Source organism: Ctenopharyngodon idella, chromosome 8 (genome assembly GCF_019924925.1).
Source record: "Ctenopharyngodon idella isolate HZGC_01 chromosome 8, HZGC01, whole genome shotgun sequence".
In the NCBI taxonomy this organism is placed as follows: domain Eukaryota; kingdom Metazoa; phylum Chordata; class Actinopteri; order Cypriniformes; family Xenocyprididae; genus Ctenopharyngodon; species Ctenopharyngodon idella.
Window position 1 is genome coordinate 18,259,190 of NC_067227.1, and position 121,896 is coordinate 18,381,085.

Here is a 121,896-nt window from a genome sequence, read left to right on the forward strand (position 1 = left end):
TTTATTTTAGGTGTTTTTAACTATGTAGTTACATCAAAAAGCAAGTTCAATGTACTTATTGTGATCGTGTTGTATTGAAAAATTTCACAATGACTTAAAAACAATTAATTAGTCTTGATTGGCATCAGTTTTGGAAGGGCCGTTTACCTGGGTAACTTGTTAAAATGTTACTGTAATTCTAATCCACTCGCTCTTCTTGCCTGCTGAGGATGTGTGAGCAGGACTACAGATTGCTGATGCCTGTATTGGCCCTCAGTGACTCTGTAATTGGACAGAGATAACTCGGTAGGGGGAGCCGGTCTAAATGCACATGGCAAGAGCTTTGCGTAAACTAATGACTCTCCGTGGACCGTGGAGGAACAGGGAAAACACCTCCATTATGAGGAACCCTCCGTAAAAGCATTTCATAAAATGTTCTCGAACATCATAGAGAGAGAGAGTTAGCTCCATTAAACACAATTTCAAAGGCATAGACAGAAAATTCCAGAAGATAAAAGACTGAAAATTCACCCAGCAGAAACATTCGCTTTTATGAAATAAGTATTTGCATCAGACCAGACTTTTTATATTATACTTAAAGTAATTCATAAAGGATATTAGCAGTTTCTAAGTTAGAGATGCAGGGAATCATTTTCATTCTAATAGACACACATGCTGTTAGCTGTGTGTAATTTTAGCAGATATGCAGTATGCTGTAAAAGCATACTGTTAACTCTGTATTTGTAGTGCTATTGGTGCAAGGTATACATTATTTGGTACCGTTAGCAATGTTAGCAATGCAATATAATCAGTACTGTTAGCGGCGTGTGTAGTATTATTGAGGCAACTGTTTCAATTGTTTAGCTGTGTAGTAGGTTACTGTAGCATTGCAGTGTAATTAGCACTGTATAGTTGTGTGTAGTATTATAACTATCCAGTGTAATTGTAAATGAGCACAGTTGTGTGTGGTAGTATTAATGATAGCTATTAAGTGTAATTAGCTCTGTATAGTTGTGTGTGGTAGTATTAATGTTAGCTATAAGTGTAGTTAGCACTGTATAGTTGTGTGGTATTAATGTTAGCTATGCAGTGTAATTAGCACTGTATGGTAGTATTGTAGTATGTTAGCTATAAGTCTAGTTCTGTCAGGATCACTATCGTCAAGGATGACTGGCAGTTAGCATACAGTTTGGATTGGCGGTATGGTTCTGTTCTGGGCAAAAACTCCCTGCCCATCCATGCAGCCTAGCTTGGATAAGAGCAGGGAAAGCAGCGATAACCCCCCTTAGGGTAAACAGAACAGAACCAAAGTATTGCAATATCATTAATTTCCTTAATGACAATAATTAATGTACCAACATAATTGAAGAAATGAGTTTGATCAAGAGAAATATCAGAAGGCAAGTCCTGACCGGACAAAGAAGGAGCTGGGGATGGAGGAGGGTAATTAGCTCCTCCACAATGCAATAAAGCTGCTGATAATACTGGATGTAATATATATATATATATATATATATATATATATATATATACGAATGCGGTGATAGGCGTCGTATACCTATAGGTCACTGTGAATCAGCTGAGTGTCAGCTGATGCGAGCTTGACTAACGTGACCTGCCAGAACTAACGCTACGCTTGATTTATCACTGTATAGTTGTGTGTGGTAGTATTAATGTTCGCTATGCAGTGTAATTAGCACTGTATGGTAGTATTAATGTTAGCTATAAGTGTAGTTAGCACTGTATAGTTGTGTGTGGTAGTATTAATGTTCACTATGCAGTGTAATTAGCACTATATGGCAGTATTAATGTTAGCTATAAGTGTAGTTAGCACAGTATAGTTGTGTGTGGTAGTATTAATGTTAGCTATAAGTGTAGTTAGCACTGTATAGTTGTGTGTGGTAGTATTAACGTTAGCTATAAGTGTAGTTAGCACTGTATAGTTGTGTGTGGTAGTATTAATGTTTGCTATGCAGTGTAATTAGCACTGTATAGTTGTGGTAGTATTAATGTTAGCTATGCAGTGTTATTAGCACCGTAGTGTGTGTGGTAGTATTAATGTTAGCTATCAATTGTAATTAGCATTGTATAGTTGTGTGTAGTATTATTAATGTTAATGATGCAACTACATTAGCACTGTATTTGTGTGCAGTATTATTTATGTTAGCGCTGCAGTGTTATTAGAACTGTATAGGGCCTATGTGTATGTGGTACAATATTATTTATGTTAGCTATTCAGTATAAGCACTGCATAGCTGTGTGCATTATTATTAATGATAGCTACAGTATGCAGTACAATTTGCACTAGTTATGGTATTAATGTTAGCTATGCAGTGTAATTAGCAAAGTGTAGTTGTGTGCCGGTATTATTAATGTTAGCAATACAGTATAATTTGCAATGCAAAGTTGTGTGTGGTATTATTAATGAATAAAATAATGTTAGCTTTGCTGCGTAATTAGCACTGTACTCTGAAGTGCAGTTTTATTAACGTTAGCAATGTAGTATAATTAACACTGTATGGTTGTGTGCAGTATTATTAATGTCAGTAATGTGGTATAATTAGCACTGTTACTGTTTGTAGTATTAGTTAGGGCTTTGTGTTTAGAGTATTAGCAGTAGAGTTAGCGGGGTATAGTGCAGTATAAGCAGTATTATAAGTGCGTAGCATTAGTAGTGTTAGCGATGTGCAGCTTGCGGTATTAGCCGCACTAGCCCGTCGTGTTTGAGCCGTGGGAGAAGAATCCCCAGCGGAGATCTGGACTGCTCCCAGTAACAGCCCTGTTTGACCCACTTCACATCACAAAGCCTTAGACTCCAGAGACCCATACACGCTCCGCAGAGCGTCTTCACTTCGCAACAACACCAGAACCCCCTAATACATCAGCGTAAAGCAGATGACTCCCACAGGAAGAGAGAAAGAAAGTGAATTGCCCCTCTCTTTCTTTCTCAGAGCTGTAGATCAGAGCTTTAGATCTCGGCAGAGGGAAGTATACCATGTTCTTGCCACACTCAAACTGATTAGAAAGCACAATCTCCAAAAAGCAAGCTCAGCAAAGATTTTTACAGAATAAGGGAAGGAGGCCATCCTCTCTTTTCAAGCTATGTTTTAACAGCCCTATAGTGTAGGAAAATGACACGGTGTCACACGGTCCTCCGTGGTGTGTGTGTGTGTGTGTGTGTGTGTGTGAGTCATAGTTCTGTGTGCTTAGATTTGAAGATGTCGTGTGATGTGTGTAATCTGCTGTGTCAAGCTTTATCTTAGATATAGAGCACATATCTTAATGTACAACACACACACACACACACAGAGACAGTCCCTTTGGAATCTAGCACTTTTTCACAGTGCTATTGATGTATTTCTCCATGCTCTGCATTAAAACATTGGACCAGAATCAAATTTTCAGCCGTGATAAAGTGCTTCACACACATTTACAGCTGTGGATGTTTGACAGAGAGTAATGCTGTGGAAATGAAGACCTTGGATGGAGATGGAGATTGAAACCTTATTCCCATTTGAACTATTTCAGGATAAGGATAGAAATTAAGTCTCTCTGTCTGTCTGTTTAACATGTCATATTGATATCCAATTACAATTACAGATGTAAACGGCATTGAACATTTCATGATCAATGTATGTATTTGCATGCATAATTTTAAATTCAGTATGCATGATTTAAAAAAAAAAAAAAAAAAAAAAAAGCTTCAAAAATCTGTTTTACTTTACAACTTTTTACAGTGCAAAGGATTGGGATCAGTATCACCTGACATCTGACAACAAAGAGCGTATTTTTCCATTGACGACTGTTCAACTGAAGCCATGTATTCTGATAAATGTGGAATATTTATTTTGTTGTTATTTGCAAGCAACATTTAAATGGTAAATATTATATTATAGGCTAATAGATATCATTACCAGTGTCCAATTTGTTTTTGGAGGACTTCTACAAATGTGAAATGGCTATTTTTCTTTTTTTGCTGAATTTTATTACAGAATAGTTGCTATCATCAAGGGTTTAGGACTGTGAATGAGAGGCAGTTGGCAGATTTCAAAATGGCGGATTTCCAGCCAAGCAAGTGCCATTGAATGAATAAGAATGGTAATGGGGTGCGTTTCCCAAAACGAAACATTCGTGACTAGCTAGTTGATTTGCTCAACGATGCATCGTACTATGGTAGTGAAGCAGCAGGTTTCGTTGTTGAACGAGAAAGGCACCCCTAGTTAGCTTTCACCAGCTATTATAGACCTCCCCTTTCTCTCTCTCTCTCTCTCTCTCTCTCTCTCTGTTATATAACTGTTTATCAGTTGTTCACTGGGTTTTGTTTGTTTGTGTCTCTTGAGCTTTCTCCCAGTGATGGACATGAAATCCTCAGACCATGTTAAATTTTAGAAACTTTATTTTTAACCTCACAGATCATTATATCTGTCTCTTGATATTTACTTTCTGTAAGCAAGACGGAAACTTCCAGCTCTGCAGACAGCACCTGTTGTGGCTGATTTACTGGTTAGACCTCATCAGATGCTATGACTCATCTGTGACCTGCAGTGCTTGTTACCGCTTACCTTTCTTATTATTTTTGATATAAAAAACACACATATTTAGACATGGCAACAAGATGAGGTGATTTAAGTAGAGGTTGTAGACTACATATAATAAAATCCTACCTCATGGGGTGAAATGTAACACACTAGCTGTGCTGCAAGTCAATAGATCTATTTTTAGGTGCACACACACTGTCACTGAAACATCATTACGCTCTCACTGAGACATCAAGACTTTCTTACACAGCTGAAGGCAGAACCGTGTGGCAACATTAAATTATTGCAGTGCATTCAGTCTCATTCATGCTTTATTGAAGCCTCGAGCTCTCTGACTCCTCTGTTGCTTCTCTGTGCTCCAGTAACTGCTCTCTGCTCCTTGGACCTGCTCCCTAGCTGATCTTATACTCCTGGCTTTGCTCCTCTGACTGCACTCTGATTGGTTACAGCTCTCTGCTCTCTGTGCAGATCCTGTAATCCCACACACTCACTGCTAATTGAGATTTAGTTTCACTTCTGTCCAGCCTTGCACTTTTCATCAGATCAATAACACCATACAGAGCTGAGATTTCTTTGGATTTTACTATGAATGAAACATTCTTTTGAGTGCACAAACACACACACACACACACACACACACACACACACACACACACACACACACAATGACAGAAGTTGTCTCACTGCCTACACAGCTGCCTTCTACAAATCATGCCTCACATCCTTTTTTAACGTTTTTATTAATAATTACAATATCCATTTATGTATAAGGAACATTTCTCTTTTTTTTCTTTCAGGGCATTAATTTTTCCCCTGTATGAATCCTTCACTGAGAATACAATCCCACAATACAGGGGAAAAAATAATGTCCTGAAAGAAAAATGCTCTAGTGACTGACGCTAGAAGTTGCAGCCTTTAGCCTCCTCGTTAGAGTGTCCAACTCCCACGCCGGAGACCCGGGTTTGAGGCCCGCACATCGCGGGGCGAGTAGGACCTGGGTGAGGGGTTACATATATATATATATATATATATATATATATATATAAAAGTGACATGTGAAGGGCAAGTATGGTAATCCTCTGCATTTAACCCATCCAAGATAGTGCACACACATTAGGGGTAGATTCACCCGGGGAGAGATTGGGGGTTAAGTGCCTTGCTCAAGGGCATCTCAGTCATTTCCTGCTGGTATTGAGAATCGAACCCGCAACCTTACCAGTCTTTCTAACCATTAGGCCACAACTGCCCCATCAGGTCTGACCACACAGAAAACCATCCTCTGTATCTTACTGAAATATTATAACATTATACTCTTACTGAAATATTATAACATTTCAGTAAGAGTTGGCAGTATTTTTGAAAAGCCTGTTTTGAGCAAGTTAAATAAAAAACAATGAGCCAAGCCAAGAATTGCAAAATATTTAGTAGTCTTTTAATGGTCTTAACTATTTTAATCACAAATCACTGGTGAGGAAATTAGCAAGATTTGCACAAATATTGTAGATAAAGTAACTTCCCCAACTTGCAGACCACAGGAAGAAAAGTTGTTGAAGAGTGTTGTTCCACTCAATGTTAATGGCTTCAAACAGATCATGAGTAGTTGAAAAATGTCTTCCAGTTCGTTTGAGTTTAATGTGAGACCAAACATTCACTATGGGGTTCAAATCTGGACTCTGACCAGACCAAAACATGAGCCTGATGGACTCAAGCCTTGGTTGTTTTTGCAATTTGGGCAGAAGCATTGTCTTGTTGAAAAATAACATCTGACCATTCCTCTTTAGATAACAACTTTTCATTTGTGGGAAGCAAGCCATTCTGCAGTATTGTCCTGTACTCTGAAGCATTAAATGTAAAGTAGTGAGGTAGCTCAGCAATACCAGCAAAAAGCAGATTTTAGAAGACTTTGCTCTGGAGCATCACCATGCAACTTGTGTTTCATTGTGATTCATCACTCCACGTACAACTTTCCATATTCTGCCAAAAACGTCATTCTGTCTTTGATGTTTTTCTGAGACAGCAATGGCTTTTTGAAGTAGTGCATTTGCTTAAATTGTTCTGATTTCCTGACCAATATTTTGTGGTTAAGACAATCAAAAGCTTAGACCTACGCCATTTTGGGCTTTTTTTTTTTTCCCCAGGAGTGTGTATAAAATTACAATATATCTGTAATACAGTGTCTATGTGAATGGTACAGCTTTCAGGGCCAGCTGAAAACGTGTCCAATTTATGTTCTGCTAAAACTGCCATAAGAGGAATAAACAGAGCATGTGCCATAACTGTTAATATTTTTTAATTTATAATTTTATTTTATTTTATATTTTATTTTATTTTTTGTTGTGTTGTGTGCAAAATGTTTAATTTAATTTAATTATTAAACATTTTATTTGTTTGTCAAAATTCACAGCTACTTTTGAATAGCTGTCAGTTGGAGAAACATGCCGTTTTCCCACATAATAGTGTGACCTGACCAGTTGGTGTATGTGAATACGGACATACTGTAGTCCTCACTTAACCACCCACCTCTGACGTCACCTCTCTTCCTCTGTTCATGTAACCACACATAGGTTTGGGCAGCAACATCAAATCTAATCATTAGAGAGTCACCCTTCCTACAAAACATACAAAGACACAGACCATAAATAGTTTATAAAGTAGCTAACCCACAATGTCTGTGTATGTGTGTGTTTAAGCAGCAGTTGAAGGTCTCAGAGTGCATGGTGTTTATTGATTGGTTATCAAGCCCTACAGTGTGAAATAATAGCTTTGAAAGAGAGGTCAAACTCAGCTGCTCATTTCTGAGTTTAATCAGCCTCAGTGCTGCACACAGTCCCAGTCAAACACTGTTGCTATTGATCCCCCGCAGACACACACAGAACTAAAGCATATATAGCCACAAAGCTGCTTTATATTTATTTACCCCGTTTCAAACATTGAATTCAGGAGCAGCTCATTTTGTAGCTGATTGACCATTAAATACAGTTGTTTGTAGGCCGATCACAGATCATCAAGCGTGTTGATCAGTCACAAACTCTGACAAAAGAGGGCCCAATGTACTGTTAATAAGAAGGAATGTTCCGTATTTATTTATTTTTTTTGCACAAGTGTTTTACCCTTATTTTGAAATATGCATTGCATTGTGTTTTAATATTAAAGGAAATGGCTACCAGAAATGGTTTATTTCAAACATTTTCCTTTAGGACAAAGACAAGGACAAGGACAACTGACTACTGAACACTTAACATTTAAACTGGCTGACTGTGTAAAGTAAAAGAAAATATGCAGGAGTCAAATTTGATTGGCTTCTAAGGTCAATAAAATGGATAAAAAAGGAAAGATTTAAAGGGATATTTCACCAAAAAAGTTATAGTCTTGTCATTATTTACTTTGCAAAGAGCAAAAAAATAAATTTTTAAGTATTCCGTTTCATTGCTACTCAAATAAAGTCCAAATTTCTCAAACTGGTACTTAACTAGTAATAAAGTACTTTACACCCCTATGTGCACTGTATATATTTTTGCTCTTATGGCAGTGGTATTATTTGTTTTTCTCTTTATTCTGGCACTCACAGCATCATACACAGTCCACAGTGAAACACCACCTGTCACAAAGCTTGGAGAAACATTATGATTCATTTTAGTGGCTTAATGTGAAGAATATTCCACATATGTGTCGCCACATGAAGTTTTAGAGGAAAACATCATTTTTCCACCAAGATAAAAGTTGTTCGAAGATGCATCTTTTTGAGAGCAGCTTTGGTAGAGCTTTTATATGTCTTTGAATTGAATCAATAATTTTATTTACAACAGAAAAAAAGGGTCTGACTAAAGTTCTTGCAATGTTTTTAATTAAGTAATGCCTAGCAAACAGTTAGTATTCTAGCCAAAGCATATTTTCATGCACATTTGGCCCTTGCGGTATGTTGAAATAAAAATTTACTCACCCTCGATGAGTCGATGTGTTTTAATTTACTCACCCTCATTTCTTCCAAACCTGTATGACTTTCTTTGTTCTTTCAAATACAAGATTTAAAATGTTAAACTCTTTCATATAAGTGAAAGTCTCCAAAAATTAACAAAACAATGTATGTACCATGAATGTATCACAAAAGTTGTCCGGACTATATTCCAAATCTTTTGAAGCCAGCTTTGTGTGATAAACACACTTTAATATGACTTCAAAATTGATATGACTTCAACTTGAAATATTGCGCACAAATTGTTTGGACAACTTTTATACCTTTATGTGAGAGGAAAGAAACCTTAAGTTCAAACAACATAAGGGTGAGTAAATGACTACTGAATTTAAATTTTTGACTGAATGAACTCTTTAAAAGGTTAGTTCACCCAAAAATGAAAATTCCTTCATTAAGCACTCACCCTCATGTCGTTCCAAACCCGTAAGACTTTTGTTCATTTTCAGAACACAAATGAAGATCTTTTTGATGAAATCTGAGAGCTTTCTGTCCCTCCATAAACATCTGCGCAACTGAAACTTTGAGGCTTCAAAAAGTTCATAAAGAGTAAAACTAATCCATATGAGCAGTTTAGAATTTAGAATTGTGTCTCTGAAGAGACACAATTACAAACTTTATATGATGAACAGATTGAATTTAGTCTCTTTTTACATATAAACATTGATCAGCGAAAACCTCAAAAAGAAAAAAAAAAAAAACACCTGTTTGATGCGCGAGAACAAACCTCTTGCGGAGACTCAAATGTGCTGTGTAACACATGAGAACGAATCTCATTGGATCTCGGATGTATCAAGCAAACATGCTTAAGCTTCCGTTTACCACAATTGATGTGTGAGTTGATGAATGTTTATATGTGAATATAAGCCTAAATTCAATCTGTGAATACAAGCCAAGAATTTGGACTAAACCGCTCAATTCATATGGATTAGTTTTACGATCCCTGACAGCAACATAGTGTCGGCCCAGATCCGGCCCAAATCTGGGCCGCGTGTAATCCACATGTACCAGATGTGGACCGGATCTGTTGCTGTCTGGGATATCTCTATGAACTTTTTGAAGTGTCAACCCTGACAGCACCATAATGTCGGCACAGATCCGGCCCACATCTGGTCCGCGTGTAATCCACATGTACCAGATGTGGGCAGGATCTGGGGCACACTATGTTGCTGTCTGGGAAAGTGGTAGTTATGTGGCTGTCTATGATGAAGGGACAGAAAGCTCTCAGATTTCATTAAAAAGATCTTCATTTGTGTTCCGAAGATGAACAAAAGTCTTACGGGTTTGGAACAATGTGAGAGTGAGTAATTAATGACAGAATTTTCATTTTTGGGTGAACTAACCCTTTAATTTTAGACCAAGATACACACATACACTGGAAAACTCCCTACAACCACAAACACATTTGTTAGGAAGGCATTAGGTATGTGTGTGCATGTGTGAATGGGAACATACTACTTCTGTGTTTAAAAAAAAAAAACATCCAAGCATGTGTAATTGGACTGAGAAATCCTTACAGAGGCCTGTCTGAGCACTTATACTCTGACAACAAAAACATGTTGGGGTAAATTAGGCATAGATTGATATACACACACACACACACACACTTGCATCTGCTCAGGTAAGTAATACAGAGAAACATTGTTTCACACGGCTCTGCTAATTAATGATGAATGAACTGCTGCACCACGTACAAATGATGTCTGATCTCTGAGGAGAGAGAGCTCGTACTGACTAACAAACACTCCATTCATATTCCCTCACTCTCTCTCTCGCTCTCTGCCTAGGGCCTACATTTGACTCTGAACACTTTGCAAAACACAATTTAAAAGACAAGGCAAAACATCATAAAATAAACACTCCACGATACAAGCAGCCCATGTTCATCTACATATAAAGAGACTTTCTCTCATACTGTAGATATAGCAGCCGTCTCTCTGGTGCAGTTTAAAGATCATTCGTCATTACTGGGATGTTCATATCCGCTTATGCTTCTGGAAAATTACTTAATAATTTCAGTATACAACAGTGTCACTCACTGAATGAGTGTGGCTGGATTTGAACTGCCGCTGTGGATAGAGAACATACTAAGACTCCATTAGTCAAAGATCAGTTACTCAGATTATCAATAGATCTTGTGCTTAACAGGCATTCAGCACTAATCTCATTATTGCAGTATGTGAGTGTCTGATGAACATCTGCCAACCCTGCCTGCCAAGAACCATTACTGTAGTCATAAGACTCGAATGTGCGCAGCTATACACCTCTAAGATGAGCTCCAATGGGTTTCCATGCATCCGCGGGCAACTAAGCAGACAAGGCTTTGGATATAGTAGATATATTTTGATATTGTTTTGAAAATGAACAATTCTGGGCCGATTTCTTCTTTACAGGTGTTTGATAGAAGCTGTATCTTACTCAGGCTTTCTGGCTTGCACCCACATATCGAAAAAGCAAGATGTGCCACTGCTCTAACTGCTATTGATGTTTGGAGCTCTCTTACAAAAATATGGAGAGAAATATCCGCTTGAGGAAATAGATGGGTGTTTCTTTGACTCTGGGCACTTTTGGCCTTATACTTTTAGAAAAAATTACTTAAAGGGTTTCAAAAACACTGCTTTGGAGCTTTACGAATCTTTTGTTTCAAATTAGTGATTCGGATCTCCTATCAAATGGCTAAACTGCTGAAATCATGTGACTTTGGCGCTCCGAACCACTGCTTTGATTTGTAAAGCTCCGAAGCAGTGTTTTGAAATCGGCCATCACTAGATATTGTTGAAAAGTCGTTATTTTTTTTTTTTTTATAATATTAAGGTACAACCACCGTACTTACATGAACTGTTTTAAATATGTTTTTAGTACCTTTATGGATCTTGAGAGGTTCAGTGGCTTTGCTCTCAATAGAGGCCTCACTGAGGCCTCATAGGATTTCATCAAAAATATCTTAATTTGTGTTCCAAAGATGAACGAAGGTCTTTGGGGTATAGGGTGAGTAATAAATGACAGAATTTTTGGGTGAACTAACCCTTTAAAACACTCTAACTACTTTAATTTGTTCAATGTCCGACATGGATATACATACATTACAGAATTCAGTCATTTTTGACATTTTTTATTTTTTGTACACTATTTATTGTATTGTTTTACTATTATGTGTCATATGTCTTTGTGTTTATTGCATATTTGGCTGCTGTGTACTCATGTCCAAGGCTATGTTCAGACTACCCACAAAAATCGGATTTTTTGCATATCCAGATGTTATCCAGATAATCTGATTCAAACCACATTTGGAGGTGGTTTGAAATGTGATTTTTACAGATATGTCTCTGTCTGGACGCTTTGGCTGCTCACATCGGATTTCAAATAGTCTTTTGCATCACTCTTAACACGACACAAATCTTATTAGACCACTTGCAATTAATAGTGTGAACAGTCTGCTTGAAAAATCTGATTTGCCTATAGTCTGAACATAGTCCAAGACAAAATTGACCTAACTGGGACAAAACAGTTCTCTGATGGAAATGGCGGTGATGGAAATTACATTTAGAGCGTTTTTGAAATAAAATGACTCTTGTCTTGCTACAATAAGAATAATTTAATAGCGAACATTTTGGTATCCTAAATATACAAAGTTAAATTTCATATTTTTTTTTTTTACACTTCTATAATTTGACAAAATTGCAGTTGATTGGAAATGACGCACAGTAAAAATATTTGGTTCGCGAATTATATTTACCTTGTTTTTTCTTTGTTTTCTTCACATCATTTCATTTAAAGCTCTTCAGTGCTACTGTTGTTTACTTGATAGACTTGCACACTAATATTTGATAAAACTTTATTAGGGGCAAAACTGTTGCAGTGGAAATAACGCATGTGTGTCTTGTAATTTAGATATTGATATAGATATTGAAATGGTTTGATTATTAGTAGTTTTAAATGTGATAATCGATATTTTTTATAAAGGACTTCGTTATTTTAATTTTAAAGTCTTGGTATGGGAGAGGGGTAAAACAATAAAAACAAGCATTTGAAAAATAGCAATAATAAATCATGATGATGGCATGTCAAATTTAATGTGATCTTTATTTTGCAAGCTGCAATTTTAAATTGGTTGTTTTAATAAAAATCAACCCCTGAGACATAAAAAGTGCTCAAAGTTGAGGCAACACCCAGTTATGCTTAAACATATTAAATGTGTAAAATGCATAAATAAATGTCATGATGTAAACACTAGGGGAAAGTGTTCTGATTTAAATAGAGAAGTCTGAGAATACTGAGAATATGAGAATGATTGTATACGGTAAAGCAAACAATAGAGAGCACAGAACACAAGACAGTAGTGTAAACTAGCGAAAGCAAGAGAGTGATGTACATCCCCTATTGGCCAACAGCAATAAGCTGTCAGCCATGGCTTTTCAGCCTGATCGGACAGAATTATGCTTCCACTCGGTATATCAGCCAGCCAGACACAGCTCACTATAAATTATTAGACAGCAGGAAATCAGAGGTACTCCAGTCGATGTGTTAACCCCCCAGTTACAGTCATCTCTTTCTCCATTTCCTTGGTGCTTTCTTCTGAATGCGCCAGCATTTGTGATTAGCCTGGCCTTTGCCCGTGATTCTCGACTGCGTCCACCCTTGCAGAGCGAGCATGTCCACCTGAGACTCCAGTGGCAAAACTCGCATTACATTTTACGTGCACCATGGCAACTTGAACCTCAGCTTTCACGGATCAACTTTACCAGCACGCTAATTAGCAGGTACACTAACCTAGCTGTCTAAAATGCCAAAAGGCTAAGAGAACTTTTAAACGTGTTCCAGAAAATATAGCGCCTAATGAAGTCAGGTGGCCAGAGCTACCCCATTCATTCTCATCTCAGTGAAAACAGGTGTTTTAGCGTTTGCAAATGAACACGGTGTGTCTAGGTAGGATACTTTCTAAATCTACACTTTTCTATCCCTGCTTTTGTTTAAATTTAATCTTCTTAGATGAAGTGAGCGCATAATGAATGTTAACCTATTTTACAGTTCTGTCGTCATTGAATAATTGATGTTACACAGTCTTGCTGAGAAAGAAATAATATGTAGACATATTAAAATAACTTTCCCAAGATAAAATAAAATTGATTAAAAAAAGGGATGAGTGAAATTAAAGAGTGAGCAAGAGAGGGGCCCTTAGGGTTTGGCTTCGTATTTAAATGAGGAGATAAAGCAGAGAGAGTTCTGTGAAGTTAGTAGACCATTTATTTAATACTAAGGTCTACACTGCTTCTGTAGTATTTATGAAGGCTGTTAAACATTCAGCTGCGTCTCCTTTATTTTATTAAAACCTGTGACTTTCTGACCCTCCAGTTAAACAACCTTGAGATTAATACTCACTGATTTAACCATAATCGCTGTAATAAAATAATAGCTATTGCTACTGCAGCAATCATGGATATGACCGATGAACAACAGAGAGGGTAGACATAGACTGATTTTGACTGTTGCAATCCCAATCGGACTTATGTAACGCATGCCTAAATCATAATTATGCACTGTTCTCTTGTTGTTTTCCTTGCTGCTGTCGCCTTTGGCTTGCTTAGTTGGGGACACTTGATATTCAACAATGTTTTTGATCTGCCTGCATTGACACCATTGTATGACTGAAACAGTTAATAAACAGTTAAACAATAAACAGTTAATATTTCACAATGTTACAGATTTTACTGTATTTTCTATCAAATAAATGCAGCTTTGGTGAGCATAAGGGTTTTCATAAGAGACTTATTATTTCATTTATATATACATACTTCATTTAACACCTGGTTAAAACTATATCCATGCATCACACAGCTGTGTTCATAACTATGTGACAGCTGTGTTGAAGATAGCATTAATTACAAAAACATGCATGGACACATGTATGTGGTGAATTTTCAAGTGGATTTTTAAAGTATGCAAATTTGCAAGCTTCATTTGGGGAATTTCTGAGGATGTCATGTAGTAGTTCTCAAACAGCTGAAGAAGTGTGAAAAAGCATTGTTTTTGAGATATGAGTTAAACGGCAAAGCTGAATCAGCGAGCAAAACTAGTCTAATAAGCTCCAGAGAGCCTGACTTGCAAATAAACCTCTAGTTCTAGTTAATGCCATTAACTGCAGTTTGATGCTGATCGGCCTCAATTTGCAAGCAACTGTAAAATTACCTGAGCGCCTGATGCTCAAAGCATGCAGGCATGAGGGGGTGGCTGCATTAATTTAGAAAAGCTCTGAAATCAGCAGGGTTATGCTGGATGAATCTCTGCACAGTTCACCAACTCCGACCACAGCCATCAGCAGAACTTGTGTGTGTGCGCGCGCGCCTGTGTGTGTGTTCGTGTGCGCATGCTTAAGTGAGATGGATGGCTTCAACCCTGAAAGAGGACACCTGCCCTGCTCGCAAAACTCATGACAAGTTACAGCATCCCGAACAGGTTTTGTTGCCTTCAGGACACATAGAGGACAGACATCAGAAACTTGTGCCAACATGTCTTCCAGCTTCCCTCTGACACCTGACACGCATCCTCACAACCATTCCACTCACATCGAGAGAGAGAAAGAGAGAGAAAGAATATAAGTAGCTTTAATTCTGGTTTCACAGGGGTCAAACACCTGCACAACTAGCCCCAGAGGAGCAGAGAGATGGAGAATGAAGGGAAGGCGGGATGAAAAGGAAGAAAAAAACAGGGTTGAGGTGATGAATAGGCCTGACTGCGGCTGCTCGATCGAAACGATTGATCGGCACGGACGCTGACTGATAGTTTCACCTTCCGTCAAACACACAAGGAGCACAAGGAGAGATAGAGTCTGATAGGAGTGTGGATTAATGCTGGGTGGGGTTGGGGGGAGGCACCTATAAATTAATCTAATCTTTCAAAACGTCAAGTGAAACTCAGCGCCTGAGTTATTTTCCACAGCTGTCACATAGAAGATTTAGGCCTTTTAATGAACTGGACACCATCTGGAAAATGTGTTTCTTCGCTTCATAAACGTCAAAATTATGCATTAAAGCTTTAGATTTACTTTTTAATTATTTGGGATGTTAAAATACTTTTTTTTTTATTCCAGACTAATATGCAGAGACATCTATAAGTACTGTAGATGTTTGTACGTTGATTTTCCCGTAAGAAGTCTAAACACTGAGGCTCCAAGGCACTGTAAAAACATCACCACTTCTTATCAGCCCATAGCAACATTAGATCAACCAATGGGGTACCTGTTTGTCTGACCAATGGCATTCAGAGAGCAATGTTTTGGAAACCTGTTTGAAAACAATCATTCATTTTGCAAACCGTTGATGGTGCTTGTTCCGCTCTGAGAATGTAAATCAGCCTAACCTTCTAAAAACACAAAAATGAGGATTCTAAGTTCTTCTTGGGCACATACATTTTTATTTTGTCTAAAAATTGTGATGAAAATGTGCAGTTTTTTTTCGCTAAGATGTTTTTTGGTGATATTTGGTGATATAACAATTGCGGGATATAAAGTCGCAATTGCGGGATATAAAGTCGCAATTGCATGTTATAAAGTCAGATTTGACCCTTCGCCAGGAGTTTGACTGACAGGCGATCTAACCAATCATAACGCTGAATCCACCATTTTGTCCGACAAAGCAGTCAGGGGAGTTAGCAGATTAACGTAGGTTGACTTGAACTTGAAAAATTGTGTGTACTGTCATCTTTCCGCGATTGAAACAACATTTCTTATGTTCCTGATGTTCATTCATGTTTATTTGATGCTGTAAATTAACTAGTAGCTTGAACTGAGGCACTACAGCAATCTGCCATGACACATTAAAGAGCCACAAAACGGTATTTATTGTTTAAATTTCTTTAAAAATGACAAAATTTGAAATTTGAGACTTTGTTTCCTATCAAAAGTAACCTGCTCTGTCTTGTCTGTCGATGCATTGTCAGTGTCCTCTTTGCTCCGCTATGTATTTTTCACTGCGTGAGAACATGATGTGTGGTTTGAGATCAGCATGCGGTCTTTGCGAACGGTCAATTGCGAGATATAAAGTAACAAGTGCGAGAAAAAAAGTCAGAATTTTGAGTTTATAGCTCGCAATTTTATTTCTAGCAATTGCGAGTTTATATCCTGCAACTGTTAGTTTATAACATGCAATAGTGAGTTTATAACTTGCAATTCTGACTTTATTTCTTACAATTCTGACTTCATTTCTCACAATTCTGACTTTATATCTCACAATTCTGACTTTATTTCTCGCAATTCTGACTATATAACTCACAATTGCGTGCTTTAAAGTGACATTTATTTAAAATCAAAGCTGCTAGCTGAGGAGATTGCGATAGCTAGGTTACCTTTTTAATCTTAAAACAGATCAATTTGAAGCCCTTTGCAAAAAAAGGGTGTTCACCTGTTTTGGATGAATTTTTGCTCTTTTCAGTATGAGGTCATACACATCTACAGTATTAAAGCTGGCATGAACTGAAAATGCATGCTATCTATTTTCTAAATGTAGCCTATTGTTATAGATTATTATGCACAATTCAATGATGTGTATGCTTCTTTTTTTATTTGACCTCATCTTTTTTTTTTTTTTTAACAACAGACTTCTCTCTGGTATGGAAGGTTGTTTCCGCCACTGAATAAAAAAAAAAAAAAAAGGTAATTGCGACTTTTTATCTCACAATTCTGACTTTTTTTCTCAGAATTGTGTGATATAAACACACAATTGCGAGTTATAAAGTCATATTTGTGTGATATAAACTCGCAATTGCGAGTTATAAAATCATAATTGCGTGATATGAAGTCACAATTGCGTGTTATAGTCAGAATTGCGAGATATAAAGTATCAATTGCGAGAAAGTCAGAATTGTGAGTTTAAAGCTCACAATTCTGACTTTATTTCTAGCTATTGTGAGTTTATATCCTGCAATTGTGAGTTTATTACGCGCAATTGTGAGTTTATAACTCACAATTGCGTGTTATAGTCAGAATTGCGAGATATAAAGTATCAATTGCTAGAAAGTCAGAATTGTGAGTTTATAACTCACAATTCTGACTTTATAACTCACAATTGCATGTTATAAAGTCAGAATTGTGAGATATAAACTCGCAATTGTGAGAAAAAAGTCGCAATTACTTTATTATTTTTTATTTAGTGGCAGAAACAAGCTTCCATATTCTGGTGATGTATGCTGGATTTCTCCAATCATTTAGTCCACTCAAACCCCATCCCTTTCTTACAGTCTACTGCAAGCAGGCATTTGGATCTGCCTCCATCCAATCAACAACCGATGAAGTCCCTGCCGTACATTTTTTTCTTTTTCTCAGATGTACTTTACAAATACGAAAGAAAAGATCTGTGCTTACTTCCATTTCATCGCAACTTTACGAATCACTGTGCTGAGGGAAAGTAAGCTATTGAACTTGTTCATAGCCAGCTAGTAAATGTAAGGTTATTATTAAAACAAGAATCAGAAGTAAAAGTTCAGCTTTTTCCAAATTTGTATAAATTACCTTTAAGAGCCAAGATTGAATGGCCCTATTAAAGTTGTCATTTTAAAAAAATGAAACATGGATATTATTATGCTTTTGCCAAAGTAAATTATTGTAGAACTAATTCTCTATGCCAGTGTCTATTCACTGAATCATGTTCAAATAGATGTTTCAAAAATTAGCAATTTTCGGTTTTATTAAGGAGAGTGAAGGGCAATGTTCACTCGTGGTACAATTACTGCAGCTGTTACTGTCAGTTTTAGCCCAAATCCTTCAGTGAATGCAGCTTTATGACAGACATTAATTTGATGGGCTATAAGCCATTAGAGGCTGCATCATTTTATACTGCTGATAAAAAAGAAATGAAATTACTGTGCTGCAGTATCGTCTTCTCACTGGAGTGTCTCTTAGTGCTCGGTGGGGTGTTTTGGTTGAGAGTGGAGGAAAGATGGGTCTTTTAAACCACGCTTGAAGTGCTCTGCATCATTTACCTCACAGTGGGTGTCCTTAATAAAATAATCTTAATAAATATATATTGTATACAGACTTTATTCCGCTTTCACACTGAGCACAGTTTAATTGCTGTAGGTTGTCAGGTCCCTGTATACTGTTTGGCGCTAGTAGTTGCTTGTACTGCTGGATTAGTGGGACACATTACTGACAATAGCTTTTAAAAAATATCATAACAAAATGCTGGTCAAGAAAAGATGTCATTCCATTTTGACAAGGAATCAGTTTTCGTGCTGCTACAGTAAAAATTGACATTCTGCATGAGAAAGTGTTTGTTTATAAATTGCAGCAGTGCTTAATGCATCATATCATGAACAAGATGAATGATTATCAAAGTATTTCTGACATGGTTTTCAATGCGTCATTTTTTATTAAATCGCAATATGTGGGCAGAGATAAATCATAGAGAACAGTGAAATCATTCACAGTGACACAACCCCTAACATGAACAACTTATTTTTAAGACTTAGCTTACACTACCATTCAAATGTTTGGGGTCGGTAAGATTTACAGTATACAAATACACAGTAAAAACAGTAATATTGTGAAATATTATTACAATTTAAAATAACTGATTTGTATTTTTATATATTTTAAAATGTAATTTATTCCTGTGATGCAAAGCTGAATTTTCAGCATCATTACTCCAGTCTTCAGTGTCACATGATCCTTCAGAAATCATTCTAATATGCTGATTTGCTGCTCAAGAAATACTTATTATTATTGATGTTGAAAACAGTTGTGCTGCATAATATTTTTATGGATACTGTGATCTTTTTCAACATTATAAATGTCTTTTCTGACACTTTCGATCAATTGAATGCATCGTTGCTGAATAAAAATACTTACTTACTGAACCCAAACTTTGAATGGTACATTTTGTGTCAGCGAAGTTAATTGTTAATTAACCATGTTTTGACATTTTAAAATGAACACATTTATATAATTAGGTTAAATATTATTATAGGTTAAATATAATTATATATATTATTAGGTTAAAATCTTTATTAAGACATATATGCTGCATGACAAGAATCCCCTTTTTCAAAATTGTTGAATACTGTAGCTGGACTTACCCACATTATGTCATCAATGATCTCGGTCTCTTGTGTCTCCGCAAATCGCCAATTCTCATTGAAAATGAATGAGTTCCAGTAAGTTTAGTCTTATCTCTCTCTCTCTGATGGCAGTCACATTTGGTGTGCTGTTACTGTCACGGCCAGCTCTGAAATATTCCTTTTTTCTTGTGTTCTCAGTGTATATTCTTCACAAAAATCCAGAACTGAAGTATAAATGTGTTTTGAGTATCCATACAGCCAGGGAACACTGATATAATTGCTGCCATTTTATCATTCTGTTCTCTAGCCATTTGTCTTGCTGTCTCCATCCTCTGTTCTCATGTTTTTCTTTTTTTTCTTTCTCACTGTTCTGGCTTACTAATTAAGCACCAGCACCATGGGACTCACTTTTTTCCTCTTCTCACCCAAATACAGGTCACAAGCTCTCACAACAGGAAACATCCTGGCACACACAGGAAGAGGGAAGAGAGAACTGAAAATAGTCTGAGGTAAATCAGGTGAATCCTGCTATGCACCTCTGAAGGTTTTTGTTGATGAACAAGATTAAGTTGTGCAGATGTCTAAACTGGTTTCTGTACTCTTCATCCAAGACAGAACAAATAAAAATAAACAAATAATAATATCAGCGTACAACCCCTCACATCAGCATGGTCTCGGCAGATTCACAGGAGCAGGTGGCTAAGAGGGGGACTGTTTCTGTGTACTTCTGCCCGTGTGTGATGAGGCGCACCTGAACTTATTAGTGCCTCATCACCACTGCCATAAAGCCTCCTGCACATCTCTCTAACAGGACACGGGTCTCCCATGTGTATGAGCAAGGTGTCCTCGAGGTCCAGGGAGGGCATGACATAGCCAGACCCCTACAGAGACAATGACCGCCTGGTCATGTGCCTCTGTACCTACCGCCCCCTGCACAGCCTGACCTTCACTTCCCAGTGGACATTTTAAACACTTGTTATTTCATTTAAAATAAAAGCCTCCCCTTGGTTTCTCACCACAAATCCCACTGTGTTTGGATCATCTTTGTCAGCACACACACATGTACACTCACATAAGCCATTTGTCAAAATGCTTCTGCCCAGAGTGACGTCTGTCAGCATGATCTGCATATGGAATTATCATACACATCAGGCTACATATTGTGCATACATGTATAAGAATGTACCATTTATCCTTGCTGTAAAAAACAGCCTTTTTTTTTTTTCTTTTAGTTTAGACCAGCCTTAATGTGAACCAGGGACTTTACAACTTTTTTATGCAAAAGAACCCTCAAATGTGATAGTCGCCTTTTGAGGGACCCCATTCCTAAAATATAAATATACAGATCAGGGGCGGCGTTTACATATGGCAGAGTATGGCAGATGCCATTCCCTACATTGAGCAAAAGAGGGGAAATAAACAACTTATGATGCTTCTCTGTAGTTTTGTTGCTTGAGTTGGTCTTTAGCAGAAATTGCAGCTTTGAAAAGCAAGTTTTAAACAGACAAAACACACTGAGTCACTGAAACATTGGTTTGATGAATACACTTGTTTGTTCACCTTGAGTTGACAATTTGAACATTGCTGTTTTCTTTCATTTAAAGATCTGAGGTGAATTATCCATTGTCTCATAAAGGTCATAAAAATTATATTCAAACTTGCATTAAAGGGTTAGTTCACCCAAAAATGAAATTTCTGTCATTAATTACTCACCCTCATGTCGTTCCACACCCGTTAGACCTTCATCTTCAGAACACAAATTAAGAAATTTTTGATGAAATCCTAAAGGTTTTTTATCCTCCATTGAAAGCAACGAAATGACCACATTCAATGTCCAGAAAAGTAGTAAAAACATTGTTAAAATAGTCAACGTGACTACAGTGGTTCAACCTTAATGTTATGAAGCGAACGAGAATACTTTTTGAGTGCAAAAACAAAACAAAAATAACGACTTTATTAAACAAATTCATCTCTCCTCTGTTATTCTGCTACGCTATTTTCTGCTACGTCTGAACGGCGGCTCAGTATTGGTTGACGCCTCTTCATGTGAGTAGCACGAGGCATGCGTGTGATGCTGACGCAGGACGTGGCCAAGAATGAGCCGGCGTTCAGATGTAAACACGGAAACGCAGCACTGCGCCAAGAGGAAAAATTGTTTAATAAAGTCGTTATTTTTGTTTTGTTTTTGCGAACAAAAAGTATTCTTGATGCTTCATAACATTAAGGTTGAACCACTTACGGGTGTAGAACAACATGAAGGTGAGTAATTAATGACAGAAATGTCATTTTTGGGTGAACTAACCCTTTAATTTCTTTTTACATTAAATAAATCACATAATCAGTACCTGAGATTAAATTGTCACACTTTGTATGTTGTTCCAGCCGCAGGAATAAAAACTTTTTGTAAAACAGAATCATCACGTATCGCCATTGTGGCTGGTTAGTACAAAAAACTCTAATTGGGAAAAATACATTTTATGGCCTGTCATGTCGTGTCTACACGGTATAGTCTGTGCATGTCTGTGGACTATGTGCGTTCTTTTATTATGGTGGATTTTTGTCCACATTTTGTTTAGTTATAATATGATTACTTGTAAATGTTGTTGTTGTATGACCAGAGGGAATTATGCCATATCCTAGGTTTTTGTAAAATGCCACCACTGATACAGCTATATTTTTCAGGTATAAACACACATTTATACTGTAAAGTAAAAAAAAAAAAAAAAAAAAATAGATAAATATGAAATATTAAAAAAAATATTATTTGGAAAATATTTACTTTCTTTTAAAGTTGCATGACACCTAAGTCTTTTTTGTATCTTAAAGTACCTGTCAACATACTGTAATAAAGTCATTTGTGATAATAAAGTTAATTTCTGACCAGTGCTTTGAGAGCAGAATGAAACACTAATAATGTAAAATACAAATTTTAATTTTTTCAGCTTTTAGTATGAATATGTTAGCCTTAAGTTTATGAATAAGCTGGAGTGTTCCAAAACAATGACAAAATTCGCATTTAGGAAATATAAGCATTCAAAACTTACAGTCTCTCACTTCTGCTAAAATGAATCACAGATTTTCATGACATCACCGCGCACTTCAGCTTCTCATCAAATCTTCTGTCCAATCAAATGCTCTCTAGAATCTGAAGTCCCGCCCCTCCTACGCTATAAACAGACGCTGGAGCTGTGGCTGAAATCGGTCGTTTGTTCACACATTTACTAGTTTCTATATGGTGAATGGCACACTATATAGAGGATAGGGAATGATTCAGACAGTGTAAACATGCTTTCCATTGAGGCGAATGAAGTTAGTGTCACGTAAACTGCCACAGCGCGAGCACAGTCTGCTCGGGTCCAGAGACACGAGAGCACAAAGTGGATCATATGCGCAAGTCGGCACAAACCACAAAACGTTCGGACACATTTGATTTCTACTAACAATGCTATATTTTAATGCAATATGGAGGAGAAACGGTTAGAAATTATGAGGAAAATGGGGTTTTACGAGCTCAACGGCTCTGGCCGAACTGTGATCTAGGCGAAACGCTATTGGCTATTTTGAAAAAAAGGGAGGAGCTTCTAGATATATCCCGCCCTGTCTTCCTGTTACATGAAAAGTCGTCAACACAGTGAATAAATGCGCATTCCAAGGCACCTCAGGGGCCTTTAAGTATATAATTATACTACATTTTACTGTTTTTTTTTCCTCTCTGAACTTTTCCACAGATACCCCTGGGGTCCGAGAACACCAACCTACACCCTGGACCAAATTACACAATTCAGAGTTTCAAAGCTAAAATACTCATAAAACTTTGTATCTCCCTCATCTTTTCATTGTTTTTCACTTTTCTCTCTCTTTCAGTCATTCTGTTCATCTGTTGTGGCTCTGTACTCATCCTCTTCAGTGCTAATGGCTCTGTGACGGGGCCATCTGTTCACACACACTGGACTGTGTGATGCTAAATGGCACTAGTGTCCTAGTATATGATAATCACAACAAATTTAAATAGGGTGTGTAAATGTGTTAGCACTGGGCAAATGAGATTATTCTATAACATTACACTGCATGGTTACACTGGAGCAATGGACTGCATGAATAATCTAAACTGCAGACTAAGATGCACCGCTGATCCATTTAATGCATCATAAAACTTAAAAGTGCAACATAACACCATAGCATAAAGTCCAGCGTAAACCACAGTATTAATTAGGCGATTAGACCACAGGATTAAACTCCAGCTCTGGATCACAGCAGTGGAGACTGTTGGCAGCATCTGAAGGAATGTGACCACTGGAGTCGTGTTAGTTCTGCGAGTCCTACAGGACCAGATTAGAACATCAGAAACTACAAACCCTCACATACTGAACTATTTTCTGCATGCCAGTGGCACATTTTTGGGAAACGTCAAGGAATCTGGGTACAAATTCAGGTACTTAAAGATGAGTGAAGGGAAGCTTCATGTGTGCCAACAGCAGTCTGGCCTATAAACCCGTAGATGTGACTCAGATAGAGGCTGTTTATTTTAGACTTGCCATTTTAAGCCTCTTGTGCTGTTAATATTTTATGTCTGTCACTGAATCAACAACATTCTCAGCATGGATTTCCCTCACAAAAAAATATAGTTCATGTAATTAAATTGAACATATGACAGCCCCAGAAACACTCATAAATAAGAATTTAGACCAAATGTGACTTTTTAAAGAGTCTAAGCTTCTTTTCATTGACTTCTTCACTGTAAATTTATAATTGTACCCCTGGCATTGCTGAAAATTGTATCTCCAGTCATGATTAAAATGACTAAATTGATGAAAAATGAAAAATAATAATGTGAACCGAGAAATAAGACAAAATGATATATATATATATATATATATATATATATAAACAAAATATATTCAGATATTAGAGGAAACAATTAATATATTTTCAATATGTTGTATACATTTTTTTCATATATTTTTATTACATTATATTTTTAACCAAAATGTTTATTAAAAACACACATTTTGCATTTACCCAAAATGTATTTTAAGATTGGAAATGTATTTTCTTGCCCATTTAAGTACATTTTGTAATATCATTTGGCATATGAAGTTTTAAAATAAATATACATTAAATTTGAAAAGAATATTTCCTGTGCCGTGCTGTTCACAACATATATATAGCAAATATTTCAAAGATATTTTTGTCCATAACAATCCTGCAGTAGCAGAAATGTAAGTAAAATATTCTCTCACTATTTATTCAAAGGTACTATTTATGTATATGCACTACATATATATACTAACTAGGGGTGTAACGGTAGACAAACATGACTCCAATTAATTTTTGAAATATAATCATTTGCACAGTTACTGTCATAACTTGATTTCATGACAAATTTATTTAACATATATTAAACAATTAAAACATTACTATCAGGTAAAGTAAATATAATGAATATCTAAGCTAATATAGTGCATTTATTTAGTAAAACGCTCCCCTCTAGAGTTAATTTCTCTAGTGAACTAACATGCTGTGGACACTAAATGACTTGCCTGAAGTAAATGTAATGCTACATCAGATATTATTCTGTGGTTGAAACACTGGTTGAGGGATTAAACGTAAACATATCTACGAATAGATTATCTGTTCTTCTTCTTCTGCTCTTTTTCCTGTTGTGGCGGTTAGCAAACAGCTTTGCATTACTGCGTGAGCACTTCTGGATTGGAGTGTGGATCGCCTATGACTGACTGTATTCGTCATCTGACTGTATGCACTGAACCGTGATGGTTCAGGATGAATACATGTACTGTTACACCCCTAATACTAACACATTTTAACATCAAACTGTATAAATGAACATTATGTATTATGAAGAAACATGAATTAACAATGAACAGTACTGTACTTGTAAATTAACTAACCTAGATTGGTAAATGCTTTAAAAAGTGTTGTTGTTCATTGTTAGTTCATGATACTTGTTAACTATTGTTAACAAATTGTAAAGTGTTAGTTTTTTCTATCATAGTGCGACTTTCCATTAATTTCTAATGCTGAGCTAATGATATTTTCTATCCCCTAACCTTAAATTTAACCCTCACATAACCTTGCTGCTTTAAAACATTATTTAGTATGTTTATTACGACATTTTCCTTGTGAGGACTGTTGGATGGTCCTCATAATGTAGGATATTTCAGGTTTTACTATCCTTGTGGAGCCATTTGGTCCCTACAAAGTAGGCAAAACCTGAACCAACCAGCCCACATACATTACTGTTTTCACCAGAGTATGACCCCAAAGAAAACAACAACAACATGCTTTCAGACCATAGCAGTACCAGATTTAGTACTACTATTAATGAATAATTAATATTAACAAACATGTTAGTTTGATGGGGGATGTTTGTGTCTTGTGGAATATGGACCAGTAGAATGACAGAGGGGTCAGTTAAATGTTACCGTGATGCCAGCTGAATTATTAAGATCTGCTAGATTTAGCTGTGCAGTGTTTCTCTCCTGTAAGATCTTGGTGTCCTCTCACATTATTATGCTATAGGGGTTCTTGTACCCACGAGCAGACAGAAAGATTTCTCCTCAGTATTACTTGGTGTTTCTTTTATCCTTGTTGTCAGTGGCATACACCCAATTCACCTATTGGCTTGTCTCTGTTGTTCTGAACACCACAACCCTCTTGGGTCTCTGGAGGGACGAACTCTTCTGTAAGCATGTTAAGAGCCAACTGCAGGTCACAAACATTTATTGTCACTTTGCAATTTGGGGCTGAAACCTTCCATTTTTGCTACACTTGAAAAATGAATGTCCTTTCAGACATTGCTATAGGCTGCAGGATACTGTATGTGACAAACTCTCTCTCCCTCACACACATACACATAATTTGGTGTGTGTGCTGTGTGTACTGTGCTTGTGTGCTGGGAGATTGCTATTAATGCATCACAATTTAGCCGAACTGCATTAAAGCCCCAACCAGTGTTTTGGTGCAAATTTCCATTCGAAAAACTATGAAGACAACATTTCCAATCTCTATCCAATCTTTCCTCCATTATTGTTCATCTGCCTGGCTGATATGAAAATAATGAGGAATGATGTGTTTTTATCAGCGAACAGTTATGTAGGTCATCAATGTTAAACTTCAGAATGGTGGGAGGCACACTTACATGATATAGCCAGATAAAGCATGATTAGTATGCATTCATCTGCCTCTTTTTGTAGCTATGTGTGTGATGGTGATGATAATGCTAATTTATAATCTACAGATGTTTTTGATTATCTACTCACTTGTAATTATATGCTGATTTATTCAATAATATTTGCATTTTAAAAGTAAAACCTTTATAATTAATAAAAGTAATCCTTTCTGAAATAATAAGCATTGAAACCTCTGTTGCATATTAATTTAGCTATATGGAATGCAGTTCTGAATATCACCATGGATGTGATTCGACTTTAGATAATCAAAGCCCTGCTGAATTCAGATCAACAAAATAACTCTTAGTGTGTTATTGCTTACAGTATAGTATAATAGTCCAATAAACAATAGGTTAATATTAAGCAACTTTTTAGACACTGTATTTTAAGTAACTGTGTTGTTTCTTCACCAGCAATGGTTCCAAACAAAGTCAAAGCTGAGTTATCAAGCAACACACAGTAGCAGTGTTTAGATCTGTTTTTGAACAAATTGGTTTAGTGAATGATACAAAGACTCACTGATAATGACAGCTGCTTATTTTCTTCGAGAACAAATCAATGTTTTGAATGACTCAACTGACTGAATGATTCAGTGACTTGTTCCAAAGACTATAGAATAACACAAGACGCGTCACTCGTATTATTTTGAATGGGAGAAAGTGAAACGCGCAATATGGCGGAATAAGTCCCGCCTCCTAAATAAAAGCCAAATGCCGATTGGTAAAGTCATCGCATCACTGCAGTAGCCGTTAGAAGCTCTGGTTCTTATAGAAACAGTCAGACGTTCCTCCGAAATGAGGCACAAGAGGTGCATTTAGGACTGCGCATGCGCATTAGTTTGATCCAGCCTGAAAAATACAGTTTTTTTTGTCATGATTTGAGCGTTTAGAAACAAAATTTATGAGACAGTTGTTGTCATTGGTGATTTAAAATATGAAATTTAACTGAAAGCTTGGCAAACAGCTTTGGAGAATTTGATGTTACCCCATTCAAAGAGAAAGGAGCTGCACTTGCATGCCCAAGAGGCGTTTCAAAGATGGCCGCTGAGTGAAATGACTTTTCTTAAAGGGACTTTGCTTGTTCTTAAAGGTATAGCAACTTGTCTCCAGCTACTAGCGTTAACTATGTAACCTGCAGAAAGAGTCAGTGAAAATCAGGCACTCTTGGAATGCCTCTCATCCAATCGGATTTGAGAACCGTAACTCGTATACAATTTTGCTAATGGCAGCAGGTAAACATATACCACACCTACAGCATTACAAAATGTATGCACACCCATCATACAGTAATCACATTAATAGTGATTAATCGCATCCAATATATAAATATAAATACACACACATACATGTATTTATTTAAGAAATATTTACAGGTATACATGTATTTTATTTTGGATGCGATTAATCACGATTAAAACTGCAACCAACGGGGCTCACCCCTCCATTTCTAAGCACATAGAGAAGCTACGGTGGCCGTCTGGCTGACACAAGACTACAAGACTACTACTACTACTACTACTACTTTTTCTTTGTGCGTATTCAACGTAGTGATGATGCAAGCTGCCTCTAAAAACACAAACGATTTAGAAAAAGAACAACATGGTGACAAAACGTGCTCTGTAGAGCAGTTTGTCCGTTTAGGGCTACTGTAGAAACATGCCGGCGCAAAATGGCGACTTGACATGTAAGGGGACCAGCAGTGTATGTAGATAGAAATGACTCATTCTAAGGTAATAAAAACATAACGGTTAATTATGTAAGGTCTTTATACACCACTGAAAACATAGTTATGTACAGTATATTATATTGCATTTCTGTCAATAGATCCTCCCAAATTTTACACATTGCACCTTTAATTGTTTGACAGCACTTATTCATATACATGCAACTCTTGAGTATTCATGTATTATGTACACACTTTCATACATGAATACAGTGTGCTTCATGCACAAGCATAGTCACGCAACAACTGTGCGATGATTCTTCCCTCTTTCTCTCTTGTCTTCTTTCTTTCTTATTTATTCATCTAGCTCACATTTTATTTTCGTCAGTGCTGTCAGAGTGTGTATGGTATCTCTCCTGGCCTTTTCCCTCTGCCGTCAGACTTCATTAAATCTGCAAGTTGTATTTGCATAAGCGGCACCAAGTCTCAACACCTACATCCCAGGGTGACGTGTCATTTCCTGGTGTGTGCGAGTGAGAGACAGACAGTGCGGTGGCAGCGTCTGACAATATATGCATGCAGCTTTGTTCACCTGTTTGTATTTTGCCAGATTCCTACTGATTCAAGGTAGCCCAACAATCCCAGATGCTTTAGAAGTGAGCTGTGCCTATTATTATTCCACATTGTTCTGTTGAATTTTAAAACTCACTGTCTCGCTGTTGTGCAGGGGGAATTTCTGCTGCGGTGAGCTTTGGTGTACGTGCGCCTGTGGGTGTGTATTTCATGATATCATGTATTACGATATCAGCATGCATCTCCATACACGGCCTATGCATCATTACACTTTCAAATATCTCTCTTTGTGCCTCTCTCTGTGCTGCCATTGTGGTTGGTATTAATGAATTTTATTTTGGGCTAATTTCTCTAATCTCTTAATGACATGCGCAAACGTTCTCAGGATTTCCTCAAAGCTCAATGGCATGTGCATTGAACAGATTTGAGCATTCGATTAGACAAATACAAAATGCAATTTGTTGTCAGAAAGGGAAAGACAGAGAGAGGTGGCGCATATATAGTATACAGCATAATGTTTACACTGCAAAGAATTCTTTTAGTTCCTTTTGAAACATGAGGGTGTGCATTTGGAGTGACTGCGGTTTTGACTTTAGGAGTAAAGGTCAGACAACATGATACATACATTATGCTGATTATGTTCTTTTCCCGTGTATCAGTACCAGTGGAGGAAAAGCGAATAAATAAATCATGTTATTTGTGGCACAATAAGCCATTAGGTTTCACTAGCTTACAGCCTCTGAAATCAGAGTACGGAGAAAAATTCTTTTCGACATTTTTAATTATTGAATATAATACTGACACATGTACTCAATAGCAGTTACCAGGCTGGATAAAAACATTGATAATAAAAGTGATAACCTTTAAACTTTATTCTGCTTGTTTTGAGAATAACACTTTGATCTTTTACACTTTTACATTTTCTAGAATATACTGGTACATCTAATCTGTTATTTCAGATTGTGGGGCTGAAAAGCTTTAATTTAGAAACAAAACAATATACAGAAGTCCATTAGAAGTCCAGATCGATTTTACATGTTTAAATGCTGTTTCAAAGATTCCACAAGGAATGATTGGACCTTCTGATCAGGTATCGCAGGAATGATCATGGAATTGTGGGAAGAACTGAAGGGCAAGGAAGGAGCGAGCATGTTGCCAAAGAGCTTAAACTCCATTGGGTTGCAATGGTGTAGATGATCCAAACATCTTCTGTAAAAAACAAAAAAACAAAAAAAAAAAAAAAAAACAACAACAACTGCATACGGACATCGAGAACCCCCAGCCAACACATTCCAGCGGCTATAGATCCACACCCAGAAGATCGAGTGTCCGGAAGGCCAGGGGGTCCATCGAGGAGGACACATTTACTTTAGGATGGTCCTAATGTTTATGATGGATATATTTCTGGAGATCAGTCTGTTTCTCAGACGTTTTGATTTCAAATAATCTTCGTATGACTAATACTGATCGATCCTGTTAGCTGAAGCCAATGGTGTCTCTAGTTAGTCTTCACTTTCAGCATTTTTGTCCCGGTAAGTTGGGTCCGACGGTTCCTTGGAGCACTATCGGGTCACCTGAAATAGAAAATGAGTTTAGGTTTGACACTTTGGTGTTTTCCTATTAGACACACCTGCACCTGTGTTTACCAGCACATCTGACTCCAATAACCCCAAAATATTAATCATTACACTGTAAAACTGAACAGTGAAATTAATTAAATGAAATTAGTTTTTCACTCAAATAATAATAAAAGTTCATTGTACTTAATAGAAAAAAGTTGTGTGAACTCAAAATTTGATTGTAGTGAATTTAACTCAATGTATATGAGTTTACAGTACTCATACATATTGGTTTTAAAACTTAAATGGTTTACGGCAATCGGTTTCCTTAAAATGGTTTGAGTTACCGTAACTTATCGGTTTTTACAGTGTATGAACTATACTGCCTAATTTCGTACAGAGGAAGAAGTTGTCTGGTTCTCCATCTCTGTTAGTACAGATTTCATTAATGCTTGACATTTATCTGCACAGACTTGTTGTCCTGGCTGCTGATGGGCATGGCCCGCTGGAGCTGTGGGTGAAACAGTTGGCGCCCAAGCAAACTCATTCATTTAGAGCCTGGCACCTTGCCTTTCAAGTTGGCACAGAGGGACAGCTGAGGAGAGTGGCATGGCACAATGCCCGATACTTGATCCACCCTCTCACTCTTTCTCTTTCTTTCCTCTTCCTGGTGTCTCTTTCAGTTTTGGCAAGTTTTATGTTGCAAGAGGTGTGCTGGCATAGAATGAACAGTTACCATGCTGATCAATCATTTTAAACATCCATAATTAATCAAAGCATTTCTCCTCTCTTATATTTTCACAGACCTGTGCTGAAAGGTCTTTGGAATATATAGAATCAGCAGGTGTTCCAATACTGAATACAGACATAGAGAATTGAGTTTATTTAAAAGCATTTCGGAGTGAGTTAAAGAGCTGAAGGTTCAGTGCTGTAGGTCTCATTTTGAGCACAGTTGCATCTGTAATGAGAATTAATGTGTTTGTGTGGGTTTATGTAGTTATACTTTTAAAGGTCCTGATAAAACCTCTGGGGATGTCTTCAAATGTAAAAATGATTCATAAAGTAAAGTTGTTTTTTCTATAAAAAAAGACAATATACGTGCTGTAATATAAATTAAAAGAAAATGTGAGTGTCGCCATGAGGCTATAGGGTGTTGTGGGTGGTTTTCAGTGTGTTGCTATGCTACATTGTGGGACCAAAATCTACCCACAAAGAAAGTGACATAATGTGTGTGTGTGTGTGTGAGAGAAAGAGAATTCCCAAGTTGTGCAAGAAATAACTAACACATACCGCATGTACACTTCTGTTAATTTTGGACATATCACTTCATCTTAAGGCTGTAGGCTCATGTAGGCTCACATGAATTCACTGTGATGAAATATGGATCAGTGTTATGTGTGTGTCATTGATCATATCAGTCATTGACCATACCAGACCTTCTCTTTCTCTTCTGTTCTCCTCCCGTTTTATTTTTTATGCCATGAAAAAAAAATATATGAAATCACCATGACGCTCTTTTTTTAAAGTAACGTATGCAAACGTCTCCATGTATTGTTCTCAACGACTCTCTTTTAAGGTTATAAAACAACGTAACGTTGAAAAAAATCTAAAGACTAAGGAAGTCTAGAGAAATAATATCTGTCGAAACTTTTAATTGGAGAAGTTTATGAACTGCCGATTATGAAAAATACAAGTTAATATAAGAGTATATATATATATATATATATATATATACTCTTATTATATATATATATATATATACATACATACTCACTCTTATTATTATATTAACTTGTATTTTTCATAATCTGCAGTTTATGAAAAATACAAGTTAATATAATAATAAGAGTATATATATATATATATATATATATATATATATAAACCATGTATTTTGCTATTCCTAAGGTAAAAACGTTTTTAAACAATTTTCCTCGCATTTTTTCCGCTTGACAAGAGTTCGTTTTACCCTGCTCTCCAGTGACTGAAGATTAGAATAAATGTTGACATCATGTCTTCTGGTCACTTCATTTTATTTACTGCTTTGTTCTGCCTTTGACTTTTTCTGTTGAGAAGAGTCTCAGTCAGTCACTTCACATCTGTCACTCATAACATAAGTGCTTGTGTGTTTGTTGCTAGGCTTGTCTCTCTTTCTTTGTCTCTGTCTCTCTTTGTCAAGATTCAAGAAGCTTTATTGGCAGGATAAAAAGGGGTTGTCTCTGTTTCTCTGTTTCGTTCTTCTTCTTTTTTTTTTTCCTGAACCAGGCTCTACTGTGTTTGATGTCAGTTCCAACAAACTTCAGGCTCTCTCCACATGAACTCCTAAGGTATGGTGCGGAGCGTGTTCACAACAAGAAGAATTAGGTCACTGAGAGAAAGAAAGACAGAGGCTTTGTTCCAAAATCAAGCGAGCTGCCTACCTAGACAGTATTTTATATACTGACAAACACCAGCCACATTATAAGGCAGCATTGTTTGTATCTTTCACAGAGAGGGCAATAAATGCAAAAACACTGTAACAAGCCCAGTGGAAAAAAAAGATGATGAACAAAGTGAGATCATGTTTATTATGAGTCCTAATATTTGTGTGTGATATGTATTTTATGGTGGAGTGCGCAGTATTATCTTAGCAATATATTAATGCCAAATTATTATCTGTTGTGTGTTTTCTGTTCATTCATTCAGAAACTGGAGTTTAAATGACCCTGACAGATTTCAAAGTAATGGCATTCTCAGGCCAAAAGGACAGTCCTCTTGTTTTCAGGTGTATGTACATGTATGTGTGTGTGTGTGTGTGTATACTAACCTTGGTGGTCTTCACCTTGTTGCCTGTGCTGCAGCTCCAGCCTGTGAGGTCGGGCAGGACTTTACACTCCTCACCATCCAAACACGGCTGCATCTGACACCACCACTTCTGAGCTACTATAGACGCTACACACACACACACATCACAGGGAACATGGACAAGACCACTAAGGTTAATACATACAGACACAGTCACTTTCTGGAAGTATAGGGGTCATATCATGGAATAGGGAAAAAAAAAAAAAATCAGGCAAAATGTTGTGCTGATCCTGGCTGGGTGTAGCACCTACAACACTGCATATCCTTTTAAAGAAACCCAACATTACAAATGTATACAGTAGGTCCCAAACCAACTCAGTGTGGATTGTTTTGTGAAGTGGAGGCTTTGCGAAGAAACTGCCTTATTTAAGCACAAAGGTTAGCCAATCATAAAAAAGGGTATTAGATTTCATAGCAAAAGCATCCTTTAATTTCTAAGGGTTGGAGAAAGGGTGGAAAATTGACCTAAAAAAACTAAATTACTAGGGCTGTCGATTTAAAGTGTTAATTTAGCACACTTAATTATAAAACATTAATGCATTTAATCATGCTCCCTGACATGTACATGCTCCCTGCTTTTCCACTGCATGGTACTACTCGGCTCGGCTTGCTCGCTTTACTTTCGGTTTGCTTTTCCACTGCAGTTTAGTACCGCTTCAAAGTGGATGGGATTATAGACTAATCTTATAATTGCGCCGCCTCTACTGCCATGGATCTGCTCCTCAGCTACCAATGAGAGGAACATCTGCACCTTGTCTACTGACCACAATACAGCCATTTCTTTTTTTCAAGTTGCGTGCGACGGTCATTTAAAGCAAGTCATTTCGCGAACAAAGAATACTGTGGTGGCTGTTACTGATTATTTAAATCTAGCGGGTTTGGTGTCTTGTGTTTCAAATCCAATGACGCTGGTAGTGACGATTCTCTCTGACCAATCAGTGATCTGCAGTGTTTACACGTCACATTTTAGTATCGGTACGGCACTCTTGGAACCTCAACCGAGGTGGTACTATTTAAGCGAGTCGTACCGTTCCGTACAGAGCCGTCCCATGCAGTGGAAAAGCGCCAATAATTGAGCCGTACCGAACTGTACCATGCAGTGGAAAAGCGCCATTACAGAGAGCAGGTAGTACAGAATGAGTACTCAAACAGGATGAGACGGGACAGCAGGGGTCCTGAGATGCATTCATAGTTTTAAGTTGGCACAGTATCTTAAAAACGTGCCAATTAGGATGCAAGACGTGACTCAACAACCAAAGGTGTCCATCTAGTAATTAATTATAATAATTAATGTAATTAATTCCATTAAAATTCAAGCCCCATAAATTAAGATTCTTTTTGTACCTTGACTTAAGCTAAGTGGACTCCAGGGAAGGACATAAAATAATTAAAAAAGAAAAACGAAAATAGGATATGACCCCTTTAAATACAGAGGATCATGGATCAGCTCAGGAGCAAGAAAATGGCAAACAGATGAGGAGCTATTTGAGATGATACAGAGAGAAAGAATGAAGCATGAGATGGGGTGAAACGTGGCTTATTTGACATTTCCTCTCACGCAGAGCGCTGTGTGTAGAGACACTTGAGCTATTTTTTCCTGAGCTTACAGTCAGGCAAAATAAGATAACGATCGATTTCTCTGTCAAGTGGACAGTGTTGACACAATATTAAATGAAACAGCCAGACAGCTGAGGGAGACAAAGAGACCGAAAGACAGAGAATGAGAGAAAAAGAGACCGGGGAGAAAGAGTGAAAGATGCAGCGCACAATTTATTGCTTTATCCTTGATCATCATACATATAGGGGCAAATTTGCTAGTTGCACCAACAATCCAGTTAATCCAGACAGTAAATGCACTGAACCAGCTCTGTCAATGAGTATTTAAATTAAATCACTATCATTATTTTCAGCACTCTATGTGAATTAGACTATTATTAAAACTCAGCACAATTTGCCTGAATAGAATTGAAATGAACTGAAGATCTGTTTTACCATCCACACAGGAAGGTGCAGCCCTTGTCGTTCCAGCGACTTGTCCTGGGAAGCAGGAACACTTAACCGTCTGTGATCGCTCCTCAATCTTATTTCTGTTACAGCAGCGGTGGGCTGCAATCACCTCACATGTGCCAGCCTTCACGTGCACTGCAACAAAGAACACACACACATTTCATAAGAATATTTGTCTCTGAATGACATTGCAGTCAGCATCTCATTTACACAGGCACACCTGCAGTCAGTCATTTCACCACAGTCTGTTCCCGCATAGACATATTGTCCCACTGTTATACGTTTTATGCAATATTTATAGTTGAGCTGTCAATCAAGTAATTTTATATATATGATATACAATTTAAATATATTTTAATTTATCATGTAATTCATTTGATATTTTAATTTTACATCAAATTAATTACATTAATCACATTTTATTTAAATTTATTTTTTTATACATATTTTATTACATTTAATTTCTATTTAATTACATTAATCACAGTAAAAATATTTTTCAAAAAATTGTTTGAAGGACATATTTGGCTGTTTCATCTTTTCACAATGTTTTTTCAGCATCTTACACCATGAGCACCATTTTTCTTAAAATCTCTTGTGAGTTAGTTTAACTTAAATGGTTGTTGTAAGAACCTTTTTTATTATGAAATTTACATACACATCAGGGGGCATGATTAGTTGCGCACATTATTTGTTGTGTTATTTTTTATATATTATATATTTGTACTAAATTGAAATGTTAAAATGATAGCCATGATTGATAGATATTTTTTAATACTTTAGCCTACTCAAATAATCCAGGCCTGTTTTTCTTATGCAGGAAACATATGAGCTTCTCTGTATTTTTTTGCAAGCTTTAATTAAAGCTCTGAGGGTCACAGAGATGAAAAGAAGACATAACCAAAAAATTAATAACAGAACTGCTCTGGGTGCCCGACGGCTACTTGCTAGGCCATCAAAATTATTGAAATTCTAACAGAGATCTTCACCATCTCACTATCTCAATATCACATCAAAAAAAGTGTTTTTCTCTTTCCGAGTGTTTGAAATTTGTAGACATGCCTTTGAAATATTAAAGCTGAAATTGCAAGGCAGAAAAACACTGAGCTCTATTAGCGAAAGGAGAAAAATGGCAATAATGAGTTAAAAACAAACGTTTGAATTCTTTTTTTCAAAGATCACTTCTGATCTTTCTCAATCCACCCACCTTGTCTGGAGCATTCAAAACAGTTTATTGTGGATCAGTACAGCTTAGTGGGTTTCACCCTACAAAGCACCAGAGGCTTCAGCTGAAATTTAGTCTAAGCTATTGAACATGCCCCTTAATGTTTGGAGCGAATCTTAGCATCAGCCGTTGTGTTTACAGGGGGATACTCTTCTAACTGTAAGGTGGTGTAAAGTTTCTGATCCTTGTTTGTGGAGGGAGTTTTAGTACAGGGACAGTTATGGGCATACAGATCGATACAGCAGCTTTGGGGCGCTTTTCTTTAATATCGCCCAAAATAAAAACTCTACATCTGTGCTGGGCCATCTATTTCAAATCTCACTTGCTTGTTCCAGATTTATTGGCCATGAAAGTAAGTTGTGCCTTAGTTTTTGGCTGTAGTTTCTAAGAAAAAACAAAACAAAAACAGCCATGTTCTAAAGCAAGCTGTTTGTTCCAGTCAATTCATATATAGGTTTTGGATATGGATAACATGACATCATAGTTCTGCTGCTGCACTTCCTCTATTACTAATAATAGAGATACAGGATGGACAAGTGCAGACAGGCGCAATTGGTGTACAAGTAAAGGCCTATTCACAACAAGTGAACATTTTGATGACATTTTAAGCAAAGCATTAGATCTCAATGAACTTCGTGACATTGAGTGTGAAATATTAAGACTGTGGTTACTCATTTTTTATTCAGTGGTTATGTTTATGTGTGGATGCTGAGCAGTTAATTCAGAAAGAGAATTACACTAAAGAAAAAAATAATTTTCTTATTTTAGTGCAGTAAAGCTTTGTAAACAAGGGTTAATTCACCCAAAAATGAAATTATTTACCTTCATGTTGTTCCAAACCCGTAAGACCGTTCATCTTTGGAACACAAATTAAGATATTTTTAATAAAACCTGATGGCTCAGTGAGGCCTCCAATGACAGCAAAATAATTAACACTTTCAAATCAGAAGCTTCAAAGCTTTACAAATCTTTTGTTTCGAATCAGTGGTTCGGAGCGTGTATCAAACTGCCAAAGTCACGGTGAACCATTGAAATTTCGAAACACTTATGATGTAACAAAGCCTCGTTTACTGAAATCACGTGACTTTGGCAGTTTGATACGCGCTTCAAAACCACTGATTCAAAACAAAAGATTCGTAAAGCTTCGAAGCTTCATGAAGCAGTGTTTTGAAATCGCCCATCACTAGATATTGTTGAATAAAGTCATTATTTTGTTTTTTTGGCGCACAAAAAGTTTTCTCGTCGCTTCATAACATTAAGGTTGAACCTAGTCACATGAACTGTTTTAAATATGTCTTTAGTACACTCAAAAAAATAACTCTTTGAACGAACATAAAAAAAATCATGGAAAGGATTTCCACATGATTAAGTTGCTTTATTTCAGCATTATGCAATTCTGTTATTCCAATTTAATGTACTTACGTTGGGTCAACACAACCAACTTAGTTTTTATTAACATTAAAGGTTTATTTTTACTCTATGCAAAATCCTTGAGTTGTGACAAAACAACTGACTAAGGAAGAATCTATGTAAAATAGTTATGTCCAACTTACTCAATTCAATCATGGACAGTGGTTCCACATGATTGAGACAAGTAAAATCCAATAGATTCAACCATGTTAAATTAACTAGAATCAACTGTGTTCATTTAAAATAAAATAAATAAAAAGCAATAAATAAAAAAAAAAAAAAAATTGTTTTCATATACATTGATTGTTACAATTAATTCTTCTTGTTTAATTTTGTGATTTACATAACTTTTGTGATGTTCTGTGTTAGAAATCTAGATGTGATACTGGATGCATCCTAAATTGCCTTAACCAAAAACATTGTAAAGCCTAAATTGATCATAAGTCCATTGGTGGCAATGGTTTTACAATCAACATAGGCTTACAATGCTTTTGGGAAATGCAACCCAGAGCACTACCACAGTGATTACTTTCTTATTAAAGTAATTTGAAAGTTTGTCAGCAGGTCCTCAACCCAAGCACAAGTGCAACAATTCACCACAATGGTAACCCTAAAACTATTAATTAACAGAAACTTTTAAATACCAACATAATAGAACAGTAAACATTAAAAAGTCTTTCCATTTTCTCATCTTCCAAAAAACTGCTTAAAATAACACTTTATTTCAACATTTACACTCCTAGTTCAGCCCCTTTGCAAAGCATAATGGGAAGTGAAAATCCTGTTTGATTGAGTCCTGGTTGGGTTTACTTGATTGAAACATGTTATTCCAATATGAAAACATCAAGTTAAGTCAAAGTGTAATCGTTTCAAGTCAATTTAACATGAATCAATCACATTTAAACCAGAAACCTGATACAATGGCGTTGAATCAAAATAAGTTGTTTAAATAAAGTGAACAGCATCAAAAAATCATTTTTTTCAGTGTACCTTTCTGGGCATTTGAAAGTGTTTAATTTTTATTTAATTTGTGTTCCGAAGATGAACGAAGGTCTTACGGGTGTGGAACGACATGAGTAATAGAGGAGTAATTAATGACAGAATTTTCATTTTTGGGTGAACTAACCCTTTAAAACAAGATACATTTGAATTGCAAAACTAGGTATAATAAGACTTAGAATAAGGTTAAAAGAGTATATCTAGAAAGTACACTCTAAAAATGCTGGGTTGTTTCAAGCAAAATATGGACAAACCCAACCATTGGGTTAAAAATGTAATTAAAAAATTTAACCCAAGTGTCGGGTTCGTCCATATTTGACCCAAATTTGGGTTGAAACAACCCAGCACTTTTTAGAGTGCAAGTTTATAGTTCTTACCCCACTGAAAAGGTTTCTTTAACTTAAATAAAGGTAAATAAATCTCAAAATAACATTTTTTTTTTTTTTTTTTTTAGACAAGAAAAGGATGTTTTAAGGATGTTTAGATGTTTTTTATTCCTGGAAAACAAGATAAAAAAGTAAAAGATTTTTTTTTAATTGTACAAAAATTCTGAAGTGGACTTGGTGTGAATTGTCTTGCAAAAAAAACGGCAGTACAGCACGAGGAACAGGCTAAGCAATGGAACCGCTGTGTTGTAAAGGACTAAGATGAACCAACCAACACGATCAAATGTTACATCAGTGTTAGAATGTAATGACCTTTAGTTGAAACATGAAATTCTTGTGAGTGCTGGAATGGAATATCCTTCAGAACAGAGCATGCTTTATGTTGCTTTAAGGAATGGCTCTGTCCTTCAGTGGATGGGCAGCACAGGGTGAAACAGCCACTCAATTCAATCTCCGCACACATTACCTCACATCAGATTAATCCATCCTGACTGGGTCAAAATGGGGGCTGACGCTGCTGGTCAACAGCCTGTGCTGTGTGTGTGTGTGTGCAAAATGTGAAAATGTCAACCGTCCCGAGAGATCGACTTCTCAGCTGAGAAACGGTTCTTTCAACCATATTCTTTCTCATCATGCATCTCACTATCTGCAGTGACAGGGCATTTCATTTCTGTGTTCCCAACATGATGGGATTCCACAATATGGCCCCCGAAGATTTGAACAAGGGTGTTGTTCTCTCTCTCTCTCTCTCACACACACACACACACACACACACACACACACACACACACACACACACACACACACACACACACACACAGCGCCTGAGAGAAGTTTGGGTCAGGGGTCTGAGAGCGTGTGTTTGTCTTAGGGGAGTTATGTTTCTTTATTTCTTTCTTTCTCTTCATTTCTCACTTTCTCACCTCCCACTATCTCCTTCTTCTCCCTCTCTCTGGTCCCGTTTTTTCATTTATTTCTATCCTGCAAAAATGTAATTTCCTACTCAGTATGTTTGTCTTGTATCAAAATTAAGTGTTTTTTTTTCTTCAATCAATCAATCAATCAATCAATCAATCAATCTATGGGTAGACATATTTTATTTGAATTTGATTAATATATAAGTACTATATTATTCAATAGTAAATACATTTTTAAATACTTTATTTAATAATATAAATATAAGTAATAATATTAAATTTATGTGTTTTTTTTTACTTTCAGTTTTGAATCTATTTAAAGTAAGATGTTCTCTCATTCAGTGGTGGTTTCTGTGAGATCTCCCCTCTGCCTGTATTAATACCAACTTATCAAACTCTGCTGATAGAAATGTCAGGATGTAAATATTGTGAGTGTTGGATCCTCTCAGAAGGGTGAATTATATTACTCAGTCATTACAGACAGAAAACCTTCAATTCGTGAGGGAAACATTGCGTAGCTCAGAGGGAGTGCTGCCCAAATCAGCTGTAAATGCCAAATGCAAATATTTGTGTAATCGGAATGAGAGGGCGATGGCTTTCCTGTATCGTGGGACCTCAAGACGGCAGGGAGACAGGTTTGATGCATTAGAAATCATCAGGATGGAAAGAAAAAGATTTGTATTCTGCACCTTACTAGCCACAAGAGATGCTGTTAATTGCTCAGTATGTTAATGATATCTTCATGGTGTTTGCCGGCTTTACTTAGACATTTCACTTAGTCTCCAGAAACTCTGTCTGTCTTGGGCTCTCATGCATCACTGCTCTCGTTTCTCTAGGTTTATCCTGCCCAAAATCAAATACACAAAAGCCTCACACAGTGAACCCTTCTCATAATATGTAATAAACAGTCTTAACATTGTCTCAACTGTATAGTGCAATTGTCACAACTGTTCGCTGAAACATCAGAACTCTATTGCATGTCTGCAAAATGTAATTACTCACCCAAAACATTTAATTCAAGCTTCAAAACCTAGTTTTTGTGTCAGTAAATTGGCCAATGCCACCAAAATAAAAAAGTCTTTTTGTAATCGTGTGAGCCATACTGGTCAAAATGTTTAGATGTTTTTTTTCATCATGGAAATATTTTTTTTAATACTAATTTCATGTGCTTTCTGTCTGTTTTCTACACTATACAAGAATGTCAGATTTGTCTATATGAATGCTCTTGTGTCTCACACTGAGATTTTTAGATACAGATTAGGTGTCCTTATCTACATGTACTTACATAAAAACAAAATACAGTGTACTTATTGTGTTCATATTGTATTGCAAAACACTTTTGCTGCTATTGAAGTGGAAAACGGGTAAGCTTAGGGACAGGTTTGGTGGTATGGGTAGGTTTAAGGGTGGGTTAAGCAGGCTCAACAGTGTAATTCTAGGTTTAATTAGCTGTAATTACATGCAAGTTTTTTTTTTTTTTTATATATAAGTACAATGTAAAAACGTGTACACAATAAGTGCATTGTATCAAATTATTAATTTAAATGTTAGTTATAGTAGTTAAAGACACCTAATATAAAGTGGGACTGAACATTTTTCTTTATACAGCACATATTTGTAGAAATGTGTTACATGTAAACTGAAAATTCACTGTTGCTTGTTCATTTTTATATATTCTAATATGTCTTCCCCTGACACCACACATTCTTACGTATCTTGCTCTTCCACAACAAGCAAATGCGAATTTTCAGTTTATTTGTAACACATTTCTACAAAAATAAACTGCTGGTGCTGTTTAGGGAATTAGACGTTTCACCATGTTCAAAAATGGCAGTGATTGTGCTGGGAAAACTCCATATAGCCGACTATATGCTTCCAAACTTGATTGGTTGATTGGTAAGATTGTTATTCCTATTTCATTACAATGGCAGGCCATTTGCCAATTCAGCAGACATTACAAACATTCCATGTGACAGGTATTTATGGAATATACATGCATGTCTGACAGATTTTGATAACTGAATGGATCATTTTGCACGTGGAGGCTGACATGATGAAAGAATGTTTAGAAGTTGAAAAGAGTTTGACAGTTTCACTGAGAATCAACTCATCAGTTTTGATCAACAAGCCATGTGCATTTAATTGTTGTGCAAATTGTAGAAAATTGTACTTATTCTTTTGCACACGTGTCCATAACACATACAAATTGCTTAAATCAGTAAGAAATCCAAATCTGATGAGAACAAGAAACGAATTGTTCAGAGACCTGAACTTACTGTTTTGAGAAATAAAAGTCTCATTCGAGAACTGAGCCAAAGCAATTGAGAAAAACTTTAATTACTTAGTTTCTTTATGTACAGACTTATCAGGGTTGGACAAAATTCTGAATTTAATTCACAAGTGTGAATTTGAATTCATTTGGCCACACATCACAGTCACACGGGTATATTTGGTATAAGTCACACGGGTATATTTGTAGCAATAGCCAACAATACATTGTATGGGTCAAAATTATCGATTTTTCTTTTATGCCAAAAATCATTAGGATATTAAGTAAAGATTGTGTTCCATGAAGATATTTTGTAAATTTCCTACCGTAAATATATCAAAAATTTATTTTTGTAAGTTATATGCGTTGCTAAGGACTTCATTTAGACAACTTTAAAGGCGATTTTCTCAATATTTCGATTTTTTTTTCACCCCCAGATTCCAGATTTTCAGATAGTTGTATCTCAACCAAATATTATCCTGTCCTAACACACCATACATCAATGGAAAGCTTATTTATTTGGTTTTCAGATGATGTATAAACCTTAATTTAAAAAAATTGACCCTTATGACTGGTTTTGTGGTCCAGAGTCACATATGGTCAGCATTTTCTGTAGCAGTTGTGGCACGCTTTCAGAAACCCTTCACCTTCCCCAGCTCCACCTGTATAGATCTGCTACGGGTAATCCATGTATGCTATTTTGTATAGCAGCAACATGTTTTATTTATAGTAGCAGCAATAACCAATAGCAGCAGCAGTGTAGCAGATCTATTCTGCCAAGACCAAACATTGTCATATCCATTACCATGCCAAAAAAATATTTTTAACTACTAGTTTTAAAACTATTTTTGTTCTACATCACAATGTCCACCAGATTGTTTTCATGTAAATTTCTAAAATTAAATTTGAATCCATTAATTATATGTTGATATGATAATTGGCATCATTTTAAAGACTTTTGGTGAAGTGGCATTCTGGGAAATGAAGTTTTTTTCTACCATGGGCCTTAAAATTGAAATATGAACAGATTTTCAGAGTTGATGTTTCAGACATTTTTTATTAATATCATATAATGTTTCTGGAAATGCCTTCTGTATTATGTATGTATGACAGCATGTTTATGAATAATAATGAAAAATGACATGAATTATACACTTACAGAGATTATAGCAATTTTAAATGCAACTTTAATTAAAATTCAATTCAGATTTTGGAATTAGAATTTAAAAGGCATTCTTAATTAAATTCTGAATAACATACCACTACACATTACTGTAATTTCTGGGGGTCATTATGATGATAATGATGGGAAGTTTCTGATATGCCAACCCAAAACACACAGCCTTCAAGAAGCAGTTTATCTGTATAATTATAAAATCCCACACTGATATATCAAACAGTTTCTCGTTCAAAGATCTCAAATGTCTGTGGGGAAACTGACAGTCATTATGTCTCTGAAGGCGCATCCCCTGTGGCGTAGCTTTAAAATCATCTCTTTAGAAGAAGAGCCCTCAAATGCATAAACATATTCATATACACATGCACAAAGACGAGCTAAATCATTTTACAAACATGGGCATAGATCCTTTTTTCGGAGGTTCACACAAAACCAGCAGAGACAACATGAAATATATACAACAGTAATTGACTAAAAGAAAGAAAGAAAGAAAGAAAGAAAGAAACAGTGTTTTAAAATTCATAATAAAATGTGTCAGGTTCGGTACAGGAATCTAAATGTAGCTTGGGTTTCTTCTCTAATCAAACACACCTGAAGCTGTAATCAAGGTCGTTGGGTTCATTTGAAAATCACATTGTTATAGTGCAGGGCTGAATCTAAACTCTGGAGGAAGGAGGATCTTCAGGAATAGGATTGACTATAACTCTCTATATATCAAATTTTTATCTCATATAGAATTATCTTGCATATATCCTACAGAGGGAGAAAGGAAGAGGGAAAGAAAATATATATAAAAAGAGATATTGTAGCGAGAAAAGCACAAAGCCATTGTTGAACTTACTGTGTTATACTAGCAGGTCTAAAGCTTTCATTTCATTATCGATCTTTTGGATGGCTTTAATATATCACTGAATTCACCGTGTTTGTGTGTGTGTGTGTAGTAATAGTAGTTGTGCATTCAATTGTTTGTGCACTGCACTGTAATACACTGTGAGCAGATTGCTGGCAGGTATTATAAAACAATGCAGTGAACACAGACACATGTTCTCATATACTATTAACCTGTTTGACTGTTCATAAGACCAGATGCATAAAGAAACACATTGCTGAAGCTAATGGGTTTTTTGTGAATCTTGCTCTGTCTGTAGGTTTGAAAACACATTCAAATTGAAAATATTTCTCAGCAATACAGACTTACACGTTACAAACTACTGCACTGAGGCAGAGAATGCTATAATATGAGGATGCAAGGCAATGTGTTGTGTTTATATGGTTTTAGGTCATGTTTTAGGGTCACTTTTATGTCCCAGGAGCTGATTTTTATTAAACCTAACACATTGAACTGTATTTTTGTAATATGAAGGCCATGTTAAACTAAAAAAAAAAAAAAAGTTAATGTACAGTACTTGCATACCAAGGAGACAACAATGTCCCTGAAGAGCATGAAATATGAGACGTGATGAGTAAAGAAAACAAAGAAAAATCTGAAAAATCATGTAAATATCATATATAAACATTGTGCATAATTTCACTGTGCATAATTGCACTGCTCTGCTGCACTTCATTACAGCACTCTGCATGTTGTTAGGATGACAAAACGGTTTAAAAGTTACATTTTTAGTCTGGTCTGCCTCAGCGGTCTAAGAACGCTCGTCAGTGTCAAAATGATTGAGATGGCCAATCGAATTAAAAAGTAGGCGGGGTTTACGTTCTCTTTTTGCTCGTGCACACAGTCTTCACGGCACAGACGAGCGTGTCAATCGATCGCTTAACGCCGTTGCGGAGGTTCTGTTTTCCGGTAAAATCACAAAACAAATGCACACAATCGTGTCCCTGCTCTTGATATACAACCATTGATGGACATCTTTGATTTTAATAAGAAAAAAAAAAAAACTATGCAAGGGCAGATTAGAACACGGAACCTTTGATATTGTTATCAAGAATTCTACCACTAGGCCATTCAAACATTCATTGCCGATCTATGTATTTATTCACTAAATTGAAGAATCTCGGAACTAACAATATATTGTATTTAGAAACTATCACATTAAACAAGAGTTCTCAATGTACTATTCTGGACATCGTAATGTTATTTTTTCTTCTACAACTGTTATTGTACATATCTGATAGCATTGTATTAGCAGCAATTTCGTTCACTGTTTTGTTTCTTTGTGCTTTATTAAAAAAAAAAAAAAAAGGTCCCCCCAATGTTCAAGACATGGTTACGGCCTTGCATTCAACACAGAATACTATTCCACAAAATATATAATTTAAATGCCCACTTGAAAGGTACACGCTCCTTCAACACTGTCTCAAAAGGAATAATAAATGTGGCAAAATGTATTTGTTCATCACAACAGTGTTGCTTTGAAGTCATTTTTAGCTCATTTCAGATTATTCCGTAAAGGCTATTTCGGACATCTTTGTATTAAATTACTGGTACTATAAATGTATCCACCTGCTAACTTTCATACATGATCATTGCGGACGGGTAACTTATGTAAGCGTGCTTACTGCTAACATCTGTGATATATTATGTATGTTGAGCACAGCGATCACACAAACTTATGTCATTCATACAGTACTGTAACTAAAAATAACTCCCCAGATGGCACTAGCATATTCTGTACATGCAATCCTATACATTATTCAAACATGTTATACAAACTTAATAGTGTGCGTGATTGAGCGTGTATGTTTTATTTATTTATTTATTTTTGGTCTTACGTATAATATAGTGTGTTGGGGGTGTGCTGGTTTTGATGTCATATATAATATAATATAATATAATATAATATAATATAATATAAATCTATTGATGTATCTGTTGTCTAATATCTGCTTTGATTGGTTGAGGACTGAAAGGTGAGTCTGATGACATCTGATCTCCTTTGGAGATCCAACCCTATAAACATCCCCAGAGACATATTTCACTTTTACAAGCGGATTTTTCCTCCCGCTTTGTAAGGGGGAGTTTCATGACATGGCTATTAAAGCCTGTGTCATTTTATGGCCATTTCAATCAGGCTCTATTTCAGAGGACAAATTGAGCTCCACCCCACAGCAGGGTTCACCAGATCCCCACACACATCACAATTTATAGATTACAGAATACCCATCATAGAAAACTTTCTGCATTCTCAAAAAACGTCACTTAGTATGATTCATAAGCTGATTTCAAAGGACCAAAACATGCTATCTTTGTGGGGTTATGGGGATCTTAAGGGATACTGTATAAAGAATAAACATGAAAAATTACCACAATCATCATCATTATCAGGTGGATGCTGACAATGCTCTTTTAATGATATATTTTTGGTTGGGTTTGTTCAGTTATATGTGTGTATATGTGTCTGCCTGAGCAAGTTTCACCAGCCGTGTGCTTTATTGCAGTCTGCATCAGTGGAGGCGTGTGTTAAAAACAGACGCTAGATGGATTGGGAATATGGGTGTCCCATTAAAAACCCTTTTAACCTGCTCTCTAGTGTTGTCCACTATACAATACCCTGCTCTACTGTAACAGCTATAGCTCTCTCCACATGGACCACCAGAGTGGTTTTATCTCTCTCTTTTATTATGATTTTTTTTCTGAGATAGTGAGCTGCAAAATTTCACTTTTTGCAACGCTTTTACAAAGTCTGAGATGTTTAAATACAGGCTACGCTGCGGCAGAGCAAGTACAGGACTTGCTACTGCCGATAGATACACAACACGCTGCTGTGGGCAAGTAAGACATGCTGCTGCCACAGCATACATGAATTACCTGTAGCAGATCTATACAGGTGGAGCTGGGGAAGGTGGAGGGTTCCTGAAAGCGTGCTGCAACTGCTACAGAAAACGCTGACCAGAATTTGAAGATTGAGCAGCGAGCTCATTGGCTGATACAGCAGGAACCAATCAGCTATGCCCTATAGGTAATGATGTGATTGCAAGCAGAATGAGTTAAGGACCTATCGTCCTATTTTTTCACAAAAAAACAAGCAAACAAACAAAAAACTGATTATTAAAATGCATCAAATACACAAAGTGTACCGTATTCATGTTTTTTTGTGGAAAGTGCATTGTGTATGTATGTGTAAGTGTGTATCCTGGCTGTCACCCAGCCACTTCTGGATTGCCCATTAACCAGAGAAAGGATGAGTCACTTTAAGAGGGTTTTTAATCTGTGGGAGGGACTGATCTCGAGCTATCATCCAATCACAGTCTGCACTTGTGCAGTTATTATATTCATTAGCGCAGATGATTATGAAGCCTTGATGAGAGGAAACGCCCTGCTGCTCTTGAGCACTGCCGACACCTGGAGCAGTTACACTACTGAGAGGGATAATGGAATTACACCTGCACCAGTGCACTCTCTCTTTCTCTCTCTCGTTCTTTCTCCCTCTCTCTCGCGCTTTTTCCTCAGTCATTAAGAGGTTGTTTCTCTATTAAAGTACAAGCCCATTGCTCCTTTGTTGTAGTGTCTATTGGAGCATGTATAAACCCGATTAAAGCGGGATGGTTCTTATGAATCCTACTTTCCCTAATGAGTTCTACAGATATAATAGCTCTGTTTCAACAGTTAGTGATCTGCCTACAACATTTTAGAATTTATTTATATAACAGTATATAAATAATACTAAAATAACACTGTATACTGCATTCACTATCAGAAATTATCAGCTTGATCTCATTGCTAATATGTTGGTATTAATACATACATTTTTGTATGTTTGGTTATATGCTGAAATATCTATGTATTGACAATATTTGAAATGTATTGACAATATTTAAACGTAAACATTATTACATATTTAAAGCTAATAATCTTTATGTCATAAAGATATTTGTATAACTGCCCTTTTACCATTTTATACATTTTAGATCCCTTAACCCATACCTCCAAAACCAAACATAGTCATTTTATAGAGGAAACATAATGGACAGAAATGTGTGGGAAAATTACTATTGTAGTAACAATATAGCTTTAAAAAGATATTTTGAGCCCCTAATCTCACTCCTACCTCTAAACCTACCCATAACAATTTCTTATACATAAACAGACAATTATTTATTGCAAAAATGTCAAAAGAAGTAATGTCAAAAGTAGTCCAAATGACAATATGTGGCAGTCGCAGTCCTATCTGATGTATATAATTGTATATAAGTACCTTTTTTAAGGTACACTGTGTAACTTATTTTAATCAAAATTAACAAAATTTAAATAATTAATTATTTAATACAATACATCAGTCAATACATCATCAGTCCTTCTTCCAAAACGATGTGTTTTGTCTTACCCTGATTCACTATGGTAAGCCTATTATATAAAGTGTTTATATTTTAGACCTGTCGGGATGGTTTTCGTGGGACATTGCGCCCCTGACGTAATATGGGGAGAACTGAGGTATTTGAAATGTTGAAAAAGCTGCCATTTTTATTACTCAACAGGTGAGTAAGGTATTTTACTGAACAGATGAATTTCCATATGTAGCTCTCTAACAGAGTTCATTGTAAAGCATTATCTATATTCATCTGCAAAGTCACACAGAGCCGAAGCACAACCAAAACAACGTTCTTCCACACAATGCAGGCAGTTTTGTTAACCGCTAGATGGCCAAAAGTTACATAGTGTACCTTTAACTACATTACTCACATGAAACTTGTACCGCAGTCTCTGGAAGTTTCCCACTTAAGAATTTGAAAAAACAATTTAATACCAAGGCATACTGACAAGCAGTTCAATGTTACTATTTAAATGTCAAAAACTATTTGAATGTCTTTGTGTGCTAATTTCCCCACAAAATCATGAAAAGAAATGTGGAGAAAAAAAACAAAAAATAAATAGCATTCCACCTGCACCAACTTATCATTGTTGTTAGCTTAGCAGCATGCTAACTTATGAGTGAATTTCCCTTTGCACTTCCTTCAAGGACCACTATAGACAGTTATATACCATATAATACATATTATAAACCAGCCATTTATGAGGATCTATTTCAGTTAGGCTGATGTTTTGCAAAGCTCCTGCCTATGTAGGTAGCAGACAGCAAGGCAGCTCACTAGGTTTAGGAAGAGAGCTAATGTGTCATTTGTGTGTCATGAACAGGTGAGATGATGACAGAGTGCGGTAAAGGCAACAATTCCATAAGACTAAAGCTTGAATCTGTCAGGCAACATCAGGCGATTGAACCAGCCTGAACAGTTGTTGTTGTTTACTGTTTTCCCTAAGCAGATTTCTGTCATGTGTGATTATGCGTCACTTTTGAAAATCTCTATGGCTGGGAGCAATAATGACCTCTCTCACACAGAAAGTAAGCGTTTAGACATCCTGTTCCCAGAATGTGTTACAAATATTACTATGACAGATGGCGAAAATGTGCTGTTAATGACATCACTTCCTGTGTAGATATATCGAAGCATCATTAAATATCAAAATATGGCAAAAAATCATCTCTCCGACTCTCTCTCTCTCACACACACACTAGCTCTCTTTCTCTCTGCCCAGAAAGAGTATGTAATATTAAAGTCGGATTAGGGCAAAAAAAGCGGATTAGTATTTTAGTAGCATTTGTGTTTTATTTAAAGTTCTAATACTAAAGGACTAGCAAATATAAACCCAGCTTAAGCATATTTCTCTCACACATTTCAGATCACTGCCATGTTGGGGATATTTATTCTCACTTCTGATCTGGTTTGTGTCTTGTCTCCTTCCTGTGCAGCTGCGGCAAGCTGGCAGCGAGAGGTCTGCGTGCGGCATTGCAGGTGGAGAGATCCGCTCTGCTGCTCTCTAATCTGCTAATCTGTTAAAACATGCTGTCCTCCAGCATACGCTCTCTTTGGGACAGTGTGGTGTTAGATTATTTAAGCCCCCCGTAGCAGGAGACAGGAGATCATCCCTTCCTGATAACTGTGAAATGGAGAGGTTCATGTAAAATGACGGCTGAGTGCAAAATCTGCCCAGCAAGCACTTTTCTCTAACCCGTTTTCCCCCCCGCTCTCTGTCTCTATCAGGGCATCGGCAGCATTGACGTTAATTACAGACCATCGAATGGAGGTAAAAAGCTCCATCCATCAAAGACAGACACACTGAAGACGTGAGACTTATTGGGAGTGTGAGACACGGTAAGGATATAAAATATAAACACTTAAATCCCACATTGAGATTTTCATTTACTGAGAGAAGAGACACCGAGGACAAGATTCATAGGGCTGTATTGGGAACAAAATTTTTTCTTCGCTATGATGTCAGACTCTGAATCCTCAATACTGATACTAAATACCCGACCTACAATTTTTTTTTTTTTTGATAATCCCCTTTACTTGGATGTACTTCACAATGGAAAAACGTTTCTGTCGCTACTTCTTTTTCTTTGTGACTTTAAATAACAAATAACTTGCCTCCGGTATGATCAATAGATTTAATAGTTCCATATAAATTATTTACTACTCTTATATTTTCTTTTGGAGTTAATACATTAACACATTCAGAGTTTTTAAGGTAAGAAAACAATGTAGTGTTGGGTTCAGGACTTTATTTCGATAACATGTAGCAGAAAATGTGTGCAATAAATGTGGAAAAAGTAAGTACACCCCATGAAAAGTATAGTATTTGTAAATATATATGTGACCCATGCTGTCAAAATGAGTCGGAATGTACATGGGCTAATTTTGAGCTACAAGCAAAATGTCAATGTTGGTCGAATTTGAGGTTTTTCTCGTCTAGCGATCCCAATGCTCCAAATAGCAATTAAACATCTAAAAGTACCTTTATTTGGACATTTTCTGAGAGGAGTACCTTTTCTTTGACCATGAAAAATGCCGTTTTTATCTGCTCGCTTCTGGATGATTGGCGTTTCCCTCAGCACATGAAGTTTGGTATTGTTGTAAAGCACAGCATTCCAACTTTGTGAATATTCATAGTGAATTCTCGATGGCATGAGTCTGATCCAGTGAAATGTGATTTTCAAACGCATGCTGATGTAAACAAAACGATCTTGCTCGAGCTGACTGACAGATCCAAAGCGTTCGCACAAAGACACTGCAATCCCGATATAGGCTGTCACATATATATTCCCCAACACATTAGGACAAACAAGTGCCATTTCTCTGTTAATACACACAATCATGTGAAAAAGAAAGAACACCCTTTTGAATTCTATGGTTTTACGTATCAGGACATAATAAAAATCCTCTGGTCCTTGGTCTTAAAATTAGGTAAATACAGCCTCAGATCAACAACAACACGTGACATATTACACCGTGTCAAGGTTTATTTTATAAAAACTAGGTCAAAATGGAGAAGCCATTTGTGACAATCTAAGTACACCCTTATTGATTACATAGGAATTAAGAGGGTAAGTAGCAGTGAGGCACTGCTAATCAAATGCCTTTGATTAATTGATCATCAGCAAGTGTGACCAAACTCTATAAAGTTTTGCAGAAGTTTTGGCAGTTTGCTAGTCTAGAGCAGGGGTTCCCAACCATGTTCCTGGAGCCCCCCAACACTGCATTCCATATCTCCTTGATCAAACACACCTGATTCAGATCATCAGCTCATTAGTCGAGACCTCAAGACCTTAAATGGGTGTGTCAGACAAAGGAGACATGCGAAATGTGCAGTGTTGGGGGGGCTCCAGGAACGTGGTTGGGAACCACTGGTCTAGAGCATTCAGTGGGCTATATGCACAGAGCGTTCTTTAGAACTTCCGCAATAATACAAGCCAGCTCGAAAACTTCCGGTGAGATGTCATTTGCTGGTGTGTTGAGCATTAGTAGTCTAATACTTAGTTTATAATCAGAATATAGTCACTTAAATAGTCAGGCATAGCATTAATTTAGTTATTTAAATGTAAGACAGCATAAAAAATAAATAAATAAAGACGTACCTCATTGTTCCTCCTTGGCTAAATTCAATTCGACTATCAGTTTTCACACTTTTAAGTGAAAAAAAAAAACTTCAAAAATTAAATATTTATTGTGCACTTTAGTTAGATTAATTGAATGTGTGTTTTTACAAGTGTGCTGAAATCATTGATGTTGCGCTGCACTGACTGGCAGCTGGTGTGGTTATAAAGGGAAAGCGCGGTGCTCGCTTTCTGTCATGAATTACAAGAAAAGTTTTTGTTTTTCTTAAGATTTTTTGAGTATTTCATACTTCACATTGACAAAATGTATTTTTAAATCTAGTTATTTCATAATGTTTTATATTAATTAAAAAACGAAGTGAAAAACGATTAGAGGAAATGGCTGATATATGCGCAAATGCTACTTTGCCGCCACCTGCTGGTTAAAGTGGTAATTATTGTCTATTTGTTTATTTTTAAAAAAGTGTTTTCTATCAAATGTTGAATTTCCTACATTTTTAAACGTTCGGTTTTACAATGGGGACAATCTCAGAAGGATGAACAAATAATGTTTGTGGTCATCACATTAAAAATAACATTTGAAGTGCTGGGGAAAAATAATGCGTGTGCGTGTCTAATTACAGACACAGCATTTTTAAACGGTCCCAATAGCTTCGTCTTTATTGCAATCAATAAAACTGGTTTAGTGGCAAATTAAGTAAATTCGTCTTTATTGCAATCAATAAAACTGGTTTATTGGCAAATTAGGTAAATGTGATAACTGCATTAAAATATGAATACAACATTAAAAAGTCAACCATTGATGGTTTTGTGTCGATGTACAGCGACTACAGAATTAACAGCTAACAGTTCACCGGAAATGCCCGAGCTGGCTTAACGACAACCAGGAAGTAACCGTGCCTATAGCCTGTTGTGTGTTAACACAATGCCATGGAGGAAAGACATCAGCAATGATCTTAGAGAAGCAATTGTTACTGCCCATCAATCTAGGAAGGGTTACAAGGCCATTTCCTAACAATTTATTAAATTATTCACAAGTGGAAAACATTCAAGACAGTTGCCAATCTTCCCAGGAGTGGACGTCTCAGCAGATTCACCCCAAGGTCAGACGTTGCAATGCTCAGAGAATCTGCAAAAAAACCCTAGAGCTACATCTCAGACTCTACAGGCCTGCGATAGCATGTTAAATGTTAAAGTTCATGACAGCACAATTAGAAAAAGACTGAATAAGTATGGCTTGTTTGGAAGGGTTGCCTCTTCTCTCTAAAAAGAACATGGCGGCTTAGGTTTGCAAAGTTGCATCTGAACAAAGCACAAGATTTCTGGAACAATGTGACAGAGTCAGATGAGACCAAAGTGGAGATGTTTGACCATAATGCACAGAGCCACTTTTTCGCGAAAACCAAACACAGCATATCAGCACAAACACCTCATACCAACTGTCAAGCACGGTGGTGGAGGGGTGATGATTTGGGCACCTTGCAGTCATTGCGTCGACCATGAACTTCTCTGCACACCAAAGTACTCTAGAGCCAAATGTGAGGCCATCTGTCCGACAGCTAAAGCTTGGCCGGAATTGGGTCATGCAACAGGACAATGATCCCAAGAACACCAGCAAATCTACAGCAGAATGGCTGAAACAGAAAAAAATCAAGGTGTTTCAATGGCCCAGTCAAAGTCCAGACCTCAACCCCATTGAAATGCTGTGGCAGGACCTTCAGAGAGTTGTGCATAAACAAATGCCCTGCAAACCTCAATGAACTGAAGCAATGTTGTAAAGAAGAGTGGGACAATATTTCTCCACAATATGAGAGACTGATAAAGTCATAAAGAAAATGATGACTTCAGTTTATTGCTGCTATAGGTGGTTCTACAAGCAATTAAATTACAGGGTATACTTAGTTTGTCACACAAGGCTTCTCCATTTTGGCTTTATTTTTGTTGAATAAATAATGACACAGTGTAATATGTCATGTGTTGTTGTTCATCTGAGATTGTATTTAACAAATTGTAAGACCTGCTAAAGACCTGACGATTTTTTATTATGTCGTGATATGCAAATCATGCAAAATCATGGGGTGTACTTACATTTTCACAACATTGAATTACATTTTCACATCACTAACTGGACAAAGGTATTACAACAATAGATACATATGCCATGCAACCTGACATATGTTTGTGTTTTCTCTTGTCCTGTTAACAGAATGCATATAGACTATGGCTTTCCGAAATATTCTGAAATGCCAGACAGATGCCTGTGGGAATAAACGAGAAGAGAACATGGCCAGACATGAGTATCACACGGCCTGTCTGCTGTGGTCAGGCCTCTTCCAATAATCCAGAGGTCAGTGTTCCTTCCTTCTCAGCCTGACCCACATTTACACACCTCAGTCAAACTCCCAGTGCAAACAGCCAACTCTCAAACAAATATTCTCCAATACACTTCAGACCCTTGAGACGACAAAAGGAGGGGTAAAAAGGGAAAAAAAAGTGACATTTTGACGGCTGTCCAATCCCGTTGAAGCTGAAGATGTTATTCTTTCGCTTCAATTTGAACCTTTCCCCTTTCCTGTCATCCCGCGCTTCTGTGTTTCTTACTTCCCTCCGCAATCATCTCTTCCTCATTTCCGTCTTGTCATCCAGAGTCTCATCAAATGTCAGAGGACATCGTGCTGTCCCAGAGTTCTGGCTCCATCTGCATCTTGAAATACATATTTCTGGTGTGACCGATCTCCCTCAGGTCCAGTGGAAGGGGTCAGCACTTTTATTCAGAACCCTGATGAGACCACCTAGTGAGTATATGATGGAAATGTCCCAGGAGACACCACTCTCTCTCACCATCGCTCGTATTTTACACTGATTTACTCAGTTGACCAAAGCTCTTCAGAAAGCCCTTTTGTGCAATAGAAGAATAGGCTGCTTTTATTTGACAATGGTGTCATAATTTGCTCATGTCGTTCCAGACCTGTGTGACTTTTTTTCTGTAGAAAGATATTTTGGAGAATGTTTGAGCTGTTTTTATCCATATAATGAAAATCATCAGGGTCCAAAAATTTCAAGCTCCAAAAAGGACATAAAGGTAATTAACCTCCTGTGAGATGTTGCACATTGGTACGGAGCCCCTAAAGGGACATGGTAAAGGAAAAAAAACTTTTGCGTTCCGCTGAGAAACTCTGTTTTGAGCTTTGAGCTCAAAAGGTTTTGCGAGTGAAAGCAAAGTTTCTTGTGGGAACGCAAAACGTTTTGCAAGCAAACGCAAAGTTTCTCAGGGGAACACAAAACATCTGCGACAGAACGCAAAAGCATTGACATATTATTTTTCCTCCCATTTCATTTTTTTCCCCCCACCACCATGTCCCTTTAGGGGCTCCGTACATTGGTCCGCCCTCGGTGTCTGTTTTACAATAAAATTCTGAAGTATATATGATCACTTTGTATGTGAACACTGATCAATCACGCATACACAGAATACATCAAATATGCGATATGAACCTCAAAGTCAAACCTCACTGGTTCTTGCACATCACGTGACCAAACATCATGGTTCATGTCTCTATGTTTGATGCAAAAAAAATATACTAGATGAGTCTTATCGATTAATTTCAAGCTACCATTTTGCAGTGTTGTTACTGTTAACTAAAACTATTAAAAAATTGCTTTCATTAATTGAAATGAAGCTTAAATTAATATATAATATATAAAATATAAATATTATATGAAAAATTGTTATTTTGGATTAAACTTGAATGAAAATTAGAAATGCTGCCTTGGCAGCTAACTGAAATAAAATAAGTTGAAGTACTAAAATTACTAAAATGGAAATAAAAATTAATAAAGGCTAAATAGAAATATATAAAAAACAAGAAATAATAAAACCATCAAAAGCACATAACAAAAGTACTAAAACAAACTAAAAGTTAAATGAAAACTATAAATATATAAATGTAAAAAATATATATAAAAATAAATTTCGAAATATTAATAAATGCCATAACAGTAATACAAAAAAAAACGCTGCTTTTTTGGAGTGTTTTGGACCCCCATTGACATTCATAATGTAGACAAAATCAGTTGAAACATACTTCATCATACATGCATCATCTTTTGTGTTTCACAGAAGAAAGAAGCCATGCAAGTTTGGAACAATGTGAGTAAATGACAGAATTTCCATTTCTGGCTGAACTATCCCTTTAAGAGAGTAAGAAGAGAATATTTCTAGTCAGTCTGTTTTTCCATATTCTCTAAAATAGAAGTAGCATTTCAGTACTGTTTCTCTGCACTAGAGGACCTAACATTAAAAACATTAATCTATTAGCAGGTTCACAGGTTGGGTATGATAATGTTTTGCATAGTTATATAAAAGTTCCCTTTCAACAGCTCTCTCAAAATAACACCTCCACATTGTGAGCACAGGAATCACACTTATCAGCATGGATTTCTTTATTCTATAAAAATAATGTGTCAGCACCTTTTCTCATGCTGAATTCTGCCTGAACACATGTTTGATTCTGCGGTAATCAGGACGCCTGATGGATAGGAAGCTGTTTTTGTTTATGGAGAGTGTGAGCTCGCTGCCATCTGCTCAGAGATTAAACACCATGCTCTGATGGAATACATGAACGCCCATCAAGCTCAAAGCAGCCTGCTTAAGACACTCATAAACACCCATTTTAAACCATTTACTCCAGTGCATTCTTAACACACGCACACACACAGGGAAGCCTCTTTTGACCAAGTAAGAATGCTAAATATGACCAGAGGCACTTCTAAAGCAATGGTCTCACTAGAATTATAGTCAGCAAATTATAAATAAAAGCACAAAAGACATAATAATGTTGTTTTGAATAATCAAATACTAATGGAGCCTAGAGCTAGCTGCTTAAAAGAGTGGCGCAATCTAAATGAAATTGAAAGTGAATGCTAATAATTAATTAAACAAGGGTTGCATAAAAATACTTTAAAGCAGTGAAAGTTAGCTAAGCTAAGATGAAAGCTGAAAGTAGCTTACTCTACACCTTACACATGATATGGCTATAACTAAATTTTGGCATGTAGATGTCTTCAGGCCAGGGCACTTATCAAATATGTGAAGTTTGAGGCAGATTGGACATTGTATGCTTGAGTTACAACAACTTCCTGTTTCATGTCGATAATAGCATGCTTTAGCACTCAGCTAAGTGTTGCTAGCATGTTTTAGAATGTTTTCAGCATGTTTAGCACTCAATTGCATATTTTAGTATGTTTGTAATAGTGCATCACAGTCTTAAACATGACACTTCCTGTTGCCAGTGGGTGGCGCTATTACTATAACCGAATATTGTCATGTAGATGTGTTCAGGGCAGGACTCTTATCAAACGTGAAGTTTGGGGCAGGTTGGACATTGTATGCCGGAGTTACTTCCTGTTTCATGGCGAAACATCAGACTTTGTCAGGCCGCCACAGACACACCGTTCAACGAAAACTTAAGATCTTTGCCATTTAACATCACTAAGGCCTTAAGATTAGACTGACCAAATATGATGTTGATCTGGTTAAACTCTATGAGGAGTTAATCACAGTGTAAATGACATTTCCTGTTGCTCGCAGGTGGCGCTATGACTGTATGCCCGAGTTACAACAACTTCCTGTTTCATGGCGAAACATTGCAATTTGTCAGGCTGCCAAGGACACACCCTTTAGTGAAAACTCAAAATCTTCGCAATTTAATGTCGCAAAAGCCTTTAGATTAGACTGACTAAATATGATGTTTATCTGATAAAAGCTCTAGGAGGAGTTTGTTAAAGTACGTCTGGAAATTGCAAAAACTGTAAAAAATTTTGCAGAGAAAATTAAAAATATTTCACTTCCTGTTGGGTTTTCAGATTTTGCTCCTAGCATCTTTTTTTTGTAAGTATTGGGCTGTTACATGTGTCTACTGAATTTCATGCTTGTACGTGAAACGTAGCGCGAAGGGCGCTTAATTGAAATTTTGTAGGTGGCGCTATCGAGCCATTTTGCCACAACGAATTATGAAACCCATATCAGACGTAAATTTTCACCACTTCTGATGCGTGTGCAAAGTTTCATGAGTTTTCAAGCATGTTTAGGCCCTCAAAAATGTGATTCATTTCGGAGAAGAAGAATAATTGACCGAGCAATTACAATACGGGTCCTCACACCATCGGTGCTCGGGCCCTAATAATAAGAAATGTCCCTTGAGCAGTAAATCAGCATATTATCTGAATGATTTCTAAAGGATCATGTGACATTGAAGACTAGAGTAATGGCTGCTGAAAATTCAGCTTTGCCCTCGCAGGAATAAATTACATTTTAAAACATATTAAAACAGAAGACAGTTATTTTAAATTGTAATAATATTTCACAATTTTTACTGCTGATCAAATAAGTGCAGCCTTGATGAGCATAAGAGAATTCTTTCAAAAATATATATATAAAAAAATCTTACCAGCCCCAAACAGTAATGTAAAATACTGGACACACAGCTTGACTGATGAAATATTCATAGACAAAATATAGCATTTGTCAACGCTACCCTGATATGTAATGAACTAAATACAATAGCTTTGCTACTGAAGTGACATGATTTCAAAAATAGCGACAGTAAAGCCCAAAAGTGGTGAAAAAAGATGGTTGAATAAAACTGAATGAGGCTGAGGAGCTCTGGGAGGGTTTGATGGTAGTGTGACCTACATGTTTTATCCCACAGATGAAACAGAGCAGCGTGCTTGAAAGTTTCACATTTTTAATTCTCCTTCTGTGTCTCTCACAGGCCATATGGGTGTCTTGGACAGGCTGTGAACAGTCACAGAAAGAGCTCACACACAGCAGAGAATTCATGCTAGAACTCAAGCAAAAAGGAGTTAAAGAATTGTGAATCTTTTTTTATAATTTTTTTCAGACAGTCTGAAATGGTCAGCTTTCAGAATTATTACAGAACAAAAAGAAAGACCTTCAGCATGAACAGCAAAACTCATATCCTGGTTAGATTACCAGGGAGATCTGATACGTTAGTCGCAACACAACAGCTACTGAATTTAAAAAGAGTATGTGAGTGTGAGAAATGTTTTTTCTGTATATCATCTAATTTGCGAAAATGATCTTAAAACTGAAAAACAATGTTTCATACTGACAAACACTGAGTGAAAAAGCTAATTTTCTTTGTCACTGTTATAGTGAAAGCAGAGCGTTAATCACAGTACAAACAACACAAATAGCAGCAGGGAGAAAATTAACAGCTTCTGTTGATATGTTTTATATCATTTTCTAAACATACATTATAATTCCTAATTACTGAAAACGCCACAATGACATCTCAAAGATCAGTGCTTGAACATACAAGAAATGTGACTCAGAAATGTCTAGTTTCATTGTTGATGTTCAAATACACAGAAAGAGACAGTGAGAATGTAAGAGAGGTGCAGATTGGGGATAAAACAAGGTCAGGGGTGACAGAAATCATAAAAACATGACAGCACTATCGGTCAGTGAGCTGTGTGACAATGTGACCGTCATACACACTCAAACACACAATCAGTGTTGGGGAAGCAACTTTAAATCTCAAAGCTCATAATTTTGAGTGTTAAACAGTAAAAGCTGCTATTGGAAAAGAAGTTTGCTATGCTACAAGCAAGAAATAGCAGTTAAACTGAAGCTATGTAAGGGGGCAAAACTCTTTAAACATATAACTATCCGATTATATCATTTTAATCAGAAAAGTATTTGTGACTCAAGTATTTGTTGATCTGGCTCAAAAAGGCTTTCTGAATGAATGACTCTCAAATAGGATGTAAGTGTTAAACTTTGACATATAAATTTACACTAAATAACTCTAAAACTGGTTTGTAATCTCCACTAGAGTTTATAGCATAGTTTGTAGCAAAAAGAGCAGTGTTTAACAAAGTATTTTGTTACAGAAAAGACTCAAGATGCTATGCAGTGACCTGAATCAGTGAGTCGTGTCTTTTTAAATCGGTTCATGTACACAAACAATCCAAATGAAAAATTATTTCCTAACATAGTAATTGAAGTATTTTGTTACAAAAAGTAGTATATTTTGCTAATAAAAAAATACAAATAAAAAAAGAAATATGCTAGCCTACACAGCGACTCAAATTGGTGAAGCGATTCTTTTTGAACAGGTTAATCTCCATGAATCTTCCCATTGAACAAATTCACTAAAACAGGTTTTTCAGACCAATGCTACATATTGAATAAAGGAGTCAAAAATGTAGTTAATAACATGTTTTTTTGCCATTCAAAAAAACCTTCCAATGCTACATTTTAGACTAAAATATAAAATGAGTCGAAAACAGTTATGAGTTTAAGTATTTTGTTTTTCGGTCGGTTTGAATCATCCTAATTAACTGAATTAGTTCCCAGTGCTACATATTAAACTAATATGAGTCAAAAAGGTATTTTGCTACAAAAAAGATGCAATATGCTACAGTTACTCGAATCTTTGAATCAATTCTTTTTTAAGTTTAATTTCCATGAATCTTCCCATTGAACCAACTCACTAATACAGGTTTTTTAGACCAGTGCTACATATTAAATTAATATATATTCAAAAACATATATTGCTACTGTAGCACAAAAAGCAACATTGAATTATTTCACTATTAAGAAAAGATGCTAAACACACAGCGATTCGAATCAGTGAATCTCCATGAATCTTCCCAATTAACCAATTCACAAGTTTTTCAGACTTTGCTCCACAGTTTGCTCATCTATAAAGCTCCTTTCACAATTAATAATAAACTCCTTTCTCTATGTCCTTGCACCACACCATTCCCACTGAAATCAACTATTCCTCTTCATAGTTTTGATGTCACTGGTCTCAGTGTCTTGCTTAGGGTGAGGAGGTTTAGGAGATGTCAGAGAGACTCATGTTTTACAGGGCAGAAGGGCACAGGACACACACACACACACACACACACAGAGGGCATGAGAGCTCAGGACTGCAGTCATCCACAAGAGCCGTGTCTCTTCCTGCGTTTCATCTCATGACACACTCATCTGTCTCGGTCTCTCTTTCCACACTTCTGTCTCTTTCTCTTCTTTATGCCCTTCAATGGATCTCTGCAGCCCTTCTCTCTCCTTTACTCTCTCTCACTCTCTCCAGGGATATTAGTTTTATTGAGAGGATGAGCCTCATAAAGAATGACCTACAGTAGCAGCAAACTTTCTGGCTATATTCCCTGTGTATGTGTGTGTGAAAAATACTTCACTCTCATTTAGCTCATTGTCCCTGAAGCCTTTGCTGCTCGTAGAGAAGAAGAGTTTGGAGTTATTAGTTTTTTCCTCCCAGTGGTTTAGTGTGTGTGTGTGTTCAGTCACCTTGCTCTGACCTGTTAGCAGCAGTGTGTAATTAACTGATTGTCTATTGAACTATTTCCCACCTCTGATTGGCTCACACGTTCAACTTCTGGGCTACTTATCCAATCAAAATGAAGAATTACTTTGTAGGGAAGATGGTGGCCAACAAAAGCATGCAAATTTCATATTCTAATGACAAATAGGACTGTACACACTCCTATACTGTAAACAGAGACACTATGTGTGGTTATAGGGACCTACATCAATGCATTCCAGTAATATGTTGTATAATTACATTAATTACATGTATTTTTAAAGTTACAATAAAAAACAATTCATTCACAAATCATTGCCTATGTTTTAATATTTCCATTCGTGGTCCCCTCCACCCTCTCCAAAAAAAAAAGAAAGTCTGATCCTCCTTTCTGCAGCGAGACAAGAGTAGTTCACACAGTGAGTGAGTCATGTTGTCAAGAAATGAAATCTGCTCACCACAAAAGAAAAGAAATAAGCAGTACAGAGGCTCAATGCATTATCAGACTGTTATTTTCAAACAATTCATATTAAGAGTATCAGGCAAATAGGCTAAAATTACGGCACAAGTCAGGAAAAGACAAAATTATTTCTTAAAAACTAGCGTTTTGCTTTAATGGACAAATACACTGTGCGAATTGCACTGTGTTGCATAAGCAGCTTGTCTACAAATTCAGGTAGATATTGCAACATGCTTAACATCAAAATCAACAAATAACAAAGCTTACATTTGATTTACTACCAATCTAAGATAGTTTAATAGAGTTTTTTAAAGAAATTAATACAACAAGGACTCTATTTCAAATAAATGCTGCTCTTTTGAACTTTCTATTCATCAATAATAATAATAATAATTTTTCAGTTTCCAAAAAATATTAAGCAGCACAACTGTTTTTAACAATGTTAATAATTGGGTAGCAACTCAGAATATTACCATTACACAAATTATATTTTAAAATATATGAAAATATAAAACTAAAATTAAAAGGACTACATTTTAATAATATTTCACAATTTTACACTTTAGTTTTTAGTGTATTTTTGATTAAATAAATGCAGCGGTCACTCCCCGGCTGAAATAAAGGTGAGGAAAGGACCTAAGCACAGCAGTATAAAGTTATTAAACAGAACTCAAAAGCCAGAACTCAGGGCACAAGAACAGAACAACTGGGGTATAACGTGATGTGAACTGACACAACCAAACCAATCAATGAAGTGAACCACAGCTGTAACTTAATCAGTAACCAAGGCAAAATAACATGATAATTAACACAGGTGGGAAAACTAGAACAAAGGAAACATGCAAACAAAACACAAGAAAACTGAACATAACTCTGACATTTCCCGCCCATCAAGGAGGCGCGTTCTCGCGTGCCTCAACAATAACAAAGTCCAACGGAGGAGGGCGGGAGGGGGCTTATGTAGAGGGCGCAGAGCAGAAACACAGGACAGGCAGGGCCAAGGCAAAGATGAAAGTGGGAGAAGCCAGGGCAGGAATTCCCAGCAGGAGGGCCAGGACGAAGGCCAACGGCGGAGTTGAGGGAGGGAGGAGCCATGGTGGAGGCTTGGCAGCTGAAATCAGGGGAACGACTGACTGAGAAGGAGCTGCTGGTTGAGGAGACCGAGGTGAAGATGACGAACTGACTGGGCAACACAGAAGTTCCTGGAGGGCAGGGCGGCGCAGCAGCAACAAGCCACCGAGGTGGAGTCGGTGCCAGAGGACTGAGATGAAGGCAGAGCGACTGAGGACCAAGGCGGACCTAGGGGGAAGGAGGAGCCCGTCGGACCCAAAGGGGTGGAGGAACAAAGCGCAGCTGCAGTCCCGGAAGTCCATGGCGCAGGTAGAGCAACGACTGACCAAGCAGCGCTCGAGTGACGAGGAAGCCCAGGGAAGTCTTAGGGACGATGGTCCCGAGTGGAGCCGAGAGGGCGAGGAGCCAAGCTGGAGCCAATTGGTCACCAGGCCGAGGTGGAGTGATGGGCATGGAAGTTCTAGGCTGAAATAGTGGGATGACACTCCAGGGCTGGGCAAGCAGACACAAAGCCCAGGGCACATCCAGGTGGGGAGGTGGAGCCAGTGTGGAAGAAGCTAAAGGGCTGAAGGACTGAGGAGTGCAGACAGAAATTTCACAAATAATTCTCTAGGTAGACACAGGAAAGACAAATTTCCCAGGAAAGACACTCTTGGCCGACACAGAACAGGCAGACATTTTTTAGTAGGCTTACCTGTCACAGACAGAGGAGGTGGGGGTGAGAGGCAGGGCAGGAACACAGACTTCAGTAAGTTAACTCAGTGCTGGGTGATGTAACAGGTTCAGTGCAGGGTGACGTAACAGGTTCAGTGCAGGGTGACAAGACAGACAGGATACACTCAAAGTCAATCAGTAAATCTTTTTTCACCGCAGTAGAGGAGGTAGGGCTCTACTTCATCCCCTCAAACTCCACCGAGATTCCTGCTGGGACTGACGATGTGGCCGGCTCACGCACCTGGTCAGATGTTTCTTCGGGCTTGTACTCCGGGAAGATCCTTGACACAGTCTCTTTCCTCGCGACGAGCTCTGGCTCTGCGTCTGGGGTGGGCTCAGGCTCATCCTTCGCTGGGGCGGTGGCTATGGCTGGAACACTCTTTTCTTCTTCACTCTAGAAGATGGTGAACGGGGAACCATTGTGGAGGAGTATCCGCTCCACGTACTTTTTAAAAGTCCCTAGAGGCTCGGCACTAGGCAAGTGCACTCTCGTTTCAGTGTTCAAGCTTGTTCGGAAAACCACACACAGGCAGTCATCATTGTAGTGGACAAGGTGGTAGAGATCCAAAAATGCCAGTGTGTGATTCTCTAGGGACTGGTTCCCCTGTGAGAGAAGGATATGATCTGCTGCTAGATCCATTTTTGGTCAGTTCATTTGTCACAGTCTGGTTTAAATAAAGGTGAGGAAAGGATCTAAGAGCAGCAGTATAAAGTTTTTATTAAAAAAGAACTCAAAAAACAAACACTCAGGGCACAAGAACAGAACAACAGGGGTATAACGTGAGGTGAACTGACAAAGAACTGAAAGAAACAAAGGGCTTAAATACACAACCAAACCAATCAATGAAATGAACCACAGGTGTAACTGAATCAGTAACCAAGGCGACAAACATGATAATTAACACAGGCGGGAAAACTAGAACAAAAGAAACATGCACAAAACACAGGAAAACTGAATATAACCCTGACAGCAGCCTCGGTGAGCATAAGAAACTTTTTTCAAAAACATAAAAAAATTGTACAGACCCTCAACTTTTGAACGGTAGTGTAACTTGCCCACAAAACAGCTAATCAGAAGCTTTCTACCAATTGTATAAATCAGAATCAATATCATCTTCAATCATTATAGGAACAAGTGCTTAGGACAAATAAACTCTTATTTCAGCAGAACGTTCTACTGGAACATTCTGCAGTGGCCTCCACATGACCCCAGAGACGTCAGTGTCCTGTGGTCCATCAGCGCTTCTCCTCATAAATAGAGAACATTCTCTAGACTATTTTAAGCTGATCTAAGCATCCACCTAGCACTGAGCCGTCTACAAAACACAAGACTTTCTGTCTTTGGGTTGTGCTCATCTTGTTCAAATTTCTGGTTCAGAGAGATATAAGAACCAAACAAAAACTTCAGATCTTCAAAATAAAAATAGAAAGAAAATATTTATGGTAATAGCACCCCAAATCTGACTTCATGCAATCCACATCAGCTGTTTTTTAATGAGATGGGTCATCATAAAATGATCAAGGTTTAAATGAAAATAAAACAATAACAACAGACTTGACTGAATGAACTTTGACTTACCAATGTGACTGCGGTGAGAGGAGGCATCAGACAGGTGACCCCAGAGAGACAGAAGGGTCAAAAACACCAGCAAGAACCACGCGCACACCCTCTGTACCGCCCGCTCCTGCATTCTGAAACACAAACAAACCATATCAGCACAGGAGCGTTACACTGATCAGAAAGGCTATTAGACTGCATGTTTCTAGAGGGGATCTCATTCTCTCCTCTAGCGCTATCTAAATGTCATCATGCTCTCGCTGAATGTGTTCTGATACACTGCTGAGTGCACCAAAACACTGAAATATACAATTACTTACAGAGAGAGTAAGCTTTCAGGGTGGGACTGGGTGTTCTGGCAGATAATAAACCCCTAGTGGTTGTTGTTGCTACTGCCGTTGGTACTCTTCTGAACTTTCATGCCTATTTGTTTTTTGCTATTCAAGGCTGCAATTATTTGATCAAAAATACAGTAAAAACAGTAATATTTTGAAATATTAATGCAATTTAAAGCTGCAGTCCGCAAGTTTTACCTCTTTGCCGCCATCTCTGTTTGAACCCTGAAAGTTTAATTATTCCAGCTGCTGTAAGAAGAGGCTACAAACGATCTGCCACCTGCTGCATCCACACACGCGCGATATAGCCTGCTAGCCGCAACTCCTGTATGTATACAGACGTGACGTAATGACGAACGGTGAAAGCTCGTATTTCCCGCAAGATCCTACCAGTATCACTGAAATTATAAAACATTATTACAAGCTTACCGTTGTGAATCGGGCTAAGGTAAGGATATCGTTTTGAACACTGGCTGGTTATGTACTTGCTCAAAAACTGATTTTGGATTATTTTTAACCAAAAAAAGTTATGGACTGCAGCTTTAAAATAACTGTTTTCTATTTTAATGTATTTAATTTTATTTATTCCTGTGGATGGCAAAGCTGATCTGCTGATTTAATGCACTACTGCTCAAGGAATATTTTTTATTATTATCAATGTTGAAAACAGTTGTGCTGCTTAATATTTTTCTGTAAACAGTGTTACATTTTTTTCACGAATAGAAAGTTCCGAAAAACAGCATTTATTTGAAATATCTGAACAGTTTTGTAACATTATATTGTCGTTCATTTAATGAAAAAACCCATCACAGTTTGCACTCTGACCGAAAATAATTGAGACTTCTGAGGAATATTTGTGTTGGGTCTGAAATTAAATCGCAAAACTACATAGACCATTGGTTTAGATGGAAACTCTTAAAAATTAAAAGCACTATCCAGCTTTCTTCTTCTTTCCCATTTCTTTCATATCCTGATACTATTTTAATCCTACAGACAGGTATAAGCATTTCATTTGGAGAGAAAACAAAAGTAGATCATTTATTTACAAAAGTAGTGAAATCTGAAAATGCAAACGATACAAACAAACTCTATGTATACATGTGTGCAGTTGTGTGTGCTTATGCTATTACTGTAAGCATTACTCTACAATTCTGTATCACACATCTGAGAGGAAGTTCAGAAGACATCATGTGAGAACATTTAATAGTATCAGCCAGCCAATAAGAGCAAACTTTCATCATTAAGTCTTCTGTGGAAAGCAGACAGGTTAACAGAATTTTGTTACAAAGAGAAGTTTGTGTACATTTTCTATTGATCATGGCAACAGCAATTTATCCAATGATGATCAAATGATAGAGAAAAGCCTTATAACTGGGCACATATCCAAAAACATGGCATTGATGAGAATCTGCATTTTAAAGAGCTGATTCAGGTGCTTGGACTGCAGTGGTGGAGCGATGTTCAGTGTTGCCAAGTCCACGGTTTTCCCGCAATAGGGCTAATTTAACAGTGTTGCCGCGGGTTGTTTTTCATGTCCGCGGGTTGAAGTGACCCCAATAACGTGATATTTAGCCCCTGGAATGCTAATTTTACCAGGGGAACCCGCCAAAAAATGTGGAGTTTATCACACGGGATGTGATTTTTACCAGGGGACCCCCCCTGAAACGCGATTGGGCTAGTTTTGAGTAGCAATTGGGCGGGTTTTGTTGTGAAAACCTGGCAACCCTGGCGATCTTGTACAGTAGTTTCTGCATCCTCCACAATCTCTAGCATGCAGAATCAGCCTGCAAGATGGGGAATTGTGCTGTGCAAATGGCGTTCAGCACTAATTTTGGGCATGTTTGCACCATTACCTGATTTGCATAATTCCTTTAGTGAATTGGGTGCTAACACAACACAAACAGCATGCACAAATAAATGACATTATTACTGGGCACAGTTCATTCTTAGTGAACTCTCCCCCATTATTCCCCCCTGCATTTTTGTAATGGAGGTCTGTGAGTTGCTCCTCCGATTAGTATCAATGTGTTTAATAATGAATTTGCCTCTTTACATTCATGGTACACAATACGCACATAAACTAATGAAACTCCAGACACAAATAGCTATTCAGCAGATTGAAAGAGATAGATTTTGTGTGGGAAAAACAGAAAAGTGTGTGTGGAAGAAAGAGAGAGATAAACAACATGAAGAGGTGATTTGGAAATGGTCTGCCTGTCTCAGGGAAGTCTATGAGTCGCTGTGGGAATGTGTCAGATTATGCAGATTTAGCGTACTAATTATCTTTCAAACAGCAGAGCTCACTAGAAATCTCTCCTGTTAAAAACTGAGGGGTGGAGAGGAAAGCCCCTGCCTGGAGGGAGTTATTACAGTGTGCAGGTGGATGGATACGAACACACAAAAAGATACTGTCATTTATGTTCTCACATCATACCCAGAAATCTGCAGTGTAATTTTTGCACCACTAGTGAAACCAAACCTTTTCCAAACAGATTTCCCATACACTTCCTGGCCCACACTGCTGTACAAACAGATAGTTCCTGGGTTTACTTATAGTTCTGACATGACAACTCAGGTAATTGAGATTTGCATGGTAATGGATATGGCAATGTTAATGTATTTGGTCTTGGAGGAGTAGATCTGCTACGCTGATGCTGCTGCAAAGCAAGTACTGTGACTTGCTACTGCCAATATATTCACAGACATTGCTGTGAGCATGTAAGACATGCTACTGCTGCTGCTGCACATGTAACATACACAAATTAACCCTCGTAGCAGATCTACACAGATGGAGCTGGGGAAGGAGAAGGGTTCTGAAAGCGTGCTGCAGACTGCTAACAGCAAACAATGCCTAGTATTTGAATGTTTGAGCAGCAAGCTCATTGGCCGCTGATGCAACAGCAACCAATCAGCTGTGCTGTGTAGATAATGATGTGATCGCCACCAAATGAGTTAAAGACCCATCAGCCTGCACCGTCTAGGGTTTCATGGCAGAACTACGTAATCACTGCATATTAAGTTGGGATAGAATTATTTTAGCATAGAACATTTTAAACACACCTATATTAACATTTAATTCTGTAATCAGTACTATAAAAAGAAAATAATGAAATTAAAATTTCTCATTCCATTTAGACTGTAATCGGTCAAATTTTTTAAGTAATATCCACAAAGCTTCATTACAAGCTTTATTATACTTCCTAACATTGTCCTTTTGGAATCTCAACAGGCTGATCACACAGCAGAAGGGCATTGTGTGTGTATGTGTGAGTTGTTGTTGGTGGTGGTGGTGTTTGTGTGTTTAGATGAGTGTGTGTATATCTGTGTTTGCTCTGGCTGCTCTTCTTTGATAGCTAAACTTCCACTGTGTGTTCATTAGTTCTTTAGGAGCTCTCAGTACACTGCCAAACACCCACTGGCTAGCGTCATCAACATGTCTCTGCATTAATACCCGTCAAGCTTAATCACTAGCAAATCTCCAGCAAGACTTTAATTGCTAGCTATTTACTTCTTGCAATTCATTTTCAATGTCAGAAAAAGGCGAAGAGTCTTAAACGTATGTGAATTTTCACTTTAAAATATATTTACTGTACTGGTATTTGCTCTTGTTAATATTATGTTTTATTTTAACCCCCTTTTTTTTCAATATTTACTTTTTTTTTTCAGTTCTCTGCTAACAAAGGCCTGGTTTTGCAGCAAATGTACTGTTATTTTTCAGGCCAAAAAGTACATTGGAAATGGCATTGACTGAAAAAAAGAGAGATAATGATTATGTTTAGAATTGTGCTTTTTTTTGTTTGTTTGTTTTTGATCAATTGATTCAGCAAAAACATTTCACTCAATTCTTTCCTGCATTCAAAAGTATGACAATCTTTCTTTGCCAAATACACTAAACTGTGTTGAAGATAGAGGTACAGTATTTGTTAAACTGGTAGAATTTTAAAGTTAAAACCTCAGTAATTCTGAGGCAAATCGACAATATTACAGAAATTGCAAAGCAGTATTTGAGGGTAAAAGGGTTTAGGATTATATAGAGTTGCACAGAGTTGTTTTCAAAGACAGAAGTACTGTACAGTATTGTAGAGTAAGATTAAATTGCATGATAGAGGAGCAGTACTTCAGCAGCAGAATTTCAGAGACAATATTTCAGAAACAGAGAAGCAGTATTTTAGACAGTATTTCAGAGATAGGAGAGGCAGCAATTCAGAGGTAGCGCATAGGAAACTATTTCAGAAACAGAGCAGCAGAATTATAGATAGAGGTAATATTTCTGAGGTATAGGATGGTATAACAGAGCGGCAGTATTTCAGAGATAAAAGTGCATTAATTGAATAATTGAAAGGTTGTATTGTGAGATACGTTTTTCAGAGATATAGCTACAGTATTTTAGAGTTATGGGTTGTATTTTGAGCTGGAGATTTGCATTTCAGAGGTAAGATGGCGCCCAAATAAAGGTATAATAGTAATATTTGAAGTGTGAGGGAGCATGAGTGTTTCTACAGTGTAACTGTATCAAACCTATACTTGCAGTCAGGGTTTTTTTTTTTTTTTTTTTTTTTAACCCTGTTAGTGTTTCACAGTACAGCAGCTGCATCTTAAACATTTAGAGAGAGAGAGAGAGGCAGGCATTCCTGTTCCATTCATTTAATTAGTCCCACTGGAATTTTTGCAGATGGTGACATCATCACACGCAGACATTTCTGTTTCATTTTCTCCCCAAATACAGTATATGTCCACATCAAACCTCTCTCTCTTGCTGTTTCTCTTTCTCTGTCTCTTTCTCATGCAGTGTCTTAAATCATGCCCTAATGGTCCTGTCCTTATTCAGTTGGCCAAGACTGAAACAATCATGCCATGTCAGAGAGCTCACAAGATTCCATGTAACATTTTAGGTTCAAACACTAGCTAAAATCTACAAAAATATATAAATAAACACACACACACACACACACACACACACCTCCTACATACAACTTTTGCATTGTAGACCTCATTATGACCGACAGACCAAAAGGCATCAAAGAATATTCAGCCATCACCTAAAGCCCCTTTCATCTTCCCTTCCTGCTTCTATTCAGACAGGTTTTCCAGTCCTGTAACAAATGCTGCAGGCTGGTAGCTGTGCTGCTTTGTGCACTATAAAATTAATGTGTTTGTAGTTCTACTGTTCTCCCTCTACTTTCTCTTTTTCTCTCTCTCTCCCTCTCTCTCCCCCTAAAGGAACAATCTGCATATCTGAACACAAAGCTGCATAAGAATGTCTAAAGATATTAATGCATCAGCACTCATAAGAATGTATTTTTTTTACCTATCAGCAGTCTTTAAAATCAATGAACAATGTGAATGTTGGGGCCTAATGTGCAGTAATCAATACTGACATGTCAGGTCATGCTGGCAAATAAAAAATTTGTTTTGAAGTGACCTGCCTGGTTAAATATTTAGTAGTTCAGATTATTCCCTGACCCATCAATATTTTCACCGCCTACAAAGCCATAAAAATGCTAAATCAAAATTTCAAACTGGGGTACAGGGCCACAAGGGAGTGCTAGTGAGTTTATGGATAAAAAATTGATCACATTTTAGGGCTGTCAAAGTTAACATGTTAACTGTAAAGGGTTACTTCACCCAAAAAATGAAAATTCTGTCATTAATTACTCACCCTCATGTCGTTCCACACCCGTAAGACCTTCGTTCATCTTCGGAACACAAAACAATGCTTCATGAAGCTTCATAGCCTTACGAATCTTTTATTTCGAATGAGTGGTTCGGAGCGTGTCTGCCAAAGTCATAAGTGTTTTGAAACGTTTTGAAATTTCAATGGTTCACGTGACTTTGGCAGTTTCATACACGCTCTGAACCACTGATTCGAAACAAAAGATTCGTAAAGCTTCGAAGCTTCATGAAGTGGTGTTTTGAAATCGCCCATCACTAGATATTGTTGAATAAAGTCGTTATTTTGTTTTTTTGGGACACAAAAAGTATTCTCGTCACTTCATAGCATTAAGGTTGAACCCCCGTAGTCACATGAACTGTTTTAAATATGTCTTTAGTAGCTTTCTGGGCATCTAAAAGTGTTAATTATCTTGCTCTGGTCTCACTGAGCCATTGGATTTCATCGAAAATATCTTAATTTGTGTTCCGAAGATGAACGAAGGTCTTAGGGGTGTAGAACGACATCAGGGTGAGTAATTAATGACAGAATTTTCATTTTTGGGTGAACTAACCTTTTAAGGCATTAATTAAAAATTATAACATAATTTAAATGACATTTACCTCATTTTTATAAAGACTGACTGGAATAATTTATAAATTATATTTATATATTTTATTTTAACAAACAATATTAAAGTAAATATTTTTACTTACACTTTTGCTGACAAAAATGCCAAAATGGCATCCAGTGTGAAACATTACTAACATACAAAATTTCAGAATTGTTTTTTTTTTTTTTTTTTTAATGTTTATGAAGACTATCAAAGTCATTCTCGCAATTTCACCATCTATAGATTAGATAATGCTCCTTTGGTGGCATTTAAATCAGCGGAATTTGACAATAATATACCACAAACATAAAAGTTTGCAATACTTAAAAAACACATGTACTTGATCAATGAACATAAGATAGAGAAGATAAAATGCAATACTGATCCAGATAGGGCAAGTCAACTGACCTCAAACTTCCTTACAATGGCCCTATCCATAATGTTGAAACCTGAATAGTGTTTCAGGAGAGACCATGTCTCAAAATAGTAGAAGAAGAATCTGTTGAGTTTTCTCCCAAAAGGACAAAGCTTTTAAGAGACTCCTGGGTCTTTATCTGTGTATGTGTGTGTAATCTGTATAACCCCTACACTAAAACGCAATGTCTCGGTTGTGGGTTGATAAGATCAGTTAGTGTGTATCAGTTTACTCAAATGGCCAAAAATCATGTCCAACACACTGGTGGATATCAGCCTCCGACTGAACCAACTCACTAAAATGAGAAAGACAGACTTCGTGAGAGAGGGGGTGGAGGATATTTTTTTTCCACATGGATATTTTTATTCGTCTGATAGGTGTTCGTGGCCAGTGAGGCTGGCAGAGACAGTGCTGGTGAAAATAATGACCATGAGTTGGCATGCGTTCTCTGTCATGTGGCAGATTCTGTCAGGTAACGGGCATCTGATGAAGATCTGAGCTAGAAAGGGTGACTCGCTTTCTGTGCCAGTGGACCGAACAGGTGGTCAAACCTGGCCACCAATAAATATGATGCTTTCCATCAGCCATTTAATCCCACCCACACACACCTGATCTCAATCACACACTGGCACCAGAAATGACAACCAATTAAAAATGAGAAAACTGCGGCCAGGACACCGACACCAGACAGGAGGGCAGAGCCGAAGGAAAAGAGAAGCTCCTAGATAACAGAATGGAAGACCTCCTAATGAAGTCATGCTTCAAGAAATACTCATTAGGACTCTACAATGTCAGTCATTATCCTTAAAACAAACACGGCAACTTGTTATAAATGATTCCATGAATATCAATGCAGAAATGACAACTTTTAGCTGTTTTCCTCATTGAGACCAAAAAAATTCCCCACAAGGACAAGGATTTCAAATATTGCTATCTTTGTGTGGACATTATGTCTCATTAACGTAGGGTTTACCAGGACCACACACACACACACACACACACAGTAGTTTGCAGTTTTCAAACTATCCTCTGACCTCTCTCTGTCACTGCATGTGTGAGCTTCTGTTTGTGTGTGTGTGATGGAGCAGCTTCACTGATGCAGCACAGCTAAGCACTGATATTCTCAAACCCAGTGTGAGGAGTTTTACACAAATGAAGTCTTTGCGCAGGATAAAAAAGTATAAAACAAGATCAAAGTGAAGCAGCACGGTGCATCTGCAGCCTTTATATTCATCTTTCAGGATTTACAGGGAGAGAAAAGTCCCTCCAACACTTTGAACCAAAGCAGGATTGGTTCCGGGACACGTTTGGGAATTTAAGAAATATATCTGAAATGCAAATAGCACAGCGTGAAAGTCTTTGAAAAACAATCAGCGTGTGGAGACTGAGGGGAGAGGTGGAGAGAGACCACCGATATCAGGTTTACTCAGAAACCCCTCAGCCTGCCCCCAAACAGGCTCTAATCCACTTTAAATCCACACTCTGTTCGAAATGAGTCCCATGGATTCAAATAGGATTGACCAAGTGCTACTTTGAACTCTGTCTGTGTCTTGGCCCAAGTCAAAATGCCTCCTAGAGGAATTCTCTGGCAGGTAATGATCAAATGTCTTAGGAGCATCTCATTTTCTCTCACTTACGTCTTTATCTTTCTCTCACTCTTTTTTTTTCCTTCTGTTTCTGATTGTCATACTTTAGCATTAAAGCTTTCCAATGGGAAATTCACATTAGCCGTTTACACTGGGTAAATATCCATTTTGGGCGATTCAATTACATGAAGAACACACAATAAGACATAAAACATACCTACACTACACCAGTGCTGGTGCAGGTATATATTCACCCTGAGCATTCAGGGCAGACTTTCTTGGCCACTTAGAGAAACTACAGATGAAATATGCACTAAAGGTTTATGACTCCACTGAAGCATCAAAATGGGCCGTGAAAACGTGCTAGTGCTGAAGGTGCTGAACTTGAATGCTGTGGTTTAAGAACAAAACCTAAAATGGAGGGTTTTCAAGAACCAAAAAGCAACAACATGGGACTCTGGGTAGTTTTAAAAGTTAATGAGAGACTGTGTGGGGCTAGGTGCACGCACGCTGAATCATTTATTCAAGAGCAGCTCAGTGTCTGTTTCTGGTGAGGAAAAAAACACTCTGCATGCAGTTATGAATTATTGAGAACAGAAAGGAGCATCCCAATGGGAGAGCATTCCAACTCTCACTGCATGCAGGAGAGGACAGGAGATGAGAGTAGATGAGACAAGAGGAGAGGAATTGAGATGAGAGGAGATGAGAGCAAACAAGATGAGGTGAGAGTAATCGAGAAGAGGGCTGATGAGAGAAAAAGAGGCAAGAGGAGAGGAGGCAAGATGAGAGAAAATTAGATGACAGGAGACAAGACTAGAGAACATTAGACAAGAGGAGACGAGATGAGGTGAGAGGAGATGAGTCGAGAGAAGGGCAGACAAGATGAGAGGAGATGGAGGTAATGAGACAAGAGGAGAAGAGACAGGATGAGAGGAAATGAGACAAGATGAGAGGAGATGAGAGGAGGCGAGATGAGATGAGAGGAAATGAGACAAGAGGAGAAGAGGCAAGATAAAAAGAACTGAGACAAGAAAAGAGGAGACAAGAGGAGAGGAGGTGAGATGAGAGGAAAAGAGACAAGAGGAGAGGAAACCAGATGAAAAGGAAATGAGATGAGGAGAGGGAATGAGCCGAGAGGAGAGGAGATGAGAGGAAATGAGATAGGGTGAGAGGAGTTGAGAGGAGGGAAGATAAGATGAGAGGAAATGAGACAAGAGGAGAAGAGGCAAGATGGAAAGAAATGAGAAAAGATGAGAGGAGACAAGAGGAGAGGAGGCGAGATGAGAGGAAACGAGACAAGAGGAGAGGAGACAAAATGAGAAAAAAAGACGAGATGAGGTGAGAGGAGGGCAGACAAGATGAGAGGAAATGAGACAAGGAGAGGGAATGAGATGAGAGGAAACGAGATAGGGTGAGAGGAGTTGAGAGGAGGGCAAATAAGATGAGAGGAAATGAGACAAGAGGAGAAGAGGCAAGATGAAAAGAACTGAGACAAGATAAGAGGAGACAAGAGGAGAGGAGGTGAGATGAGAGGAAACGAGACAAGAGGAAACGAGACAAGAGAGGAGACAAGATGAGAAAAAATAAGACGAGATGAGGTGAGAGGAGAAGAGATGAGCAAAGAGGAGGGCAGACAAGATGAGAGGAAATGAGACGAGGAGAGGAAACGAGACAAGAGGAAAGGAAGCAAGATGAGAAAAAAAGACGAGATAAGGTGAGAGGAGAATAGATGAGTCAATAGGAGAGCAAACAAGATGAGAGGAAACGAGACCAGAGGAGAGGAGACCAGATGAGAGGAAATGAGATGAGGAGAGGGAATGAGACGAGGAGAGGAGAGGAGATGAAAGGAAACGAGATAGGATGAGAGGAGTTGAGAGGAGGGCAGATGAGATGAGAAGAAATGAGACAAGAGGAGAAGAGGCAAGAAATGAGAAAAGATGAGAGGAGACAAGAGGAGATGAGGCGAGATGAGAGGAAACGAGACAGGAGAGGAGACAAGATGAGAAAAAAAATAAGATGAGATGAGGTGAGGAGAGATGAGTCAAGAAGAGGGCAGACAAGATGAGAGGAAATGAGACTAGATGAGAGGAGATAATATGAGAGAAAATTAGACAAGAGGAGACAAGATGAGAGGAAATGAGACTAGAGGAGAGGAGACAAGATGAGAGAAAATTAGACAAGAGGAGACAGGATGAGAGGAAATGAGACTAGAGGATAGAAGAGGAAATGAGAGGAGAGGTGAGGTGAGCAGACAAGATTAGAGGAAATGAGATGAAAGGGCAGCAGATAAAACGAGAAGAGAGGAGAGCAGATAAGACAAGAGGAAAGGAGAGGAGATGAGACGATAGAAGGGGAGACACGATGAGAGGCAATGAGATGAATGGAGAGGAGACAAGATGAGAGGAAATGAGGAGGGCAAACAATATGAGAACAAATGAGAGGAAATGAGAAGAGAGAAGATGAAACAAGCAGACAATAGAAAAGAGGAGATGAGACAAGATGAGAGGAAATGAGACAAAAGGATAGGAAACGAGACAAGAGAACAGGCAATGAGAGGAGAAGAGAAGAGATTGGAGGAAATAAGATGATAGATGATGAGATGAGAGAAATCGGACGAGACATAAGAAGATGAGATGAGAGTATTTGAGAGGAGAGAATAATATGAGAAGAGAGGAGACAAAACAAGAAGAGATGACAAGATGAAATGAGGCATGATGTGTAGAGGACATAAGATGACAAAGAAGACAAGAGGAAAGAAGGTGCAAATAAACATCACTGAACATAACTGAAGCAAACATTTTCTAAATCATGCCTGTAATTAACACACATTAAACAACTATTTTTCAATTTTTCAATATTTGACTAATGAAAAAAGAGACATGAGAGATCAAACAGTGGTCTAAACGATGTTTTAACTAAATCTGTTTTGAAGGGATTTCTCTCTCTAACCAACATACATTAACACTCCCTGTAATCAACCTCAGGAGGATTCCATGCAGCATTTTCCTTGACAAGCACAAGTTTAAAAGCAAGCAGTACAGTTTCCTCCATAATAAGCTCTGCATCAGCACTAAAACACAAGGATGGTGCCAAAAGCGCAATGCAAGACCATGAAGCTGAATGAGTTTTTACTTCTGTGACAGTAATGAAAAACCCAGGTCCCACCAGGTTCCAACAGCATTTGGTCATTGCATTTCCAGTGAGTTTTCCATTACTTTTCCAGTCATTCATGACTAATGGATAAGAATTGTTCAATTTGCTGTGGTGGAATTATTATTGATATATTTACTAATGTACATTATAGTACATTTGTACTATACATACATTATATTTGTACATTAGTATTTTTCTTATAAAATATAATATTTATATTTTTTTATATTTAAAATATTTATTTTTTAATAATATTTTATATGGTATTTCAATTAGAGCCCTCTCAAACATGCATACAGCACACTATGCACATATCACACTATTTCCATAATTTCCATAGACACAATGATTTTCATACTGTACAAACTGTATATTCTATCCCCTAACCCTAAACCTGTAATATGTCTGTGGAAGGGGTTCAAGCTTTCTGATTGGCTGGCTGATTTGACTGGCATGTCTAATGAGCCTCATAAATAAGGTGACTTATTTTTCACAGTTTAGAAGGTTGGAAACAACACTAAGATAGGAAGTGTCTATAATATTGTTTAGGTAGGCAGCTCACTAGGTTTTCTGGTAACACTTTATTTCAAAAGTCTACATTAGACAGTCTACTAACTATAAGTAACTTTGCAACTAAATGTCAATTACCAGTCATTAGAGTATTAGAGTATTACTGCTTAATATCTGCTAACACTTTATTTTGATGCTCCCCCAACAGACATTCCACTGACTATAATAACTCTGTAAGTACATCAACTTATTCCACTAACCCTAACCTAACAGTCTACTAACACTCTAATTAAGGGATAGTTGACATGTAGTTGTAAATAAATGAAAGTTAGTTGACATCTAGTTGCAAAGTTGCTTATAGTTAGTAGAAAGTGGACTGTCATGGGTGAGCGTGACGTACATCCACAAAAGAGATGACGCGTGACGCAGAATGAACAATTAAATAGACTTAAACAAACACAAAAGAAATAACACTACACACTAGTGTTGTCAAAAGTACCAACTTCGATACCAAGTCGATACTGAAATTTTAAAAATGTGAAGCTTAATCACAGACATATATGTTGAGCGTGTGAACACAATGGCCAATCAGAGGTGTTTACGAATCTGCTCAACAGCGCTCAAAGCGTCACATTTTTAAAATTTCAGTATTGACTTGGTATCGAAATCGGTACTTTTGACAACACTACTACACGTAAACCATTAATGTGGAACAAAGAACTGAGGAAAACTGAAGGTTTAAATACACAAGGAAAGATCATTAACAGGACAAGGAACAGGTGAGAAACTAATCAGAAACCATTAGGGGTGTGACGTGACAGGTAGCTCACAAGACAAGACACGAGATTGAGTTCACGAGAACGAGACAAAATGAGATTTTTACACAGTATTTTTAAGAAATCCTCAATAATGAAATACATTACTAAAAAATAGTCTGCAGGTGCATTTGAAATGTTTTACTAATTATCTTGTAATGAATGTCATTTCAGTTCTACTTTATGAGTATGAATTATCATATGCAGTAAAAGAACAATACTCAAGCACTGTAAAAGGTTTTGACAAAACTCAACTGACTGGCTTCTCTCCTGTATGATTTCATTTGAGTCACTTCAGACCTTAGAACTGTACATGATTTATGAGCTTCCACAACCTTTGACCTCCTAACTGAACTCCTTTCCACAAATTGATCATAGAAATAAAAATATAGAATATAAAAAATGGTAACACTTTACAATAAGGTTCATTTGTTAATATTAATGTATTAACTATCATGAACTAACAATGAGCAATACATTTGCTACATTATTTATTAATCTTTGTTAACGTTAGTTAATAAAAATAGTCATTCATTGTTAGTTCACGTTAGTTCACAGTGCATTAACTAATGTTGACAAATTCAACTTTTGCATTTAACATTAAGATTAATAAATGCTGTAGAAGTATTGTTCTTTCTTAGTTTATAACTAAAGTAGTTAACTAATGTTAAAGTTAACCTTATTTTATTTGAGTTTTACCATTTTCGAATCCATTCAGCCGATCCCCGGGTCTGGCGGTACCACTTTTAGCATAGCTTAGCATAGTTCATTGAATCTGATTAGACCGTTAGCTCCTCGCTCAAAAATGACCAAAGAGTTTCGATATTTTTCCTATTTAAAACTTTTTTACTCTTCTGTAGTTACATCATGTACTAAGACCGACGGAAAATGAAAAGTTGCGATTTTCTAGGCCGTTATGGCTAGGAACTATACTCTCATTCCGGCGTAATAATAAAGGAACTTTGCTGCCGTACCATGGGTGCAGCAGGCGCAATGTATAGTTACTAGTCATATCGGAAAATCTAGAAAATCGCAACTTTTCATTTTCCGTCGAAAATCGCTGTTTACATGGTAGTTTCTTAATCAGAGTATTGTCTTAATCGTGTTAAAACTGGAATATTGTTGTCTATGTAAACGTACTGAGTGAAGGATGAGAGAGGACCAGGCCTGGATTTACGTCATGTTTTTATTATGTTTGTGTGTGCGGCAGTCGTCCGTGAGGGACGGCTGCCATTTTACTTTCATTTTGTATTTGTTTATTTTGTATTAAAGTGTGTTGAACGTTCGCTGGTTCCCGCCTCCTTCTTTCCACATAAACGAACTGTGTTACACATATATTTTATCTTGACGAGCAGGGCTTTAAATGTTAACTGCTGTATATGAGATGACAGATTCTATTACTGTTTTAGAAGTGTATGTAGTAATGTTTTTCTTTTATGTAGTGATGGTCTAAATATTATTTAAATATTCAGATCACATTTGGCTTTATTCAATCCATAAATATGTGTTCTGGAAATCTGGGGCAGTGATGGTAATGAGTAAAAACTCTAATGGCATCTACAGAGGAAATGTGAGTGGAAAAGGTCAGAATGAGCACATGAGATTATCCACACACACAAATACACAACAAAAACACATCCTTCTCCTTGCGTCTCTCTCTCTTTCTCTCGCTAAAATTATCACATATATATAGAAGGGAATTAACAGTCTAAGACCATGCTGAAAATATGAGATTCAAAATCTAATTTAAAGCTTAAAAAAAGGTAAAACGTAAGTTTTAGGATTTCAAAAAATGTAAAACGAAAAAACAAAAAATGTCAATTGAATATGATTTATTGAAGATCCTGCACTACTACTAAGTTACATATAAAATATTTGTGACATTAATCATGTGAACTCTAGTGCAAAAGGTCACAATTTCTTGCTTCCACTAAAGCACAAATCGAATACTAATGCATTTTGAATTATAGTTAATAGTTAATTTTCAATAACAAATAAACTTTTCACAAAAACAATTATGCTAAAAAATATTAAATAAAAAATACTACATATACATAATGTAATTGTTATGCTGAAATTAAACTAAAAATACATACACTTAAACTACCGGTCAAATGGCAAAACTGAATTTTCAGCATCATTACTCCAGTCTTCAGTGCCACATGATCTTTCATAAATCATTCTAATATGCTGATTTACTGCTCAAGAATCATTTCTTATTATTATCCATGTTGAAAACTGTGATACAATACCATTCAAAATTTGTTTTGTCATTAAATGTTTATATTTATTATTAAAAATTAACATGAATTTCAGAATGTTTTCTCTTTTTAAATGTCATTTGAGTGAATATATATATATATATATATATATATATAACACAGTATATAACACAGCTGGGTAGATTACTTATGACAAAATTTAATGACAAAATTTGTAATCAGTAATATAATCTCTTAGATTACACATTTTTGGTAACGTAATCTGACTACTTTTGGATTACATTTAGATTACTTTTGTGCTAACCCTTATTTGATGTCACATATATTATAGGATAATCTTGTACTATTTTGACAGATACAAAGAAAAAATTTATTCCAAAAAATACATTCTATTCACCAACAAGAGCCTCAACAGATTCTTTTTTAAGTGCAATGTATGGACATTTAATACTTCAAAATACTAACACTAATGTACCTGTTAGTGTTTGCTGATAGTAACACTGAATAAAACAATATCACATTTATGATTTTAAAACATATTTACTTAAAATTAAGTAAATTTAGAAAACGGCAACATTACAAAAACAAATATTGAAAAACATGAAATTCACAGCAATATCACTGCTACATCAAATATTTCATCTATATTTAATTTATTATTATTATATTATTATTACTATTATTTCATATATATATATATATTTCATATATATTCATCTATACTTCATCTATATTTCCCCCTCACTATTATGAAAAAATATAAACGTTAAAAAATGAAACATTAGGAGAATCAATGCATTATGAACAACTTACTGCCATTGTGTAAATAATATGTAATCACGTAATCCATAAAAAAGTAACTGTAGTCTGATTACGAGTATTTTAGAATTTTAGAACTTACCCTGACTGTGTCAGAATGTGTGGCATGTTAATACCATGATGACTGCGACAAATCTGCCTCTGTGTTTAAGTAAATAATCATCTATAAATCTGTCCCCAGTAATCCATCCTTTCATCTGCTCCGACCAGTACATTACCAACAGCATAACAGCAGCCTGATCCAAATTCTCCCCTGCTTCTTTTCACACGACACGCCTCAGCATTTGCGAAGCAGGGAGTGTGCAAAGAACAGAAGTGCAAAAAGCCAGAACCTCAGCAACCTCTCACCTTGCAGAGCCGAGTTATATTAAACCTGCTTTTAAGACTGCAACCCTCTTCACATGCACTGCATATCACTCCCTAGCTGTTAATTAGCATGCTGTGTGAACCAGGTGTGATTCTACCCCTCTCACTCTTTTTATGCCTTTCTTACTTTCCCTTATTCTTCCTGCGTGTTCACGGTGAACCTTTAACACTAGACTTTGCGTAATTACCTGTGTTATGGCCTGGTCCGTCTGCCCTCCTGCCTGCAGAGAGCTTATGAGATCGCTCACCCCACCTCTCAGAAACCGGGCCAACACTGCTGGGTTTTATTACCGGCTGGATGGTGCACTAATAATGTCTCTGCTATAATACTTAATGAAACAGTGTGCACGAGACTAAATCTCTTTACATGCTAATTTTATAGGCGTGGCCGCTGTAAAAAGACGAAGGCCTCGCACGATAACACACTCACACTTAACCAGGGGTCCTCGTAAGTCTCTTGAATAATTCCTGCCACACTTCTGCTATGCATGATAAATCAGACACATTTTTTTAAGGTACACTCTGCCACACACACATCCTATCATATGGGAGTGAGTTAATAAGGGAGGGAAACTAAGATCAAGGAAGATGTGGCTCTCTGGTTCCAGACTCCAGAGTCTCATTAGAACAGAGGAGAGTCACAGCAACATCAGAAACATCCCACATCCCTCTATGAAATAATTTGGGCTCTTGTAATTAATGTGACTTTTGTGCAAACCCTGCAGCTGCCAGATCGAATAACAGGAATTGGCATTAGATTGTCATAGAGAGGTTTATAGTGTTTTGTCTGGGTCTGAGCTGTATAATTTATTCATGCTGATCATTAAGGCTGAATTAATGGCGGAAATGTGGAAAAGCGTTCTGCCAGTTCCTTCCTTGTGTCATCCTAGGTCTTTATATAACCGTAAACATTAGAAAAATGCTACTAATACAAGTGGATAAACCTGCTACGATCAGCTGTTGATGACAATGACACATGATGTCATAATGTTTATCAAAGTTTCAATGACTTGAAATCAATTGGTTAAAAAAACAAGAAATGATGTCACAGAGAGGACCTCTGCAGACCCTCATGAGTGTGTGGCAAGGTCAAAAGGGATGCATCCGAAATCACATACTTCCCTACTATATAGTAGGAGAAAAGAAGTATGTGACAAAAGAAGTACAGTATGTCTGAATTCACAGTATTCATAAAAGAGTAGGCAAAAAGTACCGGATGACCTACTACTTCCAGCGAGATTCTTAACTATGCATATGATGGACACTTTACTATCCCATGAGGCCATGGAAGAGGATTTATGAATTGCAGTGAAAGGACACAACTGACCCTGGTAGGTCACATGATAATGACAACATGGCGAATGTAGTACGCCCAGATTACTTTCATACTACACACATTCATACTATGTAGAACATACTTTTTCAGCGATTTCGAACACAGCCTTAGTCTCTTAAAATAGCAGATAATTTGACCCCCAAGACAATGGCAGTTCAGACTATAAAATGTAATATAAATGTAACTCCCAACAAATGATATTTATGGATTAATAATTCACAATAATTAAAATAGAAATAAAATAAAACACAAAGGAAGTTCACATGAATAATTCATTGATTTATAAAAATATATAGATTTTTACATTTGGAAATAGTGAAATGGAAAAAAAAAAGAAATATTTTTACTTGGACAGTTGTACCACATGACCTTTTTTAGAGTTAATAAATAAATAATAAACTTTACTTGATATAAAAGTTTTTTTTAAAACCCAAATGAAATCAACATGAATACAAAGAGCACATTTCTAAGAAGTTGGCACATGTTTTTTGTTTGTTTTGTTTTTTTGGTTTTTTTAATTGATTTTCCTTTTCTTGTTCATGGACACTGTTATTTGTCATTGACCCATATAAATTCCTAAATTTATATTGTGACCTACACTATTGTTTAGAATTTTGGGTAAAGAAAATAAATGAATACTTTTATTCAGCAAGGATACATTAAATTGATCAAAAATGACAGTAAAGACATTTAAATGTTACAAAGGATTTCTATTTGAAAAAAAAAAAAAAAATCTTTTAACTTTCTATTGATCAAAGGATCCTGAAAAAATGTATAACAGTTTCCACAAAAAATAGTTTTCAATGCTGATTATAATAAGAAATGTTTTTGTGCACCAAATCAGCATATTAAAATGATTTCTGAATCATGTGACACTGAAAACTGGAGTAATGGCTTCTGAAAATTCAGCTTTTCCATCACAGGAATAAATTGCATTTTAAAATATATTTATCAGTTATTTTAAATTGTAATAACATTTTACAATATTACTGTTTATTTTAGTAATTACTAATTAGCTTATTTCTTGATCAAACAAATGCAGCCTTGGTGAACTTAAGAGATTTTTTTTTTTTTTAAACATTAAAAACATCTTACTAACCACAGACTTTTGAACGGTAGTATATGTATACAAAAACATCCAAATGTTCTTTTTTTGTGGGGCAATTTTTGAAAAAATTGTGCAGTTGGTTAAAGGGTTAGTTCACCCAAAAATAAAAATTCTGTCATTAATTAGTCACCCTCATGTCGTTCCAAACCCGTAAGACCTTCATTCATCTTCGGAACACAAATTAAGATATTTTTGATAAAATCCGATGGCTCAGTGAGGCCTGCATCGCCAGCAATAACACTCCCTTTTTCAATGCCCAGAAAGCTACTAAAAACATATTTAAAACAGTTCATGTGACTACTGTCACAGAGCAAAGGTAGACAAATGCAGATTTATAATAGTAAACAGGGTTTAATTCAACAAGCAGGCAGTTACGTAACAGTGTGCTCACACACAAACAATAACCGACAATGAACACAGAACAGGCAGGAACTTAAATACACATATAATGACTACTAAACGGAAACAGCTGACAAGACTTGACTAATTAGAAACCATAGTGACTAACAAGGACTAATGCAGACAAGACAGGACTGAACTAAACTGAACATGTGACATTACGCCCCCCTCGGAAAGGCGCGTCCTCGCACCATGACAAACAAAGTCTCTGAAGAGGGCGGAGGCTTCAGTGGAGGGCGTGGAGCTGGTGACGGACAGCAGCCTGGGGTAGTTGGCCATGGGCACCATGGTGGAGTTGACAGTGGGAGGAGCCAGGGTGGAGTCCTGACTGCAGGGGCGGACGGAACCCTGGGACCGATCGGAACCATGGTGAGTAGGGGGCACCGGCGGAACATCGCGGCTGACGGACCTGGGCGACATCGCAGGCCTGGAAGCCTGACACTGAGCTGCTGGCTCACGGGACCGAGGCGATGACGGGGACTTGGATGGGGCGAGCGAGCACAACGGGGAGTTCGGAGGAAGGGAGGAGCCCGATGGCGCTGTAGGGGTGCAGGGTTCAGGCCCAGCTGGAACCCCAGAAGTCCATAGCGGAAGCTGGTCGTCGACCGCCGGAGGCCGACCTGGAGTGGCGAATGAGCCCAGCGGAGCATCTGGACAGACAGGCCGCGGAGGCGATGAGGGAGTGGTGAGCCGAGGCGATGGTGATGGGCTGACAGGTTGAGGTGGAGACGTGGGCCTGGAGGCCCGAAGTGGAGGCGGGGACTCTGCCTCAAGCTGAGCTGGTGGAGGTGAAGCCCGAGGCAAGGAAGATGAGCCGCACGGAGTGAGCGGCTGGGGCAAAGCCGAGGAGCTTGACGATACCAGTGGTGCCAGCGGATCCAGGGGGCTGGCCGTGATGGAGACGGGATCAGGAAGTCAGGCAGGGATACAGGCTGAAGAAGATTAGATATTCTAATATTGTTGAATAAAGTCACTATTTTGTTATTTTTGGCGCACAAAAAGTATTGTAGTCGCTTTATAATATTAAGGGTGAACCACTGTAGTCACATGAACTGTTTTAAATATGTTTTTAGTAGCTTTCTGGGCCTCGAAAAAGGGAATGTTATTGCCGGCAATGCAGGCCTTACTGAGCCATCGGATTTTATCAAAAATATCTTAATTTGTGTTCCGAAAATGAACGGAGGTCTTATGGGTGTGGAACGACATGAGGGTGAGTAATTAATGACATAATTTTCATTTTTGGGTGAACTAACCCTTTAAGTGTATGGGCTTCATGAAATATACAAATGAATGTGATGAAGGTGATACAGGGAGAAATTTGAGTCTGCGGTAAAGTGACGGCCCAGCTCATGTGAGACTTCTCTCCGGAGGCCATGCTAATTTTCACAGCCAAACCTCTACCTGCCGGGATACTCGACACCATGGCTAACTTTAGCAGAACATGCCACTGACTCACAAAATGTGAGAGGCTAACAGCTGTGTACCATAACTAACAAGACTTAGAGGTCATCCAGCCGTAACAGATCCAAACTCCGACGATGCCTGTCAAGATCTGTGAAGAGACGGGAAGACGTTTCAGAAAGAACAGAGTGTGTACATGGACATGAGGGAGAGAGAAATGGAGGGTTTCTGATTCTTCAACCAACACATATCGTGTCCACCAGGGGCCCCTTATATGAAAGCTTGGCCTCTATCTCTCCATCTGTCTTTGTGGCTAATGGAGCTTACTCATCTGTCATCTGCCTGTTTTACCCTGTTATGTGCAACACCTAGAACAAGAGAACGCTTTTAGACAGAGTTAAGCTCTGACATCACACTGTCTGATAGACCAGGCCTGTCTGAAGGAGAGAGAGAAGAGCACAAGGGAATTGGCAGCGTTTCAGGTCATTTCAAGTGCCAGGATCAATATTTCTGGAGGATGTGTGAAAACTGTAATCTTTAAGTAACATGAGCTCTGGAACAAGTCAGTCCATTGAATAAGAGCATATGGAGTCAAACTACGATGAAATGTAGAGGAAAGATTGTCAATCACACAAACAATTATGTATAGTACGTATAGTATCCATATAACTATAACTGTAAGGTCAAAAATTTAATTTTTACAAAAAAAAAAAAAAACTCTAAAAATGCTACAGTCAAAACCTATTAATTTGTTAACTATAGGTACCTTACTATATACAAAAGGTTCAATGGTTCAAAAGCTGTCACTGGGACGGTACCCTTTAAAAAGGTTCTAATATGTACCATTTAGGTACTAATATGTACACTTTTGGTACAAAGGTGTACCTTTTAAGAAGGTTACGTCCCAGTGACAACTTTTGTACCTTTTTTTCTGAGATTGTACAGTAAAAAACTGTAAATGGTTAAAACTGCATTATATTTCATTGTACTGTAAAATACTGTCAATTTTTTGATTTTTAAAGTAAAAACTATAAATTGACATTTACTTTATGGAGAAAAACAGTAAAAGGACAAACAAAGTGACACATGACTTTATAGAAATAATTTTGTTTCTTCTAAATTTTGTTATCAGTAACATACATTAATGCTGCCATTTTTTACTTTAAAATTTAACAGGATATTTTTTCACAGTGTTAAACATCAAATATGTTTCAACACACTGTGATTGTTGCATCATGTTTAACATTTTTACTTTCAGTGTGGACAGAAAAATTACTCGTCACTGCAAATGTAGGATAATGTGTTTATGAAACACATGATAATCTATGTAGAGTAAAAATGTATAGAAGCTTTTTTCTGCCACAGAATTTAAAAGTAAGGTAATTGCGACTTTTTATCTTGTGCCTTTTTTTCTCCTTGCAATTCTGAATATATATCTCACAATTCTACCTTTCTTCTGTTCCCTGTCAGTCTCCTACGCTGTTGACGTAGTAAACACAGTGCAGCGCTTCCATGTTCTACGTCAGAATGCCGGCTCAGTATTGGCCGACGCTGTACAAGTAAGCAGCATGACACATGTATGTGATCCCACTTAGAAGTGCTGCACTGCATTTACTATGTCAACAGTGTAGGAGAAGGACAGGGAAGAGAAGAAATTGTTGAATAAAGTTGTTATTTTTGTTTTGTTTGTGCATACAAAAAGTATTCTCGTCACAACATTAAGGTTGAACCACTGTAGTCACGTGGACTATTTTAACAATGTCTTTACTACCTTTCTGGGCCTTGAAAGGTGCAATGGCGTTGCTGCCTATGTGTGGTTCAGAAACCCTGGGATTTCATTAAAAATATTTACGTATTTGGAAAGCCATAAGGGTGAGTACTTAATGACAGAAATGTCATTTTTGGTGGAACTAACCCTTTAACAACTTAACAACTCGCCTTTAGTGGACTATGTTACAGACAAAATGTCACATTTACAGTACCTTTTTTTCATTCCAGAAACAAGATATGTAAAAAAAAAAAAAAAAAAAAAAAACTTTTGAAACATCAGTTCTTTCTCTTCCCTTGGAGCTGTTTTACAGAAGATATACTTTGATGTGACCTATTTCACACTAACATATCTCATTAAACTTAACTAATTAACAGAAAGAAAGAGAAGAACGGTTAAAAGACTGGTTTGAGTTCGAAGTTCACTGAAGTTTATTGGCTTGTCTATACAGATAAACATTGTTCAATGTAAAGCAATTAATAGAGAGATAATAAAACATGCTTAAGAAAATTAACACATTATCAAGAAAATAACACATTACTGTATTTGTGATTACTGTGAACTGTTTAAAAATTGTTTTACCTACTTCCTGTGGTTATTACTATATGTCTGATATAAAATATCTGACAATTTTCTTTTTAATAATTAAAAATTATTATTATTTTAAAACATTATACTTCCTTTATGTTGATTCTACATCATTCATGAATAATCATAAATGCATTTACAAACTGAATCCCAGAATTAATTACATTTTTATCAATTTACAGCCCTAGTAAAAACATTATATTTATAACATGAAATACTACTGTTAAAGGATTAGTTCACTTTAAAATGAAAATTACCCCATTATTTACTCACCCTCAAGTGGTGTAGTAAAGGTGTATATGACTTTCTTCTTTCAGACGAATACAATCGGAGTTATATTAATAATCACCCTGATGCTCCAAAGCTTTATAATGGCAGTGAATGGAAACCACCTGTTTTAAACTCAAGTGCATCCATCCATACATCCATCCATTCATCCATCCTAAACGTGCTCCACACGGCTCCGGGGGGTTAATAAAGGCCTTGTGAAGCAAAGCGATGCGTTTGTGTAAGAAAAATATCCATATTTACCAAGTTATAAAGTAAAATATCTAGCTTCCGCCAGACCGCCTTCCTTATTCAACTTATGAAGCAAGTGTAACGGCTTTCACAGTTCAAAACGCTCATGCTACATCCTACGCCTTATGTATTCCACTTACGAAACAAGCATCAAACGTCAGTTACGCTTTTCGTAAGTTGAATACGGAAGCAGGTCTGGCGGAAGCTAGTTATTTTTCTTTTTAACATGTTAAATATGGATATTTTTCCTACACAAACGCATCGCTTCACTTCAGAAAGCCTTTATTAACCCCCCGGAGCTGTGTGGAGTAAGTTTATGATGGATGGATGCACTTTCTTGAGCTTCAAACAGGTGGTTTCCATGCACTGCCATTATAAAGCGTCAGGGTGATTATTAATATAACTCCGATTGTGTTCATCAGAAAGAAGAAAGTCATATAAACCTAGGATGGCTTGAGGGTGAGTAAATCATGTGGTGATGAAAATGACAACAATCAATTTAATTTATAAACTCAATAAGGATTCTTAGATTACGTCTTGGTGTTTGTTTGTTACTGTAAATGTGTGTCACTGTCTACCTGCCACTTTACTGCCCTAATGGCCTTCAAGACCTAAGCAGTACTTTTTTAATGAATCTCTACAGCTGTTCCGGTTCCAGAATCCTTCTCCAGGTTGATGGCTCTACAGCTTAAACTGTAATCACGGATTTGAGAGCACAGAAACATTTATCCACGCACAGAGCAGCGAAGTGGCTCGACTTGTCTTCTGCACTTTTTATTATCCTTTCAAAAACACAAGTTGTTCTGGATCACGGCCAATCCGTTCATAGCACCGGCTTATTTGCATGTATTTACATAAGTGGAAGCTTATGTCCAGAACTGCTCTAATCCTCTTTATTCAAAGAGAGAGACAGATAGAAAAGAGAGCTTTGACCACTGCCTGCGGTCCAAGGTCACTAACGCAGATTTGTGACAGAACTCACTGTTAAAGCAGCACATGGTGATCACCAGATGGGCCTGACAAACACATGTATACAGGGATATTTGACTGTGGCAGTGACTGCAGAAAAAGAGTAACTGTAAATGAAGGTGTTTGGACCTCATCAAACTCTGGTTTGCATTATAGGTGAAATTGAGAGAGGAGAATCAAATTGTCGGCCTGTTAGAAAACCCCAGTGGGGCACATGGAAAACTACCACCTCTGCCTCCATCTTTCTCGATTTCAAATTTAATTTTAGTTTTCAATTTAGTGAGCTTCATAACAAAAACTGTATGCAGTATTTACAACGTGTTTAAGAAATATAAAGAGTCATATAAAAAATATTAATACGAAGATAAATGCATTATATATTTAGTTTTATGGTTTAATATTTTCTGTGATTATTTTATTTATTTATTTATTTATTTTCATAGTTTTATTTCTATTTTATGTTTATTCTTTTGCATTGCACTTTCTGTTGTTGTGCTTTGCATATGAGAAAAACAAATTACAAAAAGAGTCCTTTTTTATTGTTATTGTTATTATTATTATCATTATAATTATAATTTTCTATTGGTGTTTTATCAATAATAATAATAATAATAATAATAATAATAATACAGCAATTTAATGCATTTTTTATTTTGCCGCACTAATTTTATTCCATTTTATTTTTATTTACTGCATCTGCATTGTTATTATTGTAATTAAATACTAATAATTATTTATATATATATATATATATATATATATAAAACATAATATAATAATTATTACATATATAACATAATATAATAATTATTATTATTTAATTACAATAATAACAATAATAATAATAATAATAGTAAATAATAGTAAATAAAATTAGTGCAGTTTTTTGTCCAGAGATTATTATTATATTATGCAATATATACATATATATATATATATATATAATTCTAAAAATGAACATAAGTGTAGTGATTCTTGTGCCTTTTCATCTCTCTCTCATCCTCTGTGAGAAGACAGGCATTACAGCAGCTAGAGAATCTGGTCTTTGTTGTAAACCCTTGGCGCAATAAACTACATTATATTAGTATTCTCTGACTGCAGCCCCTCTGTAGAGCAGTGACAGCAGGTCAGATCCAGAGGGGCCGAGGGCAGAGGCTCCAATAGCACAATCTGCTTAGGGCTCTACCATGTACTGTTATGGCAGGGCTCATTGGAAACCACATCAAAAAGGGGTTACAAAATAAAATAAGTGTCTAAGCTGTTCGACAAAACAATGCTATTCTCAGTCTCCACCTGTACTCCAGCATCACACAAAGTACAGTAGAAAATCATATGTAACTATACCTAGGCTGGGTGATATAGCTAAACAATTAATTTTTAGCTATTTGACAATATCCATCACCATAGTTTTTGCTTTTGCTCTAAAATAGCTTTAAAAAGCAGGCAACACAAGATAAATCTAGTTAAAAAATAATCAAGGTATGCTTAAACTTAAATATTTATTTGCAATGCAGAGAGTTACAAGGACATTTCTGAGTGCAGATGCAAATGAAACATTGATTGAATCAGAGTTTTTATCACAAGTCCACATCAGTTTTACTACATACATTTAAACCAAAGACAGTCTTAATGTTCTCATTCTCATAAGGAAGGATCACAAACTTAGTGGCAAACTAAAAGTCACCTTAAAATTGCTGTGATTATCAAGTAATTATCAATTAAGTTTACTTAATTTTATATTACCAACAAAAATAATTGTAGATAATGTATTATATGTTCAAAAAAATCTAATATACAGTATATCACTCAGCCCTAAACACTGTTACTTTAAATATGTGAATTTACAAGGCAACATTAGTGCAATTCAAAATGTCTGTAGAGCTCTATCATGCTGTCACTTGCACAATTAACATGTTTTGTCTAAAATGTGTTTGCTTATGCCTTGTTGATCCCGGCAGCAGCGGCAAAACATTAGCGCCTGTTGTGCTATTATTTCGTTTTCAGCACTTGTTTATTGATTGCTGCGATCCACAGTTAAACAGCAGGAAGTCAAGTGGAAAAGTGTTTCATTTCCATAGTGTTTCTTCTCCATCTTCCTCTCTATACATCTGTCCACACTTTCTGCAGAAAGACCATCTGGTCATTCATTTTCAACATATTAGTCCTTCTCAGTCCTTCTCACACACACACACACACACACACACACACACACACACACACACGTGTGTTTGCAAACATTATCGATGTGCCAGGGTGAAGTGACTCACAAAACATCAATCTGTTAACTGTGACCATATATATATATATATATACTCACATACACAGATTGATTATATAATATATGATAAACAAGTGCTGGTCATATAATTATAATATCATCAAAAAGTTGATTTCTTTCACTAATTTCATTCAAAAAGTGAAACTTGTATATTATATTCATTCATTACACACAGACTGATATATTTCAAATGTTTATTTCTTTTAATTTTGATGATTATAACTGACAACTAAGGAAAATCCCAAATTCAGTATCTCAGAAAATTTGAATATTGTGAAAAGGTTCAATATTGAAGACACTTGGTGCCACACTCTAATCAGCTAATTAACTCAAAACACCTGTAAAGGCCTTTAAATGGTCTCTCAGTCTAGTTCTGTAGGCTACACAATCATGGGGAAGACTGCTGACTTGACAGTTGTCCAAAAGACGACCATTGACACCTTGCACAAGGAGGGCAAGACACAAAAGGTCATTGCAAAAGTGGCTGGCTGTTCACAGAGCTCTGTGTCGAAGCACATTAATAGAGAGGCAAAGGGAAGGAAAAGATGTGGTAGAAAAAAGTGTACAAGCAATAGGGATAACCGCACCCTGGAGAGGATTGTGAAACAAAACCCATTCAAAAATGTGGGGGAGATTCACAAAGAGTGGACTGCAGCTGGAGTCAGTGCTTCAAGAACCACTACGCACAGACGTATGCAAGACATGGGTTTCAGCTGTCGCATTCCTTGTGTCAAGCCACTCTTGAACAACAGACAGCGTCAGAAGCGTCTCGCCTGGGCTAAAGACAAAAAGGACTGGACTGCTGCTGAGTGGTCCAAAGTTATGTTCTCTGATGAAAGTAAATTTTGCATTTCCTTTGGAAATCAGGGTCCCAGAGTCTGGAGGAAGAGAGGAGAGGCACACAATCCACGTTGCTTGAGGTCCAGTGTAAAGTTTCCACAGTCACTGATGGTTTGGGGTGCCATGTCATCTGCTGGTGTTGGTCCACTGTGTTTTCTGAGGTCCAAGGTCAACGCAGCTGTATACCAGGAAGTTTTAGAGCACTTCATGCTTCCTGCTGCTGACCAACTTTATGGAGATGCAGATTTCATTTTCCAACAGGACTTGGCACCTGCACACAGTGTCAAAGCTACCAGTACCTGGTTTAAGGACCATGGTATCCCTGTTCTTAATTGGCCAGCAAACTCGCCTGACCTTAACCCCATAGAAAATCTATGGGGTACTGTGAAGAGGAAGATGCGATATGCCAGACCCAACAATGCAGAAGAGCTGAAGGCCACTATCAGAGCAACCTGGGCTCTTATAACACCTGAGCAGTGCCACAGACTGATCGACTCCATGCCACGCTGCATTGCTGCAGTAATTCAGGCAAAAGGAGCCCCAACTAAGTATTGAGTGCTGTACATGCTCATACTTTTCATGTTCATACTTTTCAGTTGGCCAAGATTTCTAAAAATCTTTTCTTTGTATTGGTCTTAAGTAATATTCTAATTTTCTGAGATACTGATAACTTTTTGATGATATTCCGATTATATGACCAGCACCTGTATACAAATGGGAAACATGAATTAGAGAAAGAAAAAGAGGGAGAGTGCATGCTAAGCGCACACACATTCACGTACACGCCACTAAACAACAGCAATCCTGAAATGAATCAGACAAACCATCTTTAAACTTGAAGAAAGATGAAGCAGGCAGCTGCAAAGCTTCTATTCAAACTTCTGCCAATATCCTCACATTTTTGCATTTCCTGTGTTTGTGCAGTAGAATCAAGAGCTTTACACTGTAAGCATACGAAAGAAAAGGCTGAAATAAACACACAGTCGTGCAGAGACACTTGGGGAAGGATTCCACACCAGCCTCTGTTTTCATTTTTGAGCTGCTTATCCATTTCTGAGTTTCTGATCCTGTGATCTGAAAGCTTCTCTGCAGCCTCTCAGCTCCTCCACTGTTGAGATGTTTGGCTGATGCTTCAGTATAATCTAATCTCAAACATCATGCAGAAACACAAAAACAACAGCAGCTGCCAGAACAGCAATTCAAGACAATCTCACAAGAGTCTGGCTGGAAGACACAGAACCTCTCGTAACATTCAAAAAAATCACACCTTAGCGTAAACAACACACCAAATGGGAGCCAGAGAAGGAAGCACAATGTTTTCTTTCCTGTTTGCATCCTTTCTTTCTAAGATTATTTTCTAAGAGATTCATTAATAACTCAAATCAACACACTGGAAACAGGAGAAACAGAAAGGGTGATTTGTAAATTTTATGGAAAAATATATTGACATCATACACAAAGTGAACAAAGCTTTACTTTGAGTTGGCTCTTTTTTAAAGAATCAGTTGATCCAATTCACAAAACCGCTCTGAATGATTCATTGGGACAAAGTGATTTGACTGAATCCAGTCCTTGATTTCAACTCAGATGATTCGGCTGCATCAGTTAACAGACTAATTTTATGATGGCGTCCTTTCTGAAGTTTACAAGTCTCTGTCCCATAACAAAATTATTAAAAATATCACCTTTTGTGGTGTTCCATAGAAGAAAGAAAGTAATACAGATTTGGACCAATATGAGAAAGAGAGAGAAAAAAAAAAAAAAGACATACATTTCATTTGTGATTGAACTATCCCTTTAAGTACTCTGTTGTGTTACTCTGTGTTAATTGCATTCTTAGCTTTTGCAATATTGTTGTTTTGCAGTATTATTTTTCATTTTGCAGTATTATTGTTTACAATAAACTGAACTGAATGAACTAAATGGAACTGAATTGAATCTGAACTGATCTGAACATAATTTAAATAAATGAACTGAATTGATCTAAACAGAACTGAAATGAATCTAACTGAACTGAACTAAACATGAACTGAATTGAACTAAACTGAACTGGGGCCAGTTGCAGAAACTTAGTCACTATGTTAAGACTGTGTTTGACCAACTAGCAGTTAACCAAGGGATAATCAGTTTTACTTTTCCAATTCAAATTAGACCGGTCGACCTTTTTATGTAACTGACTTTAAAAAGTTAGGACAAGTCTTGAAGAAAAAATGAACATTTAAGTCTAGCCTAAGCAGTTTATGCAACTGGCCACTAAACTGAATCTAACTGAACTGAACTGCGCAGAATTTAACTGAATTAACTGAATTGAACTAAACGGAACTAAAAGGGGCTTTCGCACCGGAGGAACCTTTTCATAGTTCCTAGAAGTATTGGCTGAAGTACCCGGATTTTGCCGTGTTTGCACCACAGGAACTAGGAACGATTTTAGCTCTAGGAACTCCTTTTGGGGGAATTAAATTAGCTCCTACATCAGAGTAGGGTCTAAACCAGCACTATAGGAACTATCAGTGACATAAGTGTATGCTGATTGGTCAAACGCATGTCAAACAACGGCACACAGCATTTTTAAAAAGCCGTGTAAACATATTTACTTCACGAACATGGAAAACAGTGATAACGGCATTTACCTGTTGTCTGTAGGGTTGTGTTCTTTTTTCTGCCTCGATGATATGCAATACTGAAAGTTGTCATAGGAGATTTCGTCTCTTAGCCACACATTTTGCTCTTTCAGTCACGTAGATTATGCGTTTACATTTCACCTCCATTATCACGAAACCCACAACACACAACAAACACACCTCCGATCACGGCATCCTCCATCCACCGGTTTTTAGCGTTTGTAAATGCCGCGCTTAAAGACACCGCTGATTGCCCGCTTCAGAGTTCCTATTCCTGGTGCGAATGCAGCCAGGAACATGGCCCGGGGGAGAAATTAGTTTCCAGGGAACTATCCTAGTGGCTAGTTCCCATAACTGAGTTCCTAAAACTATTCGGGGCAAAAGTCCCTAAACTTAATCTAACTAAACTGTACTGAATTGCGTTGAAAAGCAAAAGCCAATTAATCTCCACAAAATGCCAACTGTTTTCCTCAAAAGTCTGGCAGCAAGACTTGAAAAGCAGCACATGAGAGAGAAAGACGATGCTATTAGACAGTTGTGTTCCTTTGTGTGTTCAGTTTGTGACACATCTTTACCCCATTAGTTGTAAAGTGCTTTAATTAGACAGTGAATATCACTTTAGTGCTCCATGTTGCAGGGTATATTGCCTCAGAACATCAAGAACATTGTCCTTGAAGAAACAGCTCTAAAACACAAAACATCAGCTGGAAGTGAAGCCACAAGACCTGCCTATAACAGCCACATGGGGAAAAAGAACTTTTGATTGTTTTTCAAGGACATTGCTCAAGCTACATCTGACAGATCTCACTCAGCTGAGGGCACAAACCTATCTCCATTTCATCAGGCAGCATGCTTTTCCTGATCATATGTTTAACCCACATGTCAGCCTCAATCTTACAGAACTAAACTAAACCGCTCTCAAAACAGTGTTTCGGAATTCTCATATTCACATAAACACCATGGTTTCCTTGCCAGCTAAACGTGGTGAATTATGGAACAAATCACAGAGCAGCGCCCCTTATTTCCACTCTTAATAGTGTTATTAGATGCTTCAGCGACCTTCTCACATTAAATCAAACAGAGAGTTCATCATTTTCAGAGCTCTGAACCCAAAGGGAAAAATTCTGACAATGGAACCACAAACTCAATTCCCTTCAAGTCATCTTAAAGGAAAGAATAACAAAAACCAGGAGCTTTCTGATCTCCAACCATTAGATTTAAGAATTATTGGATTCTAAAAATTATTGGAATGCAAGACCATTCACATACAGTTGCATATGTCTCTCTCTCTCTCTCTCTCTGTGTGTGTGTGTGTGTGTGTGTGTGTGTATAAAAGGTGTCCTTAAGCAGGGTAACAGGAGAGGATGGCAGAAGACTTGTCCTGAAGCCAGTTGATGGTACTTTAGCATTCAGCAGATGTTCTTCATGGTGTGTGGTGACAGGATTATAGATGTGCTGCTCTCGCTAGCCTGTCTGAAACAAACACATCAAACCAACAACCAACACCACACTGTTATTGACCAAGACTCACACTAAACCAAACCTAACCATCACAATCCAAAACTAATAACTCCCACTCAAAATCATTACACCTGAAACAATACAGTATAATCATGAGATATAGTACAAACCATTAAAAATTTAATGATTGCTTTTAAAGTGCCCCTAATATGCTATTTTAAAGGTCTCTGATTTTGTTTTGGAGGTCTCTTACAATAGGCATTCAAGGTCAAAAACAATTTAATTTTCAACATAGGCTCATTGGAAAAACGTACCTTTGTCAACATTTTTGCAAAATGCAAAATACGTACCAATACGTACATATCACTGCAGTTTCTAACAGAAAAGAACACAAGAGGCAATAAAACAACAAGCACTTTTAAACGTTTTCACACACAATTATGATTACAGGACCAGATTATGGATTATTATAAAACGATTAGTTCCTGTCCTTGATTCCGATTGGTCAATAGCTGTGTTTTATTCACGATAAAACACGGCTATATCCGCTTCACCCAACGGTTCTGTGTATCACTGCACAACACCCTTAGCAACCACTCTTAGCAACGTAAACTGTTTGTTCTCAATTGATATTGTTAATTGATGTTTACTGTGTTATGTAGAAGAGTGTTGTGAGAAAGAGATCGAGTGAGCGAGTTTATTACCTGCGTTCAGATTTAGCATTTTCCTTCAGGTCAGTCCTATGTTCATAATAAAAAATCTGTTTAAATGTCCGATGTATTATCTTGTCCTTTTAACATTTAAGGGGTTTTCCCATGACTGACAGCGCTAGTCAAAGCATTTGTCAGCTGCGTCTTGTTCCGTCTTTTCAATTTAAAAGTCTTCGCTACTGACTTACACACTCATAAAGACAGTCTTTGCCGCCATCTAATGGCGTGAAAATGTAACTTCTGTTGCCGTTCACGGTCAGGGACTATTTTTTCCGGCGGAAGGAAGGCTTTTAGAAAAAGTTTACTTCATGAAAGTTGCGTTGATACATATTTTTAGCTTTAGTATTTGTATTGTGTGGTAACCGTTTTATAAAAGCAATAAGGTACTCGAGGCTAGTGCTGTATTGTGAATAAGTCACGGCTGAAGGGGTTCAGGCGTTCACGCCCTTCAGCCGTGACTTATTCAAGATACAGCACAGCCTCTCGTACCTTATTGCTTACATAAAGACTTGTTTTCACACGGCTCCTTGCTATGACCTCAAAACACTTTTTACCATAGTGCATGATTTGTAAATGAATATAAGAGTTTGCATCACGTACCTCGCTCCAGATGTTCAGTTTTACTGACATAATAAGGCTTCCTTAGCAGTGGTTGCCAATTTAGCTATTTTGTCACTAGATTTAGTGATTTTTTTTCAAAAAAGTTTAGGGACAAATCTAGCAACTTCTTGGACAAACTTTATTTAGATTCTTATTTTGCCCACAGATCTATATTCACATTTATATAGATCAATGAATTATGATGTCATATTTATACTGCAAAATGAATTATGATGCCATTATGATGTCATCTAGTGACATTTAGCTACCAGTTTTAGCTACTTTCAATTAAAAAGCAGATGGCAACACTGTGCCTTAGTACTTGTATACACAGTGATACACACACTGATGATTTTTTTTCTGTATCAATTCCAGCGCAAGTCCTCATCCCTTTTGAAGTGTATGCAAAGTGGATTTGCAGCACTGAAAATAGCACTTTCTTGACATGTCCACAACACAAACCAAACTCTTCCAGGCCTCAGCGGCAACTACAATGTTGGAGGGTGGGTCAAAGTAGTCGTTCAGAGGCAGCAAATTAAGACCATAGGTTGTCATTTTTGTTACATAGCTATGTAACAGGAAATGAGACCGGAATTGATGACGACTCATTTCAAAATCAACTCTTTCTTATAGAAGACAATGTCATTCAATTTGATCTTTAAAACTGTGCAGACCTTTTACAGTCACAAGCGGCTATACACATTGCATGAAAGGTAATATTTGAAAAATAATTGTGACACTTTAAGATTGCTTTCCAATTCCTGAATTTGAATGAAGATGCAAATAGGATGCAAATTTTGTAATACTAAGAAAGCAGAATTATTCTCTCTTTCGGCTTGCTCTCTTTCTTGTCAGGGGTAAGAAAGCAGAATTACTATAGAATTAAATTTTAAAACATTCATATATTTTCTGTAAATGTAATTTTAAACAATACATTTTATTACCAATAAACATGTTACCAAACACGCATCATATAGGGTACATTAATGATGATTGAAGACTACTACACTTTCCAAAATGATCTAATTTAGCCCAGAGTCTACAAAATGGGGCCACCAAATGAAGCATTCTTGCAAAATGCCATCTGTTCAAGTCCATTTGTTGAACTGATAACATTTGCTGAATTTATTTGAATTGCAATGAACAAAATTTCTTCTCCTAGTATTCCAATTTAATATTCTGTGGAATGTGGCGAATTTGAATCAAATGACAACTCATGACTTGAAAGCGAGTCAATTCTGAATTTTAGCTAACAATTCCTTTTCAAATAACACAAACTAAAACCAAACTAGTCCCTGCACATCTCACGCATTTACACATACAAACCAGCGCAATCAAAAGTAAACACACCTTTTTTCACACCTTAAAAAGAAAGGTATTATGCCTGAGCATGACAGACACATAGAGCTTCACAAGTGAACCAATTTTAAACGGTGTGGAAACTGACACAAAGTATCACAGCATTTTAAAAATACTTCTTTTCCTGCTTTATTGTGTTACATAATGAAAATGGCAATACAATAGAGCAGGGACGTCTCATGGGAAGTGATGACATCTTTTCGGAAGGTGCCAGAATATCTGTAGTAATCAATGCCTGGGCTCCATCTTTTAAAATATCATAAAGTTCATAATGAGCTAGTTTATCACATCAGCACCCTGATCCTGTAGGAGGTTGTGAACTTCACCTGTGACACAGAATCTCTTATTTTATTTAAATAAGACAGTGAATAATAAGACAGTTGCCCTCCTGAAACACAAAGTGTCATTTTGTGCAATATCCTCTGGCTGATATGATGATGCAACGTTCAGAAATGTATCTGGCTTACCCTCTGTTTCACCGGCTACACAACAAGTACTCAAATCACTAACCAAAACCACCAGTCACGAATCCAAAGTACAGTGGACCTCAATAGGGTTGCAAACTGAAAACCTTTTGTTATTCAGAACCAGTTCCAATTATGTTCGGTTCCATTAATGGCTCTCTCGTGTGAATTTCTTCACTGATGAGAACAGAACACCATAATGAAAATACTTTGACAGAGTTTCCTGTACTACTTAGTATGACACAGACAGTGCGAAAGGGGCTGAACTACCGGGATGGCAACTGCCTAAGAAAAAGCATTGCCACCCCATCTGCCACCCCAGATTTATCCCAGTAAAAATATTAATGTAAATTCTGGTTTTATTTAGTAAATCCAGAACATACAATGCAGTCCAATTCCTGAACAAATAACTCTTATATGATCCAGCTCTTTTTAGTTGAAACATCCCTAGGCCTCATTCTCATTTGTATGTAAACCCTTCTACAGGAGAATGAAATTCTGAACAATAAGCACAAAATTCTTCTTCTTTTGTTTTATGACTGAGGCCTAGTTTCAGTTCATGTACCCAATCAGAATTACAGGTTGAACGAAAAAAACTGCATGTAAAGAGTCCTGTCTTAAAATCATTAGTTTTCCTTCTGATAAATGCTAATTAATTTTCAGCAGTATAATGGAGTATGTCTGTGTGAGGCTGTTCTATCCATGTGCTCATGTGCTGTCGTATCCTGTTCCAGACAGATACATAGGGGGGCACACAAGGGCATAATCCACCCAGGAAAAAAGGATACTCACCACCACCTGCCCAATCTGGCAACCCAAAATGGCACGGCAGACACTCAATCTGGCAACCCAAACAGCAGCGCACAGCTGGGCTGTGGTCTGGTCCAGCCTCTTCATTTGCTTGTTTGAGCTTCTCTTTTTCGCACAGTAACATTTTTACCCTCCTCGTTTATGAGAAAATGTGCTGTCCTGCTTTCACCCAACAGTTATTGCTTTTAACAGCATTAGAAGTAATCTACAAACACTTCCCTTGCTGTAGGGCTCAGCTCTGTACTAGAGGGTTATTCAGGGATATATGTTGAAATTCTGTGAGTAATGCATCATGAAAATTGCTCAGATGTGACCAGAGATATAACTCTGATTCACTCATTAATATTAAACACTCTGTAACGAACAAGAAAGTACATAAACATTGTACGGCCAGCTAAACCTACATTCCTTATGCTAAATCAAACTGACTAAATCATCCAATGCTTGTTTAGCTTATTTAACATGCTCTTGTGGTCAAACAACAGCAAATATTTTTGCAGCTTTTGTATCTTCAATAGCGCTTGTGTATGGAACCTACATGTACATTTACAGTATGTCAATGTTTCTAGTTGACAATTTCAGTGTTAATAACCTATTGAAAACGGTGAATACTGAAAAACATTGATATACACACAAAGGACTTGCAAAGTATATAGGCCAAAATTATATTTAAGCATTTATCATACTTTGTCACAATCAAAAGCAATCAAAAAAAGGATATCTGATAGGTCATTTTAAGACATTTTAGTATACACAGATTTTAAGGTTTTGTAACAATGTGTGTGATATACAGTAGAAAAGATTTATTTTTTTTGTATGAATTTCTTTCATCTGCTGAACACAAAGGAAGATATTTTGAAGAATGTTTGTAACCAGACAGTTGATGGTAGCCATTGACTTCCATAGTAGGAAAAATTCTGGAATGAAAGAAATTCATACAGGTTTGGAACAACATAAGGATGAGTAAATGATGACATAATTTTCATTTTTGGGTGAACTATCGCTTTAAGCCCAACATCTGTGGCAAACTGGAAAATACATATATAGTAATGCGTTAATAATGGAAGCATATTGACCAAAGGGTTTTAAAGCTGAAATGTGATTTATTTTTGTTAAAACACTTATTTTAATCACATTTACCAATATAAATATCTGAGATGTAAAACTGTCCTTATGAACTGAGATAGATAGATAGATAATAGATAGATAGATAGATATTTAACCAATAAAACATGTGATTTATACTATTACTTACTGTCAGAAATGTAATTTCTTTAATGATGTAAATTATCAGTGAGGAGTAACATGATGTGATCTTTATAATACATCCAAATGCGTGAGTAAATTGGACACTTTGAGTTCAAATTGTAATTTAATGCCTTTCTCATTTCATGCGCTCTATCCTCAGATAAATGAGGACTCCTCCTGATCCGCATTGATTAACTGGTCTGCCCTGTTTTAATGAATCCAATCGTGACTAAGTATCTGTTGGCGAGATGTCTTTGATCACAGATGATCCTCTAATGGAATCTTTCTGATGCGCTCAGTCAGTTCTCATCCCTCTTTCTCTCTCGCTCCCTCTCTTTCTTTCTCGCGATGGCCCCTGGAGCAGTTTTGTATGGTAAGCTGTCTGTGCAGTTGGAGAAAAAGCAACGCTTGACACCTTCTTCTGAAAAATGTGGCCAAATCAATGTTTTATGACCCCTTTTGGCTTAGAGCACATTATGGATTTGGGAGGCCTTTCCTTCAGAGCTTTTTTTGAAAACTGTTAGGTCCATTGGAAGTTAACTGCAAAAACACAAGTGAAGCAGCAGAGAAAGATAGAGAGTGATGGGGAGTTTGAGAGGCAGAGAGAGAGAGGATGTGTTAGACAGAAATGGAAAGAGAATAGACTTGGGAGGGCTACTTTACAAATGTATTCCAGTACAAAAATACCTAAACCGAATACAAAATTATGGCAAATGAAAATTAAGTAACCTAATTTGACATAATTTTTCTTTTATCTAGACATGTGCTGCTATAAGGTAATACAATACATCACAATAATGAACATGCACAATATTGTTATCGTGAGCACTTCAAAATACCGTGAATAATTATTTATTACGAATTATTCAGATTTTTAGAATGCATTTTAAGAATACTTTACCCATCAACCACTGTATGCTGCGTCAAAGTGGCGGAACGAGTGAAGGAGACGCGCTGAATGAAAATGCATATTCACTCTCTGAGAGCAGAGAGCGCTGATGGAACAGCAGAAATGCAGCGGTTACCCCGGTAACACCCATAGTATTTAAATGTTTCAATCAGCTATTCAGATTTTTGTATTCACAATAGTGTTCATCACAGCACCAAATAAGGCTATTTATTTTCAAATTTAAACATTTTTATATTTTAACTGGACTACAACATGCCCTAGGACTAGGTTTTGTTTGCATATGTTCTGATTCTGTTCATTCACACTTTACAATAAGGCTTCATTATTTAACAATGAATTAGCTGACAATGAACAATACTTCTCAAGTATTTATTAATCTTAGTTAATGTTAATTTCAACATTTAATAACATTATTAAAATCAAAAGTTGTAACTATTATTTAATAGAGCTGAGCTAACATGAAAAAACAGTTATTAAACCTTTTATAATATGACAACACCTTTTTTCGCAAATTATTTCAATATCGTGATAATACCGTATACCATGATAAAAGCTTCAGCAATTATCGCAACATGAAAATTTGATACCGTCACATGCCTACTTTTAACTACATTTGAATTATCGCAAGGTCTTATACGCAAATAAAGGCAAGAGAAAAGCAATATCAAAAGCTAATTTGTTCACCTATGTTATGTAACTTAAAGGGATAGTTCACCCAAAAATGTAAATTCTATCATTTACTCTTCCTCATGTCATTCCAAGCCTATAAGACTTTGGCTAATTTTCGAAATTAAGATATTTTAATGAAACCTACATGGTTTCTGTATTATTTTTTAACACTAAAATCACTAAAATCATTTACCTGCATATTGTTTACATCTTATGGCTATACTTACGTTTAAAATCTACATTTTGGCTGTTTTTTTGTTGTTGTTGTTGTTGTTTTAAGAAAACAAGGGACAAATCAAAATATTTTTGCTGTAAATAATATTAATATGCCACAAACACTTCTGACTGAGTTTAACCCGAAATATTCCTTTACTTTGATTAAGTGAGAAAGATCAGTGGAGAGAGGTGGACATTTTTTTAAGCGTATACACCTCATTAATCGATAGGCCTTGGTTCAGTGATCAATGTCTTGTTCTTCAGTCATGACAGTATCTGTATCAAAATCAAGATCACAGTATATCACACCCAACTGAAAAATCTTCAAAGAGGTTCTCTTCTCTTCAAAATGAGAAGAGAGGAAAAGAAAGAAGAGGACAGGAGAGGAGGAAATGTGTATACTAAACACTGTGTATGAAAGAGAGAGTGGATGGAACACGAGTCACTGCAAAACTGTTAAAGCTGAGAGGCTGATCCACAATGAGAAATACTTTGAGAAACTTTTCAGGCTTATACCACATTTTTTTAAATGACTTTAAAATGAACAATTGCCATTGCCTCCAGGGGAGAGTCTTATGCAAGCACTGCAGTACATTTATATTACAATAATATACATCCTCTGGAGCAGAGGGAAGAATAATTTACTTTGATAGCTAGTTTGAATAGTTTTTTAGATGTTTATGTATGTCTGTGTAATTTCATATAAGATATAGAACTCAATGGATTAAAAAAATAATAAAATGAATCACAATTAATGACATATGTTCATATTAGCTAAGAAAAGTCCCCAAATGAAGATAATTCAAAGACATAATTGTGCTAGTTGAGTAAAGCAACAGATCAGGGGTTTGCAAATGCAAAACTGAAGGACTGTTAAAAATCTGAGAGGATTTGTTTTTTTTTTACCAAATATATTTTTTAGGTCTATCAAGTTATGTTAACTCAGGATGTTAATTAAAACTTATGAACATAATATAATGTTAACACATTTGTCCAATTTGAAATTTCATTCTGAAGAATGGTGGGAAATCATGAAAAAAAAAAGTTGTCAAATTAATTAAGTAAATATTTTTGCAGATAATATTTTAGAAATTTGCTTTAGTATAACATACATGCACTGTCAAAAATGCATGTAGTAACATACATGTCATGAAACATGATAAATATGTATTTGGTAACATTTTACAATAAGGTTCATTAGTTAACATTAGTTAATAATGAACTGCACTTCTACAGCATTTATTAATCTTTGTTAATGTTAATTTCAACATTTACTAATACATTATTAAAATCTTGTTAACATTAGTTAATGCACTGTGAACTAACATGAACAAACAATGAACAACTGAATTTTCACTAACTAACATTAATGAAGATTAATAAATACAGTAACAAATGTATTGCTCATGGTTAGTTCATGTTAGTTAATACATTAACTAATGTTTAACTAATGAACCTTATTGTAAAGTGTTACCAAATATTTTAATTGGCATTTTATATTAAATTAAAATGTAAATTAAAAATGTATACAGTATATACAGTTCTGGTCAGAATTATTGGCACCCTTGGTAAATACGAACAAAGAAGCCTGTAAAAATAAATCTGCATTGGTAATCCTTTTGACATTTTATTCAATAAAATCTAACATTTTATTGAAGTAAAACTATTGAAAATGGGAGGAGAATCTCATTATGAAATCAATGTTTTTCTCTAATACACACTGGCCTCCTTTTGCCAAGATAACAACTCCTATAGTTTTCTCCTATAATGCCTGATGAGTTTGGAGAACACCTGACAAGAGATCAGAGATCATACCTTAATACAGAATCTCTCCTTCAAATTCCCATGTTGATACACTCTCCTCTTCAATTTTCTTTAGGGTTCAGGTCAGGGGTCTGGAATGGCCATGGCAGAACCTTCATTTTGTGCTCAGTGACCCATTTCTGTGTTTTGTTTTGGATCATTGTCCTGATGGAAGATCCAACCATGGCATAAGATTTCTAGCAGAGGCTGTCAAGTTTAGATTTTTTTATTTGTTGGTATTTGATAGAATCCATGATGCCATGTCTGTATCTGAACAAGATGTCCAGGACCTCCAGCAAAGATAGGCCCACAGCAATAATGATCCAGCAGTATATTTAATCATACACATGGGGTACTTTTTTATCCCTGTGTGCACAAAACCCATCTTGTGGGTTTGCTGCCAAAAAGCTTTTTTTTTTTTTTTCATTTGACCATACAAGTTGGTCCCGTTTGAAGTTCTAGTAGTATACTGAATATGCTGGAGTTTGTTTTTGGATGAGAATAGAGGATTTTTCTTGAAACCCTCCCAAACAACATGTGGTGATGTTGGTGCTATTTGTTTTTTTGTTTTTTTAGGATTTCTGAGCCCAAAACTATGTTCTGCAATTCTCCAGTTGTGATCCTTGGAGAGTCTCTGGCTGCTCAAACTCTCCTCCTTACTTTGCATTAGGACGCTACAGACACACGTCCTCTTCCAGGCAGATTTGTGACATTTCCTATTGATTGAAACTTCTTAATTATTGCCCTGATGGTGGATATGGGAATTTTCAATGCTTTAGCTATTTTCTTATGGCCACTTTCTATTTTGTGAAGCTGAACAATCTTTTGCTGCACATCAGAACTATATTCTTTGGTTTTACCAATTGTGATGGATGATTAAGGGAATTTGGCCTTTGTGTAACCTCATATACTCCTGTGAAACATCATGGCTTGATAATTTCATGTTCCCAGTCACCCTGGTGTACTAAAATTGTAAATATGAATGGGAATATACTTCAGAATTTACTTATAAGAATTTCTAGGGGTACTAATAATTGTGGTCAACGTGTATTAGAGAAAAACATAATTTATATTTCATATATATATTTCATAATGTGATTTTCCCCCCACATTCATTAGCTTTACTTCAATGAAATGTTAGATTTTTGTGATTTTCTTCTGAATGAAAGATCAAAAGCATAAACAATGCAGATTTATTTTCACAGCCTTCTTTGATCATATTTAGCAAGGGTTCCAATAATTCTGACCACGACTATATATTTATCATATCTCATGAAATGTATGCTATATAGCCAGTGCATTTTGAACAGGTTATGTTATTTATTATATATATTGCTATAATACATCTTTATTACTACTATAGTATTAGTACTATAGTACTATAGTAGTACAATACTATTATAGTAGATATTATATCTACTATATCATATAATTTACCATTAATGCATGTGACGAGCAGGGCGGGCGAGAGCCGTGAGGGAACGTCAGCGTCAGCTGCGTGTTGCACCGGTCTCGCGCCGTTCCCTCACGGCTCTCGCCCGCCCTGCTTGTCACAATGCATTTTATAATTTATTACCTAAAATAATTTTCTTTATTAATTTAGCACAATTTAATCTAAAAAAATCCATTGATTCTTTTTACTCAACTCTAGAAAACTCCGCCCACCTTCCATTGTTTATGATATAGTTCACCAATTGTTTTCTGTTTTCCTTCCAAACACTGTTCCTGTATTGACTGAGTGCTTGACAATATTGTCTGGAAGCCAGCCATGGCCATAAAGAACACTGAATTGAAAAACTGAGATAGTGTGAGTGCTGAAAGCTGAAAGAGAAAGAGAAAGAGAGAGAGAGAGAGAGAGAGAGAGAGAGAGAGAGAGAGAGAGAGAGGCTAGCTAACGCACTGAAGCGTTGCTACATACTGTCCTCTCCTTTTCAGTCTCACTCCTGAACTAAATCCACTAAAAGCTTAAAACTCTTGCCTTCACCCTCCCTTTCCATTCCTCAAATCTCTCCTTCTTGAGTGCAGCCGAAACCTATTTTCCATCTCTTCCTCTGCAACCTCCCTGACGAACACAACCAAAAGAAAAAATGTGAAGACAGAGAGAGTGCTGGAGAAGAAGGAGGAGATAGCAGGTCTCCAGCAGGGATTCATGCATCAATTAATGAGTTGAGTTTGGCCGCAAGTCCACCCAAATGTGTGTATGTGTATGTGTGTGTGTGAGCAAAGAAATGTGTTATGACTGGCAACTGTAGTATATAAATAATTCAAGTTTTAAAAGTTAAAATGAACGGGTGTAGGGGGTGTTCTGTGTGTTTTCATGAGGAAGACTCCCTAAGTGCCCTCAAAATCGAGAAGGAAGTTGGCCATTGTAGACAGGAAATTAAAAATGTATCTGCATTAGCCTTGAAACACTAGCTCAAAATTAGATGCCAATACGTCAGCATTTATCGTCATTATAAGGCTGATTACGCTACATGAGAACCTCTTACAGAGAACACATTAAATTACACTCTTTATACATATATTTATCAAATTAAAATGGACTTGGAAACTTTTTATTGTGCCTTCATCATTTATTTTGCTACATTTCAAATGATTTTAAGGTAGATTTAATAATTTTACTCTTGTCCTAGGGCAAGACCATCAATCTTCAAATATTAAGATCTGTCATAAAAATATGAATTATTATATATTTAAATACATTATCATTTGAAATAAACAAACATTTCAATATTCAAATGTAAGAATTTCACACAATAAAATTCTCTAAAATCTTCTAAATATTTTACAGCCCTTTAACAGTAAATTACAAGGCCATTCTAAATTAAAACAGACTTTGTCTAGTAAATTATCATTAATTTTCCAGATTCTAACCGCAGACCAGATTTTTTAGAGCTGATATTATATGATGTACATACTGTCATGTCACTATAGCTGTAGGCCATCCAACAAACCTTCTCAGCGACTCACCAGACGGATGGAAGACAGACAACGAGGAAAAAAATGTTTCTCCATTTCCTCTGGTGCTCTTTCTGTTGATGTGCGTGAGTGCTCTAGTCAGAGTGAAGTCAAAGCAAGTCTTGCTGTGTGACATGTCAGAGAATCAGAAAAGACTGGAAAGATACATGGAGGTTTTATCAAACGGTTGCAGATGCGCTGTGAAGCCTGAGAGCAGAGGATGATGGGATATCGTCTCACTCTGCCCAGGGATCTGAGCAACGTCAGAGCACTGCAGCGTCCAAATTCATTTCAGAGAGCTTAAACTACCCACACACACACACCATGTAACTCTATGGCAGTAAATATGGTGTGTCAAATTAGAATGAGAAATTGTCTATGGAGATTTGTAGGGATCTTGCAACAGCTTGTCAACTCTGTGACTTGATTCTCATACAAAATTAAACCACAGAGTTTAGGGGGGAAAAAACCAAGTTGGTAGCTATTTACTTAATATAGTTCTTAAGAACAGTGACAGTATGTTTGAAAGCTTGATTCTGATTGGTTGACAGACATTCCAAGGTGCCGGCTAATATTCTATACAGTAACTGCTTGACAAGGAAGTAGCATTTGGCCACATTACAGATCCATATAACCAGTGCTTGAAGTGGAAAAATAAAAGTGCTGGTACTCCTGATGCACAGTTCAGAATGCGTTCCTGAAGAAGGGAGGGCGCAGCGGGCATGCAACATGCCGGAAGTGCCGGTACGCAATGAAAACTGGTGGTAGGCTAAAGGTAAAAATAGAGAAGTGCACCTGCCAATTTCAAGCACTGCATATACACTGTAAAAAAGAATTGTTGGTTTAACTTAAAAAAGTAAGTTATCTGGTTGCCTTAAAATTTTGAGTTCATTGAAATCAAAAATTTGAGTTCATACAATGAAGGCGATTGGTTTAATCAACAGAAACTCAAAATATAATGTTATCTGAACCACATTAATTATTGAAGTTGATTTGACAAAAGAAAAAATGTTGTGATAACAAATCATGAAAATAATTTTTTACAGTGTAACTTCACCATGCTCTTTGTTGCAAATCAACGAACCTTCAAAGAGATCTAGTCCACCATAGCAAAAGACTGACCGGAAACAAAAATGGCAAATAAAATAAAATAAAAAAAATTATAAAATGGTTAGTTCCTGTCCTTGATTCTGATTGGTCAATAGCTGTGTTTTATATACGATAAAACACGGCTATAACCACTTCACCCAACGGTTCTGTGTATCACTACACAACACCCTTAGCAACCACTCTTAGCAACGTAAACTGTTTGTTCTCAATTGATATTGTTCATTGATGTTTACTGTATCATGTAGAAGAGTGTTGTGAGAAAGAGATTGATTGAGCGAGTTTATTACCTGCATTCAGATTTAGCATTTTCCTTCAGGTCAGTCCTATGTTAATAATAAAACAACTGTTTAAATGTCTGATGTATTATCTTGTCCTTTTAACAGTTAAGGGGTTTTCCTGTGACTGACAGTCACTAGTCAAAGCATTTGTCAGTTGCGTCTTGTACCGTGTTCACAACAATTCAGTCTTTTCAATGTAAAAGTCTTCGCTACTGACTGACACACTCATAAAGACGGTCTTTGCCGCCATCTAATGGCGTAATAATGTAACTTCTGTTGCTGTTCACGGTCAGGGACTATTTTTTCTGGCGGAAGGAAGGCTTTAATGAAAGTTTACTGCATGAAAGTTGGATTGATACATATTTTTAGCTTTAATATTTGTATTGTGTGGTAACCGTTTTATAAAAGCAATAAATGCCTTATAACCTTATTGCTTACATAAAATAAAATAAAATAAAATAAATATCTTTTAGTCTTTTAATTTTTTTCAGCAGCTGGGCATTAACAAATACTTTTGATTCCCAGCATCTGTTAGGTCTGCAATGATGAGACGGGTGAAAGAATGTGCTGTTAACAGCGGTCTCTCATCAGCGTAATTATAGGCTGATAATCATGAGAAGCCTCTTCGGAACAACCCTGAGCTTGAGTCATTCAACCCCAGAATGTTATACATCTACATACATTTACATATAGAACAAAATAAATGAAGTTGTCTGAACTCAAATTCTAACCCAAAAATATTTAATCACATCTACAAACTTCACATAGTCTTATGACATCAGAGGGTCTACACATAAACATGAAGATAGATGAGCTAAATTACTAGACCTTTTAGTTCTGAGGAAAGGATGTTGGAAGCGGAATGGTTAAGGATCTATGATGCTGACATAAAGGTTGCAGGTTCAAGCCCCAGTTTATCTCCATTCTGCCCTTAATTAAGAACCCTAACCTCAAGTTCCTCAGGGGATTTCACCACATCGGCATTAGATGTAATGTGAGTCACTTTGAATGAGGCAGGCATCAAACAATGAATCAAGTGATTTGTTAATTAAGTCCAGATCAAGAGATAAAAGCAATTTTGTGTTTGTAATTAATGAACTGAAATGCCAGAACTCACTTAACTTAAATTGCCCAAGCATGCAGTGATGTTACTACTGATATAGCTAAAAATATCTGATTATTCATTTGCAATTATGCACACACACAAAAAAAGAGTGAAAAACTCTCAATGTAAAGGGAAAAAAAGAAGGTAAGAGAAAAAAAATTGATTATATTCATTGTTTTTTCAGCCCTGAAGCAGAAAGTCCTCTTTCCAGCATGAATTCCCATAACACCCTCACAACAGAGAAAAGACCGAAAGAGAAAATGAAAAACTAGACACAGTAAGAGACAAAGAGAAAACCTAGTGGTTCACTGAAAACAAATTGTTCTGAGTGAAAGCTGTCTCACACCAAGATACAAGAGAGGAGAGAACAGGATTGGGAGAAAGATAAGAAAGAAAATAGGGAAAACAGACAGAATGAAACAATGCAGTATTATAGCAAACAAACAAGTTACAAAGAGAGGTAACGTGGGTCGCTTCCTTTGCAGATAACCAAAATATGTTCTAAGAACGTTTTGCTAATATTGGAATTACATTATTTATGGAAATATTATTTCTGAATGTTCTATGAATGTTCTAAAGGTTTGGTTATGCAAACATTGCATTTTATCATTTTGTAAACATTATGGGGACTTTACTTTTTTCTAAAACAAGTAGTAACATTTAAAAAATGTTACACAAATGTGACCATGGACCATGGTCATAAGGGGCCAATTTTATGAAAATGAGATTTATACATCATCTGAAAGCTGAATAAATAAGCTTTCCACTGATGTATGTTTGTTGGGACAGGACAATATTTGGCTGAGATACAACTATTCGAAAATCTGGAATCTGAGGGTGCAAAAAAAATCAAAATATTGAGAAAATCACCTTTAAAGTTGTCCAAATGAAGTCCTTAGCCATGCATATCCACTCACAAAAATAATTTTTTAATATATATACACAGTAGGAAATTTACAAAATATCTTCATGGAACATGATCTTTACTTAATATCCTAATGATTTTTGGCATAAAAGAAAAATCAATAATTTTGACCCATACAATGTATTGTTGGCTATTGCTACAAATATACCCGTGCAACTTATGACTGGTTTTGTGGTCCAGGGTCACAAATGTCCAACTAAAATGCTACAGAAAAAAAAAAAAAAAAAAACATTCCATGAATGATATATTTATAAAAAATGTTTGTGCTAAAAATTTAAAAACATTAGACCAAATAACTCTGAATCAGCATTCTATTAAAGGCACAATATGTATTTTTCTAGGGGTTGCTAAACTCTTCAAAACAACAAAGGCATAGACTGATGATGCAGTGAATGACCGTGGAATCATGGAACTTGTCGTCATGCCGATGGATCTAATAATGTTTATGGGAAAATAATGTTTATGGATGAGTGAATGCATTCATGTTTTTTAACATGACCGTGATATAAAGCAGGGCATGGCCGAGAATTGCGGGCGCAATTGCTAATGAGAGACAGATATCAGTGCCACACACGAGTCCCAGGGGATATAAAGGAATGAAGACATTTCATTCTACCGAAATACTCGCAAGTGCTGAAATACTTCTCATACAGGTCAGTTTATTTGACAAATTAAAATTGTGAGGTAGCGCAGCGCTGTTTCACTCGATCTAACGTTCATACTAAACTGCATTTGAGTGTGTTGAAAGTTGTAATGTTATTCTATGTATTAGTTTGTTGGCTGTATGAGACTAACAGTAAGCTAGATCAACATTAGAATATCATACTGATGATATTCTAACATTTCATCATGTTGAGCTATATAACATTGATTAGCCTTATGTAGCCTACATTTGCTTACCTGTCTAATAACGTGCAAGAGCGGCGTCTCTGTCAAGTCAAAATTTGTCGCAAAGCTCTCGCCATTTCAGAAACGGCACGCCGATATTAATGCTCGTTTTATTTCTCCTTTTGTCCCAAAGTTTGCTTGCCATGGTCCATAGTGTTTTAACGAAACAACAACAGCGTGTCGCTAGACGTTACGCAGCTGTCCACGTCTGTTGCCATGGTTACTATGCAGTATAAGCGGAAACCAGGGATAATGCAGATACAGTTGCAAGAAAAAGTATGTGAACCACTTGCAGAATCTGTGAAAATGTGAATAATTTTAACAAAATAAGAGAGATCATACAAAATGCATGTTATTTTTCATTTAGTACTGTCCTGAGTAAGATATTTTACATAAAAGATGTTTACATATAATCCATAAGACAAAAAAATAGCTGAATTTATTAAAATGACCACGTTCAAAAGTTTGTGAACCCTTGATTCTTAATACTGTGTGTGGTTACCTGAATGATCCACGACTGTTTGTTTGTTTTGTGATGGTTGTTCATGAGTCCCTTGTTTGTCCTGAGCAGTTAAACTGAGCTGCATTAAGAGCCGGGGGGTGAAAACTTTTTGAATTTGAAGATCAAGGTAAATTGTACTTAATTTGTCTTCTGGGAAACATGTAAGTATCTTCTGTTGCTTCCGAAGGGCAGTACTAAATGAAAAAAATTTATATTTAAACGAAATAAGAAAAAATTGTACATCTTCATCCTGTTCAAAAGTTTTCACCCCCGGCTCTTAATGCATCGTGTTTCCTTCTGGAGCATCAGTGAATGTTTGAACCTTTTTTATTAGTTGTGTTTGAGTCCCTCAGTTGTCCTCAGTGTAAAAAGATGGATCTCAAAATCATTCAGTCACTGCTGGAAAGGGTTCAAATATGCAAAAAATCCTTGAAAACTGAAGAATCTGCAGGACCTGGAGGATTTTTCTGAAGAACAGAGCTCAGTTTAACTGCTCAGAACAAACAAGGGACTCATGAACAACCATCACAAAACAAAAAAAACAGTCGTAGATCATTCAGGTAACCACACACAGTATTAAGAATCAATGGTTCATAAACTTTTGAACTGGGTCATTTTAATAAATTCAGCTATTTTTTTGTCTTGTTGATTATATGTAAACATCTTTTATGTAAAATATCTTAATCAGGACAGTAGTAATTAAAAAATAACATGCATTTTGTATGATCTCTCTTATTTTGTTAAAATTATTCACATTTTCACAGATTCTGCAAGTGGTTCACATACTTTTTCTTGCAACTGTATTACGTCATTGACAGGCGACAAGTGACAAGGGAGGGACGGGCACTATTTAAAATTGTGAATTTCTCTGAATTTACAAGTTCTTGGAAACCTTTAGGATAATGTAAGTACACAGCTGAACGAAATATATAACACTGTGTGGTTTTTGGATATTTTAATATAGAAATCTTACATATTGTGCCTTTAATGTTACTGGAAGTAAGTTTGCTCATAGCTTTGAGAGAACCTTGCCAGAACGTAAGCCTAAGTTCTGATAACATTACCTGTTAGCTGGTTTGCTATTTATTACAGCTTGACTGAGTCCATGTTAGTCCAGCAAAAACCTCAAACTGAATGATTAATGGCCGTCACACCCATACGTGTTTGTCCCAAAATAAACCTCAAAGGTGGATCCGTTCTTATGCAACAAGCCTTCACCACTGTTTGCTTTTATTCTGGCTGATCCGCAAGGTGTGTGTGCATGTGTGCTATGTGAAAATTCACATCAGACAGTGGTTTGGGTGTAATTAGGCTCAGAGGTGCTTGTTTTGCCTGAATTCTGGCAAACAAGATCAGTAGCCATGACATCAGGGACCCATAGAGTGATACTCAGCCAGAAGCACCATATACACCAACCCGCTATGATACTCACACATGCTCAAACACAAACTAGATCACAAGTGTACAGATGCGTCCAGTGATAACACACTTGACAGATGCAGGAACGTGGTGATCGAAACATCACACAATTTCACATCACTGTGCCAAGATACCAAAATCTGCAATGAAATGTTAGATATTTCAGTATGAACAATTATTTCTCATCGAATTCTCCCAAGACCAAATGTATCTGAGTGTAGCTATCCTCTTTCATTTTAAAGTTCTATGCTCTTACTATATATATATATATGCCACATCTGCATCTATTTTTGTTTTTGTTTTAGAAGAAACACTTTGGAAAAAGTTGATACTTAAATGAAGCATAACTGAGAACTCCATCAAGTCTCCAGAGCATAAAAGTGTAGCTTTCTCCTTTGGGTATTTCTATTTTATTTGTTTACCTGTTCTTTTCTTAGGCGCTTATTTCGCTATCTCTCACTGGAAAATAAAGATTCTTTCAACAAATAAATACTTCAACCTACAAACACACACACATGCTTACACACAACCTCTCCACCCAGCTCACCCTGTGACTGAGCAAGTCATCCATTTATACGCTTCACCTCGGGAAACACTGGGGGTCACTTACTCTCTATTACTTTCTTTCTCTCTATCTCTTGATTCCTGCAGAGGCTGTGTCATGACAGTAATGTTAATCTTGTCCTGTGAGACAGAAATGATGACTGAATGAAAGAAAGGAGGGCGAGACTGCAGTAATAAAGTGCTCTCTATCTCTCAGCCAAGGTCTGGTGAACTCTTGAGGTGAGGAGTGAAGCTGTGGTCAACACTGCCCTTATTTTCTCATTGGGAGATCATCTCTGTGTGATTCCACATGATGGGATCATAATGTAGGGTGAGGTTGATGCAGAGTGTTTGTTTTTGTGAAGGTGCAGATCTCATCTGTCTGGTGTTTTGTTATTCTCTCATTAATCAACACTTTGGCAGATGGCTCAGCTGCACACAAAGCAATTTACTGAAAATAACCAATCACCAATATGAGAGCCATAAAACTTTCGTGCATAAATATTCAGAAGTTTCAAACGTCGCCATTCGTTCTTCCAAACTGCGAAATTACCTTCTAAACCAACACATTTTGTATAAATAATTCAGTTTAATCAATCCATTTACATCACGTTTTTGAAGGTACATCAATGTACATAAACTTGCAAATTCACCATTTACGGAAAACTAATGCATAAAAAATTGACCTCATTACAGCTATAGACCATGTCTGCCAAAAAAAAAAAAACACATCACAGCTGCCAACTAAACTGAACAATCCCTCAATTCTACCTACAGTCATCACACTCAAGAAATTGCAGATCCACAGCAGACTGTTCTGCCAACGTTTTGACAGCATTGTCATGATTATTTAATAGTTGATAGTCATTAATTTTATTATATAACTTCCTATTCAGATGCTGATGCCATAAAGTAAAGAATCAAGTAATCATTTTCTTCATTTCATTTTTCATTGCACTCCAAACACATCAAACAAATGTTATGTAGTATTTCATCACCTTATGAGAGGAGAACAGGTGTAAAACACTTTAATTCAATTTGCAGAAAAACATATAACATTTGTGTTCAAAAACAATCACCAAGACTGTAGCATGCTAATCATCCAATCATAATACATAAATACACACATATGCAAATATATATATATAGTTTCATGAAAAAGTATGGGAACCCCTTGCAGAATCTGTGAAAATGTGAATAATTTTAACAAAATAAGAGAGATCATACAAAATGTATGTTATTTTTTATTTAGTACTGTCCTGAGTAAGATTTTACATAAAAGATGTTTACATATAGTCATGACAAAAAAAATAGCTGAATTTATTCAAAAGTTTGGGAACCCTTGTTGTTACCTGGATGATCTACGACTGTTTTTTGTTGTTGTTGTTGTTGTTGTTGTTGTTTTTTTTGGGGGTTTTTTTTGTGATGGTTGTTCATGAGTCCCTTGTTTGTTCTGAGCAGTTAAACTGAGCTCTGTTCTTCAGAAAAATCCTCCAGGTCCAGGTCCAGATTCTTCAGTTTTCAAGGATTTTTTGCATATTTGGACCCTTTCCAGCAGTGACTGAATGATTTTGAGATCCATCTTTTCACACTGAGGACAATGAGGGACTCAAACACAACTATTAAAAAAGATTCAAACATTCACTGATGCTCCAGAAGGAAACACGATGCATTAAGAGCCGGGGGTGAAAACTTTTGAACAGGATGAAGATGTCCAAATTTTTCTTATTTTGTTGAAATGTCTTTTTTTTTTATTCATTTAGTACTGCCCTTTGGAAGCAACAGAAGATACTTGCATGTTTCCCGGAAGACAAATTAAGTACAATTTACCTTTATCTTCAAATTAAAAAAGTTTTCATCCAGGTAACTAACCACACATAGTATTAAGAACCAATGGTTCCCAAACATTTGAACGGGGTTATTTTAATAAATTCAGCTATTTTTTTTGTCATGTGGACTATATGTAAACATCTTTTATGTAAAATATGTTACTCAGGACAGTACTAAACAAAAAATAACAAGCATTTTGTATGATCTCTCTTATTTTGTTAAAATTATTCACTAGTTCACAGAACAAGGGGTTCCCATACTTTTTCATGCAACTGTGTATATATATATATATATATATATATATATATATTCTGTGTAAATTTAAGTGAATTTAGCACTTCAAAACTGGACTGACAACTGTATTCTGCTGCTGTGAGTGGATAGTCACACATGCACAATGGCACAAACATAATTACACACACTAGTTCTCTGTGAACGCTTTGATGAATTATTCACACCACACTAGATAAATTAGTGGGACTGAATGAACAGGGTCTGGTCAGCTGACTACACTCAAATAATTTTAACTGAAACCCAAACCAGCTGCAGAAACCCGAGATTCCCGCTCTGACCCAGACATTAGCCATTCCAACAAGTAACAGTTATTTGTCACAGTTAATAGCCTGTGAAAACACACACAATAATGCAGCCAAACATCTTAATAAACACACACACAACGCACGTGCAGTTCGAGTGTATGAAGTTGGTAATGAGATAATGAGGGAACAATAAGCATCAACTAGCAGCTAAACAAAACATTAGCATTACAAACAAATTCTTGGCGAGAAAGAAAAACACACTAGGCTAAAGAAAAAGAGAGTGATTATGACTAGAAAGAAATATTTCAAACCAGGTTTAGGGCATTAAAAATACACCAGGCTCTTAAAGGTCTCGAAATGTTCCACCTCAGATGGTACAAGTCAAATATAATTAGCACATTCTCTCTTTCTCTGCCCCTCCCATTCTATGATGATTAGTAAATCATTTTAAAGAGTGCCTCTCTCTTTCCTGTCAATCTACAGGCTAATTAAACTTGCTCTGGGTCTCAGGATGGGCAGATCACTGCATTTGACAGACACACCACCACTGCCTCTTTTCAACCATTTACATTGGCAACAGCTTTCAGATCCATCCTGTGAGTGAGAATGAGTTTAACAGCATAGCGAGGCCTGTCCCACATGCAGTGCTCGGGTTAAACAACTCTTACACTAACAGTAGATCCAGGACCTGCACACAACAGAGCCAAATCAAATAAACTACTACATTCAGCGGTGATTCACAAAGGATTATTTCAGCAGCCAGTATCAGCGGGGCATCTGTGTGTTCCTAAGCCTTTTGCTCCCGACAACATCCTCCCTCATAGCGAACACATAACCAGCTCTGTTAGGAGGAGAATAAATGCGCACTGTGGCCTAAAGGGAGTTATATCAGCCAACCACATCAGCCAAGGCAATGCAATTACTGCGGAAATTATAGTTCCAACTACACATTCATATGGCTATATGCAGTATTCATTTTTTTTCCAGTCTTTTATCTCTCTTCCAAAGTGATGTGGATGATTTATAAAGCACTAAATCTTGATTGGTGCCATTTACTTCAAAAACAATTTAAAAAGAAGAAAGTTATGAAGTGTTTGTGAAGCCCATATATTATTGTACTTTTGTCTCGTTTAACTCACAAAATTGTTAAACTGAGTTGGATCTTTTTCACAAAAGCGATCTGAATGATTCGCTTACAAAATAAGACTGAAGAAAATGTTCTTGGCTCGATTGAAACGATCAGAGATATTCTGGAGTCAACTCAGCAACTGAAATGATCTGAAAACTGATGAACTGAGAGAAACAGCATTTGGAGTAAACCATGTATTTTTTGACTGTTAAGTTATTAAAAATGAAACTTTTTTACCAAGTGTAAATCAATTTACTGGTTTAATGTACTGTTTAATGTAAACGCAAAACACAGACTTATGGGTTTATAGGCCAAAGTGTCTTTTTAGACAGGCAAATCAGGGCTGCAACACACTGAACTGGGACAAATGACATGAAAAACACTTTATAAATAGGAAAATTAGGTATAACGAAATAAGAAATGACTATTAAAGGCTTATTAATAATACTTTAAAAAGGTGTTTATTTGAAAGGAACTGATAGACGGGGAGAAACACTCACAAAATGATACGGACTTGCAATCGGTAGCTCACTTGAGTGAGTTGGTGGCCGTATGTGCGCGTGACGGAGCATCTATATGCGCGTGCCAGCCTGCCAGGCTCAGTGTACTGGGACCGGAAAAATTTTACTGTTTCCAACCAGGGTAAGCTGATTTACAGGGGTAAGCCTTACTTTTACATGGCATATACTGTTAATGCGGTAAGACAAGCACCGTCAACACACACACCCTCGCTCTCCCGCGCGCGCACACGCAAACTCATCAAGCTCTTTGCCCTTGTTACTCTATAGTATTATTTCTTAACCACGCTTGATACAAAATAGTACAGCTTTATAGCTCCCAGGGTGATTCTCGGGTTTACACACAGGCTATAGCCTACCTATTAAGTTTCAGTGACCCGCGTCCGATCACGATCAGAATGCATGACTCACTAAAGCAACTGTCATGGATCACTAAAACAGGCAATACCCGTTTATTTTACTCAACTGATCAATGATTTTTAACTCAGTGGAATAGTAAACACCATCTCTGTGTACATCTACATTGTGGAAAAATACATTTAAGCACATGTAGAATGTAAGTGTCAATTTCTGTCAAACCAAAATAAATAATAAAAGCTGTATACCTGTTAGTGCGGTGGTCCGAATTATTGCCCAGCAGCAGAGAGGGGTCTCATTGCCCTTCCATTATGAGTTATTCCATCCACGAACCGGAGAGGCTTCAACAATCCGCACCAAAGGATCCCTCCTATATCTACTATATCAGATAGAGTCAGAAACCCACAAATACTGAAAATAAGTTCAGTCCTCTGATCACAAAAGCGCCCGATGTTCCCGCAGGGCGTCCGGGTGCGCGGAGACGCAAAGTTCCTTCTCTCGCAGCGTCTCAGATCTTCATCTCAACTCAGCGGAGAGCGCTGTGAAACTTCACATCAGCGCTTTCGCTTCTGGTTTAAAAAGCTTTAAAAATGTCTCTAACGGTGCCATCACCCCACGTAGTATCCTGTTGGGCTTGTTTTCACGGTGTTTGTCCGCGCTGGAGAGGGTGTACGCTCTGTGCAGGATCTGCCGGTGCTAAAGGCAAAGGTCTGGAGCGCTGTGCTGCGCCGACTCGATCCCTGCTTGCTCTCCAGGGATGTCAGAAGGAACCCAACGCACAGTGAATCAGCGCCACTCAGCGGCGTCTGTGACAGCTATCCTGCCGGTTCAACCCTTTATCTGTTGTTTTTGAATATTTTACAGGTTCATCTGAGTGACATAAGACTTGGATAAACCTGCCATTTAAAGGCACAAAACTTGCTAACTACATATGACTTTAATGTGAAAAACACCATTTGACAGGCTACAAGAAGTCATTCCAAGCATGCCCAACTTATTTGAGTTAGAACATACCAGTAAAAGATTACTTTAACAAGAAAACATCAACTTTTACAATGTCTTAATAGAGTAGATTTTCTTAACACATTAACAAAAATCCATAAAAATGCATTTCTCCTTGGAAATAATTTTGTATTTATTCTCTCTATACTTTAATTTTATAAACTTTAATGATTCAACATATATTTTTAACGTATATCATTATATTTTTTTTCTTCACTATTCTCCTGTATCTTTATCCTGGTATTTTTGTAAAAGTTCAATAAACAGATTAAGAAAAGAAAAAAAAAAAAAAAAGAATTAAAGTTGTGTGTCCAGGATGCGTTAACCCTTTTAACATGGTAACTCATTCTTATTAAAATGATGTACAATTCCATATCTGTCATAATCATAAGTTTGTGTCTCCTTATTTGAATTACTTTATCTTATATTTTGCTAGTATTATCTGAAGTATATATTAAATAGGAAAGCCTGGTTTG

At 36.8% G+C, this 121,896-nt stretch overlaps 1 protein-coding gene across 1 annotated transcript; it reads right to left on the reverse strand.

Moving 5' to 3' along the window:
- Window positions 1-29,724: 29,724 nt before the first annotated feature.
- tafa3b (TAFA chemokine like family member 3b) lies at window positions 29,725-121,223 on the reverse strand. Its single transcript, XM_051903824.1, has 5 exons — window positions 120,667-121,223; window positions 65,778-65,890; window positions 35,357-35,506; window positions 33,327-33,451; window positions 29,725-30,535 (listed from the first exon to the last, which is right to left on the reverse strand). The coding sequence occupies exons 2-5, from the start codon at window positions 65,887-65,889 to the stop codon at window positions 30,524-30,526; spliced, it is 399 nt and encodes a 132-aa protein (XP_051759784.1). The 5' UTR covers window position 65,890; window positions 120,667-121,223; the 3' UTR covers window positions 29,725-30,523.
- Between the last annotated feature and the right edge of the window lie 673 nt (window positions 121,224-121,896).

Bases quoted from the DNA above. Each gene is read 5' to 3' on its own strand.
- tafa3b (XM_051903824.1), bottom strand. From the start codon at position 65,889: ATGCAGGAGCGGGCGGTACAGAGGGTGTGCGCGTGGTTCTTGCTGGTG. The intron at 35,507-65,777 runs GTAAGTCAAAGT...TCTTTGTTGCAG, and splicing joins CTCTCACCGCAGTCACATTG to TGCACGTGAAGGCTGGCACA. The intron at 33,452-35,356 runs GTAAAACAGATC...GTGTGTGTGTAG, and splicing joins TGCACCTTCCTGTGTGGATG to CGTCTATAGTAGCTCAGAAG.